At 43.0% G+C, this 144,179-nt stretch overlaps 2 protein-coding genes and 1 pseudogene across 11 annotated transcripts; all 3 read left to right on the top strand.

Moving 5' to 3' along the window:
* Nucleotides 1-83,448: 83,448 nt before the first annotated feature.
* Nucleotides 83,449-112,241, top strand: PEG3 (paternally expressed 3). Of its 10 annotated transcripts, none has more exons than XM_024570005.3 (11): nucleotides 83,449-83,620; nucleotides 87,578-87,631; nucleotides 89,402-89,445; nucleotides 94,872-94,948; nucleotides 97,246-97,725; nucleotides 98,301-98,384; nucleotides 99,349-99,654; nucleotides 99,739-99,848; nucleotides 103,630-103,732; nucleotides 104,524-104,613; nucleotides 104,958-112,241. In XM_024570005.3, exons 5-11 carry the CDS (start codon nucleotides 97,332-97,334, stop codon nucleotides 108,800-108,802), a joined length of 4,932 nt encoding a protein of 1,643 aa, XP_024425773.2. In that variant the 5' UTR covers nucleotides 83,449-83,620; nucleotides 87,578-87,631; nucleotides 89,402-89,445; nucleotides 94,872-94,948; nucleotides 97,246-97,331; the 3' UTR covers nucleotides 108,803-112,241. The 10 variants fall into 10 exon arrangements, with proteins under 10 accessions (XP_024425773.2, XP_045059762.2, XP_045059760.2 ...); XM_053915969.1 differs by lacking the exons at nucleotides 83,449-83,620; nucleotides 89,402-89,445 and adding exons at nucleotides 83,983-86,018; nucleotides 86,569-86,671; XM_045203827.2 differs by lacking the exon at nucleotides 89,402-89,445 and having other exon boundaries at nucleotides 97,473-97,725.
* A 6,403-nt stretch (nucleotides 112,242-118,644) lies between these two features.
* LOC112313482 (large ribosomal subunit protein eL27-like) lies at nucleotides 118,645-119,045 on the top strand (annotated as a pseudogene).
* Nucleotides 119,046-129,907: 10,862 nt separating this feature from the next.
* On the top strand, nucleotides 129,908-142,340 carry ZIM2 (zinc finger imprinted 2). Its single transcript, XM_024570519.1, has 6 exons — nucleotides 129,908-130,274; nucleotides 131,911-132,014; nucleotides 132,876-132,923; nucleotides 136,522-136,648; nucleotides 138,810-138,902; nucleotides 141,382-142,340. Exons 1-6 carry the CDS (start codon nucleotides 129,908-129,910, stop codon nucleotides 142,338-142,340), a joined length of 1,698 nt encoding a protein of 565 aa, XP_024426287.1.
* The last annotated feature ends 1,839 nt before the right edge of the window (nucleotides 142,341-144,179 follow it).

Genomic DNA, 144,179 nt, shown 5'->3' with positions numbered 1-144,179 from the left:
GCCCCTACTGGGGACCTGGCCCGCAACCCAGGCATGTGCCCTGACTGGGAATTGAACCAGAGACCCTTTGGTTTGCAGGCTGGCACTCAATCCACTGAGCCACACCAGCCAAGACTGATATATATCTTTAAAAAATTATTTTTCAATTGCACTTGACGTTCAATATTTTATCAGTTTCAGGTGTACAATGTAGCAGGTAATCAGTTATATATTTTACAAAGTGTTCATCCTGTTAAGTCTAGTACCCACCTGACACCATCCATAGTTATCACAATATTATTGCTGATATTCCCTATGCTCTATTTTACATCCCCATGACTATTCTGTAACTACCAATCTGTACTTCTCAATCCCTTCACCTTTTTCACTCAGGACCCTCTTCCCATTTGGCAACTATCAGTCTGTTCTCTGTATTTATGAGTCTCTCTTTTGTTTGTTCATTTAATATTAAAACCCAGTGCTTTCCATCTCTGCCCTTCCTCCACGGCTGGTCTGACCAGGCACCTTCTGAAAGCTCATGTGACTCATGGGCTGCTGGATCCCCTTTCAATATCCCAACAAGCCTCCACCTCCAGGCCTTTGCTTGTTCAACTCTTTGATGTCTGTTGCATCCACATCTTTGATCTGTCACATGGAATGTGATGAGCCCCTTGTCCCTATTTGTCCCATGATTACACACATGTGTTAGATGCACTGATGTTTCAGACATTAGGGTCTGAAGGCAGAAAATGCTGGAGTTTGTTTCTCACCATTGCGCTCCTGGGTTCAGTGGGGCTTGATCAATATATTGAGCGAATTAACGGGTGTTGAAAAGCTCAGGCCAATATTCGCAGTTCTTGTGGAGTTTTGAGAGCTCTTAGAAGGCCTGCAGGGGCAGTCCCATGTTTGTGTGTGGATAAACGGGGAGGAACAACTGGGGAGGGAGACAGACTGCGCAACCCAGGGTTCTAGCATGGGGAAATAAAGTCTCAAAACCTCAGACTGAAAAAACCTGTGGGGGTTGAGGCGGTGGGAGAAACTCCCAGCCTCACAGGAGAGTTCCTTGGAGAGACCCACAGGATCCTAGAACATACACAAACCACCCACCTGTAAATCAGCACCACAAGGGCCCAATTTGCTTGTGGGTAGCAGCGGGAGTAACTGAAAGCTAGCAGAGAGCTGAATAAGCAGCATTGTTCCCTCTCTGATGCCCCACATACAGTGCCACAGAGCAGCAACATGGATTGCCCTGCCCTGGCGAATACCTAAGGCTCCGCCCCTTACTACGTAACTGGCGAGCCTAGACAAAAAATGGCCCAAATGAAAGGACAGATCAAAGCTCCAGAAAAAATACAACTAAGCGATGAAGAGATAGCCAGCCTATCAGATGCACAGTTCAAAACACTGGTAGTCAAGATGTTCATAGAATTGGTTGAATATGGTTGCAAAATAGAGGAAAAAAATGAAGGCTATGAAAAGTCAAATAAAGGAAAATATACAGGGAACCAACAGTGAAGGGGAGGAAACTGGGACTCAAATCAATGGTTTGGACCAGAAGGAAGAAATAAACAGTCAACCAGAAGAGAATGAAGAAACAATAATTCAAAAAAAATGAGGAGAGGCTTAGGAACCTCCAGGACAACTTTAAATGTTCCAACACCTGAATCATAGGGGTGTCTGAAGGATAAGAGGAAGAGCAAGAAATTGAAAACTTATTTGAAAAAATAATGAAGGAGAACTTCCCCAATCTGGCAAAGGAAATAGACTTCCAGGAAGTCCAGGAAGCTCAGGGAGTCCCAAAGAAGTTGGACCTAAAGAGAAACACACCAAGTCACATCATAATTACATTACCCAAGATTAAAGATAAGGAGAGAATCTTAAAAGCAGCAAGAGAAAAGGAGACAGTTACCTACAAAGGAGTTCCCATGAGACTTATCAGCTGATTTCTCAAAAGAAACCCTGCAGGCAAGAAGGGGCTGGCAAGAAGTATTCCAAGTCATGAAAAACAAGGACCTACACTCAAGACTGCTCTATCCAGCAGAGCTATCATTTAAAATGGAAGGGCAGATAAAGTGCTTCCCAGATAAGGTCAAGTTAAAGGAGTTCATTGTCACCCAGCCCTTATTATATGAAATGTTAAGGAGACTTATCTAAGAAAAAGAAGATAAAAAATATTGATAAAATAACAACAAACTCACAACTATTAACAATTGAACCTAAAAAAATACAAAAACACACTAAGCAAACAACTAGAACAGGAACAGAATCACAGAAATGGAGATCACATGAAGGGTTATCAGTGGGGGAATGGAAGTGGGAAAGAGGAGAAAAAGGTAGGGGGGGAAAGCAGGTGGGAGGCAGTGTGCAGGGTGGAGGGGAATAAAGGGGGAGAAACAGGACAACTGTAATAGCATAATCGATAAAATATGTGAAAAAAAAAGAAGGCCTGCAGAGACCCAAAGAGCCAGTTTTGTTTTCTGCAGGGACCCCCATGATGTAATGACACAGAAAATATGGGTCTGACCCAGTGACCAAGGGCTGCAGGTGGGACCGCTCCCCAGCCCTCTCCTAACCCCCACCCTGGCTTGGGCTGTGTGGAGGGGGGCACTCACTCAGCTCACTCTTCAGGAGCCATCACCTGATGTGAGAGGCAGAGATGGGCTCAGGCCGTTGCCATGGAATCCATAGCCTGATGTGGAGTGAGAGGGGAGGGGACTGGAGAACAAAGGTCTGAAGAGACTGGAAATTTCCAGTTTTCAAATTTGACTGTGCTGGGGTCAAAGTACCTGGCTAGCAGAAATCAGGTACTTCTGGAGAGTCTGCTGAGAGAAGGAATGTCTGTGCACCCATCCCCAAGTCCATCTGGACCCAGAGAATGTCCCCATCACTGTTGTGTGTTCCAGGGAGACCCACACAGCTGTGGCCCATCTTAGTAGATGAATTCTGTTTTGAACCAAAATCATGCCAGCTGAAGACAGTGGACACAAAGGAGGGAAATAACTTCAGAGAATTGTGGCTCTGGCCAGGTAGTCCAGTGGGTTAGAGCTGACTTCATACACCAAAGTTGCAGGTTTAATCCCAGGTCAGGGCACATACAAGAATAAACCAATGAATGCATGGATAAGTGGAACAACAAATCACTGTCTCTCTCTCTCTGCTTCAGACTGCTCATCATATTCCATTGTAGGAACAGGCCTTAATTAATTTGCCCCTTCTCTTGTTGGTAGGTATTTAGGTTGTGTTTTCTTTTCCCTTTCCTCCTCCTCCTTCTTCTTTTTTGTCATTACAAGCAATATCAATGTCCCTAGTGCCCAGAGCACTGCCCAGGACATAGTTTCTGCTCAGTAACTATTTGTCAAATGAATGAATGTCACAATGAGCATTCCTGAACTTGTTTACAGCCTTGCCACATGTATGAGGGTTTCTTCCAGGACACACATCTCAAACTGGCTTTTCTGAGTGGCTGGGCAATTGATACCCATCACCAGCTTTCCTGGATACTGTCAAGTTGCTTTTCAAAATAATCAAAATAATCTTAGATGCATACCCTATCTGTGCATCCAGAAATGGATGCTCTAGGGGAACAGACACACTCTCTGTTTTTCATCTCAGCTGTGTCCTCCGCTCCTGAAGGAGTGTCTGTTTCTTAGCAGGAATTCAACGGATGTTTCTAGAAGACAAATAAGTGGATAAGTAAATGGGTTGTATTTACGCAAATCTGACTAATGATGGATATACTGGTTTCTAATCCAGTTCCTGTTTATTTAATGTGAAATGGTGAGATTAGTCTTCAAAACATAGTTTCTTTATCAAGCAAAGAATTTATGTGTTTGTTTTGTACAATCCTGCAGCACCATGGCCCCCCACATTCCCAGGGGCACACATTCTATACATTTTTCTATTGACCACTCCCCAGCAAGACCACTTTGATCCCTGCGTACTTTTGCAAATGTCTGAGGAGGGTAGAGTCCTAGAAGTGGATTTGCTGGGTCAAAGGGCCGCCATGTACTAAACTTTAATGTCTATTGCGAAAAGAACTTGCTGGAAAGATAATAGCAACTTCTAGTCTCACCCGTTCCCCTGGAAAGGCATCCATTTTCTACACAACGGCTTGTCTATTTTCATCCTTGTCTGATAATAGGAAAAATGACTTGCCAGTTTGGTTTTTATATCCTTTTTTGGGGTTCTTTAACTTTTTTTAATCCTCACCCGAGGACATGCTTACTGATTTTAGAGAGGGGAAGGGAGGAAGACAGAGAGGAAGAGAAACAGCGATGTGAGAGAGAAACATTAATCTGTTGCCTTTTGCATGCACGAACCAGCAACCTAGATACGTGCCTTGACCAGAATCAAACCCAAAACCTTTCAGTTTGCGGGACAATGCTCCAATCAACTGATCCACCCAGCCAGAGCTCGCTCTTTGCTTTTTAGTACCAAGAAGCTGGGACATTTTTTGTACTTTTTTGAACATTTCCCTTTTGTCTTTCTGTTCATGTATGTATTTTGAAGTTCACACCATCACCATGTTTTTAATTCATTTCTTATAAACCCAATGGGCATATAAAAGATATTCCGTGATTCTCATTGGGTTGCAAGCAGTTTTACCCCTTTTGTCACTTTACTCTGGTTTACTTTCTTTTTCCCTTTTCTACCTACTTTGTTAGTGCTTATGGAGTCAGATTAATTCATCCTTTTCTTTTCATGGCTGTAAGCTCTACAGTTGTGTTTACTGAGCCCTTCTCCATCCCAATGATAAAAATACCCACCCAAACCCTGATTGGTGTGTTTCAGTGGGCTGGGCATCATTCGGCAAAGTGAAAGGTCACCGGTTTGATTCCCAGTAGGTCACATGCCTGGGTTATGGGTTCGGTTCCCACTCAGGTCATGTACAAGAAGCAAGTGGTCAGGGTTTCTCTTTCACATCAATGTTTCTCTCCATCTCCTTCTCCCTCCCTTCTCTTCTCTCTAAAAATAAATTTAAAAAAATACCCATTCAGGCATTCGGGTGATGAACGGCAAATCAATAGCCATAGCTCTCTCTTTGCCTAATGCTACCCTTCTTCCTTCTACTCAGTTAGATTCTAGGGCTTTTAACATCCAACCAACTGCCCCTCCATCCAAGAAAGGAAACTCAGTGCCATGACATCATGTTAAATGAATAAAGACACCAAAATCCCAATTTTGAGCTGAATGAAATTCATTCATTAGTTATTTATTCACATTCTAAAAATGTTTGAAGATCCTACTATGTGCCACGCATTCTGCTAGCCAGGGAGGACAAGGATTTCAACTTTCCTCCCTTCCTTGCTTCCTTCTTTCCTTCCTTCCTCCCTTCCTTCCATCTTTCTGGTGTATCCCCTATGCCCACCCAGCAGGACCCTGTTCATGCATTGTTCCTTCCATAAACTTTTGCTGAATGAATCTAAAGGCATCTTGTTTAAAGGAATAAATATCTCATTCATCTCAATGATGAGAGCAAAGAATGTGCCTTTTCCATTTTTTCTTGTGTCACTAGTTCTCAGGAGTCGATCTGTATTTGTTGAATAAATGAATAAATAAATGAACAAGTAGAAGAAACCACAATGCTTATGTCGCTGGTGCTTAAAAGATGTGTGTGTGTGTGTGTGTGTGTGTATTACTGGGCAAAGAGGCCCTTGCACCCAATTTTGTGACCTTTTGCAAAGTTCCCACTTAAGGATGTGTTTTGAGGTTGCACGGACAAAGGCTGGAAGACCAAGCTTCCCCCCGCCCCCGCTTCCCTTTTCCTTCCAGAGCAATTACCTGTTCCAAAGAAGGAGGCAGGCTTAGGCTGTTGCCATGGAAACTGCAGCTTGAGTGAGGAAGGAAGGGGCTGGGGATGGCTCCACCAGGCCTGGAATTTTCCAGGGCCTGATATCAGTGTGTGAGTGTGGTGTTCGAATGCCAGATGAGCACACCTTAGGTGCATAATACAAGCTTGTGAAAAGAATGAATGGTCACGCTTCCCCTGTTCCCCATCCCCGTCTACAGATGTCAGGGGAAGTTATTCTTCTCTCTGTGGGGACAAAATGTGTGTGTCCACATTGTTTGCAGGCAGTGCTCCTTGTTAAGTAGATTGTGATAGGAACTCCAGCAACTAGCACTTCAAGGTAAACTCATAAGGGAAGAAGCTCTAGGAGCAGCAGAGCACACCTGACAGGGGAGGGGAGGTGGCTAGGGAGGGGTGGCTTTCAGAGATCTGTCTGTATAGATGCACACAACACTTCTTTCTTTTTTTTAAATTCTTTAAAAAAATTTATTGATTTGAGAGAGAGAGAAAGAGAAACATCAGTTTCTTGTTCCACTTATGTATGCATTCATTGGTTGATTATTTTTTTTAAATCCTCACCCAAGGATATGTTTATTGATTTTAGATTGAGAGGGAGAGAGAGAGAGGCAGACAGGAAGAGAGAGAGAGAAATATTGCTGTGAAGGAGAAACATTGATCGGTTACCTCCTGTACGCTTCCCAACTGGGCATGGAACTGCAACCTAGGTATGTGGCCTGACTAGGTATAGAAGCCACAACCTGTTGGTGTACTGGACGATGCTCTAACCAACTGAGCCGCATTGCCAGGGGCATTGTTTGATTCTTGTGTGTGCCCTGACTAGAGGTGAAACCTGAAACCTTAGCCTATTGGGGCAATGTTTTAACCAACTGAGCTACCCGGCCAGGGCCCAGGGCTCTTCTTTCTTTCTTAAAGTTCATTCTCCAGTGACAGTTGACATACAATGTTATATTGGTTTCAGGTGTTACAACATAGTGATGCAGCAATTACATACCTTAGGAAGTGATCACCACCCCCCATCAGTCTAGTTCCCACCTGGCACCATCCATAATAACTTATTCTTCCATCTGCTGCATCACATTCCTCTGTATGAACGTACTGCAATCTACCCATTCTCCTGCCATTAGATGTTTTTTCTTGTATTGCCTTCAATTTTTTAATGCTATTAAATCTATTGGGTGACATTGGTTAAAAAGATTATATAGATTTCAAGTGTACAATTCCATGCTACATCATCTGTATATCGCATTGTGTGCTTAACATCCAAAATCAAGTCTCCTCCCATCACCATATATTTGATCAATAGACATTTAGGGTTGGTTCCTGCTCCTTTTTTTTACTATGAAGAATGTGACTAGCACCCGCTCCTAGCACGCAGGTGGCATTGAATGAAAATCCCAGTGAACAATCACCGCAACAAAATTTTTGTACTTGAGTCCTTGTGGGAATCGAGTGTTGTCCCCTCTACCTGGGACATATATCCAAGAGTGAAAGTTGACATTTTGGGCCAGTTACTCTTTACCTGGGGGGAAAGGGACTGTTCCAGGCAGTGTGTGAATTTTCTTTTGCAATTTTTCCCCCCAATTACAGTTGACATTTACCATTATATTAGTTTCAGGTGTACAGCATAGTGGTTGGACATTTGTATATGTAGGATGTCGAGAGGTATCCTTGGTCTCTACCTACCAGACACCACAGCTCTCGCTCCCCCCATCTTGTGACAATCAAAAATCTCACTAAGCATATTGCTGTATATCCCCTTGGGTGGGGGAGGCAAGAAATCATCCACCTCCAAAAGCCACAGATGACAGAGAATGCGTGTTTCAGCTTTTCCAGGCACGAACAAGTGGCTCTTCTGTCTCTTTTGTGACTTGCTTTCCATCTGTTCCCCCATAGGATTCTACCTGTGTTCATTCTGCCAGAATGGACCTGTTGACGTGCTGTTTTCCAGTTTTGATGAAAAACCACTTCCCAGATGGGACATTGCTCCAAAGTTAATGTTAAAATATGGATCACCCTCACCCTCGCTTTCTTACCAGCCTGCAAAGGAACTTTTTCCCCCACCCTGACCCCTATCCACTCCATGTATTCAGTTTTTCATCTTTTTCTGTTTGAATGGTGGAAAAGGACATCTCATTTTCCTTTTCATATCAAGTTTGTCAGCCTACAGGTGGAATAGATTTTCATATTTCTATATCATTTGTGTTTTCTTTTTTATTAACTAGCTCCTTCCCAACCTTGGGTCAGTCTTTCTTTCATTCTACAGCTTCTGTCTTTAGACGTGTTGACACTCTTTTTGTGTGAATCACGTAATTTTTTACTATGGTGCATTTGTTCATTCTTTTTTCAGTGGTAGTATGTTTTTCCCCGTTACCTGTATGTTCAATATACATGGAGTCAGATGTATCCATCTTCACTCCTACCTGTGCTGTTTGTTGCCATGTGCATTAGTGAGATGTTTCATAGGCAGGACTATTACAATTGTAACAGGGTGCAGCCAATAGGGATTTGTAATGGGGTCCAGAACTCGGTGTCCAGGAAATATTAGAAAAATATATACAAGTCTGAGCTGGGGGATGGGACACATGGAGCAGGGCCATTGAGAGTTGTTTCGAATAGCAATAGTTTTGCAGATAACCTCTAGAAAGTTCGTTTAACATATCTATAACTTTTAACTGGTTTCATAGATATGTTAAATAGCCATGTCAATGGGGATGGGAGCCAGGAGCTGAGCCAGGGGGATGGGAGTGACTTCAACCCATAATGTAACTGGGAGGCAACTCCCCCTGGTTACAGAGACTGTGTAAGAGCTTGGAGATGATTGGCTCCACACCACAGGGCCACACCTGACCAGACTTACTATAGCAGCCCAGTAAAGCTGGAAAAATATGGGAATGCTGGCAGCTGTGGCCAATTGTGGGAGGAGTTGGAAATGGTGGGGCAGAGAAAGATTGGCACTGGGATTTAAACCCAGGCACAGCATCCATGCAGCATCTTTTTGGGACCATGTGGCTTAGGAAGAGAAGAACCATGGATTTCTATTTCTTTTTCTGAGATACAGTACCTCGGACTGGGCAGAGTGGGAAGGAAGGACTGTGTGTGGGTATTCTAAAGGACTTTGGGATCTCAATGAAGACATTAAGTTATTACTCTTAAGTTTGTATAACTCTTTAAATAAACAATCCCTTTCCTTTTCACCAATCTCTGGCATTGAGAGGTGTCTTTCCCTGGCAGTGGGCAAGGTGAACCTAGTACAGGGTGGGGGACCTCCAGAGCACAAGGGTGGGTCCATTCAGTAATAGTATATTCTCCCCCACAACCACCTAGTCTTTTCTGTAACACAATAATCACTTTTTTTCTTTTTTTGCTTTGTGGTGAGAGGACAGTGCAGAGCTCTGGTGGCTGCAGATGGGTTGGGGATCAACATGAATAGAAAGGAGTCCAGGGGTGTGAGTTATGCAGTGAAGATGAATAAATAGAAACTGAGCCACAAATAAGCAGGGTTTATGACTGAGCCTCCTGACTTGGAATAAAATTCAGGAATACAAGCAAGTCACAAGGACCTTGCATCCCCATTGACCCAGTAATTCCACTTCCACCAGTTCTTTCTAGGGAATTAATGAGGCCCAGAGATGGAGCTGAAAGGAAGCTGGGCGCTCTGTTTATTCTCTGAAGAGTGAAATGTTAGAAAAATATTTTCCATTCACAGAGGCCAACCAAGGCTATTTCCTCTTCCTAGGGGGTTTCTACCCAGCTAAGTGGAACCCATTATATTTTCAAATGCTCCCCTTTCTCAGGGAGGGAGGCTGCCAACCTGGTTCACTAATGCAGAAATGATGGATGTTTCAGGATCTGATGGCGTTCTACTGCAGAAACAGAACCTGTAGTGTGTGGACGGAACTGTGTCCCTCCAAAAGTCATAGGTTGAGGTCCGAACCTCCAGGACTTCAGAATGTGGGTATATTTGGAGACAGAGCCTTTAAAGAGATAGTTAAAGTAAAATGAGTTCATGCAGGTGGGCCCACATCCTACAAGACTGGTGTCCTTATAAGAGAAAGTTTGGACACAGACATACACAGAGGGATGATCATGCGAGGACACAGGGAGGAGACAGCGTCTGCAAGCCAAGGAAAGCAGCCTCAGGAGAAACCAACTCTGCCAACACCTTCATCTCAGACATCTAGAACTGTGAGAAAATACATTTCTGTTGTTTTAGCCACCCAGCCTGTGGCTTACAATTTATTATGGCTCCTCAAGCAAATTAATTCAAGTAGGATATATATAAATGTGTATCTATCTATCTATCCATCTATCTGATGTACATGTATGTATCTCTCTATATATGTTTTGGTTCTTTTTTTAAGGAACTCATTTTTTAAAAAATCCTCACCTGATGATATGTTTATTGATTTTAGAGAGAGAGGAAGGGACAGTGAGAGAGGAACATCAGTCAGTTGCCTCCCGTACGTGCCCCGATCATGGATGAAACTCAACAACCTTTTGGTGTACAGGAGTGTCGTCTAACCAACTGAGCCACACTGGTCAGGGCATTGAGTGCTTTTAAAAATATATTATTATAGAAAGAGTTTCTCTCTCTTTATTTATTGATTTTAGGGACAGAGAGAGGGAGGAATATCTATTTGTTTTTCCATTTATGCATTCTTTGGTTGCTTCCTGTATGTGCCCTGACCAGGGATCAAACCTGCAACCTTGGTGTATTAGGACAATGATCTAACTAACTGAGCTACCCGGCCAGGGCTGCATCGTGTGTTTTGATTTGCTTTTGAATTGAATTAATGACAGAAATTCAGTTCCATAGTGTATTCAGGAATAGGCTGGAATCATAGATGAACATCAGAGAACCAGAAACTAATGAAAGGGAAGGAATTCCCTGCCCCAAAACACCCGATGCCCCAAAATGACTCCTGACAGGACAGGGATATGTAGCCTGAAGACAACAACCAGAATGAAGTCTCCTTGTGGTTTGGAAATCGAGGTCTCCACATGTCGGCCAGGCTTGTGCTGTTTTGGAGAAGACCGTTCCTCCCCAAGTTCAGACGTGGCCTCTCTAGTGCTTGGATTCCCGCCGGGCATTCCATAGTGAGGCATTGAACTAAGGGCTATCTGGCAGTTGACATTCTAATTCTTTCCTCTCAGAGACGTGGGTATCTAAGAAATGTCATTCCCCTATGACCCACTTTTCCATTAGGTTTGGCCCAAATTCCCCCTGAGTACTGGGAGACAGAGCCTCTCTGTCCACCTAGAGGGTCCATCCAAGTGGGTTGGGAAGACAGAGTCTGGGTTGAGGAGGGGCCAACAGTGTCCTTTTCTCTCTCATTGCAAGACAGTATGAGTAAATATTTTTATAATCTTGGGGTGGCCGAGGCCCTGCAAACAATAATGCTGAAATTAAAAGACATAAATGAAAATACAAATTCATGTGATTCCATAACAGTTGGGCATTTTGCACATGGAGTGGGGACAATGTAAACCAGACAGAAGTGAAAATTGGGGGAAGTGGTTGCATTGTGTGTGATGGTCAGAGGCATTCTGTACTAATTCACAATTTATAACTATAAGTCCATGAGAAAAGGTGGGGTGTCTACGTGGAAAAATGTGCATGCATTGGAACATAGACGAGAAAGTGAAATGCAAAGGATAAAATGTGGTCCATCTTACGGTAACCAGAAAGGGTACAGTAAAATCCAAAGGAGAGGTCGTTGTATCTTGATCCAACTGGCAGGTATGAAAAGAAAAAAGGACAAGATTTTGGGCTTGTAAATGCCTGGGAAAAATCTTGAAATGGGGATAGAAAAGTTGGATGTTGATAGCAGCATTATTCATAACAGTCCAGAAGCCACCCAAATGGCCATCACCTTATGAACAGACAGTAAAATGTGGTCTATCCATACAACGGAATATTATTTGGGCATGAAGAGGAATGAAGTACAGATACATGTTACAACATGGATGAACCTGAAACACTAAGCTAAGTGAAAGAAACTTCACAAAAAGTCATGTAACAAGGATGTGAAGTGCAGCACAGGGAATATCGTCAATAATGTAGTAACTATGGATGGTGCCAGGCGGGCACTAGACTTATCATGAGGATCACTAAGTAAATTACATAAATATCTACTTGCTATACTGTACGCCTGAAACTAACATAAAATACTATTGAATGTCAACTGTAATTGAAAAATATTTTTTATAACAGAATCACATTTAATATTGACCAAAAATATTTTTTAAAAAACAGTGAGATATTGTGATTCAGCATAGGAAAATCTATGTAGACAAAAAGTAGATTAGTATGTGTCTAGGGTTAGGGCAGTTGGGAGGGACTGGGGAGAGACTGCTAATAGGCATGGAATTTCCTTCTGGGGTGATGAACATGTTCTAAAATTGATTTAGCACAACTCTGAAAATACTGAGAAAAACCTCCCATTAAATTGTGCACTTTAAGTGGGTGAATTGTATGGTATGTGATTGGTATCTCAATAAAGTGTTCATTAAAAAATAAAACAGTGTGCCCTGGCTGGGTATCTCAGTGGGTTAGCACGTTCTGCTGTGCTAAGGCTGTGGGCTTGATTCTGTGTCAGGGTACAGAAAAAGAAGCAACCAATGAATGCATGAATAAGTGGAATAACAAATCGATGTTTCTCTCTCTCAAATCAATAAATGGAAAATTAAAAAAAAACAATAAATTGTTATCTACTTAATATTGCTCTGAATGTATTACAGAATTGTATTCCATGGGCGTAGACACATACATAGACCCACAATCTACTTTTTGTCTCTATAGATTTTCCTATTCTGAATTACACAATATCTGACTTTTGGGGGCAATACTAAATGTGATTCTTTTTAAAAAATATTTTTCAATTACAGTTGACATTCAATATTATTTTTTGTTAGTTTCAAGTGTACACCATAGCGGGTAGGTATTTATATAATTTGCTTCGTGATCTTTGTGGTAAGTCTAGTACCCACCTGGCACCATCCATACTTGTTACAACATTATTGACATTATAGGTTAACGTTATGCATCACAATATCAAATATTCACACACACTTTGCACACAGGATTCCTGACAGACCCCTTGGGATGGGACCCAGAAAACCAGCAGGAGAAGGAGTGGGTGAGTGATGGCGGTCAGGTACACAGTCTGCAAAACAGACGGCTAGTGTTGCATATTTGTCATGGTTCAAAAATAGAGGTCTTCGGAACACTGGCCAGGTTGTGCTCTTTCCGAGAAAGCCAGTCCCTTCCTGAGCTGGATGGCAATGTATATATGTTGCTTGGACTTCAGTCCGGCCTTTCACTTATTAATCAGGGAAACATTCCATGGTGGGTTGTTGAACTGAGGTTTTATTTGGCAATGGGGCCAGATGTTGACATTCAGACTACTTCTCAAGGACTAAGCGTCTCCAGTCAGAAAGGTTTCTGCCATCTGAAGCTCTTTTCTGTTTATTTAGGTTGGGCCCAAATTCTTCCTGTAGCCACCAAGGCTGTCTTGAACGAGCCTAGAGTAATGCTGTAAGAGCCACGTGAATGATTTTAAGTTTTCTAATAGTTGTGATTATGCATGATCTCTATTTTCTTTTTTGCTTTTAAAAGAGATAGGTTGTACCCTGGCTGGTGTGGCTCAGTGGATTGGGTGCTGGCCTGTGAATTGAGGGGTCGCTGGTTCGATTCCCAGTTGGGGCACATGCCTGGGTTTCGGGCCAGGTCTTTTGTGGGGGGCGCTCAAGAGATCACTACCCCTTGATGTTAATCTCCCTCTCTGTCTTCCTCCCTTCTCCTCTCTAAAAATAAATGAATAAAAAAAGAGAGAGAGAGAAAGAGATAGGTTCCCCTGCCCAGACAACCCAGTTGTTTGGAGCGTCGTCCTGATGGGCCAAGGTTGTGGGTTTGATCCCTGGTCAGGGCATATACAGGAGTCAACCAATGAATGCATAAATAAGTGGAACAACAAATCAATGTTGCTCTTTCTCTCTCTCTCTCAAATCAGTATATAAAATAAAATGTAAAAAGGGAGGGGAGCCCTGGCCTGCGTGGCTCAGTTTGTTAGAGCATTGCCCCGTATACCAAAAGGTTCAGGTTCGACCCCTGGTCAGGGCATGTGCCTCGTTTGTGGGTTCAATCCCCTTTTGGGGTATGTACAGGAGGCAACCAACTGATGTTTCTCTCTCTCTCTGCCTCCCCCCTGCAACTCTCTCTCTAAAATCAATAGGCACATGCTCGGGTGAGGATTAAAAAAATGTTTAAAAGGCTCGGGTCCCCACTAGGATCTGCAAGCACGTGGCTCCCCAGAGTTTCAACAGAGGCGGTGCTGGGGGAGGGAGCGGACACTCTGCTGCGAGGGGCTGCCTCTGAGATTCATTTGTGTGGTGTTCTGACTCTTTCACATATGGATTTTAGGAAAATGCAAATGATTTCTGTGAATATAGGAGCCTTCGTGTGTGTACTCAAAGGCATAGAAGTGCAATTCTTCTTCTTGACACAGCCCTGATTTACTGCATTGAGTGATTTGGTTTAACCGAGCATATCCAAAACCAGATGGCCGTGCGTACACACAGCACCAGTTTGGGGCCAGGCACCCAGCCCATCAGAAAGTGAGGAAGCCAAAGTTTCAGTGCCCCCCCTCCAAAAAAACAAAACAAACAAACAAACTAGAGCTAAGAAATAACATGGAAGAATACAGTCTAGAAAGGTTTAATATGCTCATGGTTTGGAAACTTCTGTCTTCAGAACAGGGGGCAACGTTGAATTGTTTCCCAAAAAGCCGAGCGCTTCGTGCGAGGGAGGCAAGCTCCTTATTGTTTGGTTTCCAGCTGAGCGCTGAGCTCAGGAACCACGGTGAGTCTTTGAACTGAAATATAATCTGATGATTGGTCCAAGAAGCAACATGCAAACTAGTTCTTTTCCAGGACCATGTGTTTCCAATTAGACATGTGTCTTCCAACTGAATTCAGATCTGGCCAGAACCTCTCCTATAACATTGAGATCCAGGGGTATTAAGGAACAGTTTCTGGGTACAGGGAATGGGGGGACAGTGTCCACAGCAAGGAGAGAGCTGTTCTCTGAGCCCCACACATTGTCATACAGAAAAAGACTTTTGTAGCCATGGATGGGAGGTGCCTTATTCAAGATAGTCCAAACATCAACAGATACAGAACGGAAGACTGTTAAGTCTGATTACACAAACACTACACGTGGAAGGACAGATGAACCCCTGTCACAAATAAGGTTTAATAACCAACTGGGTGAGATCATCATATCTTAAAAAAATCGAAGGAGTTCTGGCACTCGTACCGTCAGAGAGCTAACAGGTCAAGATGGAAAAGTTGAACATCACAATAGGAGAGGAGGGAAGGGACCTGAGCTGACAGTTGGTGAAAAAGGTGCTCTGGCATCCTTGTGATACAACCCAAGTGTCCATCAGCAATGAGGAGATAAACACAACATGGTCCATCACAGAGTGGAATATTACTCAGCCTTAAAAAGGAAGGACATTCTGATACCTGCTGCATGCCTGAATCTTGGAGATGTTATATTAAAGGGGAGGGGGATAGGGAATTTTTTTCTTAAATATTTTACTTATTTATTTTTAGAGAGAGGGGAAGGGAGCAAGAAAGAAATGGAGAGAAACATTCATGTGTGGTTGCCTCTCATGTGCCCCCTACAGGGGACCTGGCCTGCAACCCAGGCATGCGTCCTGACTGGGAATTGAACCAGCAACCCCCTAATTTGCAGGCCAGCACTCGGTCCACTGAGCCACACCAGCCAGGGCAGGGAGCTGTTGTTTAATGGGGACACAGTGTCAGTTTTACAAAAAGAAAAGAGTTCTGGGGATGGACGGTGGAGATGGTCATTCAACAATGTGAATGTATTTCATGCCACTGTACTGCCCACTTAAAAATGGCTAAGATGGTAAATTACATGCTACGTGTCTTCTAGCCTAGTTTTTAAAGAAAACAAAACAGATCTAAACATCAAAAGCAACATGAGACGTCACTGCTCTGACAATGACAAACAAAGCAGTGACACCCACAACTGGCAAGAGAGGGGGAAGGACACCTTCAGATGGGGCCGGTGGGATGCGGGGGGCAGAGCCTTTCCGGAAGCACTTTAGCAATGGTCTCCAAGCATCAAGTGCACATGAGCGGACTTTGTTTCAGGGACTCTGGTCAATGTGAAACTCAGGGAGGCCTGCCTGGCTACACTGGGCAACGTTAGCACATCGTGAGCGAGAGCAAGGTGTTAGAAGCTGTGGCGTGGAAGACATAAAGGCTGTATAGCATTTTGTGATCAGGAAAGGTGGCTCCTTTGATTAATTTATTTTTTAAAAGATTTTATTTATTTCTTAGAGAGAAGGGAAGCGGGGGTGGGGTGGGAGGAGAGAGAAACATTGATTGGTTGCCTCCTGTATGCTCCCTGACTGGACGTTGAACCTGCAACATAGGTATGTACCTTGACAAGGTATCGAACCCACAACATTTTTGAATACAGGACGATGTTCCAAACAACTGAGCCACCCAGCTGGGCTTCGGGAAAGGAACCACTTTAAAAACACACTAGTAATAATAGTAGGTGAAATGAATCAATACAAACATTTTTAATGAGGTATTCAAACATATATATATCTACATTTGCACAAGCTCCTGGAAATGCAGTGCATATTTTGCCAGGACACATCTCCATTCAGACCAGCCACGTCGCGGGTGCTCGGTGGCCACCGTGGCATGTGGCTACGGCATCGGACAGCCCAGGTCTACACTGTGCAGGGATGTTTTTGAGCCCACATGCATTCGCCTTTAGAGACCAGAAAATTCCAGACTCTGCAGCTCTTTCTCCATTTCCGCAGCCTGGCTCCCCTGACCACGCAGGCTGCAGTTTCCATGGAAACGGCCAAAGCCAGGCCCTGCAGGCATAGTGTGACAGCTCTTGGGGCTGAACACAGCAAAGGTAGGAAAGCAACTGGGCTCGGGGCTGGGGAAGGGTCTAGTGGACAGTCCCCCCCCTTAACACCTCATGCACGCATTTGTGTGTGGAAAATTGCAACCTCTGATAGAGGCTTTGTAAATGAAAACAAAACTGGCTACTCTCACACCTTCTAGGAAATCACAGCTCTCCCGCACGTTCCAGTGGTACCAGCACTTCATACAGCCACGCACTGATACGTGTCATAAAAAATGGATCGTGTCCCTCCAGCTTGCCAGACTCAGTGCTGGGAACTGGAACTGCGATTGTAAACCATCAGGCAAAGCCTTTGGCCTGAAAGAATGAAGGAGAGAGATGGTTTCGTTCAAAAAATTTCCTTTCAGCCCTGGCTGGTGTGGCTTAGTGGATTGAGTGCCAGCCTGCAAACCAAAGGGTCACTGGTTCGATTCCCAGTCAGGGCACACGCCTGGGTTGGGCCAGGCCCCCAGTAGGGGGAACGTGAGAGGCAACCATACATTGCTGTTTGTCTCTCTTTCTCTTCCCCTTCCCCTCTCTCTAAAAGTAAATAAATAAAATCTTAAGAAAAGAAAAGAAAAAAAGAAATGCACTAGACCAGACAGGAAGGAATGTTTACTCTTCAAAAAACAAAAGTGTAACGGGAGATATTATACTCATGTGCACTTAGGGCGGAAAATGTCAAAGTGAAAAAACAAATGTGCCATATTTAAACAGAACTGTATATAAAGAATTGATTAAAATAGTGGGGGAAATGTTTACAAATGAAATGCTCTAAACCAGATGCTACATCCAACTCCTGGTTTAAGATTCTACACCGAATGTGTCAGGGACTACTCACGCGCCATTACTTGGGTTTGTTATAATGGAAAAACCAATGAAAGGCTTTTTTGAGGAATTTCTCTGCCTGTTGAAAGCCATCTTTTGGAGACGTGCTTCAAGAAAGGAAAACAGGCCCTAGCCGGGTAGCTCAGTTGGTTGGAGCGTCATCCCTATACAACAAGGTTTCGGGTTCAATCCCTCCCTGGTCAGGGCACACAGAAGAATCAGCCAGTGAACGCATAAGTAAGTGCGACAACAAATCCATGTTTCTTTCTCCTCCCTTTACTCTCTCCCCAAAATCAATTAAAAAAAGAAAAAAGGAAAAAGGAAAACAAATTCTGAGTGTCACCCACTGGGAACAACATTCTTGGGCAGTGCAGGACGGTTGCAGCTCTTCTAAAGTGTAAAAATAAAAACCAGCAACTTTACGAACATTGATGGGCCTGCAGGACTGTACCACGGGCCACTCCTTCCCTCGTTCCCGGCAGAGAAAGAGCTGCGTCTCCGGCGTCCGAGGTCGTTGATTGTCTCCATGTGTTGTAACAGTAATGCGTTTTTCTCTTCAGGCTTATCTTGTTTCTCTCTCTCTCTCTTTTTTAAATTTTAAATTGTGATGAAAGGATTAAGCAGTACAAATTGGTACTTATGGAGTAGTCACAGAGATGTAGATTACAGCACAGAAAATACAGTCAATAATATTGCCATTAACTGCATGTATGGGGTCAGGAATACTTGAAGCATTGGGGTCTCCCCTCTGTTAAGTATGAAGGGAGACCCAAAAAACTGGAATTATCTTCTGGAGGGTGGGCCATTGTCATACAGGCCATCCTCTACGTGAGTGGTCTGGAGACCCATCTGTATCAGTGTGGTAGCTGGCATTGTTGTGAAAGGCTGTGTTCCACCTCAGAGGCTGTGTTTGATGTGTTGCTGATTTTATGAAGGGTGATTTATGAGCACACCTGCCCCGACCACACCGAGTGTTCAGCAGTTTTTGACCAAAACACGCACGACCCCCATGCCCCACCCTCCCTATTTACCTGAAAAAGTCCTCAAAGGGAAACGTTTTGCCAACGTGGAAGAGGTGAAACAAAAAATGACAGAAGCACTAAAAGTCATCAAAATCGATGAGTTCAAAAACTGTTTTGAACAGTGGGAAAAAAGTCTCGATAGCTGTATTGTATCAAATGGAGAGTACTCTGAAGATGACTGAAATTTAAACATGCAAGAATAAATACACAATTTTTTATAAAAAAATTCTTTTTTTAATCTCTCCTTGTACATGTCTAACCACTGTGCTGTTCATCTGAAACTAACACAGAATAATATTAAATGTCAAAAGTAATTGAAAAATTAAAAATACATAAATTAAAATAAAAGAAAAACATTTTATTTTAAAATTATTTTAATAGCTTATTTTATTTTATTTTTTAAAGATTTTATTTATTTATTTACTTACTTATTTATTTATTTATTTTAGAGAAAGGGGAAGGGAGGGAGAGCGAGGGAGAGAAACATAACGTGTGGTTGCCTCTTGAGTGCCCCCTACTGGGGACCTGGCCAGCAACCTGGGCATGTGCCCTGACTGGGAATCGAACCAGCGACCCTTTGGTTCACAGGCTGGCACTCAATCCACAGAGCCATACCAGCCAGGGCAAAAGAAAAACATTTTAAATTGTGGTAAAACATATAACATAAAATTTACCATCATAACCATTCTTTTTTATTAAGATTTTATTTATTAACTTTTAGAGACAGGGAAAGGGAGGGAGCAGAGAGGGAGAGAAACATTGATGTGTCAGAGATACATCGATGGGCTGGCTCTCAAATGCCCCCAACTGCCCACCACCAGGGGACCTGGCCCGCAACTCAGGCATGTGCCTTGAGAGTTGAACCAGCAATCTTTCACCTCGCAGGTCTGCAGCCCCACCAGCCAAGGCCACCATAACCATTCTTTTAGTGTACCATCCAGTAGTGTTAAGTTCGTTCACAGTGTTGTGTAACCAACCTCCAGAAGTTTGTCATCTTGCAAAACAGAAACTCTGACCCGTTAAACAACTACCTCCACCCCCATCAGCCACCACTCTGCCTTCTGTCTCTGAATTTGACAACTCTGGGCACCTCCTAACCATACTTGTCTTTTTGTTCACCATTCCAGAGCAGAGGCTACATTATTGTCCTTATTATCTCTTAAGAAAAAACAAATTATATTACAAAATTATTTTCACAAAAGGAGGTAATGGATGAGTATGGAGCCAAAACAAAATCACACAGGAGAAAAAATATTTTAGAAGTGTGTCAAGGGGTTCAGTAATAAAACATTTTTGACTTTGTGATACTTTATGTCATTTGAGCAATTAAGTGGTATTTTAAGTGGATTATTGTGATTTCTGTACACATCATTGTGAAGAAAATTTCACTTTTGTACCACATGTTAATACTTGTTATTTTGTACTTTTTTTTATCCAAGTGGGCCCCAGACTGTAAAGCTTCACTAACCTTGGGTCTAGTCCTGCTCAAATATTAGCTCACAAGAGGGGATGCCCCACCTCGCCCCTCACCTGTGGTTTCCAAAACCTGGACTTGGGAACCAAAATGAGACAGCATTTTTCTCTTACCAGGCAGGCAAAGATGAAGGGACTGACACTACCCAAGGGGGACCAGAAGATGACAAAATATTGCCTTCACAAGTTGGCTGTAGGTATTGCAGACATTTTGTCAATGATTATAAAAGCTTAAAATGTGTATAACATGCCCTGGCTGTTGTGGCTCAGTGGAGTGAGTGCCTGCCTGCAAACTGAAAGGTTGGTGATTCGATTCCCAGTCAGGACACATGCCTGGGTTGTGGGCCAAGTTCCCAGTAGGAGGTGGTTGAGAGGCAACCATATTGATGTTTCTCTCCCTCCTTTCCGCACTCTCTAAAATTAAATAAAATCTTTTTTAAAATGTGCCTAATATTTGATCGAGTAATTCACTTCTGGGAACCTACCCCTCCCACAGAACAGTGTGTCTGTGTGAATGCAGGAAACTAAAGCTAAGGGTGTGGAACGTCCCCAAGGGTGAGAACTGGGGCAGTGGTCCTGTGCGGGACAGCCTTCATCCTGAAATAAAAACAACTCCTCAAAAACAAATGGTTTTCCAAAAAGGACATCGAAGGGGGTGTCAAATGTATCGTGACAGAAAGAGATTAGACTTTGGATGGTGAGCACACAATGGCTATACAGATGTAATATAAAGTTGTACACGTGAAATTCATTTTTTATTATTTAGTTTTTAGAGAGAGGGGAAGGGAGGGAGAAAGAGAGGGAGGGAAACATCGATGTGAGAAAGAAACATCCCTCAGTTTCCTCTTGAACGCCCCCAGCTGGGGACCTGGCCCACAACACAGGCAGGTGCCCTGACCTGGAATTGAACCGGTACCTCTTGCTTCGCAGGCTGACACTCAACCCACTGAGACACACCAGCCAGGGCTGAAATCTATATAATGTTATTAACCAATGTTATGTCAATACATTTAATTAAAATATTTACTATCTCAAGGACATGTTATATAATGAAGGATAAGAACTCATGTACGAGTTCATATCGTAGGTGCCACGATGTCAACTTGGGGCAGAAATAACTTCATTCCTTTGTGTTTACATATTCATTGCTTCCCTAGAAGCTGTACTGAGTTATCTGCTATCCAGCAGACACTCTGAAGGCCCTGGGGACACGATGGAGCCCAAGATAGAAAACGTCTGCTCTCCTGGAGCTTCCTTTTAATGGAGTGGAGAGAGAATCAATCAACTACTCATCAGGTATATAATTTGGTAACATGTTAGACAGATGAAAAGGATAAATTCCTTACCAGCCACTAATTCTGTTGGACAAATAGCCCTGGGGAAGCTCTCCCATGTGTGAGCAGGGAGACAAATACCAGAATGGACATGGCAACTTTCATCTATCTGATGAATAAATACTTGTGTGCCAACGTCTCTAGTGTTCTTGGTATGAGCAAAAACCCGGGGTGGGGAGGGGATGCTGGTATGGAATCTAAATGTTCTCCAACAAGAGAACAGATATATAAAATAGAGGTATCCATCGGAGGGGAGGGGAAGGGGAAATGGATGAAAGAAAGCAAAGGGATTAGCTAAGGAACATATATGCATAACCCATAAGCACAGACAACAGTGTGATAAAGGCCAGGGATGGGGGCTGGGTGGAGGTGGGCCAAGGAAGGCAAAAGGGGACATCTGTAATAGTGTCAACAACAATAATAAATAAAACAGAGGTATCTACATAATAGAATGCCATGTAGCTATTTAAATGAGTGACTCAAAGCCATGTGCTTCAACACGAATACATCTCAAGAACCAGATTTATCCCCTAATGAAAGGAAGTCACACACACACATAAAAAAAAGCATGAAGCTCCGCATAGAACACCTCCAAGCTGTCCAGCACGCCTCGGGGTAATATTTCCCTCTGTGCCCTTGTTTGAAAGGGTTTTCTTTCTTTGCCTGTTTACTGCTCCTTGCTTTGAGCTAGACCAACTCTAACTCAGTGTACACTGCAGCCAGGTGAGCATACCTCCTCTGGATTTCTGACCTCAGGGAAGAGTTTGCTCCCTAGTGTAATTATACTTGTCCTTCCCTCTTCCAAGAAGCATAGAAATGTGACAACGATGTACTGAGATTTTTGTTGTTGTCGTTTTTTAAACCTTGCCTGTTTATCTCCTACAGCCTGGAAAATTCCAATTTCTGCAGCTTAACGCCAAGGCCAAGGCTGCCTCCCCTTGCCCACGCCAGCCAGCAGTTTCCATGGCAATGGATAAGCCAGGCGCTGTGCTTTAGGTACTCCTCAGAACAAAGAAAATTGCCTGTTGGGGGATGGGGAGGGCTTCAAGAGGACGCATGCCCACCCTCCCCCCAGCTGTGGTTCCTGGTTTCTGAGCAGTTTCTTGTGCACTGAAAATCCCGCGCACAGGAGAGCGTGATTGGGGGGATTTAATGAACTGAAGATGAATGAGGAAGGTGAAGGAGTAATTGGGGGAGGTGGACAGTGAAATATGGAGGAACCACTATCTATACATTGTGGCTCCAAGGGCAGTGTCTGGAGCCAGCAGCACTATCGGCACCACGAGGGAACTTGATAGAAATCCACTTTCTCAGGCCCCATCTCGGACTTCAATGAACCAACTGTGTGTCTGATGTTGGCCCAAGCTTGAGGACCACTGGTCTGAACCACTGACTTAACACCTTTTGAGGCTGGTAATGTTCACCCCATTAATTCCCATGGAAATAAGAGCTAGAAGAGACCTTAATCTGGGGTCCTCAGATCTCTGGCTATTTTCTCCACATTCAGTCCCAAGATAGACTCTCTCTCCACATTCTCACATCTGCCTACCGATCCTCCAGTTTCTGTCTGCACCCCAAACCTTTTTCTAGGTGCCTCACATGCTCAAGTGCCAGGGCATGGGGGAAGGGGATGGGGAGTGGCTGCTTAGAGGGTTTGGAGTTTCCCTTTTGGGGTGACAAAAATATATTGGACTGAGGTAGAGGGGGTGATTTATACAACACTGTGAATGCACTAAATGCCACTGAATTATTTCCTTCAAAATAAAACTAGTCAATCAGAACGTTAGGTCACAATTCTCTTTAAACCAGTGTTGTCCAGAGTCATGTATGTAAGTTAACATTTTCTAGTAGCCATGTATTTAAAAGGAAAAAAAAACAATTAAAATTAATTCTAGTAACATATTTTATGTCACTCACCTGTCCCTCATCTGTCCTGGGAAAATCATGAACATCAAAACAAACTTCCTGTCTCTGTAGCCCTATGGCCACCTGATCCCCAAGTCTTGCTGATTCTGCCTCAGACTTAGGTTTTGCATCAGCCTGCACTATTTATTACTTGCAAAACAACCCTAACTATTCTTCCTTCTCAAAGGAAAATATGGCCAAGCCACCCCTTGCTGACCCTTTCAGTTGATTCTTGCTGCTTCTAAGTTCCACCCACCTCAAGACAGCCCACAAGCCATGGACACCCCAGATTTTCTTATTAGAGGAATTTGGGGGTGCCAGCTATGTTGGGAGATGCTCTGTGAAATTTTCCTCAAAGCTGGGTCCATGTGAAGTTCTGAAGCATTGGACTCTATACTTAGGGTGGGCAAACTTTTTTTGCAAAGAGCCACCCAGTAAGTATTTTAGGCTTTGTGGGCCATGTGGTCTCTGACTCAACCACTCAACATGGAAGCACCGCAGACCATATCTGATGAATGGAGATGCCCATGTTCCTTCATCTATAAACACCTCTTTGTCCCCCCGACTGCCCCATCTCATCCACATCTCCACCATCTCTCTCCTGCATCCTGCAACCATCTCTTCATTGGTCTCCTCCAACACCACCCCTGCCCTTCCATTCATTTTCCTCTCAAGCATCAGAGTAGATTTTTCAAAAGGATGCCTGGTCATGTTCCACCCTTTGAGTCCCTCAGCAGATTCCATCGCTCTGTGGATACACACCTATTTTTTTAAAAGATTTTATTTATTTATTTTTAGAGAGGACAAGGGAGGAAGAAAAACATCAGTGTGGTTGACTCTCGAGCGCCCCCTACTGGTGACCTGGCTCACAACCTAGGCCTGTGCCCTGACTGGGAATCAAAACTGTGACCCTTCGGTTTGAAGTCGGGAGCTCAATCCACTGAGCCACACCAGCCAGGGCCCAATTCTTTCTGAGCAAGTAGATAGAATTCCAGAATTTCCACGTAGAAGTGGTTTGGGTGGGGGACAGTCTGGTTGGAGGTCGGAAGGCTATGGGACTCGTCCTGCAGAGGTGTTTGTGCAATGATGACCACTGTTACACAAGGCAGCTATTGGGAAAAATAACACACCTCCTTTGAATGCATGTATCCAGGGATGCATAAAGTTAGGTACAGACAAAGATTGAAAATGTACACACTATTTGAGTTATTACTTCAATGTTTATGTAATTTAGTTCAATACACACGCCTGGAAGTAGATTATCATATGGTCCATACATATCGAAAACTTTGGGCCGTGGGCCATGTATGGCAGGCATTTGGAACAAACACCCATCTCAAAATGAGAACACAAGATTTTCACCCCCAGAAAACCAGAGAAAACCCACTTACGGAACATGACCCTAGGATGGAATCTACAAACAGTTGGCTAGTATTAAATATTTTTTTATGGTTTAGAAATGGACATCGCCAGAATACTGGCCATGTTGTGCTGTTTCTGGGAAAACCGTTCGCTTCCTGAGTTGGATGTCAGTGCATATGGAGCTTGGACTTGAGCCGGGCACTCATAGGTCATTAATCAGGGCGAAATTCCATGGTGGGTGGCTGCCCTTCGTTTTATTTGGCAACCGGGATGAAGCTGACATTTTAACTGCCAGTGTTCAGAGATGCTTTGCTTTTTAAATAGTCACCCCCAACGGGACCCTCTTTTGTGTTCAGGTTTTGGTCCCAGTCTTGCTTGTAGCAACAGGTTGCTGAAGGACACTGAGTGCAGTCTGAGCTGAGGATGGAAGGAAGTGTTCGGAGCAGATAGAGTTCCTTTGCTTGCTTCAGCATAAGACGACAAAGGTGAATATTTTGATAATCATGAGAGGAGGAGTGCCCTGTGAAACTTAACAAAGAAGTCAGTGGATATAAAAGAAAACATTAACAGTCTGTCCCTACAAATACTGAAAAACGAGGGTTAGGGGAAACCCCATCACAAATAAGACTATGGGCATCTGAGTTGAAATTTCACAACATGTAGATGCAAAGCATATATATTTAGGTACAAAACCTTAGATATATTTGTACACTGAGAGAGCCAAGAAATTTAAAGAATAACTTTAAAATATGAATGCAGGCAGAAGATACGCAGAGAGAGGAAGAGACGAGGAGGAGGAGATGAAAGAGGAGAAGAAAAGGAAGAAGAAGAAACTCAAATTTTGAAAAACATGAAAACATCTACCATCTCCTTTGGAATCCAAAAACTGGACATCAAAGTCAAAATGAAGAGGACCATCAGATGACTTGTGAGGAAGTTGGTTTTTATATTCAGAGTGATGGAAAACCACTGGAAAGTTTTAATTCAGATGGATAATGTGTAACATGATGAAATACACAGATAAAAACCTTCCCTCTCATTGTAGTATGGAGAATGGACTGTAGAGGAAAACCAAGACCAGAAGCAGGGAAATCAGTTACACGTGTGCTTGTCCAGGTGTGAGGCGATGGTTTCTTGGGTAAGGGTGGAACCGTGATGAATGGGGAGAATTTGATGTATTCTATTTTATAAGCAGAACTGACCACACTTGAATTAGTTGATGGGGAGAGGAAAGAAAAGCCGTCAAACAAGAATTATTAATGAGGCCCTGGTTAAGTAGCTCATTTAGTTAGAGCATCCTCCCAATGCGCCAAGGTCACAGGTTCAATCCCTAGTCAGGGCACGTACTGGAACAACACATTGATGGTTCTTTCTCTCTCTCTTCCTTTCTTCCACTCTCTCTCTAAAATCAATAAGTAAAAAATTTAAAAAAGAATTATGCATGAATTCCTGACTGGAGACACTGAGTGGATGGCAGAGAAATCAGATGGACTTTTATGTAGAAGTAGGACTGATTTGCAATGTTGGTTGTAGAGTGGGGACCCAAGAGTTCCACTTTAACTGTGATAGGTCTAAGTATTAGTTATCTATCTCAGCAAAACAAATTACCCAAAGCTTAGTGGTTTATAACAACAGTCAAACATTGTCTCTCACAGTTTCTGTGGGTCAGGCATTTGGGACCAGCTTGGCTGGGTAGCTCTGGCCTGAGAGGTCTCATGAGACTTGTTATCTGAAGACTTGACTGGGGCTGTAGGGGTTGCTTCCAGGGGGGCTCACTCTCATCCTGGCAAATTAGTGTGGGCTCTTCTTGGTGGGCAATTTCAGTTCCTCTCCAACCGCACATCTTCCTAGAGCTGCTTGCATGTCCTCACAACAGGGTAGCTGGTTTCGTCCAGATCAAGTGATCCAAGAAACCTACATGGATGGGGCAGTACCCTTAACGACCTAGGCCCAGAAGGCACACTGCTGTTTCCACGGGATTCCGCAGTCCCGAAGGCCAGCGAGGAGGGGATTACAGGAGCTTGGGTGCAACAGGAGGCCAGGATATTTAGGGCCTTCTTGGAGTCTGGGTACCACAGCTTGGAGCACTTAACAGAAATTAAGATGTCAAGTGGGTGGTTGGATAGATGAGGTGGGGAGCTTGAAGGTGAAGTCTGAGTAGAGAAACATGGGAGACAGTGGCATGTGTATAAAGCCATGAGCCCAATGAAATTGACCAAGCAGAGGATGTGGACAGCCCAGAGCCAAGCCCTTGAAGAGACACCCACTTTTAAAGGTCAAGATAGGGAGAGGAAACCAGCCCAGGCCCATGAACAAGAAGGTCCGAGGAAACTGGAAGATGCCTTGGCTGGGAAGTTCAGTTGGTTGGAGCGTCATTCCATACACCAAAATGTTGTGGGTTCCACCCCAGCTCAGGACAAGTATCTAGGTTGCAGGTTTGATCCCTGGTTGGGGTGCATATGGGAGGCAACCAACTGATGTTTTCACATCAACGTTTCTCTCTCCCTCTCACACTGTTTCTTTCTGTCCCTTCCTCTCTTTCTAAAACCAATAAGCATATCCCTGGGGATAAGGATTAAAAACTTAAAAAAGAAGAAAGAAAGTAGAGGATAATGAGGAAGGGGTCACTGAAGAAAGGTGTAATGAGTTCTTCAGTAATGAAGGATGTTTTTCCAGTGTTGCTGAGAAGTTGCAGCTGGATTTGGCAACATGTGGGCTGGCGGGGTAGACTAGGGAGCAGAATGAAGAGGAGGGGAGGCAGTGGAGTGCTCACCCCTGTACTGCATCTATGGGTGGGTCAGGATCCAGCTGGCAGCTTTAGAGCCCCTACCCCGGTGAGGCAGGAGGACTGGAGCTGAGGCGGGACCCTGGGAAGGGTGGAGGTGGTGGTGGAGCAGAACCATGGTGCCTGGTCAGATTCCTCAGGTCTCCTCTCTGCTCCCTGGCCATGCTCCTCCAGTGACCCAGGCTGTCCTGAAGAAGGAGGAGCAGCAGTAGGGTAAGGAGATGCCTCAGAGACCCCACCATTCCTCTCCACAACCTTATACCCTGTGGAAACCATTGCTCCTCAGGGCCAGCCACTCCTCTCTGCTCAGCTCACCAGGTATGTGTCAGCTTCCCTTGTCCTCCCAGACACCAGCCTCTCTTGTCCTGGAGGTGATGTCAGCCCCAGGTGCTTCCTTGCCTTGCTTCTGCCCTCCATGCACCCCACCCTGCAGGTGGCACCCCCGGCTTCTGGAGAGGAAGGTACTCTGATGGGTTCCACTACTTTAGGGCCGAGATACCCTCTCCCACAAGGCCTTTGAGGCCCACTCTCTGAGGTGCTCTCCCCAGCACAAATGCAGACACACACAGCAACACAGACACACACATCCTTGCCTTCTCAGCACTCAAGCCACACCCAGAAGTCAGCCACACCCACAGAGACCATCCTTGACCCCTCTTCCACACTAAGAGCCCCTCCCCGCCCACAGTATCCTTTCTCTAGAAGCTGTCGTCACCATCTTCCCTCAGATTCCTTGTTGACACCCTACATGTCTACTGTGGCCTTCCTGCCAGCAGGTCTATCTCACAGGTTAGGGGCCCCTCTTCCTCGTGTTCACTTTACCACACAGGTGCTTCTGGATGGGGGTCCAGGAGGTGACTGGGAAAAGCAAGGCGCAGGAGGTCTATTCAGGAAGGTCTGTTATGCAGATCTGAGTGGTTGCCTTCTCTATTGATAAGAGCTGTTAAGAAGACATCTCAACAAATGGGAATTCCTGTGTATATATGTACATCTTCTGTACCAAAAGAAAATTTGTGCCCTGATTGGGAACTTTTCCTGCATCTGCCAGGTCACTATGGCCTTTGGTTCAAGATACTACATATGCCAAAGAGGTATGTTTTGGGGTGGCCTATTCTCATACCCTGCCATAGCCATGGTAGATATTTTATTGATTATATCCCCTACCTAGCACATGGTAGTCCTATAACCAATACTTTTTATTTATTTTTATTTTTTAAAATATATTTTATTGATTATGCTATTACAGTTGTCCCATTTCTCCCACTTTATTCCCCTCTGCCCTGCATGCCCCCTCCCACCTGCATTCCCCTCTTTAGTTCATGTCCATGGGTCATACATATAAGTTCTTTGGCTTCTACATTTCCTGTACTATTCTTAACCTCCCCCTGCCTATTTTCTACCTACCATTTATGCTACTTATTCTCTGTACCTTTTCCCCCCTCTTCCCCTCCCACTCCCCCACTGATAATTCTCCACATGATCTCCATTTCTGTGATTATGTTCCTGTTCTAGTTGTTTGCTTAGTTTTTGTTTTTTACGTTCAGTTGTTGATAGTTGTGAATTTGTTGTCATTTTATTCTTCACAGTTTTGATCTTCTTCTTTTTCTTAGATAAATCCCTTTAACATTTCATATAATAAGGGCTGGGTGACAATGAACTCCTTTAACCTGACCTTATCTGGGAAGCACTTTTTCTGCCCTTCCATTCTAAATGATAGCTTTGCTGGATAGAGCAATCTTGGATGTAGGTCCTTGCCTTTCATGACTTGGAATACTTCTTTCCAGCCCCTTCTTGCCTGAAGTGTTTCTTCTGAGAAATCAGCTGATAGTCTCATGGGAACTCCTTTGTAGGTAACTGTGTCCTTTTCTCTTGCTGCTTCTAAGATTCTCTCTTATCTTTCATTTTGGGTAATGTAATTATGACGTGCCTTAGTTGTTCCTCCTGGGGCCCAACTTCTTTGGGACTCTCTGAGCTTCCTGGACTCCCTGAAAATCTATTTCCTTTGCCAGATTGGGGAAATCGTTCTTCATTATTTTTTCAAATAAATTTTCAATTTCTTGGTCTTCCTCTTCTCCTTCTGGTACCCCTATAATTCAGGTGTTGGAATGTTTAAAGTTGTCCTGGAGGTTCCTAAGCCTCTCCTCATTTTTTTGAATTCTTGTTTCTTCATTCTGTTCTGGTTGAATGTTTATTTCTTCCTTCTGCACCAAACCCTTGATTTGAGTCCTGGTTTCCTTCCCGTCACTGTTGGTTCCCTGTAGATTTTTCTTTATTTCACATAATGCAACCTTCATTGCTGCCTGGGTCCTTTTTATGCTGTTGAAGTACCCAGTGAGTTACTGGAGCATCCTGATAACCAGTGTTTTGAACTGTGCATCTGATAGGTTGGCTATCTCTTCATTGCTTAGTTGTATTTTTTCTGGAGCTTTGATAATACTTTTTATTTTTAAATTTTTAAATAATTTTTTATTGACTTTTAGAGAGGAACAGAGAGAGGAAGAAAGAGAGATAGCTACTTGGCCAGGGACTATAATCAATACATTTTTTAAAAAGATTTTATTTATTTTTATTTTTAGAGAGGGGAAGGGAGACAGAATTAGAGGGAGAGAAACATCAATGTGTGGTTGCCTCTCGAGTGCCCCCTACTGAGTATCTGACCCGCAACCAAGACATGTGCCCTGACTGGGAATTGAACTGGCAATCCTTTGGTTTGCAGGCGGGCACTCAATCCACTGAGTCACATCAGCCAGGGGTCAATACATTTTTAAAAATATATATGTATTTTTTAGAGAGAGGGGAAGAGAGGGAGAAAGAGAAGGATAGAAACATGGATATGAGAGAGAAACATTGATTGGTTGCCTTTTGTTTCTGTGAGGGACTGAACCCACAACCCAGGCATGTGCTCTGACTGGGAATCGAATCAGTGGCCTTTTGGTTTTGCAGGACAATGCCCAAGCCACTGAGCCACACCAGTCGACACTCAACACTTTTTAAATGAAAAAATTAATCAAATATTAAAAAATGGATACATGTTCCCCTGGCCAGTTAGCTCAGTTGGTCAGAATGTTGTCCCAATATGCCAAGGTTTCGGGTTGGATCCCCGGTCAGGGCACATACAAGCAGCAACCAATGAATGCATAAACGAGTGGAACAACAAATGGATGTTTCTCTCTCTCGTTCTCTGTCTGTCTCTCTCTCTCACCCTTCCTCTTGCTCTAAAATCAATCAATAAATAAAACATTAAGAAAAAGAAGTGCACTGTTTAATTTAAAAAGAAAATGGAAAATGCTTATGATGTGTTATTAAGCAAAACAAAAATCAAAACAAACTGAAACAACATTCAATTTTAGTTTTCTTTATGCAAGCCAGGGTTTGAATCCCAGATCTTCTGTATTTTAGCTGTGTAACTGGGTGTTAAAAAAATCCAAATGAGTAAATTTTAGAGAGCTTATTGGCTTTATTCAACAAAAATCCAATCTTAACAGATAGAAAGGAGCTCCGAGGAGCTATACTAAGTGGAAGACTTTCATAGGCAGAAGGGAACAAGAACAAGAAAGTTCTACTAGACAAAAAAGTGGGTTGGTTACTGCAAGGTCACCCACATTTAGGGGGTGGCAGGGGTCTTTCAAGTGGATTACATCAGGGGTGCTGAGCAGGTAATTCCAGGTGAACTGGTTTGAGTTTCCATTCCTGGGGGAGGCTAAAACTAATTAAGTTAGGTATGACCTGGGGCTCAGCAGAAGTGACTCCGTTTGGGGCCTGTTGTCTTTTTTTTTTTTTAACATAAATAAGTCATGTCATGCCTCAGAGCCTCACCTTCCTCATCTGTAAGAGGAGATTGTAAAATCTACCTCTGATGTTTTCTTCGAAAGGATAAATAAAAGAATACCTGTTAACAGCTAGCAGGGTGCCTGGTATTCAATAATAGTTCTCACTGAGGCTTTGTAAAGATATTAGTTAAAAACAAGAAGGATTATTTATTTATTTATTATTTTATTCCTATTCTTCTTTTGGCAACCATCAGCCTGTTCTCTATGTCTATGAGTCTGTTTCTATTTTGTTTGTTAATTTATTTTGAGCTTTAGATTCCACATGTAAGTGGAATCATATGGTATTTGTCTTATCTGACTGGCTTATTTCACTGAGCATAATACCCTCTAGATCCATCCATGTTGTTGCAAGTGGAAAAATTTCATTCCTTTTCATGGCCTTTTATGTATGTACATATTCCTTCTTCCACTGATGGGCACTTTGGTTGCTTCCGTATCTTGGCTATTGTGAATAATGTTACAGTGAATGCAGGGGTACATACATCCTTTCGAATTAGTGTTTTGGTTTTCTTTGGATAAATACCCAGAAGTGGAATTGCTGGGTGATAAGGAAGTTTCATTTTTAATTTTTTGAGGAAAGTCTGCACTTTTTTCCATAGTGGCTGCACCGGTCTGCATTCCTACCAACAGTGCACGAGGGATCCTTTTCCTCCACATCCTCACCAGCACTTGTTGTTCATGGATTTATTGATGGTAGTCGTTCTGACAGGTGTGAGGTGATACTTCATTGTGGTTTTAATTTGTATCTCTCTGATGATTAGTGACGTTGAGCATCTTTTCATATGTCTGTTGGCCAAAGAAACATTTTAATAAATGGGAAACTTTTATGCTTGCCTGATACTGTTTATTTGCAAAAAAAAAAGTTCTTATTATTTTTGACTGAAACAAAATTCAGTGTAGGTGATGAAAACAAAGAATTAGAATAAAAGGGACCAAAAAATGAGGCTGGCGTGTGATTCTACAGAAAGGGGAAGCGAATGGTTGCTCTGTTACAACAAGCACATATTTATTCCAATTTAAAACAAAAACCAAACATGTTCAGAATAAATGTATTTACACATAGAGCCAGCTGGCTTTGAATAAAAAAGACTGAGCTAATTTCTTCTGCTGTTCTCTATAGCTTCATCTGGAATTTGTTAGTATGAATTCCAGCACAAATGTGGGAAGCCTCAAATGTTCTTCCTCCATTACCCACACAAAAAATAGCCCCCAAATACTTAAATGGTTGTGAAAGCTAAAAACTCATGGAAATATATACTATTAGAAGTCTTAACCTGGGAAATATAACTGCAGTTATCAGGTGGTTTTCTGTTTATCAGAATCAAAGAACAAATAACCCAATTTTACCAACTCCGGGGTATCAGCTGTTTTTTCTGCATCTATTCATCTGAAAAATGGTGGAAGGATGACAACTTTCCCTATCCAAGGATAAAATCAAATGCAATTTAGACCACAACCAGAAGAAACAAAATGTGATACTTTTTCTTTTATGGAATCCATGAAGTCATATGAATTAATTTGGGAAACAGTGAAGATAACCCAGGAGTAAATAAACACAAATATAGGCTTCTGAAAAAAAAAAAAGAAAGAAAGAAAAAGAAAGAGCCCTGACCATGTAGCTCAGTTGGTTGGGCGTCATCCTGCAAAGCTAAAGGTCACCAGTTTGATTCCCAGTCAGGGCACATGCTTGGGTTGCCGGCCTGGCCCCCAATTCCCAGTCAAGATGTGTGTGAGAGGCAACCCATGGATGTTTCTCTCTCACACCGATATTTCTCTCCCTCTCTTTTTCCTCCTTCCCCTTTCTCTAAGAATCGATAAATACAACCTAAAAAAATAAATAAAGATAAAAGAGGGTTATCAGAACATGAAAGTTGCAAAGAATAAAACTGAAAGTTAATAGAGTTTCCATGGACAGGGTTAGCGTAGTTAAGTCTGTTTTCCGGGACTCCTGGATGCCAGGCACGTTGGGCTGTGTGTTCTAGAACACCGACGTCCCTGCAGTGTGATTATTGTCAGAACCAGCAGCTAGATTTTGGCCTGGGCAAGATTCCAGCAGAGTGATGTGCTGAGCTAGCAGCTGGCAACGGGATTTCTTTCTTTCTTTTTGATCTAAATACCCCATTTTCATGCCCATCAGCTTTTACCCAAACAAATTTAATTCATATCTGAGCTCTGTTCCTTATAATCCGTAGGAATTTCCTTATCTCAAAGTGAAATATGTACCAGATAGAGAAGAGTGCACAGGAAGACGTGCCTGAACATTTTAACGACATGTTTTAAACCAACCCCAGACACAGGCCATGTAATGTTTAGACAGTATCAGCTCAAAGTCAGTTCGCTGAAAATCAGTTCTCCAAACGACCATTTTTCCTGCACGGTAAATTCTCTGAACGGCCAAATTCACTGTGTTCATCCACTTAACAACAAAAATGTGTTTCTTTTAACTCATTCTGACAGTCAAACTGCTTTCCTTTGGAAGGCAGCTTCTGGAGACACTGGGGATGTTTGAATGATTCCATCAGAGGTTTTAGTTTCATTTTAGGGAAGTTTAGTTTTAGTTCAGATTTACGTTGGCTGCAGCTGTTTCGTTGTGTTCTAAGCATTTTTATGTCTTAAAATGAAAATTTCTGAGTGTTTCAGCAGAGAGTATTCTGAGTCTGCAATGTCAAGGATATTATAAATGATAGAACAGGTTTCCGTTTTCCTACTCATTTTTATGAGTGCCTCTCGCCTTTTAAAATTCTCTTAACATAAGATATGTCACCCAGCACGATCACATAAATGTCTTCGACATGCTTTAGTCATCTGAGATGTGTTTCATGCGTAAAGTGAGAGTCATACCCAAATCTGATGTGTGACTGAGCTGGGTTTGCATAGGAGGCTGCAAAGCTGAGCTAAACCTGCCGAAGTGAAACAAAAGCTAAGGAAAAACCAACATTATATCCTTTCAACTGAAATGAAACTGAAACATCAAAGAAGGGACATCAATGACCCTTGAGGTCGGATAACGCCATTCCGTGTAGCATGATTTGGTGTCACGTTGATACGTGTTTAATAGGAATTAGTTTACCACGAATCCACAGTTCAATTCGGCACGTTGTCTATCTGGCAAATATACTTTCCAACCCCTCTCCCCGAAGGTCACATCCCAACTCTGGCCACCTGCCCAGAGACGTTGTTCGGTCATCGTCTTTCTCCTGCATCACCTGTTGTGTCCTCCCTGTACCAGGTCATTTCCCCAACAAACAGACAGGCTGTGACATCTCCCACATTAAAAAGCAGTGCTTTCTAGGCCCCGAGTCCCCCGAGTCTAGGTCCCGAGTGCTTTCGAGTCGCCACCCCCTTTCTCTCTGCCCCTACACAGGCCAAATGCAAGTCAGGTGAGTCACCACGTGAGTAAAACCATCCAGGGGCCTCTTATTCACTCAGAGTGCGATCCGGATGCTTGGTGCTCACACTACAAGCCAGACACCTCACGTGCCCACAAGATCCCCTGAGATCTGTAAGGCTCTCCGATCTGTTCCGAGCTCCTCGCGCTGTCTGCTTTGCTCGCTCCCTTCCTCTCACTCCAAACTCCTTTCCATGGCTCCAACACACCGCATGTCGTCCTCACGTGGAGCCTTTGCACTTGCTGATCCCTGTGCTCTTCCCCCATATCGTTGCAGCAAGTTTCAGCTTAGTTGTTACCACCTGACTGTGCATGAACAGTCCTCCTGGCTCTACCCCTCAACCCACTATACCTCTGTCACTTTCTCACACATGACATTATGTTGTTATATTATTTACATATTGCATTACATATTACATTATTCTGTTACAGTATTGCATTATATAGTCAATATTACATCATCATATACTATATCATATGCTATTATGCATAACATTATATCATATTATGTTATATTATATATTGATTATTATATACTTATACTAGACCATATTATATTATGCATAATATATTTCATTATATACTAATTATGATATGTTATTACATATAATGTATTGCATTATATATTATGTTTTATACTATTATTATATTATGTTAGTATATATTATTATATACTATATCATTACATATAATATTACATTTTGTTACATATTATATTATTATATACCATGATTCCATATGGCATTATATCATATATTATATTACATTATATATTATTATACTGTATTATATTATATTACTATATATTATACTATACTATATTATTTATTGTCTGTCTTTTCTTATTATCTCACTACATGTTTTTATGACCACCTAACATACTACCTATATTACTATTATATTGTATATTTATTTGTGTACTTGTTGCCTGTTTCCTCCACTTGGCTGGATGCTTGTAAGGATGAGAACTTACGCTCTTACTCAGTATTTTATTTTAGTTTTAGTTCTTTTCCCCCCACACCCTCACTCACTGTTTCAATCTCAACACCAGAACTGCACCTGGTCTGAAGTAAACACCCACAAATATTTGTTAAGTTCGTGATATTGACTCATCTAAGTGAAATATTTCAAATTCCTTTTCTAAGAAAAAGCTTGAGGAAAAAACAGTGCATTGGAAGTTTTAAAATTTTCATCATTTGGAAAATTGGCTTTCAGTAAGTTAGTTTGGGGAGGCAATGGTTTCCCCAAAAGGGTTAAATGAAAAGTTTTGATCGGGGCACCAAGTTTTTAACAGATGTCAGATCCATGTGGGCTGTGAGCCAACCCACCTGCTGGAGATCTCCAAGTGTGGGATTGAAGGGGAAACTGATATTCAGTAGGTCAGGACCAACACTCAGAAGATGTAATCTGGAAATTGAGGAAGCAGTGGCCTGGGATATAGCGGCATATAATAAAAACGGACTGGCAGCATGCATGAAGGGGGTTGATGGAAACCTGCGCATGGTACCCTATGAAACAACACAGGCTGATGAGACTGCCTGACCCGATTGCACTGGGCACGGATCAGCAAGGGGAGTGCAGAATTGAAAATAGGGAAGTTAGGCCCTGGTGAGTCGCTCAGTTGGTTGGAGCGTCCTTTAGTGCACCAAAAGGCTATGGTTTCAACTCCTGGTCAACTGCCTGGTCGATTGCCTGGTCGACTGCCTAGTTGACTCCTGCCTTCCTCCTGGCACAGACCTAGGTTGTGGGTTCAATCCCCGGTCAGGGTACATGTGGGAAGCACACGATTGATGTTTCCCTCTCTCTCTCTTCCTCCGCCCTTTCTCTGTCTCTGAATATCTATAAACATATCCTTGGGTAAGGATTTAAAAAACATAGGGAAGTTGGGCAGAGAATTAGGAGCAGTTTTAAGTAAATAATTAGAAAAACCACATCAGGACACTGCTACAGAAACAGAAAGAGAGATGTAATAGACCATCTACATGAATGACAAAAGGAATTCCTTTTCTTTATATGAAAAGTCTTAATGCTCTTGTAATGAAAATAAAAGAGAAATTTTTTTAAAAAAACAACATTTCAAGTTTTAGAAAGATTCTGTGAATGGTATCTGAAAACTGAGCTAATTTATTCCATGTCAGTAAGAATTCACTAGCACACATACAAGAGTTCACAGGGTGAACAAGAAGAGGCTTGAAGGGGCCCTGTGTTTTCTGCCCTGAAGTGTCAAATGGTGGAGAGAAACCATAAACAGATACCATCCTAAATGGCCCTCCCGTAAGAATTTGCCCAGAGGGATTTTCTGGTGTCCTAAAGAAGAAACAGAAATGGAATTACTCCAAGTTAACAGAGTTTTAAGAGTACATCACCAATAATTCTATTCAAACATTTAAACAAGTACATTATCACATTTTACCCATCTTCTGCACGTGAATTTTCTTTTCAGTGTCTATCTTAAAAAACAAAAAAGGTGGCGCTCCACCAGTTCAAGGACAAAAAACAAAACCAACCACCATTTTGTAAGTTCTTATTCATTGTGACTGATACAAACCCAACAGGAACAAAAAAAGGTCTGCTTTTTACTTCGGTGGAACAAATGAAGGTGTGTAAGGGAACTCACAACAATCAAACCTGGCTCATGAAAAAAATAATAAAAGCAAATACTGGTTTATGTCATTTCAAGAAAAGGAAAGAAAAGGAAAACAAGGTTGTCAGAACCTGAAAACTAGAGAGAGAAACTGACTAAAAACAGTTCCAGGGAAATATGTGCAGGACAGATGGTGCATTTGAATCTGCTGACTGTCAGGAAGTGGATGTCTCCCGAACACTGACCGCATGGTGCTGCGGCTCCAAGGACGCTGTTCCCTTGCTTAATTACACTGCAATGTATATATTTCTTGGAATCAGACCTGGCTTTTGAGCTGAGAGGAAATTCCCAGGGTAGGTTGATGAGCCGAATTAGCCTCTGGAAACTGGGCCATGTGTTAAAACTCAAACCGCTCCCCCTTGATGTGCCCCAACATTCCAACCCGCCCATGCTTAGCTCAAATCCATTTTTCTCTACTCCAGAGTCACGGGATAGAAAGGTCGATACTTCTTGTTATCTTCAAAGCTGCGGCTTGTCATGGATGAGATAGGGGAACGATGCATGCAAAGGCATCGAGAGATCAAAGGGATGTTTGATGTAAACCACCTGGTCCCTTGTGCCTGGCAGCACATTAGGGACCAAGCAGGCTGGGTTTGCTTTCCGGCACCTCAAATCGCCAGATGTGGGGTTGTCCACGCACCACCCTGCTCTGAGCTAGGCACTCTTCTAAATGCTGGGGTACCACAGCGGGCAGACAGGCATAGTTGCCCTCCTGGCATTTACATTCAAACAAAGGGATGGACAACACACAGCTAATCACTCAGGAAAATTTAAGTACTAACGGTCCACAGAAAAGAAACACAAATGTCTCTCATACTATGAAAACATGGTCCACCCCCCATGGTAAAAGAAATCCCAAACAAAACCTCAACCTACCATTTCCCACTTCCCCCTTAGAAGGTAGGCAGAGATTAAAAACTTGATCACGCACTGTGTTGGTGACAGTGTGGGGAGTTGGCCACTGTCTCGCATGGTTAGGCTGGAGGACCATAACTTGTGATGGTATGAACTCTGGAGAGCAATCTGGCAATATTTATTAAAGTTACAAAGTCATGTATGCTTTGATACAGTGATTCTTTTAAGAGTTTCCATGGTGCAGACACTTTCTCATAAAAGGACCCATGTACGGGGTTTTCCACCGTAGCGCTGTTTGTCACAGCAGGAGACTGAAACTCCTCAAGGCCAACTAATCAGCAATGGTTTGATCAGCTTTGATAAACCCATTCGGCAGAATCTATTCTAGCTGTTTAAAAAAACGAGGCATCATGAAATGGAGCAAGAGAGGGTGTGGTAGTCCTGAGCATGCACCTCCCAAATCTCCTACTGTAGGGAGCCCATTGGCCAGTGCCCAGCTGCTGCACTCTGAGATCCAGCCAACAATGGCGCCGTCATAGCCTCTCCAGGATGCTCCCAGTGTGGGTACAAGGGCAGATCCATTCCTGGGAAACTGGGGGTCCTCTGGCAGATGACTTCAGCTAGAGGACTTCTCCCCACCCCTGAAGGCTTGTTGAACATTCCAAGAATGACTATACTACCAACTAGGACACTTCCACCCAACCTCCTGAAATCCACTCCTTTCTTTTTTTAAAAAAAAATTATTTATTGAATTTATTTGGGTGACATTGGTTAATAAAATTACATAGGTTTCAGGGGTACAGTCCTATAATACATCTTCTGTATATTGTATTGTGTGTTTACCACCTCAACTCAAGCCTCCTTCCATCACCACTTAACCCTCTTCACCCTCTTCTACCTGCTCCCACCCCCTTTCCCTCTGGTAAGCACCATGCTGTTGTCTGTGTCTATGAGTTTCGGGGTGTTTTTTTTTTTTTTTGCTTAATCCCTTCACATTTTTCACCTAGCCCCCTAGCTCCCTTCTCCTTCCACTCTCATCTTTACTCAAGGTCAGACCTACATCAGAATTCAACGGCTCTCCAAGCCTCCCCAAGCTTCCTTCTCAGCTTTCCCTCACAGCTTTTTCCCCTGAGAAATCTCTTGCACCTCTAATAATTGTTTCAGTGTCTGCTTCTTGAAGAACTCAAAACTTACAGAGGACAATCACCAAGATACAGTGTTAGCTTTAAAAGTCAGCATGCAAAATGATGTCTATAATGTGCATACGTTTATGTGGGGGGGGAGTATAAGTATATAGAAAGAATATAGAAGCTGGTACATGCTCAGAACATCTCTGGAAAGATAAACCAATAGGGTCAATTCTTGTTGTTCGTGGTAGTTACATTCTATAAAGCTGCTGTGAACACTGAGTTAACCGACACTGAACCAGGACATTTTCATCAACTGAGCAACACATCAATTAGTTCTTTGTGTGTTTTATTTAAAGGCACCTTATTTAATGTAGTATATGGTTGATTTGTTACTAATGAAGTCGTGCCCAACAGCACTACCACTCATGCCTGAATAAGTTACAGAAATATAGAGAAATGTTATTTAAAACATTTTAAAAATGTTATAAAGCATTTATCTAAAACATTAAACAAATAGAGAAATGTCACAGCTATAGAAATTTCCTAAAACATTTTCTCCATGAGGCATATCACGGCCTTCTTGACTTGGGAATTCTAGACAGCACTTTAGCTCTATGCTTGGGGGACATTTTAAACAGGCAAACCACCAACAAAAATAACAAAAATGGAAAAAAATGTGATACTAGATAGATTACTTAAAGGACACATGAGTATAGTATGAGAGCTGAAACCAGAAGGTAGAACATTGTCTCCTTATTCAACCTTAGCTGGGAACGTTCATGTGTACATGTCCAGGAATATGAATGAAACTCAGTGTTAATTTGGGGGTTAAAATATAATTTAGGGAGAAGGCAAATTGACAAATATAGAATCTGCAAATAATAAAGATGAAGCGTATGCCCTGGCTGAGTAGTTCAGTTGGTTGGAGCATCTTGCCAGTGGGCCAGGGTTGCGGGTTTGATCCCTGGTCAGGGCGCACGCAGGAGTCAGTCAGTTGGTGCGTGGGTGGGTGGAACAACAAGTCGATGTCTCGCTCGCCCTAAAGTCAATAAAATAACAGAAAAAAATGAAGATAACTTGTAATTGTTAACAGTACTTGTCTCTGGGGAGGTGGACTAGAGCTGGGAAAGAAAATGGATATTTAGTGGATATTCTTTTCTCCTTCTTTGATCCTTAATTCAAATATGTTTGCTACATGTTCTAGCCCATAATATGCATTTAATAAGGAAGACAGGAAGTTAATTCCCTTTTCCACTCTCCTCCAGACCTTGACTCCCAAAGTGAACACGTCTGCAGCTCTCCTTCTAGAGAGCTCTCGGTTTTTGTGACCCTATTCATACCCAGCTTTCTCCAAGTTCTGTTCCCACTTCACTGCTGACTATGCCAGACACCCTGGACGCTTACTCAATATCTATTTTGTCTCTTTAAAAAATAATAATAACAAACTCTGATTTTTTTAAACACAGCAATGTGCTCAGTCAAAAATACCCACCTCCTCAAAAATCCCTCGCAGCTGTGTGAATGGGGCAGGTGAACCAGCACTGCCAGTGAGACACAGAAGAAGTCATTTTGGCATTCATTCTTGAATAAAAGGCAAAGCTTCATGAAATGAAGGTATATGGCTTTTCCTGCACTTTTCTGCCTGAAATATGGATGTGATGCATGGAAATGGAGCAGCCATCTTGTGACCATGCAGAAGAGAGCCTTAAACTATGAAAGGTGAGGAAGAAAGAGAAAAGGAGACTGGGTCTTTTTTTTTTTTTTAATTTTAGAGAGAGGAAGGGAGAGTGTGAGAGAGAAAGAAACACTGATTTGTTGTTCCACTTATTTATGCATTCATTTGTTGATACTTGCACGTACCCTGACCAGGGATCAAACCCACAACCTTGGCACATTGGGACGATGCTCTAACCAACTGAGCTACCTAACCAGGGTGACCCTAGATCTTTAATGAAGTCACTGAACCGTAACAGTCCACCTTCGGTTGTAGAAGAAAAATAAATGCCTTATTCATTTATGTCATGGTGGTAGGTTTTTCTCAGGTGCACAGTTGAGATCAGCCTGAACTCATGCTCCTTCCAGGAGAACCCAGGCACTCCACAAACAGTGTGGGGAGTCCTTACCTACCTTCCTCCTGACCGTTCTTCCGATATAACTCGCCTAAGGCCACAGCCCAACCACCAGTGAGGGCCGACTGCAGCCCAGATCTCTCTCCTCAACCCCGGCCCCAAAATACCACTGAATGTGGGGGCTCAGATCTCTCACATTCAGGTTACTGCCTCCATCCCTCCGCTTACAAATGGACTTTTCCTCTTGATCCCTATTTTGTGTCCTGAAAAACATCTACTCTGCGAAATAAAGCTAACATCACATCCAACCTTGATCTGTCCTCCACAGCTCTGTGCCTCAAATCCATCTGTAAACTGAAATGATTAGAGGACGTGTTTCATGGGGTGGGGTGAGTGTTATAAAACATCACTGGGCTTTTAGCCGCTTTACTGGGAAGAGAATGTGCTGACCAAGTAATGCATAGATCCAGGGCGGCTTAGCAGTTAGTCATGTCCTTGGACGCAGCTGCCTAGATACACATGTATGCGCACAATCTTGGCAGACCAGCTGTTCTTCGTTTAAAACCTCCAACAGGGGCTGTGGGCTTGTTTGTAGCAAGAAGAAGCTGAGGTTTAGATTTATTCAAAATAAATCTATGTCTATGTACCAGGTACTCTTCTTGGGGATAAAACAGAGAACAAGCAGTCAGCATCATTAACCTTGTGTTGCTGCTGCCTCTGTAGTTCAGGGAAATAGAAATGAACAAAGAAACTGATACATGGTGTCAGGTTGTGAGAAGTGGCATGAAAGAAAGGAAGCAGCGTAAGGTTCTAGAGAAGGCGCAGCGGGGCTGCTGTTACGTGCAAGGTGGGGATGGACTCAGTGAAGAAGTCCCTGGGGAGATGACATTTGAGACCTTAAAGAAGTGAGAGAGGGCTGGAACTGCCTGACTTAGCAAATAAAAATACAGGACACCCAATCTAAGTTGAATTTCAGAGAAACAACAAACACATGCATGATTTGGGACATACTCATACTAAAAAAATTATTTAGTACATTGTCATGCAAACTAACCCAGGGTCCCGTGAACCATACAGAAGGATGTAAACACACACACACGGCATGAGCCAGCTGTTTCACTCGCAGGTAACTGCCGAAGAGAAAACAAAACTTGTGTGCATACAAAGACTTCGTGAACATCCAGTTACAATTCCCCCCCCCCCCCCCCCCCCCCCCCCCCCCCCCCCAATTGGAGAGATAAGAGCCTTCAAAAACATTAACATTTTTTTCTATCTATCAAACATTATACATGCATGTGTATATAGATCTGTTATATATGTGTGTGTATAACATGGGTGGGATATATATATATATATACACATGCATGTGTGTATGTATATATATATTTATATATATGTAAAAAGAGAAAGATTCATAAAATATTTATGTTAGGCCGATTATAATAGTTTCTGAAAGGTATTTTTGAAGAGTTCTTAAACTAAGAAATGTGTGCAATCTTTGAAAAACTTCAAACTATACAGAAATCTAGAAAGCAAAATACTGAAAATCTCTCCCAATTCCACAGGACCAATCACTATTGCTGTTTTGTTTCTTTCCTTCTAGAAATTTTTCTACATTCAAAGGTGCACACACATGTGTGTACACACATGCACACAGTTTCCTTTTCATAGGAATGAATTCATATTTCATACATTGTTCAGCAACTTGCTTTGTTTGTTTTTTTGAATCAACAGGCTAAGCCTGGACAACTTTTCACCCCACAGTACCAACCACTATTAATGGGGTTTTTTTTTTCCTTCCAGAAATTTTCTTGTTTGGACAGCTGCTTACAATTCCACAGTATGGATACAATACTATTTGGTCTTCTGTTCCTATATCGATGGATAGACAGATTTGCAATTCTCAACTAAAACGTGCGCTTCCGTGAGTACCAGAAGTACGTTTTCTGTGTCACAGGTTATACATATTCAAAATGGCCCTAAGTCCTACAAAACTGCCCCCCAAGAGGTGGTGTCCTGAAAGCCCTCACTCACCATGGACGAGAGTGCTCACGTACTGCTGCCTTCCCCAGCACTGGCTTTTGTCAACATTTTAATTTTTTAATTAGTCTTAAAGTTGATTCTGGCATCCTGTTACTTTGATTTGTATTCCATAACCTCCCAAGAAGTTGAGCCTCCTTTCCTCACTTCTCTGGCCTTGTTCTCTTCTGTCATTTACCTGTTTATCATTTTGCCCCCATATCTTTTTCATCTTTTTCTTCTTCTTCTTCTTCTTCTTTTAGAGAAAGGGGGAAGGGAGAGACAGAGAGAGGGAGAAAAACATCGACTGCCTCTTGTACATGCCCTACCCAGGGAAGGAACTGCAATCCAGACACGTGCCTTGACCAGAAATGAATCTGCCACCTTTTGGTTTATGCTCCAATTAACTGAGCCACACCAGCCAGGGCAGTGTCTTCTTCATCTTAACACGTAGGTGCCGTCCCTCTTGTGTCTAAACTTCCCTCCAGTCTTCTCCCCATTTTCCCACTCTACACTTCAATTTAAACATCAGACACAAAATGTGACAAAATGGCTGTGCTGGAGTGTCAGAGTGAAAACCGGCCCCAGCAGGATCTCAGGACTGAAATGTGGCAAACAGCCGCGAAGCTGGGGATTAAAGTCTTTCTTCCATCTGGAACCTGGCGTCTACAAAACACTGACCACATTGTGAGTCTTCCCAGAAAGAGCACAGCGTTGCCTGGCTACGAGGCAATGTATATATGACTTGGCAGCTGGCCAGGCTTTGTAGCTCAGAGGAAAATTCCAGGGTGGGATGCAAGCTGAAGTTCCAAGGACAAATGGGCTGCAAGGCTTAACCCCTTCTTCTCAGGGAGCTTGAGCTGAGGGGCTTTCCAGGGCCAGGTGACTGAGACCAGGTAATGAGACATCCAGGGTCTTTGATTTCCTTTCTTGTGAAAGGGGCGTTTCAGGACCTAAGGTGGCAGCAAGGGAGGTAGAATCTGAGAGATTCGTAACCCACCTGGCACTTCCAGGATCCCACATTCTCGTCTTGGCTTCTGGGACCTGGCTTCTGGACCTGGCATGTGGAATTCCACATCCGGGCAACCAGCATCCAGAAGGGGTCTTGCTATTCAGACATAGCCTGGCTCAGACACTAGCGTTGTGGCTTTGGGATGCTGGTTTCTTGTCCTCAGCGGAGGTCAATTATATTCATCTTGGTTGTGTAGTGTTGGGCTGTTCCAGAAGCTGCCTCGACAGCATAGGAAGATGATAGAGCAATGTCCTGCTTCTCTTTCCTCCTTCACTTTTGTTTTTCATACTTAGGATGGTGTGCCCTTCTGGTAACCCTCATAGCTTCAGTGACATCCTAACCTACTGATTCTGCTTATGACTTTGCTGTGCCTTCCCTACTAGTTAATATTCAAGGAGGGATTTACCAGCCCACAAGGTCCTGCCTTCCAGCTCCCCACTGCTGACCACTCTTTGGCCTTTCTGGTCTTTATTTTCTTCTTTGATTGTACCACCTCCAAGCCACCCTCCCCTCAGATCAGGGTGGCTCCTTCTCATCCTGTGGGGCTCTGGTTAAGTATCATCTTCTCAAAGGGGCTTTTTGTAACTGTTCCACCTAAAATAGCAGCTAGATCTAGGCCTCCAATCCTGTCCTCAACCCCAGAACCCCAATGCCACTGGGTTCCTGGTAGATGCTTCTTCTAGTCCCCAACACATTCTGTAGATCCCAAAATAAAAACTACTCCCTGTGTTACTCAGAAAATTATCTCTCATTGTCATGCACCCATAATCCATCTCCCAAGTGACAGAACTCTAGTCCACCCCACCATTAATTCTCTATGCTTTCTCTCTCCATACTGTTCTCTAATCAGAAGGACAGCCTTCCCAAACACAATTCTGTCACTCACCAACTTAGAAACACATCTTCAGTGACCCGAGACAGAAATACTAATTGCTAGTGCAAAAACAAACCAACAAGCAACAATACAACTTGTTTACAGAATTAGATAACTGAAAAGTCTACGGGTAGTTGGCTTCAGGCATAGATGGACCTAAGTCTTCAAAAACTTTCATCAGCTGGGTAGCTCAGTTGGTTGGAGCATTGCCCTGATATGCCTAGGTTATGGGTTTGATCCTTGGTCAGGGCCCATATAAGAATCAACCAATGAATGCGTAAATAAGTGGAACAACTAATTGATATTTCTCTCTCTCCCTCTCTCTCTCTCCCTCCCTCCCCTTTCCCCTCTCTCTAAAATCAACAAATAAGAAGTTTTCAAAAAACTATAAGAAATTCTTTGAAAAAAACAACAACTTTGATCAGAGGTTCATCTCCATCTCTAGGCTCTGATTTCTTTAGCAGGAATAATCCCCAATAGTTCCAGCAAAACTCCTAGGGCTGCCCTCATTGACCAAGATTGAGTCACCTGTCCATTCTGGAGCCAATTACAGTGGCTTCTGTTGACCAGGTAGAGGTCATAGGAGCTGAGAAGAGAGGCTAGTCCCACGTAAACCCCATACACTGAGAGAGGGGGTTCTCCAAAAACAAAAAGGGTGTTGTTAGTATAAGAGCGAGTACTGAAGAAGCAAAACCTTATATCCACTACACCCATCCAAAGCATAACTTCAAGTTCAGGCTCCATGAGGCTCACTCTGGTCTCCTCTGCAGCCATATTTCACCTTACTCCACCACTAACTGCCACCTCCACACCCTCATTAGACTAAACTACTTCTGGTTCCTTCAATTCTTTCATCCCTAGGCTTTTGCATATGTCCACTCTCAACCTGAGTTCGCATTCCTTCCATTCTCTTTTTAACAAGTTCCTGTTCAGCTTTGAGGCCTTAATACATAGGTTACTTCCTCCCAGAAAAGTGTCCTGAGACCCCACAAAAGAGATTCGGTGCCCAAGTGGATATTAATGGTTTGATCTATGTAGCACTCCTCCTTGTTTCTTTGGGAACATTAACCCCACCTGTTGCTTTGGGGACTGCTTCTCCTCACCAAAGGTGGTCTATTGTATTATTCTGTGTGCCTTGGCCGTGGGGTTGGTGTGCTGCCAAGCTAGGTCAGTTAGGAACCTTCTTCCTGGGATGAGAGAAGGAAGATTCCTCCTTGCGGATGTATAATCTAGGAATAGCCCTATTCTGACCTCATGGGGAAGCCTTGCATTACCTCACGAAGCCAACATATAGACTCAAGTGGTAGACAGCTGCTGACTGCATTTCATCCTTCCGAGCACAGTTTCACCCCATCCCTCCCCGGGATTTGGTTACTGGAGCCAAGAAATCCCCTCTGTTTGTCTAAACTACCTTGAGGTGTCATTAGTAACCCTCTATGACCAGCTTCACCCCTGCTGTTCTGCAGAGTGGCCATGTGGGCCAATTGAAAACTCTCATGTGTGGGGGGGAGGGGGGGGCGGCGCTTACAGGGAACTAATTGGGCTTCTTACCTATATAACCAGGAGAGTCCTAGAGGACCACCTACAGGGAAGCACCATCACACCGATGCACCTTCATTCATACAAATCGATCGTAGTACATGAATTGCTGCTCTTTGAGGGAACTACCTGTAAAGGGACATTTCTACCTACTGATGCCCTTGCTGCATGAGAATTCTGTTTAAAATGAACAGAATTCTAGTCCTGGTCAGGTGCCTCCATTGGTTGGAGCATCGTCCCGTGAACCAAAAGGTTGTGGTTCAAGTCCCGGTCAGGGCATATACTCAGGTTGCGGGTTCAATCCCCAGTCAGGACATGTACAGGAGGCAACTGATCAATGTTTCTCTCTCACATCAATGTTTCTCTCTCTCTCCCCCATTCTCTCTTTTAAAAAGTCAATAAACATATCCTCAGGTAAGGATTAAAAAATAACAAAATAAAATTAACACCATTCTAGAGATACAGCATAACATGGTGGTTGAGGGTGGAATCTGGAGTTATTCTGTCTCAACCTCAATTCTGGCACCATAAGTTCCTTGTTATATGCCTGTAAACAAGTCACTTAACTTCTCTGTACCTCAGTTCTTCATCTGTGAAGCAGAGTGATGATTAAAAAGTAAAGTATCACCTCATAGGATTGTGAAGAAGATAAAGAAAACCTATGCAAAATACACAAAACCATGCCTCACGTTAAGTCAGCCCCAAGTAAGTGTAAACTTTGACTAGCTCCCACTTCTTGAACGTTGAATAGAAGGAAGTGGGCAGAAACATTTGCTACTCCACTAGAAACGTGCAAGTAAAGAGAGGAAACATGAATGTGGATCTGAATTAAATTGATTTGTGTATTTCACTATCTGAACATAGTTGCATTCCTTGCTTAAAATTTTTTTGTTGTTGTTTATTGGTTTGAGGGGGGGGGAGCATCAATTTCTAATTCTGCTTATTTATACATTTACTGGTAGATTCTTGTATATGCCCTGACCAGGGAACGAACCTGCTACTTTGGTGCTCCTCTTATAGTAGCTCCATGTATCAATTCCCATATGTTGTCTTTACCTGCCAAGCATCGACTACGTGTCTTCTTAGATGACCCCTTCTCTCACTTTCATTTTGTCTTTCAGGAGGGGCTGATACCCATCCTGCTGACTCCAGGAGTGAGCAGGGGACCCCAGTCTGGCCAAGGAGAGCAGCATATCTTCCTGGCCCTCATGATTATTTCAGAGATGGGCCACCCCTGGGAGTGAATGCCAGGATGTGAGAACTATTGCGGGACACCTTGGAAGCTGGCTACGACAGTGTGGACAGTGAGCTAGGAAGAAATCAGAAGAGAACATTGTCCTGGTGGTATGGTCAAACCAATTGGCTTTGCATCCTGACTCTATTAAGAAGAAGGGGTGGACCCTGGCTGGTGTGGCTCAGTGAATTGAGTGCTGGCCCATGAACTGAAAGGAATGCCAGTTTGATTCCCAGTCAGGGAACATGCCTGGGTTGCAAGCCAGATTCCCAGCGGGGGGCAGTCGAGAGGTGACCACACACTGATGTTTCTCTTCCTCTCTTTCTCCTTCCCTTTCCCTCTCTCTAAAAATAAATAAAGAAATAAAACCTTTTAAAAAAAGAAGAAAGAAGAATGAGTGGGTCTTAGCCTTGTAGCTCAGTTGGTTTGAGCCTCCTCCCAATACACAAGGTGTGGGTTCGATCCCTGATCGAACATACAAGAACATACAAGATCAACCAATGAATGCATAAATAAGTAGAATAACAAAATGATGTTTATCTCTTTCTCTCTCCCTTCCTCTCTTGTCTAAAAATCAATCAATAAAAGTAAATTTTTTTAAAAGACAGCTTTAAAAAAAAGGTGAGGATGGTAAACTCAAGTGCTTCTGAGAGCTGAAACTCAACCATTGGATTTGTCACTGTGGGGATTATTGGCATTTTTTCAGGAGGACAGTGTAGATGAAAGCTTAATTGGAATGAGATTGAGAGAAAGAGTTATGTGGAAGCAAAGGGATTGTAGAGTGAGCTCTAAGGCAGAGAAGGGAAAGGGTGCAGTAGCTGAAAAAATAGGGTCGGGGTGAACTTTTTTGGATGGTGCATACTGCAAATATATGTATACACGTCTGTGGACTCATGGAAATGTTCCAGTTGAGGATGGAGTTTTGGTGATGCAGGAGAGCAGAATGCTAGAAAAATGCCCTTGAACAGAAAAGAGAATGTGATCCAAGTGGAGGGGGCAGCCTTAGAGAAGAGCATGCAGTTCACATGTAGCAACAGAAGAAGGAAGACTCTCAGGGTCCTGATGCAGGTGTGAGGTAGTGTTAGAAGAATGTGACAGTTTCTTTGGACTCCGATAATATTTGAGAAGAAGGTTCTGGTACCAAGTGCAGCACCAAATTGCAATGTCTTGGACACTGGGCTTTAACTAGTGCAACGTTCAGGAATGAGGCAGGACTGTGCAGTGGTTAAAACGAGGACTATGCCTCCCAAACAACTGGCTTCAAATCTTGGTTGTGCTGTGTACTATTGGACAGATTACCTCTCCCCTCTGAGATTTAGTTTCCCTACATGAAAAAAAAGGAACTTGGAAAGTATCCACCAAAGGGTTATTGTGAGAATGCTTAGCTCACATACTTATTTTTGATGAATGTTACTTACTATGAGAAAGAAGCAGTATTCAGTAAAATTTAAGAAAAAAGGCCATGACCAGGCGGCTCAGTTATTTGGAGTGTTGCCCCCTATACCAAAAGGTTGCGGGTTCAATCCCCAGTTCCAGTTGGGGTACGTACGAGACAAGAGACAACTGATATCTGTGTGTGTGTGTGTGTGTGTGTGTCTCTCTCTCTCTCTCTTCCCCTCTATCTAAAATTAATAAACATACTCTCTGGTGATAATTAAATTTTTAAAAATTCAAAAGAAAGGTATCAGAAAAGTGTAGGGCTTACAAAAAAGCACGTCCCTCACTTATTACAGATTAATATTATAATAGTATAAAAACATATACAATTAAATATACAACACAATATTATGTATACTAATCTTATACATAATTACATGTAAGTATAGTAATGTTTTATGTAATAATAAACACTAAGTATATATAGTAATCTTGCTGTCGAATACACACACGGTCCTCATTTTAGTCAACCCTGTGAAGTAATGCCTGGTAGGACTAAACCAGCAGAGAACCGATTAACAGTGAATTGAATATTTACTGAACATAGAAGATGGAGCTACGATATGCAATTGTCTTTTGTCTTTCACCAACAGCTAATGAAATCCTTTCTCCTACGTGTCCAGATAAATGTTCTGGAAAATTGAAGACTCTGCATTATTGCCAACATATTCCTTTGACTTGGCGCATAAACCTTCATTGGTCAGAAGCAAATTCTGGCATTTTTGCTCCCTCCTAATTGCCTCTGGTTTGGGGATCTGGAAGTTATTTTTTTAACAGCCCCAGGATGATGCACCTCACTAAGATTAGGGGTAGGGAAGCACTGTGCTATTCATTTGTAAAGTGCTTGGAGGGCCACAGTGAAGGGGGAACCACAGGGCGCCTCTCTGGGAAATTGCTTCCCATAAACAATCTTCCTTTCTTCCGCTCTTGGAGGGCATGCATGCCTCTGGGGATACAAGTAACCTAATTTGAAGGCCACAGCTCTAATGACCTTCGGTTCTCAGATTGATTTGGGAGCCTCCAGCCCTCTGGCCCACTCAGTCTCTCCTGGGACACTCCCAGGCAGCCACCCCAGACTGAGGGACGCCAGGGGCCTCCTTTCCTTAATCCCTCCAGCTGGGGCGGGAGGCCCTTGCAAGGGCTTGGAAGGAGGCCTGTTCCCCTGACCCCTCCACCCTCAGCCTTCCACCTCAGCAGAGGGGGGTTGCCTGAGCCCCCAGCACAATAAGCAACAGTGATAAGATTTCTGTACCAGCAAGGTCTAGGGAATGCAGTCTTGCTAGGAAGGAAAAGTATTACTTTTTCTATATCCAGGAATGGGGGCGGCCTTGACCCTATTAATGTTTCCATATTCCAGAAGGGGGTAGACAGAGACCCTGCCTCCCTCTCTGTCCCCTTCTGGAGCACGTAACCCAATAAAGCTGTCTCCAGCTGCAGTGAGAAAGATTCAGGCAAGGACCAGAACTTCCTACACCCTCCCTTCCAGCCTCGCCCAGCCTCAGCCTTCCCTAAGCCCCCAGAGGCTCAGGTTTCTGCATACCAGGGAAGGGGACTGGGAGGGAGGGGGGGAGGGGTCTCACCTCATTAACCCTGCAATCAAAGTGCAAGAAGGCTCCCATGCTCCCAGCTCTGGTGCAGAGCCCTCTGGGGCACCTGGAGCTACAGTCTGTATCTTAGATACAGTGACAGGTGGGTCTGCTCTACACGTTCCTGTTCTCCCTCCATAGTGCCAGCCAGAGGAATTCAGAGACCACACCTGGGGAGGTCAGGTGTAAACAAAGAATAAAATTCTATTGGACACCAACAATGGAACATTCACTTATACGACAAGTATTTTGCATGCCTACTTCCCATGACTGCATTCTGGGGAGTCATGAGAGCCCATGAAGATAATATTCTTTTTTCCTGGAGGGGCTGAAGTGGGGAATGGGCACTCTGGCTAACAAAGTCAATGTGATTTTTTAAATAGTTGGAGATAGGCAGTGATTTCTTGGATATGACACCAAACACAAAGGCAACAAAGGGAAAAGTAGACAAGTGGGAACTTAACTTTTGTGCATCAAAGAAAATCATCAACAAAGTAGAAGAGCAGCCTATGGAATGGAAGAAAATATTTGCAAATGATAAGGAGTTAATACTCAAAATATATATTGCCCTGGTCAGGTGCTCAGTTGGTTAGAGTATTGTCCCAATACGCCAAGGTTGCGGATTTGATCCCGTCAGGGCACGTACAAGAGTCAAGCAATGGATGCATAAATAAGTGAAACAACAAATTGATGTTTCTCTCTCCTCTTTCCTCTCTCTCTAAAAATCAATAAATACAATTTCAAATATATGCATATATAAAGAACTCCTAAGTTCAACAAATAAATAAATAAACCTGATTTAAAAATGGGCAAAGAACTTCAATAGATATTTCTCCAAAGGTGAGATACAAATGGCCAAAAGTACATGAAAAGGTGCTCAGCAACATTAATAATCAGAGAATGCAAATAAAAACCACAATGAACCCTGGCTGGTGTGGCTCAGCGGATTGACCACTGGCCTGCAAACCAAAAGGTCACCAGTTCAATTCCCAGTCAGGGCACATGCCTGGGTAGTGGGCCAGGTCCTTAGATGAGGTTGCATGAGAGGCAACCACACATTGATGTTTCTCTCTCTCTCTCCCTCCCTTCCCCTCTGTCAAAAAATAAATAAATAAAATCTTAAAAAATAAACAACCCACAATGAAGTATCTCCTCAAATACATTAAGATGGCTATTATTTTTTAAAAAAACAAAAACAAATAAAACAGCCCTGACCGGTGTGTTTTGGTTGGTTGGGCATCATCCCAAAGAGTGAAGAGTTTGATTCCCAGTCAGGGCGCACTCCTGGGCTGCGGATTTGGTATCAGTTGGGGCACGCACAAGAGGCAGCTGATCAATGTTTCTCTCTCACATGTATGTTTCTCTCTCTCTCTTTCTCCCTCCCTTCCCCTCTATCTACAAATAAATTTTAAAAATTAAAAAACAGGAAAAGAAAATGTGTTGCTAAGGATGTGGAGAAATTAGGATTATAAAATGGTATAACTGCTATGGAAAACAGTTTGGAGATTCCTCAAAAATTAAAAATACAAGTGCTATATGATCTAGCAACTGTACTTCTGGGTATTTGTACACCCATGTTCGTAGCAGCACTATTCAAAATAGCCAAGAGGTGGAAACAACCCAAGTGTCCATCAGTGGATGAATGGATAAACAACATATGGCCCATCTATGCAATGGAATTTCATTCAGCCCTAAAAAAGGAAGGAAATTCTGAGAAGTGCTACAACACGGGGGAACCAAGATGGCGGCGTAGGTAGACACACTGCGCCTCCTCGCACAACCAGAACTGACAGAGAATCGAACAGCAAGGGGGACCAACACCAAGAAAATAGAAAATAACCATTCATCCAGACTGGTAGGAGGGGCGGAGACGGGCACCAGGGTGGAGAGGACCCTCGTGTCTGTGGCGGGACTGAGACTGGCGGAGTGTGGGACAAATGGCGCAGGCAGTCCGAGCACTAGCGGACCCTGCGGCCCCACATTTGCACAGATAAACCCAGAGGGCTGGACTCAGAGTGGCGGAGAACGGGGCAGGCAGAGTGGCGGGTAGCACCCCGCAGCACCACATTCGCCCACAGATAAACCCGACAAACGACAGGGAGCGAAGCAAACCGCATAACCCAGGGCTCAAGCTCAGGGAAATAAAGCCTCAAACCTCTGATTGAAAACGCCCGTGGGGGTTGGGGCGGCAGCAGGAGAGACTCCCAGCCTCACAGGAGAGGTCATTGGAGAGACCCACAGGGGCCTAGAGTGTGCACAGGCCCACTTACTCGGGAACCAGCACCAGAGTGGCCCAGTTTGATTGTGGGTATCTGAGTGGAAGATTGAAATCCGGAGGAGAGTGAGGCGAGCGCCATTGCTCCCACTCGGCCCCTCCCCCACGTAGAGCGTCACAGCGCTGCGACCAGCATTACCCCGCCCCGGTGAACACCTAAGGCTCCACCCCTTAAAGTAACAGACACGCCAAGAGAAACAAACAAAAAAAATGGCCCAAATGACAGAACACTTCAAAGCTCCTGAAAAAATACAACTAAGCGACGAAGAGATAGCCAACCTATCGGATGCACAGTTCAAAGCACTGGTTATCAATATGCTCACAGACTTGGTTGAATCTATTCGAAAAACAGATGAAAAAATGAAGCCTATGCTAAGAGAAACAAAGGAAAATGTACAGGGAACCAATAGTGATGAGAAGGAAACTGGGACTCAAATCAATGGTGTGGACCAGAAGGAAGAAACAAACATCCAACCAGAAAAGAATGAAGAAACAAGAACTTGGAAAAATGAGGAGAGGCTTAGAAACCCCCAGGACACCTTGAAACGTTCCAACATCCGAATTATAGGGGTGCCAGAAGGAGAAGAGGAAGAACAAAAAATTGAAAACTTATTTGAACAAATAATGAAGGAGAACTTCCCTAATCTGGCAAAGGAAATAGACTTCCGGGAAGTCCAGGAAGCTCAGAGAGTCCCAAAGAAGCTGGACCCAAGGAGGAACATGCCAAGGCACATCATAATTACATTACCCAAGATTAAACGCAAGGACCTACATCCAAGATTACTGTATCCAGCAAAGCTATCACTTAGAATGGAAGGGAAGATAAAGTGCTTCTCAGATAAGGTCAAGTTAAAGAAGTTCATCATCACCAAGCCCTTATTATATGAAATGTTAAAGGGAGTTACCTAAGAAAAAGAAGATAAAAAATAGGAACAGTAAAAATGACAGCAAACTCACAGTTATTAACGGCCACACATAAAACAAAAACGAGAGCAAACTAGGCAAACAACTAGAACATGAGGGTTGTCATTAAGGGAGTGGGAGGGGGAGAGAGGGGGAAAGGTACAGAGAATAAGAAGCATAGATGATAGGTGGAAAATAGACAGGGGAAGGGTAAAAATAGTGTAGGAAATGTAGAAGCCAAAGAACTTATAAGTATGACCTATGGACATGAACTATAGGGGGGGAATGTGGGAGGGAGGGGAGTGGGCAGGATGGAGTGGAGTGGGGGGGGGAATGGGACAACTGTAATAGCATAATCAATAAATATATTAAAAAAAAAAAAAAAAAGAAGTGCTACAACACATATGAACCTGGAGGAAATTATGCTGAGTGATATAAACCAGTCACAAAAAGACAAATATTGTATGAGTCTACGTATATGACATCTCTAGAGCAGTCAACTCCATAGAGACAGAAAGTAGAATGATGGTTACTGTGGGCTGAGAGCAGGGGGGACAAAGAATTAGTGTTTCTTTGGTACAGATTCATATTTGCAAGGCAAAAAAGTTCCAGAGATCTGTTTCAACAACAATGAGAATATTCCTAGCACTAATGAATTGTACACCTAACACCGGTTGAGATGGTACATTTTATGTTATGTGTTTCTTACCACAATGAAATGAAATGAATGGAGTTAACGAGGCAGGGTGATCGGCTGGTTCCTCTGGAATTTCTTCATAGCACAGGCTTCTGAAGCGTGGGGAGGAGGGGCCTTGAAGCCAGTTTGTATATCACTTTGTAAATAACCTAGAGAAGACATCCCTTATTCACATGAAAGAATGGGTGTTAATGATGGAGATGGGGCCACCTATGGGGTGACAGATACTGTTGGAGGGTGTCAGAGGCTCTCAGGAAAAAGACCCTCTGAAGAGGTGACATTTAAGCTGAAACCTGAATGAGTGGAGAGAATAATGTTGGAGGGATGAAGGGAAGTAAGTGGAAGGTCGGAGGAGATGAGACTAGGGTAAGGGTTTTGGAAAGGTGGAAGTGCTATGGGAGTATTGCAATCCGCAATAACATAACCATTATTGCTATCATAATTATTGTCCGTGTTCAGAGAGACACACTGAAGCTATGGTGCCCAGCAGTAGGATGAATCCTTTAACCAGAAAATATCTCTTATGTGGGAGTAGGGGAAGCAGGTCCCTTCACACACTGGCTCCACTACTCACCAGCCGCAGGCCTGGCCCCCAGCCTTGGTCAGGTTTATAGTTTAACATGGACAACAGATTTCACAACAGCCTATGAATGACCTGGAGGATGGGATGTTTGAGCTGCACCAAGGGGAACCCACGCAATGGGTAGCTGTTGCTGGGCAGAGTTCCTCCAGAGAGGACCACCCATGTATTTCCTTGTTTGCTGACCCTGCAATGTGTCCTTGGATCAAATGACAGCTGTGGGGGTGGACAGGGCTCCAGGCAGGAAGAATCAGGGAGAACAAGATACCAGAGTGCATTCCTAATCCACCACACTTGTTCTGGCTTTGAGAAAAATATGTCATCAGGGCTGGCTTGTCCCCCAGTTCTCCATTTTATATTTTATATTTATTTATGGATTGAGAGAGAGAGAGAGATGGATTTATTTTTTCATTTATTTAGGCATTCATTGGTTGATTCTTGTATGTTCCCTGACCAGGGATTGAACCTGCAACCTTGGTGTAAAGGGACAATGCTCTAACCAACTGAGCTACTTGGTCAGGACCCCTAATTCTCTCTTTTAAATAAAATTATTTTATTCTCTCATGCTAAAAGGCAAATGTGCCTATTGGGGCTACTTTAGAAATTCCAGAAAAATACAGTAAGGGGGAAAAAATTAAAATCACCTACAAGCAAACCCACCAGTGGTAATTCTGGAAATATTTTGGAGTGTTCTCATCCTTTCTTTTCTATGTAAATATAGGCATGAAAATGAATTTTAATGACATTGTGAGCATAGCACTCATGCATTCAATAATTCTTAACTCAGTGCTTACTATGTGCAAAGCATTGTTTTAGGTGCCAAGGATATGGCAGCGAACAAGACAAAGTTTCCGGCCTTTGCAGAGGTAGTATTCCACACAAAATGCGTTTTTCATTTAACACGATCTCATCAGCACTGCTTATACTCTCATTAAACATTCTGTGGGGACATAACTTGTAATGACAGCTTAAATTTTCATCTTTGCAATACACCAACATGTATTCGCCATTGAGAAATTATTGGACTTTTAGCTCCTTTCCTTTTTTTCATTAATGTAAAATAGAACAAGAATGTCAGTTTTTGTGCATGTGTTGTTTTGTGCCTTGTTGCTCCCTTCCTCCTGGAGATTCCCCAGGAGCAGAATTATTGGTCGATTGGAAGGAATAATTGAGGATTCTTGACATAATTAGACACCAGAGGAATAACTGCTCTTAAGGTTTAGGAATACTCAGTCCATTCTTTTTTTTTCTATATTAAAATTTTATGTTAGTCTTAACTTAAGAATAGAGTATTTCCTTGTTATATTGTTGCTACATTAAAAAGTTGTGTTGTTTATTATTTAATAATATTAATTCTGATGCTATAGTAGACCTTATTGTTGTTTTAGTTATTAAGTTTATAAACATGAACTGAATTCTTGGGATATGTCAGGAATGGGTTAGGCTGAGTTTTTTATGTTTGCTAGTTTTTGTTTTTAAACAAAATTTGTTTTGGGGAAGGTAACAGCTAAACAAAATGCCCAGACTTCTAATATTTTCTTGGACCATGAACACATTTTAAAAACTTAAAAAAAAATACAACACAGGTTTTAAAATACTTATGGCTAAAACTGTGAAATATTTTTTAAAGGAAAACAAAATTGCTTTTTTTCAATTTAATATAGGTAACTGAAAGAATGCTCATTCATGCAGCTAATTTAATTTTGACTTCCTTTTCTCATTTATTCAGAGACTAGAAATGAAAGATGAACCTTCTTGCATTTTAAATTTCCAAACAACTGATTAGTTTAGAATGTCTTATTCTAAAGGAAGAACATTATTTTTTTCTATGCCTGTCCATCCATCCATTTACCTATCTATTCACCTATCTATCTATCTAGAATTTTTGTCGTTTGCAGAAACTACATTATATCTGAAATCTTGTTATCAAATAGCCCTTGCTCTCATCACTAGCCCTGTCCCTTTGGGTCTTTCCTCCCTTGACCCTCACACACAATCCACACACATAATTCTGTGGCCTTATTGGCACACTTAGTCTACTACATCTGATTTTATGTCTTTCCTTGTCTAATTTAGATTCCATGGTCCATTCTGGCAACAACTCTGTATCAGTGTTCTATTTACATATAACAAATTATCACAAACTTAGTGGCTTAAAACAACACCCATTTATCATCTCACTTTTTTATAAGTCAAAAGTCCAGGCACATTCAATTGAGTTATTTGCTTAGGGTCTCATGAGGCTGAAATCAAGGTATGGGTTGGGCTGGGCTTTTCAGTGGTGGCTTTTGAGAAGAATCTACTTCTGAGAATCCACTTTGCCACTCCTTCCTCATCATTACTGATTGTAGTAGCCAGCTTCCAAGATGGCACTTGGCCATCCTCACCTCTTCATAAAGGGCTCTCCCACCCTGAGTAAGGATGACCTGTGTAACTAATAGCACATTGCAGAAATGACAGTGTGTGACTGCTCAGGCTAGGTTATAAAAGATATTGCAGCTTATGCCTCATTGTTTCTTGGATCAGACACTCTGGAGGAAGACAGGCGCCATGCTGTAAGGACACTCAAGCAGCCCAGGGGAGATGCCACATGGAGGGGAAACTGAGGGATCCTGATAACAGCCAGCATCCACATGCCAGGCACTCAGGTGAGCCATTGTACAGGTGGATCTTGTCCCCTAGTCAACATATTTTTTCTCTTCATTTTTGTTATTGTGGTGAAATATACACATCAATTTTACTATCTTAACTACTTTTAAGTGTACAGTTCAGTGGTTGTAAATATATTCATAGCCCTGGCTGGGTAGCAAAGTTAGTGAGAGGGTTGTCCCAGTATGACAACGTTGCGAGTTCAATCTCCAGTCAGGGCACATATAAAAATCAACCAATGAATACATCAATAAGTGGAACAATAAGTTGATGTCTGTCTGTCTATCTCTCTCCTCCACTTCCTCTCTCTCAAATCAATAAAATTAAAATTAAAATAAATACATTAATATTGTTGTGCAACCATTACTACCATCTTCTCCAGAACTCGTTTCATCTTGTAAAACAGAAACTCTGTCCCCATTAAACAATAAGTCCCCATTGCCTCCTCCCTCAGCCCCTCATGAAACCCACCACCCACCATTCTACTTTCTGTCTCTACATGAAACCAAACAGAAAGAGAGTTCCTCTGCCCAGCACACAGCAGAGCCAAACACTAACCAATGACAATTGCAGTGGAGGAATTAGAGTTGTTTTGTTGTGGGGGCCATACAAAGAGAACGGGAAACTGTCATTTAAAACCCAGACTCCCCAGTGGCTTATAATGGGGGGGGGGCTAAAGGCAAAAAATCATGAATAATCATAAGTAAGGGGTTCATGGTCATGGGCTGTGCTGATTGGTTAGTTCTTGTGCGCACTTTAGCAATTTTCTTAATCTGATTTATTTAGTTCTCGGCGGCATTTTGTCAGGGGTCTTCATGACTGTGGCCAGGTGGTCTTTCTTGCTTACAGAGTTCTGTAAAACAACATGGGGGTTGTGAGTCAGTAATGTTAGCTTAAGGGTACAAAAAACAGAGTTTCAAAGGCTGCATTCTTCTGTTATCTTAAGCAAAGTACACTTTTATGCTGTCCCGGCAACTTGCTTTAGAGGGAGGCCCCCAGGCCCCATGACATGACCACATTCCAGTGTGGTTACAACTCTTAAGGGAGCTAATGTAATACTTTTAACTAAAAGCTAAGTTTTAGTGTACCTACTCTGTTCTCATTTGCTGTCAGTTTCAACTGTATGATTCCAACATATAATTGAAATCATACAGTTTTTGTCTTTTTGAGACTGGCCTTGTAAGGATTCTAATTTCTCTATCTCTTTGTTAACATTTGTTATTGGTTTGTTGTTTGTTTGTTTTGATTTGATAGCAGCAATTCTGATGGTGTGAGAGGTTGGGGCCGATATTTGCTGTGAAAGGGTTTTAAGATGGGAGAGACTTGCTTGTGTTTTTATGCTCATCCAATGGCCGACTGGAGAATGGCTGTGAGGGGAAAGGCAACAGGAATCTATTGTAGCCATCACTGGAGAGAAGATGGCAGCTAGCTCTAGAGTATGAGGAAGTGAAGAGATTTGAGAGTGATCTTGTGGCAAGGATAGAAAAAAGAGGGCAGTTGGGAGAAAAATTTATGTCTGGAAATCTCACTGATGAACACAAGACCCAGTGTGCAGAAGAAAATTTCTGATCAACAGCCTTACACAGAATTTCCTCAATTCATGAGCTGACTGCTGGCTGGAGTCCAAGCTATGTATACATCAGTGTTTAGTAATTAATGAAGGGACCTGTTTTCTTGGAAGGGCACAATGTGTGTAGTATTCCAGAAAATTCTCATTCACAAAACGTAAAGAGGTGTGAAGACCAACTATCTTATTTGCAACCATATCTTTGTTTCCTGGTTTTAATAAGTTTTCTCCTAATATTCAGAGTAGTGACTGTCTTACACCAGAATTTTTGATATATTTAAATTATTTTTTTATTGATTTGAGAGAGAGAGGAAGGGAGAGAAATAAAAGAACATTGATCCATTGTTCCACCCATTCATGCATTCATTTTTTGCTTCTTGTATGTGCCCTGACCGGGGATCGAACCCACAACCTTGATGTATGGGGATGATGCCCAGCTAGGGCTTACATCAGCATTTTCAAATGCATTGAGTGTATTTTATATCACCTACCACAAAGCAGGTTTATAGAGGGTATTTCTTAAGCTGAATAAAAAACAAATTTAACTATAAACCAATGAAAGTGATTTCACATTTATTACTTTGTGACCTCATTCTATAGCAGTGGCTCTCGAAGGAGGGCTATTTGAGCCCCCAGGGGACATTAGGCAATGTCTCCAGGCAATTTTGGTGGCATAGCTGAGGGTGGGTAGTGCTATTGGCATCTAGTGGGTGGATGCCAGGGATGCTGCCCAACGTTCTACAGCCTCAGAACAGCCCCCGCAGCAAAATAGTCCCAAATGTCAGTGGTATTGAGTTTGACAAACCCATCATTGTGGAGGCCTCAGTACATGTGTGCTTACACATACACAGCAGTATTTGTAGCCATAGTCTGTTTTGCAATAGAGTACATTGTGTTATAGTTAGAAAAACTGTACAACCATGGCTTCAAGGACAGTCTAGAGCTCCTGAAGCTTATAAATGTAATGGCTTTTAATGAAGGAGCTTAGTTTTTTTCTAAGAGCAATGGGGGGTGCTGGTTGCTTTGAAACAAGAGAGTGGCAAAATCTTATTTGCATGGGGGATTGACTGGGGGGTGGGCAGAAATGGGAGCTGGATACCATCAGAAGACCAGAGAAGTAATCCAGGAGAAATATGAGGGGGCATAGAACTGGGGGTCCAGCAAAGTAAATGAAGAGACCTGGTCTCTTGACAGTGCTTTGGGGGCATCACCAACAGAACTCATGGCTTGTGAGGTATGGAGACTGTGGACAAGATCTGGGTTGATATCCATGCTTCTGCCTCACAACTTTGATGGGCTTTTCCCTTCCCCCAAGAGAAATGTAGGTAGGATTTGACTCCCAGAGACTGTGAAAGTTAATGAGCAGCCAAGATTTCCCTCCCTGAGAACAAGAAATCAATTCTTTGTAGGAAGACTAGCTCAAACAGGATAGGTCTGGAAGCAGCTCAGGCCATTGCAACTGCCCTCCTTCTCCTAAGCTCCCTCTCCCAGGAGGCAGATTTGTGGAAAAGATTGGAAATGGCCAAGAACAAATCTCTCCTGGAAGTGGGAGCCAGGACTTGGTCACAGAGGGGCCAGGGTTCCTGCTGCCACCCTACTGGGCTTGAATTACCTGGGGGCCTGTTTTGCATTCATTGTGATTTCTAAAAACATTGGTTAAATATTATTTATCTCAATCACTGATTTCTTGGGTGCCTCCTTAAGCTTTGAGAGATGCTCCTCACCCCAGCCTAGACCCCAACGCTGTAAGAAGTACAGAGTGCTGGTTCTTTCTTTTCAGCTGGGAGAACAGGCCATGTAGGTAGAGATGACCCAGCTCTCTAGGGCTCATTAACACTCGGAGGCAAAGGCTAGAGCATGATGTATTCAAAGGTCCACAACCCTCCATTCCACTTCTGCTCAAGGAACATTAGACTCCTCAAGTTGATATAGTCCCTGGTGGGAGGGGCAGGCAAGCAATGGGTGGGCAATCCAAAATATAGAGAATTTATAAGAACTTTGGCTATGATGGAGAACTCATGGCATGTGTCCAAAAAACAGAGATAATAAGGGCTTCGTATCTCCTGCTGTAGGAGAGACACATTCCCAGGAACGCACAGAGAGCTTGGAAACGCAGACATAATCTGTAACCATATATGTAGCTGTGTATTTACTTTGTCAAAATACAATGAGGCTATTACTTTGTTATGGGATAAACTGTTTCCCCCCAAATTCATCTGTTGAAGTCCTAACCCCCAGAACCTCATAATATAACTGTATTTTGAGATAGTTAAGGTAAAATGAGGTCATTAAGGTGGATCCTAATTCAATGACTGGTGTCCTTATGAGAAGAGGAAATTTATACATATATGGGTACAAAGAGAAGAAGTCCCTCACTTGGTCTACCCTCTGTGAGAGGACACAGGGAGAAGACAGCCATCCACAAGCCAAGAGGAAAGGCCTCAGGAGAAACCACTGCTGGTTTCAGCATCCTAGTTTCCAGAATCATGACACAATACGTGGCTCTTGTTTAAGCTTCCCACTCAGTGGTACTTTGTTATGGCAGCCCTAGAAGACTGACATAGCAATAAAGAGACAATGCTGAATTTATTTTTTTTCCATAATGAGGGAGATCTATGGAAGTCAGGTAGTCTCTCTGTACAGATGGACTGGAGAGTAGGGAGTTCAGTGGTTGGAAAGCCTTCGGAGACATAAACAGGTTGAGGGCATCTCTGGAACTGTGGTCTCTCCAGTGAGACCTTTGTTGATTGGTTGGTGCCCAGAGGCATATGTATCAGAGTGAGTCCACTCTTGATTGACTCTTTCATTGGCTGCCTTTCCAAAGCACAGTGCTGACATTGATTGGCTTGCAAATGCGTGGCCACTGAGGTGAGCTGTTAATTTATCAGTTGAACGGGTTTAAGTCGGATTCTGAAGGCTGCTTGTTTCCCTGGCTGCAGACCACTCCATATTTTCATAAGCTTGTGGGAACTTTCTTATTCTCAACCTGCTTGATGATCGAGGCCCCATAAGACTGTCAGCTCCATGAAAACAGAACAGTGATCTCAATTGCTCATCTAAACGTATCCCAGGAACTCAAACGTAGCATAGAATAGGCACTCAATAAACACTGGAAATTATTATTATTCCTTGCTCAGTGTTATTATTACTCCCTGAAAATAGACATTTAGGCTCCTAGAATGGGAATGGCCAAGTTTAAGGACATGCACATCTTCAGCTTCAATACTTAAAAGTAGAGGAGGAGGAGCTGGGAGAAGAAGGTGAGGCCAGGAGACCAGGAGAACAGAGGGCCAAAGAAGGCACTACAGGAAAGTGTTTAAGAAGGAGTAAGAGGTCAACTGTGTTGGTGGCCGTGGTGAAGCCATGTAACCTGAGTATAGAGAAGTGACCATTTGCTCTGACAACATTGTGGATTCTGAGCAGAGCAGTTTTAGGGGTTGGGGATGGATGGAAGCTTGTTTAGAAGGCTATGTCCTAAAATGCAGTGTATGAATAGAAAATTTAATGTATAGCAAGGTCAACAGATCAGAAGATGACTGACATTTAAAAGACTGTTATGCCCGGGCCGAGTAGCTCGGTTGGTTAGAGAATCCTCTTGATACACCAAGTTTGCAGGTTTCGTCCCAGGTGAGGGCATATACAAGAATCAACCAATGAATGCATGGATAAGTGGAACAACTAGTAGATGTTTCTTTCCCCTCCAGCCCCCCACCTTCCTCTCTCTCTCTCAAAAAAAAATCAATTTAAAAATTCTCTCCTCTAAAAGAAAGATAGTTTGTTACAATTTCCAACAAGGGGAGTACACCATGCCATGGAGAGTCACACTGGGAAGAACCAGCGTTGGTCAGGAGGCAGAGGGAGTGAGAGGGAACTGTGGACAGGAGCCTTCATTATGGTTTCCACGAGAAGGAACAGTTTAGGATGGCTAGTTTGATTAATTCCAGTGGGTTCTGCGGTAAAGTGGATGTCTATAGTCCTATGGTACTAGGTTAGTCTCTGATTGGCCCATCTGGAGTCATGTGCTCGTCCCTTACCCAATACTATGGGCAGGACAAAAGAATAGAGTACTTGATCAGGCCTTGGTCAGATACTAACCAATTCCTCATAGAAAGGAGGGTTTCTGTGGCAAGAAGCAGAAAAAAGTAGTGAGCAGAAAAACTATAGAGGTCTGCAATAATATAAATACTGGTTTAACTATATCTCTGGCATTTTTAATTAATTAGGCCAATAAATTCTCCTTTTTATTTAAGTCAATTTGAGTTGAATTTCCTGTTTGTTGCACCTGAAAAAAACACTACCTGATTTATTTACACATTTTCCCTCTTTTTTTTTAAATTTTATTTTTAAAAATATATTTATTGATTATGCTATTACAATTGTCTCATTCCCCCCCCAACTCCACTCCATCCTGCCCACTCCCTCCCTCCCACATTCCCCCCCCTATAGTTCATGTCCATGGGTCATGTATATAAGTTCTTTGGCTTCTACATTTCCTACACTATTCTTACCCTCCCCCTGTCTATTTTCTACCTACCATTTATGCTACTTATTCTCTGTACCTTTCCCCCCTCTCCCCCTCCCACTCCCCTATTGACAACCCTCCATGTGATCTCCATTTCTGTGGTTCTGTTTCTGTTCTAGTTGTTTGCTTAGTTTTCTTTTGTTTTGGTTTTAGGCGTGGTCGTTAATAACTGTGAGTTTGCTGTCATTTTTACTCTTCATATTTTTTATCTTCTTTTTCTTAAGTAACTCCCTTTAACATTTCATATAATAAGGGCTTGGCGATGATGAACTTCTTTAACTTGACCTTATCTGAGAAGCACTTTATCTTCCCTTCCATTCTAAATGATAACTTTGCTGGATACAGTAATCTTGGATGTAGGTCCTTGCGTTTAATCTTGGGTAATGTAATTATGATGTGCCTTGGTGTGTTCCTCCTTGGGTCTAGCTTCTTTGGGACTCTCTGAGCTTCCTGGACTTCTGGAAGTCTGTTTCCTTTGCCAGATTAGGGAAGTTCTCCTTCATTATTTGTTCAAATAAGTTTTCAGTTTTTTGTTCTTCCTCTTCTCCTGGCACCCCTATAATTCGGATGTTGGAACGTTTCAAGATGTCCTGGAGGTTCCTAAGCCTCTCCTCATTTTTCCGAATTCTTGTTTCTTCATTCTTTTCTGGTTGGATGTTCCTTTCTTCCTTCTGGTCCACACCATTGATTTGAGTCCCATTTTCCTTCACATCACTATTGGTTCCCTGTACATTTTCCTTTGTTTCTGTTAGCATAGGCTTCATTTTTTCATCTACTTTTCGAACAGATTCAACCAATTCTGTGAGCATATTGATAACCAGTGCTTTGAACTGTGCATCCGATAGGTTGGCTATCTCTTCCTCACTTAGTTGTATTTTTTCTGGAGCTTTGAAGTGTTCTGTCATTTGGGCCTTTTTTTTTTTTTTTTTTTGTCTTGGCTCTTCTGTTACTTTAAGGGGCGGAGCCTTAGGTGTTCACCGGGGCAGGGTAACGCTGGTTGCTGTGCTGTGACGCTGTACGTGGGGGAGGGGCCGAGAGGGAGCAATGGCGCCCGCTTCACTCTCCTCCGGATTTCAATCTTCCACTCAGATACCCACAATCAAACTGGGCCCCTCTGGTGCTGGTTCCCGAGTGGGTGGGCTTGTGCACACTCTAGGCCCCTGTGGGTCTCTCCAACGACCTCTCCCGTGTGGCTGGGAGTCTCTCCTGCTGCCGCCCCAACCCCCACGGGCGTTTTCAATCAAAGGTTTGAGGCTTTATTTCCCCGAGCTGTAGCCCTGGGTTTCGCGGTCTGCTTCGCTCCCCGCCGTTCGTCTGGTTTATCTATGTTCGAATGTGGGGCTGCGGTGTGCTACCCGCACTCTGCCTGCCCCGCTCTCCGCCACTCTGAGTCCGGCCCTCTCGGTTTATCTGCGCGAATGTGTGGCCGCAGGGTCTGCTAGTGCTTGGACTGCCTGCCCCGTTCGTCCCACACTCTGCCAGTCTCGGTCCTGCCACAGCCACGCGAGTCCTCTCCACACTGGTGCCCGTCTCCGCCCCTCCTACCGGTCTAAATGAATGTTTATTTTTTATTTCCTTGGTGTTGGACCCCCTTGCCATTCGATTCTCTCAGTTCTGGTTGTGCGAGGAGGCGCAGTGTGTCTACCTACACCGCCATCTTGGTTCTCCACATTTTCCCTCTCTTTCTACCAGAGTGTAGGCTCCATGAGAATAGATATCAAGTCTCATTTGTTCACCAATGTGGTCCCTTTGCTCAAAACAATGCCTGGCACCATAGTCAGTACTCGGTAAATACGTGCTGTGTTTGTAATTCTCCATTTAACAACTGACATCAATCTCACCAGGGGCATTTCCTTGTAGCACAGTGTTTTGTTTTGTTTTTTAAATTCACCTCTGTATCCCCCAGACTCTAATATATATCTCACACATAATGGGCTCTAAGAATATACCAAAGAATGAACAAATAAAGAAATGTCTCTCCTGTGGGACTAAGAAACAGGAAGGTAGAGGCTAAAAGGATCCAGAACAGGATTCCTCAGGATGTGCCACTTTGGCATGTGGATTATTTTGACCTGAAGGCAATCAAGACTGAACACTCAGGGAATACTTCTGCCCCTCCTTTAACTATCTAGGATAATCTAAATTGGGGTCCTTGCCCATGATAAGAATTATCATCAGAAATAAATTTTTGTGACCTGTCTATAGGGCAGGGCAAACTACTTATTACAGACCTTCTGTTCTACTTAACATCCTGGGAATGACCTTCTCCTCTCTGAAACTCCAGAGCACCTTACCTCATTCCTGAGCCCAGAATGCCATATACACCTCATTTTCCCTTTGTGGTCCTGACCCTCTCATGTATGTGGGGTCTCTGATTCTCTCAAGTATGTATGGTTCCCATATGTATGTGTGAAATTAAATTTGGTTATTTTCTCTTGTTAATTTGTCTCATGCCAATTTAATTATTAGACCAGCTAGAAGAACTTAGAAGGGTAAATAAAAACTTCTTCCTCCCCCACAGGCCATGAATGTTTTTTTTTTAATTATTTATTGATTTGAGAAAGAGAAGAAAGAGAGAGAGAAAGAAACATCATTTTGTTGTTCCATTTATTTATGCATTCACTGGTTGGTTTTTGTATGTGGATTGAACCTGCAACACTGGTGTATCAGGACAACACTCTAACCAACTGAGCTACCCAGCCAGGGCATGAATGTTTTGATAGCAATTGTATCTTTAGGATCTAGCATTGTCTGACATAGAAGACCACCTTCCTCTCAATTATTGGTTGAATGATAAATTAAATTAATTAATAAATGTTAAGGATGCATAGTTAGTGTCAGTGGTATTTGCAGCAGCTTCTGAACTGAAAACTATGACTTTGTGCAGTCTGTAGAGATTCACATAGCCAACATTTTGTTCTGTAGAGACCCCATCAAGGACAGATTTTAACACTTGTTTAAGCCACTGACGAGTGGAGAAGGCTTTAGGGCTTCAGGCAATCCTCCCCATCCCCCAGCCAGGATAGGCCAACATCAATGGTTCTGGCTTGTTCCCGTGAAGTGCTCTTAACTCCTGTTAGCTATAGAAGGCAGGTTAATTCTGTTACCATGGAAACGGCAGCTGCTGTGGGGAAGGGGAAGGAAGCTGAGGAATGGGCAGAGACTGGAATTTTCCAGCTCTGCAGGCAGACTGCGTGTGTAATCAAAGACCAGACCAGCACACAGTTCTCAACAAATATTTTTGGGGTGACTCAGTGAAAATGTGGAAATCTGAACAAGTGACCTCCTATCTCTGAGCCTCTTTCCTCATTTGTAAAATAAAAATAGTAATTATCCTACTGCATAGGAGGTTTCAATTAAGATAATGTAAATATAATCCTTGGCACAGGGCTAGGCACTTTATAAATCAAAATTTCTCAAGTATGGTCTTTACTCCTGTTTCAAATTGTTTGGGGGTACTTATTTATCAATTCCAGGTATCATTTTTCCCCATTCTACAGTTCTCTTTCTAAGAGGAATGAAATCATCTTTCCTCCCCACCTGAATACATTGTCTTCTCACTAGGGTGCCAGATAAAATATAGGAAACCCAGTATGCCCCAATGGGACATACTAATGCTAAAAGTTGTTAATCTGAAATTCAAATGAACTGGGTTATCCTGTCTTTTTTAGTTGCTAACTCTGTCAATCCTACTTCTCACACTAGGCTACTTTGTGACAAATGGAAAGTTGGTTTATCAGATGACTGACTTTAACAGTAATTCTAATTCTGGACACAGTATCCTCTTAAAAAGACTTCATTTAGTCATTCAGTTGAAAAATATTCATGGATCATTCATTCTGTGCCAGGCACCTTTACAGGCGCAGTGGATGTTTGCCGGCCCTCTCAGCGCTTGCTTTCATGCTGGTCATAGACTCATGCATCTTTTCCCCAGAACATAATAAAATCTAAAATACTACCTAGAATTCTGCAACTGAAACTTATTTTTTTTTAATGTGGGGAAATCAAATCCAACAATTTAATGAGCTCTATTTCTTAAATTTTTAACAATTTTTCCCATTTTCATGCAGTATTGAAAATAAAATGCGTCTTATTCCCATTTCCCCAAGAAACTGTAAAGATGATCTCTATAAGGATAAACGTTGTAAAGCCTGAAGCTCAATTATGTTGAAAACTCTCAAAGGGAGTAAAAGCTAAATCTGAGTAGTTGGAACATTTACTGTAATGTAACAAAAGAGATGGCCATGTTAATATTTAATGATTTAAAAGAACTTCCCAGCCCATGTGAAGCCTAAGAACAAATCACATTTCTGAACGCACTTTATTCCACATATGTGTATACTTTGCAATCCCCAGGTGTTTGTGCCAAATATTCTCTCAGTAAGTCCTTCCAGTGAGACTTATTTTCAAAGAATTAGCTCTTTCAGCTCTGATCAGGATGGCTCAGTTGGTTGGGCATCTTCCCAAGGTCTTCCTTCCATTCCCAGTCAGGGCACATGCCTGGGCTGTGGCTGGGCCCGTCGGGGTACGTGTAGGAGGTGATGGATGTTTCCCTCTTTCCCCGTACCTTCCCCTCTATCTAAAGAAAATGAAATCGAGAGGAGGAGTAGGACTATGGGAATAGGAATAATAAAAGAATTAGCTCTTCCAGCGTCCACAAGATCCCCCCTTGCTCAGTTATGTTTCCGGTTCCAGCCTCCCGCAACCTGAGAGCGGGGTTCATCTCACGCTACTGGCGGCTTCCCAGGAGCCCTTGCGCGGGGGCTTCGCACAGCGCTCGAGAACTACTGACATGCTTGCTGGCGAGAAACTGCTTTTTCCCCGGGCCCAACCCCTGTCCCCCTGAGGCCCGGCTTGGAGATGTGAGACTCTAGCACCGTACCAAATGGAAGCCATGGTTCTACTGGCAATTCTTTACAGAGAGACGGAGTGACTGGTTCACAGCTGCGGGCGAATCCGGGGCACCGGCGTGGGCGCAGGAGCAGACGGCCTCAGGGCCCCAGCGCCATCTTGGGCGGTGGCGGGAGGGAGGCGACGGGCTTCAGGCCTGGCGGAGGTTTGTGTAAGGCGTGAACTCGCGCGGCTGGGCCTCCTCCGGGCAAGAGACAAGGCCTTTCGCACTCTTTCGGCGACTTTTCCGGCGACCTCTAGGCTGTAGTACCGTTGTCCCCGTGGGACAGTCAGTCGTTGGGCTTTCGCCCTTGACCTCCCAATCTCGCTTCTCTCACTGTCTCCGGGCTGCGGGGCTGCTTTTCGGCCAAGCTCACCAAAGACCTCCAACTACGCCGCCGGGGTCTTTTAAAAACTGAGAAGAATCAGAAACTTCCAGGAACAGCTGCTAAAGTTCGGGGCCGACCACTAGTATTTACTCTGAGCTTGGAATCAGTGTTGATTTGAATGGGAGAAAGCTGTGAGACGCGAAACACCGTGTCAAGGAAATGACCAGTTACCGGACTAACCAGTCTCCCTTGACGTGTAATTTTACATACGCTAAAACTTAAACCGTTGTGAAGGTACACCTCAGCGTTTCTTAGCACATTTGTGCAGCCCTCACCGCCATCCGGTTTGGGAACGTTTTCATCACCCAAAATTCCCTCAAGCCCATTTGCAGTTGTGATGGTTTCCAATCTCAAGCAAAAACCACCTAAATTTTTAAAAATTTATTGATTAAAAACAAAAAATTTAAAGTCCTGGCTGGTGTGGCTCAGTGGATTGAGCACGGGCCTACGAACTGAAGGGTTGCAGGTTCCTCACAGGACTTTCCCGTTCAGGGCACATGCCTGGGTTGCAGGCCAGTTTCCCAGGGGCGTGGGGGTGGCAATCGGTTGATGTCTCTCATACATCGATGTTTCCCTCTCTTCCTCCCTCCCTTCCTATCTCGAAAATGTAAAATAATTTTTAAAATTAAAAAAAATTTAAATCATCTCCTGAGGTTATGTTTGATTGTAGAGAGGGAGGAAGGGCGAGAGAGAGGAAAACATTGATTGCTTGCTTCCTGTACTGGCAGAGGATTGAACCTGCAACCTGAATATGTGCCCTGACTAGGGACAAACCCACAATCTTGGTATATCCAGATGATTGTCTAACCAACTAAGCTATCTGGCCAGGGCACCGCTAATCTGTTTTATGTGTAGAGTTCAGAGTTTCCTTTTCTGGACATTTCATGAAAATGGACTAGTAAAATATGTGATACTTTGTGGCTGGACTCTTACAGTTAGCATCATGCTTTTGAGGTTCATGTATGTTGTGGCATTTTTACCAGGAGTTGGGTCCCACCTCTTTTGAAGGATGAGAGTTTCGGTTCAGAACTGAAGGAGTTAGTGAATTATGTATGAGCTATGTCATGTGCTCTACCTGGAAGCATGCATGAATTGTGAAGACTGTGGACTATGTTCTGGAGGAATGCTTTGCCTCAGTTTTGCCAATTTCTATTTTTCCTGGATCCAGCATGTTGAATTAGGATTTTCAGATTTATTACCATAGAATCATAGGGAGTCTGTTAAGGGGGCTGACTTTGTTTACTGCCTGGCTTCAGGCTTTGGATCCAGGTCCTTACACTTGCTGGTTGTAAGACTTTGGACAAGCCTTCAACTTTTCTGTGTCAGTTTCCAGAGGATAATTGTTGCTAGGTTAGATGAGTTACTGCATGGAAAGTTTTTGAATAGTGCCTGGCACATAGTGCAGCTAAAAAATTTTAGGTATCTTTATGTTTCAGGGATTCTTTTTGTGGGGAGACAGGATGATGGATTAGGAGATGGATGCTATTGCATCCCACTGTGCTAAGGTATAAAATGTGTTGAGAAGCCTGTTTTTTTTTCTTTTTCTCTTTCTTTTCTTTTTTGTTTTGCTCCACATCGGTTTGTAGCACATAATTATTTGCTCCCTGGGAATTGGTAGGAAGTTTATAACCCCCACCCCAAGATTATTTTGATAGTTTTGGTACTTTATATTTTCTCAGGAAATTATGCATTTCCTTAATATTGGCAGATTCATTAGGTTAAAATTAAATGGTGTGTTGTTAAGAATCTAGTCTCTGAGAGCAGAAACAAGGGTTAGAGGCCTGAGCTCTTACCAACTTTGGTGCTTTGAGCAATGTGCTTAACCTCCTGAGGCTCCAATTTCATCCACAGAATTGGGTGCCGATTATCTTCCATAGTTGTCAAGAGAACTAAATGGAAATCTTTTACTTAGCACAGCACCTGGCAGCGAAGGGGAAGTTCCATAACTCTCAGCTGTTATTTTCATTATGTAGAGTTCTTGCCAATTAAAACAGCTTAGGGATTGTAAACGTCTGTGAGCCAGTTAACTAAAAGGAACTGGGAAGCCCTCCACTGTTTTCTAGGCTTTGGAACACATTGTAGAACAGAGAAATTATTTGTTCCTGGAAAGTGGGAAGGAAATTTCCATTCCTACTCCAGTCACCCTTTAAAGCCATGCTTTCTCTTGCTTTTGGGGGGGTACTTTAAAAAAAAAAGATTTTATTTATTTTCACAGAGAGGGAAAGGGAGGGAGAAAGAGAGGGAGAGACACATCGATGGGTGTGGGGACCTAGCCTGAGCCAGGCATGTGCCCTGACTGGAAATAGAACCCATGACTTTTCAGTTCACAGTCCAGTGCTCAATCCACTGAGCCACACGATCCAGGGCAGTGGGGTACTTTTTATGTACTCCCCCCTCCACTTCACTAAGCATTTTAAATTTAATACTGAATAATGGGTCAGTGAACCTTTTCTGTAAAGGGCCAAAGAGTAAATATTTCAGGCTTTGTGGGATATATGGCATCTGTAGAAATTATTCAGCTGTCGTAATGTGAAAGCAGTATAGATAGTGTGTGAACAGGGTGTGATTTGTCCAGTGAAACTTTATTTATGGACATTGAAATTTGGCTTTCATGTAATTTTTGTGTGTTGTGAATATATTATTTTTTTATTGTTTTCAATTATTTAACCACTTTAAATTCAACCGTTTTGTATGTGGACTGTACAAGAACAAAAAGCAGGCTGGGTTTGGCTTGCAGGCTATAGTTTGCTGGCCTATATCATGAAATTTCATGACATAGTGACTAGCAGTGTGATGTAGAGTCAGAAAACTTTGTTCTGAAATGTATTAATTGGAGGTCTTACACACCGTTAGGAGTTAGTGAATTATGTATGAGCTATGTCAGTCCTTTTTTGAGAGTTAGTCAAATAGAGTAAGTATTAGAGCGTGGAAATATAGGACCTGGGTTTAAATCCTGGACACTTATTAGCCATCTGCCTTTGGGCTGGTTACCCAACTTCCCTCTGCCTCCCTTTCCTCATCCCTAAAATAGGGATTATAATAGTACCTACTTCAGACAGTTGTCTTGAAGATTAAATAAGCTAACTCTTTGTGAATTGTTTAGAAAAATTTTTGGCATGTGTAAGTTCTTAATATTAGCTATTATTATCTCCTAATATGATATATGTGGGGTTAAAACCCCTGTACCATATTATTAAAATGAAAGACTTTTGTCCCTTTGCTGAAGTGCTACAATTTATAAAGCAAAGGAATTATTTGTTACTTGAAAGTGTGAAGAAAATTGCCCATAGATGGCAAGGGCTTAGACCACTTGAAGAAAGCACTCCCTTGACATTTGCTAAGTTTTTGTTATCTGACTCCCTTTCAAGAATGATCCATTTCATTAGGGCTTTCAAATTTAATAGCCTAAAAATTTACCCAGTGGTGGTTGCAAGCTCAGGTGTCTTGACAGATTTGGGTTTGATTCCTGACTTACCACCTACTGGCATGTAACCTGGGACAAGACACTAACCTCTCTAGGCTCGTCTCTGATCTATAAAACTTGGATAATAATAGTATCTATCTCATAGAGTTGTTAACGAGGATCAAACATAATGCACATAAAGTGCTTGGTGCCAGGCCTGGCCGGTGGTAAAAGTTTAATAAATGAATGAAAGTACTTTATTATCCTCCAGGGCACTCTTAAAGTAAGACCCATTTGAGATTGAAAACCATTTGCAGCCTTCCTTCTTATTCTAGCTTTGGAATGCTTATAGTATTATAAGAATTAGTTGTCCTTAGGAGATTGCCCTCATGAGCCCATGAACCATCAGTTTATGTATTCTCAAAAAAGGGAGCCCTTAAAGATTTTAATTGTATTTGTATAGAATTGTGCTGGGAAGTACACAGTAAACAACGTAGACAGAAAGACTATCTTTGAATCATGGCTCTCTCAACCAGTTAGATCATGACCTTGAGTAGATGACATCTCTGACCTGCAGGTTTTTCATCTGAAAAACCAGTATATTAGTTACATTTTTCATCAGATTATTGGGAGAACTCACCAGGATATAGGCATATATTTTTAATAACAACTTTATCCAGATATAATTCATATATGATACTGTTCCCTCATTTAAAGTGGACAGGTGTTTAGTATATTTACAGGGTTGTGTAACCACCACCTTAATCAATTTTGAACATTTTCTTTATCCTAAAAAGAAACCCTCACTCTCCATTTCCCTCTCCCCCTAGCCCAAGGCAACCATTAATCTGTTTCCTGTCTACAAGTTTTGCCTACTCTGGACATTTTGTGTAAATGCAAGCATACAATATGTGGGCTTTTATGACTGGCTCCTTTCACTTAGCATAATGTTGTCAAAGTTCAGCATTGCTGTAGCATGTGTCAGTGCTTCATTCTTTTTTATTGCCAAATATTCTGTTGTATGCATAGACCACATTTGGGTTATCCATTTATCAACCGATGGGCATTTCCACTCTGGCTATTGTGATAATGCCGCTGTGAACATTCATATAGTTTGTATGTGGGCATATGTTTTCATTTCACCTAGAAATGGGATTGCTGGATCCTGTGGTAACTCTGTTAAGGTTACCCTTTAAGGAACTGCCAGACTGTTTTCCAAGTGGACTCCAGATTGTATGGTTTTTGTTTTCTTATCCTCATCTGAGGACATTTGTTTTTTCATTGATTTTAGAGATCGACGAAGGGAGAGAGAGAAACAATTGATATGAGAGAGAAGCGTCAATTGGCTGCCTTCCCATATGTGCCTGCACTGGGGATGGAACCCACAACCCAGGCATGTGCCCTGGCCAGAAATCGAACCTGCAACCAAGAGGTTGTGGGATGATGCTCCAACTACCTGAGCCACAATGGCCAGGGCTGAACCTAGATTGTTTTTAAAGTACGTAACCCAGTGTTTGATGCAGAGCAAGTGCCTCACACAACATAGGTGTTCCAGCAATGATGTTCCACACATGTGTTGTAAGAATTATGTTCTTGGAAGCCATTCTTCAAACTTAGTTAAATGAATTGACAAGCCTTCTGTCTTTTCATGCCCTGGAACAATTTGTGCAGACTAATCCCAACCCCCCCCCCCCAGCCTTGGGCATTTGAAGGACACTTCCAGTACAACTGAAATTTCAAGTAATTTCTGGTTCCCTGGGAAAGGTTTTCTAATTTGTTAGCATAGAACTTTGTAGCGTAGTTGAAGAGTCTGACCTCTGGAGTCATTTACTAGGTGACCATGTAGGTGAGTAAGTTTGAGTGCGATCCCATGAGCTTCAGTTTCCTTATGTGTAAAACCAGGGATGAGGACACCTGTCTCAGGTATTGTAAGGATAAACTGCAAATACATGTGATGCTTGATGTATTATCTAGCACACAGAAAGTACTCAAATACTAGTTAACTAATTTCATAGAACTTGTGCAGTTGAAAAACTTGTGCTAGGTTATTGAAACGTACTGGAGAGTCTTAACACAGGAACTCTTCATAAGGTTTTTTCTAATTTTTCTTATTCCTTTGGTAGTCAGTTTCGGTCATTTTTCTCTCCCTTGAAAATGTTCCCTTTCATTAAAATTTTCATATATTTAGTTTAAAATATTATTTAATGTTAACATGTTTAGCTTTTAATATGTAATATATTTGTGTGGTTCAAAATTTAGAAAGGAGAAGAGGGTATACAGTGAAAACTTCCCAGATTCATCTCCCAGCCACCAGTTTCCCTCCCTGTGGATAACCAGTGTCACTACTCTTGTGAATAATCTTTCTACAGTTACTCCATGCCTAGAATAACAATAAATAAAAAGGAAATAAATAATTTCGTGCCTATTGAAGCAAATATGCACATATGCATGTTTCCCTTTTTATTTCACAAATGAAACATACATTGTTCAGTGTTGAGCACCTTGGCTCTTCACTTAACAATGTTATCTTGGAGATCATTCCATAAGATACATATTATTTTTTACTTTTAAAAAATATGTTTATTGATTTTAGAAACATTGATATGAGAGAAAAACATCAATTGGTTGCTCCCCACCTCACCCACCCCCTGCCCAGTATGTGCCCTGACCAGGTACTGAACCTACAGCCTTCTGGTGCAGGGGAGGATTCTCCAATCACCCTGGCCAGGGCCCAGAAGATATTCTTTCATATGACTGTGGAATTTTCAATTATATGGAATTTGTAAAATCTGTTTTTGTAAGAACATCCAGGAACTCTCTTATCTCCAGCTGTTTTTCTGCTTTAGATTCATGTTTATCTCAGTGAGCTTTAGAGTTATCTCCTCTGTGAGCCTTTGATAAAGGCAACCAGATAAGGGTGTTTTTCACCCCTGTCCCATGAACTGCCTGGTGGAAGCTAAATCTCCTTTCCTTATCTCTGTAGTCACATCCTGAGCTGTTGAGGTTGTGAGTTTGTGTGGTGATCACACCATTTTCAGAGACGAGTAAGATTTGAGTGCTGGTCACCCCTAGGAGGAATGGTTAAGAGAGGCTGTTTGTCAGGGCTCTGCAATCCTTAAATGGCCTATAGGGCCCTGCAAGGTCTCTCTCCAGCCTTTGTCTTATGCCACTCTATATTCTAGCTCCTGGCTCTCCATATACCTCTGTCCTCGCTGTCAAGTAGGCAGGGCATGCCCTTGTTTAGCACCTGGTCCAGGTCAGACTCTCTTTCTGTACAGGTTTATAGCACAGTCTGTCTTCATCGCATTGACTGCAACTCACATTATTTATTTGTATGGTTATTTGATTGGTGTCATCCATAAACCATGGACTTTATGGCCTTTGAAGGTAGAGACTGAGTCTCTTGTTTATCATTGTATCCCTAGTGTCTGGATGTTTTGTAGTTGATACTAAATACCTATTTATTGAATGGTCAAATACATGAGCATCTGCCATTTTGCCAGTTCAGGATTAGAGCTTTGTGGCTGGTAAACTAATGTGAGAAAAAAAAAGTATGTGAATAACCCTGCATTTTCTAAAAAAGTATTTTGATTAGCATGTGATAACTTGACTTCTGAATGTTTTCCCTTCCTATGAGAGAAGGTGCCCAGTGCTCTCCTGGACATGGACATGGACATGTGAGCGGAACATCGGGTTGGGGCACCTTCTCCCAGCAACCAGGAGCTCTCGTATTCTGAACCTTAACACTGACTGCCAAATGTTTGACATAGTTCCCTGTAATAACATCTGGTTTGTGACAGAGTTGTCCTTTGCTTATCTTTAACCTTATATGTAGTTAATTGCTTTTTGGGACTGTTCTTTTAATATTTGAATTTAGGAGCAGTTTTGGTGAAAGAGTTGGTTGTCTTTAATATGAATGTTTGGTTTTCTCTTGTCCTGAAATTCCTTGAGAGGGTTAACAAATAAAAGTAAGTTCACCCTTAAGGAAAATTGGTTAGATTTGAAATACCGAGGAACTATAGACAAATCTGTGTATTAAGATATTTACCTTCCCAGCGCTGAATGTATATACAGGAGTCCTAAATACTGAAGAACTGATTTCTTTATTTTGCAAAACAGCGTTTATCTTATTAACTTTTTAAAAATTCTCACCTGAAGATATATTTATTGGTGAGAGAGAGAGAGAAAAGAAAAATCAGTGTGTGAGAGAAGCATCAATCAGTTGCCTCCAGTACACACCCCAACTGGGGATCAGACCCACAACCTAGGTAGTGCCCTGACTGGGAATTGAACCCACAACCATTTTTGGTGTATGGGACAATGCTCCAACCAACTGAGCCACCAGGCCAGGGAAAGTAGTGTTTATTTTAAACTGACTATTCAAGTAACAAACCAACTATGTGCAAAGGACTTCAGAGTTAGAATTCTACCAGAGATGTTTCCAGAATCCCCACTCAATATCTCTACTTCCATGTTTATAAACATTTCAAATGTAACATACCCAAAAGCAAGCTCTTGAGGTGATGCTCTTTCCTTTCCCAAATCTGTTACTCAGAGACTCCCTGAATAACACTTCTATCTCTCTACCCAGTTGCCCAAACCAGAAGTGCACTGTCTTCCTTTGCTTGGGCAGCTGCCACTCCACTGGTCTTCCTGCTTCCTGTCTGACCTCTTTCCAGTCCCCCAGTTTTCCACACAACATCATGAGTCATCTTACAGTGGATGATGTCAGGCCTTATTAAAACTCTTTAGTGGCTCCCCATCACATTTAGAATTAAATTCAAGATCATTATCTTGGCCTCCAGTTTCTAAAGAGCTGGCTCTTGCATACCTGTACAATCTCATTTTATGCCCCTCAATGCTAGTTCTTGGTATTACCTAGCCATTCTGGTGTATTTTCTATTTTTTTCTTTTATGATCTTTGTACATTGCTATTTTATCTTTCTAGAATGTTCTTTCCCTTCTTCTGCCCAGGGCTGGCTCTTTCTCAAAATTTAGTCTTAGCTTCTTTTCCTCAGAGAAGCCTTTCCTGACTACTCTTTGTAACTATCATACAAGCATAGCACTTCTCATTTCAGAATATGTTTTTTTTTCCTTCAGAGCCCTCACCACAAGTTTTTTTTTACCCTCACCTGAGGACATTTTTTCATTGCTTTTAGAGAAAGAAAGGAAGGGGGAGAGAGACGGAAACAGAGAGAAACATCAATTGATTGCCTCCCATACGTGCCCCAACCAGGGCTTAAACCTGCAACCTAGGTATGTGCCCTGACCAGGAATCAAACCCACAATCTTTCAGTGTAGGACAGCACTCCAGCCAACTGACCCACCAGGCTAGGGCCCTCACCACAATATTTTAAGGCTTAATTTGCCAACTTATTTTATTGATCTTCCCAGCTAGACCAAAGCTTGAAGCTTCGGGCAGGGGCCATTTCAGTTTCATTTGCAATGAACTATGCCTAGCATTGGGCCTTATCTGTAGCAGGCACACAAATATTTGTTGAAAGAATGGATGAATAAGCATTTATTGAGAGACTTCTATGCATTAAGCTCTGAGCTAATCCGTGGGCTCATAATACCCGATAGCCTGATTTATCACAAGGGAGGTTTTAACAAATGTCAAATAATAACATAGGGGCTATATCAGTTGGCTATAATACAATTTAATTAGAAATCTAAAATCAATGTTTTTCAAAGAACTTGGAAATTGAAATGCACTTCTAATGTTACTAAGAGGAAATCTAATGGAAGCAACGTAATACAGTCTGAACAACAATGGAATATATGGAATGTGATTCAAGTGGAGTGAAGGCTATAGCCTTAAATATATCTGATAAAAATGAAGAAATATTAAAAGTTAATGAGCTAAATATACAACTCAAGATGCTAGGCAAAGAAATCCAAATAAGTAGAAGGAAGCAAGTAATAAAGAACAATTAAATGGAAAAGAAGAAAGAATATGGTCCAAAAAGCAAAGGTCACTTTAAAAGACACAAAATTGTCACATCTTTGGCAAAAGTGATGAAGAAAACAAGAATAGAGTAAATGATATTAATAGATAAGAGAACATAATTACCAATGAAGAAGAAATTAAAAACCAAAAGAATACTATCACTAATTACATGCTAATAAATTTCAGTGAAATAGACAATTTTCTTTAAAAATATAAATGACCGAAGTTGACTCAAGGCAAAGCAGAAATATAAGTCCAAACTTAAGGAAACTAAGTCCAAGATATTCCATGCAAAAAGATATCAGATTTAGATAATTTTACAGTGAGCTACATTAAATTTTAAAACATTTTGGGGGTGGTAAATTGTTGTGGAAAATATAAGCAGTAAAGTAGCAATCCAAATCACTTTATGAGATTAGTTCTGTATAACCTTGATACCGAAACCAGACAAGCATAGTATAATGAAGAACTTAGATGTAAAAAACAAATGTGAAATGTAACCCAGTAATATCCAACTGCATGTGTGTGTAAATCAGACCCTCATAATCTCAATCAAGTCAGGTTGAGGAATGTGAACATGTTTTAACATCAGAACATTTGCTTTAATTCCCCATGTTAACAGATTATATAAAATAAAGTATAATTTTCCCAATAGGTGTAGAAAAGACATTTATAAAATTAACTTATAAAATTTTAGAAAACTGTAACTTAAGGGGATTTCCTTAACCCCAATAAAGAGGGTCTACCAAAAAGTTTGTTGTGAACCTTTTTACTTGACGGTGAACAATAGTATCCCCTTTCTTTCTTTTCCTTCCTTCTTTCCTTCCTTTCTTTAAATTCTTTTGAATGATACATTGAAATTATTTTCTATTCTATAATTTTGGGCTGCTTTATAAGGGAATCTGTTATGTAATATTGGATCTTTTTTGCCTATCTTCTATAGATATCACTTCCTCTCTAATTCTCTTTAACTTTTTCATTTCCATTTCCTTTTGTTTACTTTTCTCAGTCTTCTCCTTTGTTTTTCACTGTGTTTTTGTCAGTATCTTTATTCCTTTGCGGCACTTCTGATTTTGCTTTCATTTTTTGAAGATTTAAAAAAATATTTTATTTACTTTTTAGAGAGAGGGAGAGAAGAAAAAGAGGTAGAGAAACATCAATGTTTGAGATACATTGATTGCTTGCCTCTTCCAGGCCCCCAACTGGGAAACCTGGATATGTGCCTGACTGGGAATCGAACCTGGTGACCTTTTGGTTTGCAGGCCGGCACTCAATCAATCCACTTGAGACTTACTCTATATTACCCCAGAGATCCTAGCCAATGCATTAAGATAATGAAATGAGGTATGATTGTCAAATCAAGTAAAAAACTGTTAGTAAGAAAGATGTTAACATATTTTTAAATCCACGAAAATCTGTGGACAAACTATTAGAATTAACACAAGGTCAACAAGTTCATTGGATTTAAAATCAACATTTAAAAATCAATAGCAGATAATTTTCAAAAACTCATTACCTGAGATATATCATGAGAGAATATTAGACAAACTCAAATTGAAAAACATTCTACAAAATACTAGACTAGTGCTCCTGAAAACTGCTGAAGGCATGGAAAACAAGGAAATACGGAGAAGCTGTCACATCCCAGAGTTGCCTAAGGAGTTGTACCAACCACATGGAATGTGGTATCCCAGGACGGAAGGAGGGCATTTATAGAAAAATCGGTGAAATCCAAATAAAGTCTGAGTTTAACCAGTAGTTTTAAACCAATGTTAACTTCTTCATTTTGACAATATACCAGGGTTATGTAATGATGTTAACAGGAAACTGAGTGAGGAACCTTTGTAAAATCTTCACAACTTTTCTGTAAATCTGTTATTCAAAAAAAAAATTGAAAAGTTATACCACTGTCATAGCCTGAAAATAACCTATTAAATAAGAAAAAAAAAGTCTTCCTAAAGTTTAATAGGACTATTGGAGGGAAGGTTTTGGAGTGGAAGCAGGAGGTTTAAGTGAGTAGGTGATCAGTTATGTGGTGCTGAGGGAAAACCTGGGACAAATGTGGGATGTGGCTGCAAGGTAGAGTCAGTAGGATGTGCTGATGAATTGGATATTGGTGGTAGGCAAAAGAAGAATCAAGAAAAACTAGGAGACTTTTGGCTACCACAATGGTGCAATTTCCAGAAATGGGGAAAAGGGAAGTTATAGTTTGTTTTAAATGGTTTGAGTTGACACATGGAGGAGCCATCTGTTAAGCAGACAGTTTGGATATATGAGATTGGGCTTCTATGGAGAGTTTGGTGGCAGAGGATAGAAATTTGAGAGCCAGTGTTGTGTAGGTGGTATTTGAACCACGCGACCAGGTGAGACTGCTGCCTAGGGAGTGGATGTTGATGGAGAAGTCTGGTGACTGGGTTTCTGGCATTTAGAGGTCAGCTAAGATGACAGGGCAGAGGTGGTGGACATGGAGGAGAACCAGGGCTGTGTTATCACTGAAAATAAGATAGCACGGGTTTATGTTATCGTTTGTTTGTTTGTTTGAATGAAAACGGTGAATGTTACTGAAAGATCAAGGTAAGATTAAGAACTCATTCTCCAGCCTCATAGAGAATTGTTGAAATTGACAAGTGTGGAAGGAATGGAGGCCCATATGGCACAGTAGGGAGAGAAGGTACAGTAAGGCTGTTGAGTCTGTGACAGAAGACTACTCTATCAAAAAGGTTTTTATTTTGGGGGTGGGGGTAGTGCTGAGAAAAAGGGATAGGAGCTAGAGGAGTCCTTAAAGCATGTGGTATCTGATGGGAATGAATGATCCAGGATCCACAGAGAACTTTGCAGATAGAGAACTTTGAAAAGGAGAGGGAGTGGGGTCTGCAGAGTGTATTAAAATCACATCCAAAATCATACTAGACATTAGTATCACCTGGGGAGCTCCAAACAAACACCTCTGGGGACCCTGGGCATCCACAGTGATTAACAGCTCCCCAGGTTACCCTGATGTGTAGCCAGAGTTGAAAACTTCTGATCCAAGTGTAGTGCCACATTCACTTTTACGGGTGCCTTTAAGATTTCTATGGCACTGCTGGGTGAGAAGAGACTGTTGAAGACTTGAGTTTAAAACACTACTCCTCCCCAAGCCAGGAGCTTCTTAATGTAGCAAGAAACTACTGATTTATATTTATACTTACTAAGTATAAATTTTATTTTATTCTTAAAACTTACTAAATATAAATTGTAATTTGAGGTATCATGTTCTATGTGCTATTAGGTAACCTGCTTTTTGTAATTAACTGTATTTTATGAATTTTTCCTTTAAAGTTAAAATCATACATTTTTGTTAGCCACATAAAATTGCAATGTATGAATTTATAAGAATACAAATTAATTCTTCTGCAGAGTACATTTTTCTAGTAAAAATGTCCCATGAATACGCTTGCATATTATCTTTTGTACATCTCTACTTATTTCCTTTGCTGTAGTTCTTTGAGAGTGAATAATTGGATCAGAGTCTACATTAATGAGCTTTTTATAATTTATTGATTTACTACCGGAGAAGAAATACATGTCTGACAGGGACATTCGAACAGTATGGATTGGAAGAGGGAAAAACTCCTCCTTTATCCTCTTCCCCCCTACCCAGTCCCTTTTCCCTAGAAGTAACCAATTAACAACTTCTATACTTTTCCAGAAGTTTTACCTGCATAGGTGTTCACTCTTAACAAACAAATGAAAACGCTAGTTCATTTCTACAAACTTCATCAAGTTGTGTATTTCACTAACTCTATTATAGAGTCACTGGTCTTTATTAGTCAGCTCTACCTCGCCATTGTCCTGAGTTAATAAGATTTCCTCTTGTCACCTGCCAATCTCTTGCTGTGTGCTAGGAGACACTGCCGAGAGCGCGACTGCTCGCGGAGAGGGTCCTGTGAACCACACTTGCTGAGTTTCGGTTTAGCGTTTCTGTAAGAGTCTAGTCGGGACTTTTGTCCCTTCGTTCTGTCAGCCATTTACATTTTCCTGTGAATTGCCAGTTTCCTCCTCTTTTGCCCATTTTTTCTAGCTTGGTTTGGTCTTTATGTTACTGGTTTCCAAGAGCTCTTCATTTATTAATAAGTGAGCCTCATGTCTTTTGTGTGTCCCAGGCAGAGAAGTCTCGTCTCCTGCATTCTTGTTTGTCTAGAATTCAACATACATGTTTTTACCCGTCGGGCTTTAAATTTTTAGAAAAATGTACGTTTTTTTCCCCTGGTCACTGGTTTTGCATTTTGGAGTCATTAGTGGGATTTTCTCCGCGTTCCCCTGCCTTTTTTGTCTGGGGTCGTACACCGCCCCCACCCCTTTTTTCAGACCCCTCTTGGGGCCCCTCACATGGGCTCCGTTGACGTCAACCTTGGGCTCTGGCGCCAAGCGGTCTCTACAGCAACTGTGTTCTGATTGGCAGGGTTTGGGGGCATGGTTGGGGGCCACTTAGGGTGGCGCGCGGCTGCTGATTGGCCCGTGCCGGAGCCCCACCTCTGCGGAGAGCTTCACAAGGAGTCGCGGGCAGCGGTTCTCCGCACACACCCGGGAGCCGAAGGACCAGGTTGGAGTGGAGGAGCGGATATGTCCACCCTGGGCTGGTGGCGCTGCGGGGCACTGGGGGCCGTGTGGGTGTGCTAGCTAGTACGCGGGCTGCGCCTCGCCGGCCGTCGGACCCAGGGCTGTGCCTACGGTGTGGTGAGGTGAGTCCGGCCGCCCGCTCGTGCCTCCGTACCAAGTGGGCACGTAGGTCACACGCCGCAGGTGCGGGACCCTCAGCGTCCAGGCAGGCCAGTGTCCTAGCGGGCGGCCGGGGGCTGCCGCGCTTGCCGCAGCAGTGCTATCTTGCGCGGCCGGCAGCCCGATGGAGGTGGCTGCAGAGTTGGGGGACTGCTGGTCCATCTTGCAGGAGTAGGGGACTGGGCAGTGACGGCCTTGGCCGCAGCGGGCTCCTGTCACCATCAGCCTACCAGGGTGGGCATTCAAGGGGTGGCCAGTCCCTAATGAGCATAGGTGGCACGGTCTCGTCTGGTCCACCTGTTTTCCTGGGCTGGGTTTGGGGGCTGCAGAGCTGGACTCCCATCCCACGGGGTCCGTGGTTGGCTAGGTTTGTGGGCTACTCTGCATCCTAGCTGTGCTTGGGGGCGGGGCTTGTTTTGCTGCAGCAGCGGTGGGAGAGACTAAGGGCTGTAAGGGGAGGGGCCAAAAGCTGTCCTGCCTACGGAGTTTTTTCTGTGGGCCAAGGAGCTCCGCCCCGGTCCATGTGGGCGGCTACGGTTTGCTGAGCAGACGCTGTTCTGATTGGTTGACTGAATTGGGGCGGGCTCGAAAGCTGTGGTTACTGGGAAGTGCTTTGGGCTAAGATCTCGTGGAGCCCCGCCTGCCTTGGCGCCATCTTTGGTGGGGGGAGTGGATGAGGCTTGCCGCGCAGGCGCAGTATTGATTGGTTGGCCACAGGGGGCGGGGCCAGGGGTTGCCGTGTCTTTGGTGACTGTAGTGGCCTGTGTTCTTTTAGTGATTGAAGGCTGTGGGGTCCTGCCTTTCTCGTACCTTTTTTCTGATCATGTGTCTGGCCACAGAGGCTTGCTGTGTCAGTACCACCCTGACTAGCATGGGGTATGAACTCTGAGATTGGGCTGCAACTAGTGGCCCGATTGATCAGCCAGGTCCATGTGGCATCTGGTGAAGCCAGGCACTATGCCTGGGGTTGCCGTAGATGTTGCCGCTGTGGAATTGTCTGTCCGGAGGAACAGGGCTACAGGCTGTCATGGTGCCTGGGGACTGCAGAGGCTCACCCTGTAGTCTTTTCAGGACTGTTTTCACCCTGCGATGTGTGTGGGTGCATCTTTTGGTTGGGAGGGGTGCTAGGGGTTGGGGTGCAGCCACGGTGTATTGTCCAGGTGCCCTGTCAGCTGGGCTGAGCAGGTAGGGTTGTGTACGGTCTTTTGGGGCTAACGGCCCTGCCAAGGCCCTCCCACTGTGTAGCTATACGTGAACTGGCCGATAGGGCAGCCAAGGCTTACTGCGCATGCGCGATTATGAATCCCCGGCGGAGCTGTGGGGGTGGGCCTGAGGGAGGGTCTGCTGAGCCCCACCCACTCTGGTGCTAGGTTGCTCAACTGGTAGTAACAGAGACTTATTGTGCTGGCGCCATATTGAATAACAGCGTGGCTAGCTGTAGGGTCTGGGCCCAAGGGAAGACAGCGTGTTTCGAGTGACTGACTGATGGGACCTGCAGCCCCCTACCCACTCCAGCGCTATGGTGGCCGACAGGTGGCTACCGAGGCTTGCTGTGCAGGCGCCATCTTCAATAACAGTGGAGTTTCAGGGGGCGGACCTGAGGGAGAGGATTACATATTTTGACTGACTGATGGTAGGGGGTGGTGCAGACCCCAGCCCATCTTGCGGTGTTTCTTGGAGGATAGGTGGCATCGGAGGCTTACTGCGCCAGCGCCATCTTACATGACAGTGGACCTGCAGGGGGTGGACTAAAGAGTGGGTCCGTCCTGTTCTGAGTAACTGACAGGGAGCTACACACACTCCTGCCCACTCCACCACTATATTGGCTGACAGGTGGCAGCTGAGACTTACTGCAAAGATACTATGGTAAATGACGGTGGAGCTGCTGGGGCGGACCCAAGGGAGGGCCCGTGGAGCCCCGCCCACCCCAGTACACGTTGGCCAACAGATGGGAGTCGAGGCTTACTGCGCAGGCGCCATCTTGAATGATAGCAGGGTTGGCTGCAGGGGCAGGCCTAAGGGAGGGCCTTCCTTGTCCGGAGTGACAGATGGGGGTGAAGCCCCCTTAGCGCCAAGTTTGTTGGAGGCGAAAGACGCTTACAGAACGTACGCCATCTTGAATGAGGGCAGAGCTGTAGGGGAGCCCTGGAGGTTGCATCCAAGGCTTACTACACAGGCGCTTTCTGGAGTGACAACAGGGCTTTGGGGACAGGCTGAGGGACTTAGTTGTTCTGAGGAACTGTGGCCACAGAGCCTACTCCCTGCCATCGCTGTCTCTGCTGGCTACTGCGCAGGAGCCCATCTGGCGGCCTGCTGCGCTCGCTGCAGTAGCGCCATCTTGGGAAGCCGTACGACGTGGCGGTGGGCGTCGTCTTTCCTTTGAGGGGCGCCAAAGTCATATCAGGAAATCTGGGGACCAGATTCAGCTGCATAGTTAGGGGGAGAGTTGGGCTCAGAATTTAAGAATTGTAATAGATTTGGGGAAAGGCAGGATCTTAAGTTGAGCAAACGGAGGAGGCGGGCTGTGGGTATAATATCGGGGGTTAGTAGGGGGTACCGCAAAGGAAAGATTCTGTGGGACAGTCTTTGGAGCTGAAGATGGCCACCAGGGGCCGTGGTGTGGGAAAGGGAGAAGTGGAAGTACCTGGGGGCGGGCCTGGGGCCCAAGGCGGGCTCTCTGGCCCTGGGGCGGAGTTTCCTGCGGGGGGGGGGGGGGGGGGGCGGGGGAGCAGCGGAGGAGGAGGCAGGGGCTACACTTGCACAGAGCTGCTTGTGGCGCTGTCGCTGGGTACTTCAGGCCTGCAGTGTCCAGTGTTGAAATTTTTTTTTTCCTGGGTCCTTCAGGAATGCAACCTTCAGTTTCCAACCCTGAATTTTAATTTTTTTTATTTTTGACGTATATATCCGCCAGTGACTGATAGCATTGACGTAAACCAGAGCCTTAGCACTTGGGTAGTTCCTCCCTGGGCCGCTGATGGAACGCATGCCCTGAGGCACAGAGGGACTTGAAACAGGTAGTGTTAGTCTCCTGGGAGAATGTTGAGAATCTATAAAATGTTACCAAAGATTAAATAATCATACCGTTACCTAATGTTGATAGTCCTTTAGTGTAATATTAGTGTAAGCTAGTCCTTTTATATTACTTAAATTTGCAGCAGAGTTAAATTTCTGGCCCAGTCTCACTGGCTATTAATGACAGAACTGGAGTGTCATCTCATGTCTCTAAGGGGTACCTATGTCATTATTCCCTGTGTCCAATTTCATGGTGTCCATGGAAAATATCAGTAGGTGTACTGTTTTTTTCAAAATGACATGAGGTTGATCTGTAGTAGTTTGCCACAAGCATCCAGATTGAGTTCTTGTAGCTTCTGCTGCTTTTCTGGGAAATGAGAGCTAGAAAATGAATAGCGCTGTGGTAAGAATCAACAGTCAAAAGGGGCTAAGCACTGAACCTGGCCTGTAATTGGCAGTAAATAATAGTATCTTCTTAGCCATTTTTTCCCTCCAATTTTTAACCTGCAACACGTGTCATTTGCCTTTAGAGGGTGGCGAGTGCCACATATCTAATAAGTGAGAAATGGGGTTCTTAAATTGATACAATCCAAAGTCCCATGTCTTTACTGTTTTGTTTTGCTTGTTAGAGAAGGTTCTAAGACACCTGGAGGTTCACTTGCACACCCATGGACATAACATCATTGGAAAAAGGCTGTGATTATAGCCCAGGGTACAACATGGGCCTTAGAGAGCAATGCCCACATGGCCTTCCATCCTGGAAGGGAAAGCTGTTCTTACTGGTTTCATTTGACCTCTTGTCAGTGTGGGAGAGAAAGATACAGCTGTTGTGGGGTCATTTCTAGCCCAAGGAGTCCAGTAATTACAAAGTGAATTCGGTGTTTCATGTTTTCTTTTTTTCCCCTCAGCTCTGCCTTGAATTTCTACCCTTTTTGGAGACGACGCTAGGTGGCTGAGTCCAGGTGAGCCGAATTCCCTTCTCAAGGTGCCACCCCATCCTTGGAGTGGGCACATCCTTCCTCATCCTGGCACATGTGTCCCATCTACATGGCCATGGCACCGTTTTTGCTCTCTGAGAATGCACGGACTCTTCTGGTGGATTGTATGTTTGCCAGAAATTCTCCTTGGCCTCATGCCATCCTTTTGGGTATCCTCTTTTCCTACACTTAGCTACTCCTTCAGGCCTACTCTTTCTCTCTTATTGGGTGATTAAAGAAGCATGAGAGATTCATTATTTATCTATTAAACATGGTCCCAAGTGGGAAAGGAAGTGCTTCCTTGGAGCTCACAATGTATTAAGTAAAGAAAGATTTGAAAAAAAATAATTGTTTGACTCATGCCTTCAAAGAGAACATTCACTACAGGCAGTTACCTTAATCTGGGGAGGTCATATAGGGCCTCCCTGAGAAAGCCAGGGGCGTTGAAGTTAAGCCTTGAAGGGTAGTAGATAGTAGTGTGTCATGGGAAGAGTAGTGTCCAGAAAAGGGGACATGTACATTACTAAGGCATTCAGAGAGGAGCCGAAAGTCCACGATGCCCAAAGCAAAGGAAAGAGTAGAGTGGCCTTTGATTGAGGTGGGAGAAAGGTAAACTGGGTATGCATGGTGAAAGGCCTTAAAGTCTATGGTAAGTACTTGGGCTTGATCTGAAGCACAGTGGGAAGCCATTGAGATTTTGTTTGTTTGTTTGTTTAAATCCTCACCGGAGGATGTTTATTGATTTTAGAGGGAGAAGAAGTGGGGAGAGGGAGACAGACAGACAGACAGACAGACATTGACTGGTTGCTTCTTGTACGCACCTTGACTAGGGATCAAACCCACAACCTAAGTATGTGCCCTGACTAGGGGGTCGAACCTGCAACCTTTTGGTGTACAGGATGATGCTCTAACCAACTGAGCCACCAGGCCAGGGCCCATCAAGATATTTTAACCATGGAAATAACATGTTAATTGGATTTTTGTTTTTGAAATGACATTTGGTTGCAGGGTTCAGAAGGGGAAGAAATTCAGAAATAGTCGGTGCAGTGAGACTCCCCTCAGGTCTGAGTGAGAGATAGTGGCTTGGATTAGGGTCACAGCAGTGGGTAGATGAAGTGGATGGATTTGACAGAGGTAATGAGGAGAGAGACTCATGAGGGCTGTACTCTGTTTATGGCTTGCTGATGGATTCAGAACAGACTTAGTGAGTCATGTTACCCGGGGAAGTGAGTAAAGTAAGCTTGTTCATACTACCAGTAAGCATTGACACTAGGCCTGATCTGGGACAGGATCATGCTAGACTTTGGGTCTCCAGAAGTGGGCAACATAATTGCTGACCTCACTGTTGCCTGAATGAGAAATCCAGTTAAATGTAGAGGAAGGAAACATGTTTACCAAGGTAGGTGGCTGCACTGACGGTTTATTACCACCTGGGAAAAGACTAACATGCTGTTCCAAATGGGCCTTTGGGGATGGCTTGGTTTATTCCTGACCTCAGTGACTGCTCCGGGTATCTAGTGTCTGGTGCTCAGGCCAGTGGAGACTCAGGAACCTTACCTTGCCTAAGGACTCACCTTATGTTGGTTGATCCATGTTAATGAAGCCCAGGAGCCTTACATAAGCCATACTGCCATATTAGTTTGTGTGGAAAAATAGTTCACTCAATTTTGGTTTATTGATTTCTTGGGGGGGATCACTGTGGCAGAGACCCAAATACTCAAACGTATGTATGATTAGCAGACTTTCTTCCTGTAGGCAGACCTACAAGGGAGACGAAATCGTAATGGGAAGGTTGCTTGGTGAGTATGGAATCAGAACAAGAACAGGTGGACAGACTTGAATAACACTGGCCTGCAACATAGCAGTGCTACCATCTGGGTGCAGTGAAGCTGCTGCCAGGGTTACCATGATACCAGAAGCCCTCTATCTCCAGCCCCCACCTTCCCCAGTCCATTCATGTTAGGTCTGATCAGGAAACCCCTCAAAAATGGACAGCAATAAGGAAATTTTGCTGCAATGTGGTAAGTGCTACACTTAATTGGTAGAGGTAAGCCCAGGGTGATGTGGAGATGCCTCACAGACCAGAGGCTGGTGTGGTAGGGTGGTGGTCACTTACTACTTGCTCACATTCCCACATAAGATCATTACCCCAACAGCTACTCTTGTCTATATGTACCTGTGCATGGGTGATTGGACCAGACTGGATACTGAAGCCTAGGGCAGTGGTTCTTAAAGTACATACAGCTCCTGGAGTGCTTGTTGGAATGCCTCTTTCCTAGAGAACCACAGTCTTCCTACACTGTCACACCTGGAAAGGCAGGTGCACTTTCTTCCCCAAGTATAAGAGTCACTACCCTGGAAGGAGTGGGCTATGGTTGCACTTGGAGACTTGAAGAGCAGGGGTGAACGGAGCCACAGCAGCATTGAGTACCTAGCCTGGGGTGTGAGGATGGGCTGGGTAGTGTTTCCTCCTTGTGCATGCTGAAGTAGAGAACGTCGATCTGTGGACAGGCAGGAGGATGGCGCACACCAGGAGAGAAGAGAAACCAAACACCACTCTGCCCCTGAGAAATGAAGACGGGAACTGCCTGGGTTCCTGACATTAAAGTTCTCAGGTGTAACCCCTTTTAATGAGGTAGGTAGAACGAGTGAGAGGCTGATGCAGGTGCACCATTACAAGGGACCAGAGTAATTAACAGGCTTGCAGGAGATTCCATGGGGCTTTTCTCAGCACTGATGGAGGTGGGAGCCTGCCATCAGTTAGGCAGTGGGGTCACAGGGTTGCTTCATGTCTCCTCATGTGTCGCAGCCACAGTTGTAGCCTCTGATGCATGACATTTAATTGAGTTCTTCCCAGTTCAGTTGAAGTCTTAAGCCGTTGACCACCACTCTTTCTGGCAGGGGTGCCTGATGAAGTCCATCTTTGGTTGTCTCGGTTACATTCATTGTGAGGAGATGTTTTTCTTTTCTGCTCATTAAAAAAAAATATTTATTTACTTTTAGAGAGAGGAAGGGATGGAGAAAGAAAGGGAGAGAAACATCAATGTGTGGTTGACTCCCAAGCGGCCCCCACTGGGGGACCTGGCCCACAACCCAGGCACATGCCCTGACTGGGAACTGAACCGGCGACCCTTTGGTTCACAGCCCACACCCAATCCACTGAGCCACACCAGCCAGGTCTCTTCTTGTTTTCATGAGATAGAAGCAAAGTGCTAGAAAATATTCCAGGGACATAAATACCTCAGCACACACCACAATGGCAACCCTGTTGTCCAGCAGTTAGTGGCACTGCCCTGTGGTTTTCAGCAGTCCAGCTCATGCACGGCACTCTGTGTGCAGTGCTGATACTGTACACCCCGTTTCATGCTTATATGTCCAGTCTATTTACAAACAGGTCTTAGAGATGGAAGAACAGATAGAAACCCATAACCCCTGCCCATGTAGAGAGAAACTTCATTACTGATTTCCATCATTTAAAAAATATATGTTTATTGATTTGAGAGAGAAAGAGAAACATTGATGTGAGAGAAACATTGATTGGTTGCCTCCCATATATGCCTTGACCAGGGATTGAACCCATAAACCTGGCATATGCCCTGATTGGGAATCAAACTCCTATACTTTCAGTGTATGGGACAATAGCCAACCAAGCCACACCAACCAGGGCTGGTTCCCATCATTTGTCTTGTCTTCCCTCCCCTGGAATTGGTGGCCTTTGTTGGCTGCTAGGACCAGAGTTGAACCTGGTTCCTGTGTGTCCCTACCCTTGTTCCCTGAATGTGGTCAGACTTTTAAAAATCCTGCTCTTGAAAGGCCATTGCACTAAAAAATTTCATCAAACAAGTTGGAATGAAAACAGAATTTTTAATAGAATGTTATGTTTCATGTTTCCAAAAAATTTTGTAGTTCTAGTTTCTGATCACAAACACAAAAGACAGTACAACATTCAGGCACCAGAGAATATTTAATGTAGAAATGACAAGGCTCACCCACTGATCAAATTTGTTGTTTTTCCTGAAATGAGACAACACCAGGAGTTCTGCATGTGTGTATATGTATTTTTAAACCCAGTAATTTATAATGACTATCTTTCCACAGTAGTACATACAGATTTACATCATTCTTTTTAAAGGCCTCTTAGTATCCTAGTCTTTGGATGTAGCAATGTAGTTAAACATATGGCACACAAATTAAGCTAGAAGAAAACTTCTCTATAAACTTGTTATAAAGACTACTCATAAAAAGGGGAAAATCAAAAAGTAAATGATTAATAAAAGATACTTTTTGCATTTCAATTTAGAGTGTTTTAAGTTCACAATCAAAATTTTTCAATATAGAATGTGAAGTTTAGTTGATTGTCTTTCCCTTTCTTAATATTCCTGTACGTTTGTGCTTCCAATGGAACTGGGTTCTCCAGTTTGTCAAAGCTCCAACCTTTTCATTGGGTTTGTATTTATATCCAAGTAAATGAATCTGTTTTTGTAGTTTGTTCAAATGCCATGCAATTGTTGTGTCTTATTTTGTACTTAAACTATCTTAGAGATCATCTATCCATTTGTTTACAATTGCCTCACTATTTAAAAAGGTTTCATAATCACTAGATGAATGGTAACATATTTTGTCCATTATCAATTACTTCAATACATATATTCTTGCATCATATATCACTGTCTATCTCTGGGATTAAATTCATGGAAGTAGAAATTATAGGACGGGATATGTACATTTTTAATTTTGATAAGTAGCCAAATTGCCCTCCATAAAATTTATATTGCCACAAGCAGTATGTGAGAATGCTAATTTCTTCACACATACATGATTATTCTGTTCCCAAGGCCATTTTTTACTGTGAAATGAATTTCCTCTGCCATTGTGGGAAATAGTAGTTAAGATTTGTCTTCTCTAAGATTTTTCTGTTAAAAATCCTTCATTTTTTAGTGTTCTTGTTGACCAAGGGCTGTTTTGTTGGCCTGGTCATAAAATCTTGAGCACATTTAACAAAGATCATAATTTATTTACTCTCATCCCAAATTTCTTGAGAAAAGGAATGAGTGAATTTTTGGCATAGAAGTTGGAAATTACCTTGTGACTGGATGCTTACTGGCATTCAGATAGTCATATTATTAATGAGCTAGGAAGTCCTTTGAGTCTTTCCTGTGATGTGGAAGGTTTTTATATAACATGATGTGAATACTTTGCTCCTGAAAATTTTATTGCCTCCCTCAATTTTCCTCAGCTTCCTGGGTCGTGTTTGCCTGTTTATATTTTTCTTTAAAACAAACTAACTTGATTCCCTATCAAATTTTTTAAGCCTTTATGTCTTACATATAGTTTTCACCTACAGGTGCTTTATGTTTTTTAAATACATGCCTGTGGGGGGAAAAATTAATGTAATAGAGAAGTGTATGTAGGAAGTCAAGGTTGTCCTTAATATCAGGTTAGAAGAGCCCTTTCCTGCTTTTGGATAATAAAAAGTAGTCTTGACTTACTATTTCATTTTGATTTTAATTTTTATTTATTTTTAGAGAGGGGAAGGGAAGGAGAAAGGGAGAGAAACATCAATGTGTGGTTGTCTCTCTCGCATGCCCTACTGGGGGACCTACCCCACAACCTAGGCCTATGCCCTGACTGGGAATCAAACAGGTGACCATTTGGTTCATAGGCCTGTGCTCAATCCACTGACCTCCAGCAGCCAGGGCTGATTTTACATTTTTTTTTAAGAGAAAGAGGGGAAGGGAGGGAGAAAGGGAGAGAAAACATCGATGTGAGAAACATCAATTGGTTCCCTCTCATATGCACCCCAGCCAGGGTCTGGACCCACAACCTAGGCATGTGCCTGACAGGGAATCAAACCAATGACTTTTTGCTTTGTGGGACTAGTATGCCCAAACAACTGAGCCACACTGATCTGGACTCGTTTTGATTTTAGATTTAGCATTTTCATATAGATTATAATCTTTTCCCCCAAGTTAATGATTGGCTAGTTTTCCTAGTCCTATTTATTAAAATAACCCATACATATCCTTACTATTTTTTAAATCCCGTTTTCATAGGCTATCACATACTCAACTATGTATAATAAACGCATTATGATTCTTAAATGAATCAGTCTTTTTGTTGTAAATAGTAAGCGGGTTTTTTTTTTTGTTCTTTCATTATTTTGGCTTTGATGGTATAGACAAGACCATCATTTGTTATTTTTACTTCATCTTTCCTTAGGCATCATACTGTAAAAGAACCAAGATTATATTAATATATTTCTTAAATTTTGTGTTTGACTTGCTGGCCTTTTGACATATGAATTTTCAGAATATTGATCCAAATGGAATTCTTCCATGTCGGCTTAGAGCCATTGTCAAGTTCTCATAATTTTTTTTAATTCTAATAGATAAAATGGTTTATTATGGGGGAGGATTTAGAACCTCAATGTACTGGATTTATATGTCTTCCATAACTATCCTGTGTCTCTGGTTACTGCCTTTTATATTACAATATGATTTAATTCATGTAGGTGCTATTTAAAAAAAAATTATTGATTTTAGAGAGAGAATGGGAGAAAGCGAGAAACATTAATTTGTCATTCCTTTTTATTTATGCACTCATTGGTAGGTACTTGTATGTGTCTTGACTGGGGATCGAGCCTACAACTCTGGCCTATTGAGATGACACTCCAACCAACTGAGCCACCCTGCCAGGGTGGTGCTATTTTCATTAAATCTTTATTTTTATAGTGGAGTTCTTCCTATTTTGAAAATTTTGTTATTGGTGATACATATTTAAGGACACCTAGTATATGATCTACTTCCATTAATTTATAAACTCTGAGCGGACAGTCTTACATAAGAGAATGATGTACCTTTCTTTATGCCTCAGATTTATTTTTCTTGTAATTGGCTAGAACTGTATAGAATGATGTTCAATAATGATAGTGTTAGGGCTTTTTATGTCTGCTTTCGTGAGTTAGTTTGCTCGGCAGTTAGTACTGATCTTTGCCTTGGATTTTTGAGGTCTGGTTTCATAATGAAAACTTGAAAGCTTTCTATTTCTTTTCTCTGGTTGGTTTCTGTGACATGGCAATTGGCCTTTCCTTGAAGATGATGTGAAAGGCCTCACCCCTTATAATATCCAAGTCCACAGCCATTTGGAGAATTAATTCTCTGACACTTTTCTTACATTCTTCTGTGTGTGTTTGTCCATGTTATTTCTTTCTTTAAAATATCTGCAGGTCCCTGGCATTTTGACTCTGTTCCTGTGGATAGTGGCTTGTTCTGAAGTTCCAGAAAGGATCCTATTCCCAAACAGGTGATTTGCATATGTAGCATGTCCTGTAGCCTCTGAGAGGCTGAGCTGGTATCCTGCAGGGGGCCCAGATTTTTTCTTAAATTTGGATGCCACAGGGCAGGTGTGGGCTCTGTGCCCTCCCCCTTTTCCACGCAGGCATGTTGGCTTTTGAGGACTCTGCTCCTGTCAGGGGCAGTCCCCTTGAGCCAGGTCCTGGGTAGAATTGTGCTGTTGTCCAAAATGTCACAGCAGTGCTCCAGAGCCGGGACACTTGCCCTTACCCTGGCTTTAGAATTCTTCCACTCAGCAGGGTATTATCTAGTGCCCTCCTCTCCATTCTCCTTTTGAGGGAGGACAGAGTAGGCAGGCAGGGAGGGGTCAAGTCACCAAGGCCAGAGGAAGGTGGCAGTGGGTGGACCGTGTGCATGGCAGCACAGTGCCACCAACCACAGCAAAGAGAGTGAGGGACTGCGTCTCCTGTGTTCCCAATGATAGTCTACTTTGAGACTCAGCATAATTGAAACATCTTTTTTTCTTTAGACTTTTTTTTTAAAGAGCAATTCAAACTTCTAGCTTTCCTTTTAAAACAAAAGCAGGACATTTTTGCTGCATATGGTTTTCTTCTCTAAAAGTGAAGCCAGAGTAAGTTAATTCAGCCACCCAAACTGAGATTTTTCCCCTGGTATTGCCTTACTTTCTTAACACCAGTTGTGGCTGACCAGTAATAGAAGGCTACGTAATAAACCTTACATGCAGGTAAAATGGTGTAAGTGAAGGGAATATATGGCCTTCATTGGTTGCATGACAGTTAAAGAAGGATTGAAAATCAGCTTTTATACTGTCTAAAAAGTTGTTTTTTTTAAGAGCGTTTTTTTTTTTTAAGGGAAGCAGATAAAAATTAAGACAGCTAAGCAAATAAATGAAATAATACAGAAGATTATCAAAGTAGAAAGCTGATTATTTGGAGACAGCACATCTTTGGAAGGCTGAGGCAGAGGCCTGTGCATAGCACTGAGAGGCCTTGTGGTCACTCAGTCTCCTCCCCACTGTTTACATGAATGCTGTAGCCTTGCCACCTCCATAAAGTTTCTGTGGATTTACCAGTATTTCATATTATCCCCCACCCCCCACCAGTGTACAAGGCCCTATTGTAAGACCTACCAGTGCTTTCATCCAGGAAGGGGCAGGTAGAAAAGTGGGCAGGTTAGGGCGAGTGACCTCCAGAATGCTCTCTGGGGCAGTAGCAGAGAGGGTAAGCCAGGATGTTCCCTCCCCTGGAACTGCTGCGCTTCTGCAAGCCAGTGTCTAAAACCAGTTGTAAACCGGGTTGCACACGTCACCTTCAGCATGCTGTTAAGTGTGGACACCTGGCTTTGTGTCAGGCGGTCATCTCTGGTCCTGTCATGGGGGTTACAGCTCCTGTGGGAGACAGGCAAGTTAACTCCCAACATTTAAATACAATCAGTGTTTGGAACACCCAATAGATGAAGTGAGTCTCGGGAAAGATAACCAAGGGAGTGGTGTTAGCACAAGCCTGCAGCTGGGTTCAGGGACAGACACCTGCAGATTCAGACACTGGACAGCTGCTCTGGCCTACAGAACATCCCACGGTGATGGTCATGTTATGTACTGTCCAGTATAGGAGCCGCTAACCCTGGAAATGTGGCTCATGCGACTGAGGACCTGAATTTTTCATTTTATTGACTTTGAATTTACCAGTTTCTACAGTAGCACAGGTGCAGAGAGTTTCCTACAATCATATTCCCTGGAGCTGAGCACTTCTAGCAGGTCATGCGGCCTTCTATCTTTTACATGTCTGCCGCTTTAACAATGACATTACTGGGAGAAATGCTCAGAAATGACAGGATTGGCCGTGTCCCCTAATGCCCTCTATCCATTTTTGCTAAGAAAAAAACACATCCAGTTCTAGTAATGGCTAGCATCTTGACATGACCACTATGTCAGGCATTGGGTGGTGAGGCCTGTTAGGTTTATTTGCTTATGGAAGCTTCACAGCTCTAAAAGGGAGGTGGGTTTATTGTTCCTTACTTGCAGATATGGGGACAGACTCTAGGATGTTAAGTTGCCCAGGGTCACAAAATCAGTTAGCAGAATTAACTCCTTCAGTTTTGGGGGCGGGGCCCAGAGGTCATGCCTGCAACTTGGCGTCCCATGTCTGGGTATTGGGGGATTTACGCACCTCTTGCCTGCCTTCGCCTATTCACAAAAGCATTGTTGATACCCCTTTTAGGGCAGCCCTGTGCCACTGCCTGCTCCTCAACTTCTGGGACATGTGTATATCTCCTTACAATCTGCAGGTCCCTGAGTACTGACTGTCACGGGCTGCTGCGTCTTTCCTGTTGACTCATGTTTGGTTGCTCCACTGAAAATTTTACTTACAGAAATGCTGCCTCCAAAGTACTTGTCTGCCAGCAAGCCCAGGAAGTCTTGGGCCCCAGATCTGTATGAGCTAGACAGTGACTTGACTAAGGAGCCGGATGCCGTCATAGGAGAAGGTGCAACTGACTCTGAATTCTTTCATCAGAGGTTTCGGAACTTCCTCTACGTGGAATTTGTTGGGCCTCGGAAGACTCTGATCAAACTCCGAAACCTCTGCCTTGATTGGTTGCAGCCAGAGACTCACACCAAAGAGGAGATTGTGGAGCTCTTGGTCCTTGAGCAGTACCTGACCATCCTCCCAGAAAGGATCAAGCCTTGGGTGCGAGCAAAACGGCCCCAGAGCTGTGAAAAGCTTGTGACCCTGCTGGAGAAATATAAGGAGATGTATGAGCCGGAAGGTGAGACTGCGAGGATGATGGGGCCGCCAGGAGGCTGCATGCCCCCAGCTTCTCAGCCCCAGCACTGCGCATGTTCTGGGCCAGATCACCCTCTTTGTGGGAGGGTATCCTGTCATAGGGTGTGTAGTGGCACCTGGCTTCTCTACCCACAAGATGCCAGTTGTACCTCCCTCCCCGGCTATGACAACCAAATGTGGTATGGCCAATGTCCCTGGTTAGAAACCACCCACCCACCACCCTGGGGTGTAGGGGAAAGGAGATACTTCAGTACAAGGGGTTCTGTGAGGAGCTGGCACGTACCTTGTGCTCTGGCCCCAGTTTCTGTAGACCTATGGGTGTGGTGCCCCAGGAACTTGTATGTGGCTGCAGTTAGAGAGGAGGAAGGCACGGTTACAGCCGTGTCCCCACCCAGGTATGGTAGGAAGCTGAAGTGTGATGGGCTCACGCAAGCTTCTCATGGAGGTGGAGTTATTTGGGGGATGGGGTGGGACAGTCCTTTCCACCACTTGGGGGAGCTTGTGAGAGTGTGGGCAAAAGATGGTCAAACACTAAGTAGGTGTCTGGTGTCCTCTCAGACAACAGCAGTGACATCCACAGTGAAGACGGCATGGGCCGGAAGGGAGCGGAATCCCCACCCCCACGCTCTGCCTATTTCTACAGTGAGTAACCAGTAAGGTTATGCCAACCATGGGACCATTTCCAAACTTCAGCCCAGTCTGCCCAATGTTTACAGGTGCATGGTGAGCATCTAGACCCCAATAAAGGCAGCCCTGCCTTCCCCAGGGCAGCTGCTTCTGCTCAGAGATCTGAGGGGAATGTTGATTTAACTGATGACAAAATGAGGCATTTTTACATCAAAAGCAGACACCAATTTATGGAGCAAAATGCAGTGTGTGTGTACTTTAACTTTATTTTTAGAGGAGAAGGGAGGGAAAAAGGGAGAGAAACATCCATGTGTGGTTGCTGCTCATGTGCCCCCTACTGGGGACCTGGCCCACAACCCAGGCATCTGCCCTGACTGGGAATTGAACCAGTGACCCTTTGGTTCACATGCCAGCACTCAATCCACTAAGCCACACCAGCTAGGGTACAATGTATATTTTTTTAATGATGGAAGTATTTCAAGCTGGAAATTTGCAGTAGGCTATTTCAAGCTGTGCCCATATCCCAGGAGGGGCAAAGTTCACCCCTTTGCTTCTAAAGCTATTTCATTTTTAAAGTTTCTTAAGAGGAGCATTGCTTTTGGGGAGGGCATGTGTTTTGTACTGTACACATTAAGAATCACTGGGGTAAGCCAGACAGCAGAGGGGCTGATGTCCATTCTCCTGGGTGTGGGCTTGATAGTGTAGGAACTGGGGAACTGGCAAAAGTGTCTGAAGCTTTGGGACTTGCTTTAAAGGAAGCCCCACTTAGGCAAAGCCTCCAGAAACAGTGTTCCAGGTCTAGGATAATGGAGAATCCAGATCACCCTTGGGTGTCTGGAGACCCCATTTGGAGATCTATTTCCTGAAGGCAGGAGCAAGGTTTGTGTTCTTCTCTGACCGGGGTTGGGGGTGTACGTGTAAAAAGGGAACCCGTGTGTCAGAGTGCTTTGTTCACTCCTTGAACGTCTGGCTTTCTCAGGGAACCGGGATAGGGATTGGGACCAGGACTGGCATCATGACCGAGATCGGGATTGGGATCGTGACCGAAACCGGGACTGGGATCGTGACTGGGAACGGGACTGGGATGGAGACCAGAAATGGGATCGTGACCGAAACCGGGACTGGAATCGAGACCGGGACTGGGACCGGGCCTGGGAGCGAGGCCGGATGCGGGAGCGAGACTGGCTGCGGGAGCGAGACCGGCTGTGGGAATGGGACCGGAGGGGCAGAAGCAGGGACCTGGAGTTTCGAGAGCGCTGGCCATACACCAGGAGTCCCAGAAGAAGTAAGTCCTGCGTTCTGACCTGCTCCCTGATGTGCCTGTACAGGTGGCAGGGCCTTTTCCTTCAGGATGCCTTTCCTTTCCCAGGATTTCCTCAGCGGGATCTTTCCCTTCCTATGATGGAGAAAACAACTTTTGCAATGGAAAGAGGGCGCAGACGTAGGAACCTCATGATGGAATATGAGTCGCAATCCCAGGTATGCTTAGGTTTCCTCTCTTCCTGGAAAAGCTGTCTTCATTTCATGGCAGAGATGCCTTTTCCACCAGGGTATGTTCCTCTGCCCCTAAAATTCCACCTGGGTGGCAGAGCCCCAGTCACTCCCTGAAAGGATCCCAGGCACGTCCCCAGAGGAGACAAGTGGCCGGGGTGACTGCTACCTATTTCCTAATTCATCCACATAGTCAAAGGGATTCTTCTACTCCACACTCGTGTCACTCGGTAGATTGTTATGTTGGCTGTTCCCTAGCGGGCCAGGGAAGCAGGGTGATTCTGGAGAACTTTCTGTCCCTCAACAGGGAGTCAGAGAAGTTGCACACCCACGGGGCAGACTAGTGAGAAAGAACAAAGGCTCTGGAGATGACAAGAATTTGATTTGAAGCCCAGCTCTGCCACCTGCTAGCTGTGTGGCCTGGGATCATTTCCTTAACTAAAAGCTGAACCTCAGTTCCCTCATCTGTAAAATGGGTGCAGGGAGGAGTGAGTGAGATTCACACACATGCATGAAGTGCTTGATACAGTGCTGGCACCAGGTAGGCACACATGTGATGCCAGCAGGTACAGCAGTCATTGTAAGAGGCAGTGCACTAGGGAAACTGGCAAAGGGAGAGGATGTGGGATTTCAGCTGACCCTTAAGGAGGAAGGAAGGTCACTTGTGACGTGGCAGTTAGCCCGCATCTCTTTTCACATTTAAGTACCTGCCTAGGTCAGGCCCTGGGGAGTATGAAGCTAACCAAGACAAGGCCCTTGCTCTGGAGGCTTTCGGTCTTACAACAATCAGCACAAATAAACCTCCATATAAATAGTGTATCTGACTGCTGATTGGTCAGAGCCCTTGGCCAGCTGCAGCATGGGGTGAGGGGAGCTCAGGCATTGGGGAAAACCCAAGTAAAGGCGTTGAAACAGGAACCAAATACAAGCTAGACTGGCTAGAACACAGAGGCCATGAGACTCAGGCCAGCCTGGAAGTGTGGATGGGCCTGGTCCCTTGTCTCCCATAGCCCAGCAAAGTGTGCAGGTCTGTGTCCAGGGCTCTGAGGTGGATAAATAGTGGTTCTTGTGGCAGGATGTATTTGATGGGTCAGATGGTGGAGGACTTTGAATTCTGCCCTGAAAACTCTGTCATGTGTCCACTGTCTTAGATGTGGGCAGGGACCTACAGATGAGGATTAGGATGAGGATGAGGATGAGTATCCAGATGTTAAAAGCAGAGCTTCTGCAGCAGCAATACATGGGAGGGGGTCATAGCAGGTGGGCGGGGTCAGAGGTGACCCAGGAGCTCCAAGCCTGAATGTGGGTTATGTCTTTGTTGTATTGGGGGAAATACCCTCAGTTTTGTAGCACACTTAGTTTGTCACAAATTTTGATTTCTTATTTGGAGAAACCAAATTGACCAAAATTTTAGGAATCCACATAAAAATGTTAATTGTAGAAACTTTTAAACTTGATTTTTGAAAAAGAAGCCTCTCCAGTGTGAATGTGTCACATGTGAAGGTGGTTCAGTGATTTCTGAACACCAGTCTACGAGCCGGATGAAGTGTTCAGTGATCTGTGGGAAGTGGGAAATGTGGATGATTTTATTTGGGGAGGTGTTAAAATACTCTTTTATGAATTGAAGGTGATAGGAGATTGGTAGTTGGATTTTGTCTTGTGTTGCTTTTCAAATACCCGGCCTTGACAGTAAAGAGTGGACCCCATGTCTGTGTAGTCCACTGATTCCTGCAAACTCAGTATGGTAGAAATAGCAGCAGCTAAAGATATAAACTACATTTGGGGGATGTACAAAACAGGAAGTTCTCATCTCCTTTTAGTATTACATGTGAATCTCTTAATGGTTCTCTAGACAGCATCTATTAACAGGGGAGTTAATTGCAGCTTGTACAAATTTAGGTACCATTGTTGATTACAAACACAAAGTGAACAAACTGCTGTAGAGCTACCCACTTGCAACAGATTATCGATTTTACGTCAAAGCATAATTTTTCTCTCATAGGAACAGTAGCATTCAAAATTCAATGTACATTTTTACTTAGATTAGGCAAATATATGAAAAAAGTCCCTTCCCTTTTGCCCTTTCCCATTGCCCTTAGGGTCTGTCAACACCAGAGATGGTGACCCCTCTGACTCCTTCAGCCCCCCAAGTTCTTGACCTCATCTGCTCTCTGCCAGCCCCTAAGTTAGGAGCTCTGGTTCCCCCCGCTCTCACAAGTGCATCTTCACTATAATAAACCAGGGCTGAGATCTGAGGAAGCACTGTTATTGCAAATCAAGCACAGTTGAACTCTTGCTCTGGAGCTTGCTATCTGATCCGCAAAAATGATGTGATTTAGCTGTACAGGGTGCTAATTATGCCAAGTTTGCAATGCCTCCTGAGCTTTTCTACTTTGTTTATTGTCCTAGAAATTCTCAGCCCTAACCTAGAGTTTCATTCTTGAAGCTCTGCTTAATGTTGGTGGGTTTTGCTGTTTAATTACCAGATGCTGTCAGTTGCTTTCCTCCTAAATCCCAACACCTTTGCTTATTTATCTTTCTCAATAAGAGATGTACCCAATTGTGCAAACACTCTTTTTGCTGCATTTCCACAGGGCTACAATGTTCATGCTACTTCCCAAAATATCTTTATATAATAGTTTAGAGTAATAATAATATGTTTTCTTTATATAATTTTTCCCTACTATTTAAACCACTCATTACATTGCAGAACAGCCTCACCCACAATATTGCAAGGCAGGCTGATGCCCTTCTCTCCATTATACAGATGAACCTGAGGCTCAGAAAGATTTCTGTTCCCAAGATTGCATGGCTCCCAAATGGTGCCGTCCTCCTTGAACCCTAATTTTCTCTATCTCTGAAGCCCATGGGCCTACCACGGCACCATCTCCCTCCCGCAATCTGTCTCCAGGCATTGGTGCCATGCTCCCCAGGACTGGCACCCTCTGAAAGCAGTCATGTTCCAGTGCAGCAATAAGAAAGGGTTCTGCAAGATTCTGTACAGAATACTCTCCTAAGTAATTCAGGGAATTTAATAGTTCTTTTTAGGAAAGTATCCATTAAAACAGAAAAGGCAGCTATAAAATGAAGGCACTCAGTACTTAAGCGATTCCTGGGTTATTTGGACCTTGTACACACCTAGAGGAGCCCACAGTGTAGCCATATTGTACAAAGGAGGTGTGTGCAAGAGGGTGACAAGGGGACAGGGGCAGGGGAATGAGGCTTAAGGCATACCTCCTGACCAGATGTCTGCTAAAACCCATTTTCTTTCTGTTCCACACATGTCCCATGCATAGTTGATATTCAGCCTGTTAAAGCCTTCCCATCAGCCCCCTTTCTCTCTGTGTCAAAATCTTACCCACCACTTAAAGCCCCACCCAAGGCCCTCTACAAAACCTTCGCTCACTAGTCCAGCCCACCCTGAACTGTCCCTCCACTAAACCCATTTAGCACTAATTATCTGTACCCCACTTTATTGTTTATTGTTCTCTAATTGTTTCATGAGTCTTTTCTCTCCAACCAAATTATAAGCTGCATGAGGGCAAGGAATATGTGTCATATGTCTTTTGGATCTTCCTCAGAGTATAGCACCAAGGTAGGTACAAAGTAGGTCCCTAGTAAAACTTGACTTGGATCACTCAGAACCCCAAACACTGTGAGCACTTTCTACATACCTTTGTGTGTGTAGCTCTTGTGTTGCCAGCATTCTTCTCTCTTTGGATGCCCATGGGAACTGACTCCACTGAGAGGCCTGTGTTTGCTGTTCTAGGATACAGGGTCATACCAGGACGTTTTAGATCTCACCGAGGACAGGAAGCTTCAGAACCCAATTCAGGACAACATGGAGAACTACAGGAAGCTGCTTTCGCTGGGTAAGCTGCTTCTCCCATCATTGAAGCATTTTGTTACCTTACTTTTTTCAATTGCAGGATATGAGAGTCCGTGTTAATATATTTGACTTCAAAGGTGATAAAAAGCCTTTAAAAGATTTCAATTGGAAGAATAAATGAAGAGATTTGTGTTTTTAAGAAATTGTTCTGGCTATGGGTGAAGACCATATTGTACAGGGTGGAGAGAACAGAGAGATGGTGTAACTCTTGCCATGAGAGTTGACACTTTTATAGACTGGTAACAGCAGAGATTTTTACATACACACTTACAACAGGATCCTGAGCTCCAGTTTGGACAAGTTCTACAAGACAACTAGCATGGTCGTAGCAGGCAGTTGGCTCTGCAGGTCTAGTGCTGGGAAGAGAGAACTGTACCGAGAGTGTTGTGTAAGGCAGTAGAGACTTGAGGAGTTCTAGTGTATGGAGAAGAGGTGGGGTAAGAAGAGTTGCGAGGTAGGAGGAAAACCATGGAGGCCAATGAAAAAGTATATGAAGATTTAGCAGGTGGTTGTGAGAAGGTGAAGCCTGAAAAGGATGCACTGAATTTAGGGACACATGAATGTCTAGGCACAAATTTATAGGTGGAGTCAGGAAGATTAATTAAAATTCAGATTAGAGTGGTAGTAAAGAAATGAGACTGCAAATAGAAGACATTCAAAGGATTGGATATGGGCTACTTCACATTTAGTGGCTCAGAGAAAGACAGACATCAATTTATGGTGATGAGTCTTGGTCCCCTACTTGAGTATGAGCTGTCGTATTATCGTGAACAGGGGTTCAGCTTGCCGAAGACGATGGCCACTCCCACATGACACAAGGCCATTCAAGGTCAAAGAGAAGTGGCTACCCAAGCACCAGCCGAGGTAAGCACTAGGCAGATATGCGTAGTGGCCACTTTAATCAATGAGAAGGACGCTATATATACATACAGTGAGTTCTCACTTAATGTCCATAGGTAGTGTGACTTTACACGAAACGTCTAACGAAACCAGTTTTACCATAGGCTAATTGACATAAACAGAGTTAACTTCCTACGGCATCTCATCCATGGTAAAATGAAACGACGTTGAATGAAATGATGTTACTGGAGGACCAGCTGTACTGATGAACCTTTAACAATTTATATTCACACTGCCATCAGAGAACTGCTGTTATTTTGTACAATTACAGGACCTAGGGAGTATTTACATTTGCTCTTTCTTTTCAGGTCTGAAAACCGTGCCTGAAACCAAAAAGTCAACCCATCGCCGGGGAATTTGTGAAGATGAATCTTCCCACGGGGTGATAATGGAAAAATTCATCAGTAGTGTTTCACGAAACTCCAAATCTGGAAGGGCAAGGGACTCTAATGATCGGTCACTGAGGTTCCCCACAAGGCAAGACCATGACTGGAAGGAAGTTTCCTTCAACAAGAGGGAGTCATTGATTCAGGAGAGGGGCTGTGAAGGGAATGCCTTTGGGGGAGGCTTTAATTGTGACTCAGACCTTGTTTCCAAAAAGAGAATTCTTGAAAGAAAAAGGCGCTATCAATTTGACACAGATGGGAATGGTTCCTTTCATGATCAGAGAGGCGGTCCAAGGAAGAGACCCTTTGAGTGTAGTGACATGAGGAAATCCATGAGCATGAGCAGCCTTAGTTCCTCCTCCTTCACTGAGTCGCAGCTGCTTGATTTTGGGGCAATGCCTTATTTGTGTGATGAGTGTGGGAGGGCTTTCAGTGTGATTTCTGAGTTTGTTGAACATCAGATTATGCATACTAGAGAGAATCTCTATGAGTATGGTGAATCCTTTATTCATAGTGTGGCGGTCAGTGAGGTTCGGAAAAGTCAGGCTCGAGGGAAGCGTTTTGAATGTAAGGAGTGTGGGGAAACCTTCAATAAGAGTGCCGCTCCTGCTGAACATCAGAAAAATCACTCTAGAGAGTATTTCACAGAATGTAATGATGAGGGATATGAGGAGCCCTTCATGCCTAGCCCCACTTTCCGTGAGCTTCAGAAAATATATGGGAAAGATAAATTCTATGAGTGTAAGTTGTGTAAGGAAACCTTCCTTCATAGTTCTGCCCTGATTGAACACCAGAAGAAAACCCACGGGATAAATGACAAAGATGATGAGCATGGGGAAACCTTTAAGCCCAGCCCAACCTTTAAGGAGCTTCAGAAAATACATGCTAAAGAGAAAATGTACGAATGTAAGGTGTGTGGGGAGACCTTCCGTCATAGCTCATCTCTGAAAGAACATCAGAAGATTCACACTAGAGCAAACTTATTTGAAAAGAAGGGTAAAGTACGTGAGGAAACCTTTATTCCAGGTCAGTCCCTTAAAAGGTGGCAGAAAACTTACTCAGAGGAGAAGCCGTATGACTTTAAAGATGGTGGGGGTGCCTTTAGGCAAAGCTCAGGCCTCAGTGAGAATCACAAAATTCATTCTCAAAAGAATCTCTATGAAAGCAGAGGCTATGGGAAGTCTGTCATTCATAGTGTGCCCTTCACTGAATCTCAGAAGAGTCATACTATAACAAGACCACCTGAAAATGAAGACGAGAAGGCATTCACCATTAGCTCTAACCCTGATGACAACCAGAAATTTCCCACTAAAGAAAATGTCTATGAGAGGAAACCAAATGAGAGGTCTGTTATTCATAGCTTAGCCTCTGCTGAAGCTCAGGAAAGTCACAGTGCAGTGGGGCCCAATAAACCGAAAGTGATTGCAGAGTCTACCATTAAGAGCTCAAATGTTATTGAACATCAGGAAGTCCATGCTGGAGAGAAGGCCTCTGAAGGAAAGAAATACGAGAGGTCTGTTATCCATAGCTTAGCCACTTTCAAACTTCCCAAAAGTTTCAATGGAAGTGAAAGTAATGAGAAGGGAAAGTCCTCCACTTACATCTCAGATCTTCATCATAAACAACAGAAAACTCCTGCCAGAGTGAGCCCTTATGAAGAGGGTAAAAATAACTCTGTTATACGCAGTGTATCCCTTACTGAACCTCCAAAAAGTCTTACTGGAGAGGGAACCAGTGAGTTTAAGAAGGATGACCAGTCTGTTTCCAACTCAAATGCCCGTGAACATCAGAAGGCTCATGCCAAGAAGAAAAACATTGAGCGTAGGAACTGCGAGACCTCAGTAATTCACTCCCTACATTTTGGTGAACCTGAACCATTTCGCCCTAGAGAGAAATGCTATGAATGTCCAGAGTGTGGAGAGTCCTTTGTTCGTAGCTCTGACTTCACTGAGCATCAGAAGATTCACCATAGAAAGAAGCCTTCTGGAAGCCAAAACTATGAACGATCTGTTATTCGCAGCTTAGCTTCCACTGACCCCCAAAAGAGTTATGCTGAACAGCCAGCGCAGACAAGTTACGCTCAACAGTCAATGGTGATTAGTTATGCTCAACAGCCTGCACAGGCAGGTTATGCTGAACAGCCACCGCAAACAGGTTACACTCAACAGCCAGTGCAACAAGAATGTAAAGATTATGGGCAACGCTTTGCTACCATTGAAGACCTTGGTGCACATCAGAAAATCTATGCCCAAGAGGAATTCCACAGGGGGAAGCTGGCTGGAGACTCTGTAGGCCTTGATGGGCCTGGGCAGGATGAGGAGGATAAGCAGGACGAGGATGAGCAGGATGATTCTGAGGACACAATCTATGGATGTAAGGACTGTGGGCTGGGCTTCGCAGATCGTGCAGACCTTAAGGACCATCAGAAGGTTCATAATAGAGAGTATCTCACTGACCCTCGTGAGTACACACCTTCTGTAATTCACACTCATTCCGTCAGTGAATATCAGAGAGATAGCACTGGAGAGCAGCTCTATGAATGCCCAGCATGTGGGGAGTCTTTTGTTCATAGCTCATTCCTTTTTGAGCATCAGAAAGTCCATGAGCAAGATCCATTTTATGGACAGAGGAGGTATGAGGAGCCTTTCATGCAACCTCTGGTCATTAACCCACAGAGGCTTCATGACCCACAGAAGAATCCTACAGGAATGTTTCTTCAGTGCCAACTGTGTGGACAAGACTTCATTCATGGCTCTGTCTTTAATGAACATCTGGCACTTCATATGGCAGAGAATTCATTGGAACAGGGCCAAGGAAGTGGAGATGCTGTCAGTCCAGGCTTATCCCTCACTGAGTCACAGAGAAGTCAGGCTGAAGAGCACTATGAATGTGAAACGTGTGGAGAATCCTTCCTCACTCAGTCAGACCTGAGGGATCACATGAGAATTCATGAGAAAGATGAGCCCTATGATTATGGGGCTTCCTTTGTTCACACTTCATTTCTTACTGAGCCCCCCAAAAGAGATTCACCATTCTATGAGTGCAAGGACTGTGGAAAGTCCTTTATTCATAACACAGTTCTCACTAAACATCAGAAGCTTCATCTTGAAGAGGAAGAAGCAGCAGCCCAGGAAGTTGAAGCCAATGTGCTTGTTCCGCAACGAGAAGTTCTGCGTATCCAGGGGTCAAATGTGGAAGCGGCTGAGCCAGAGGTGGAGGCTGCTGAGCCGGAGGTGGAGGTCGCTGAGCCCAATGTGGAGGCTGCTGAGCCCAATGGGGAGGCTGCAGAGCCCAATGGGGAAGCCGAGCAACCCAATGGAGAGGCCGAGCAGCCTAACGGGGATGCTGATGAACCAGATGGGGTGGGGATTGAAGACCCAGAAGAGAGTGTAGAAGAGCCAGAGGGAAAGGCTGAGGAGCCAGAGGGAGATGCTGATGAGCCAGATGGTGCAGGGATTGAAGACCCAGAAGAAGAAGGTGAAGATCAAGAGATTGAAGTGGAAGAACCATACTATGACTGCCGAGAATGTGGAGAAACCTTCACTTCCAACTCAGCCTATGGTGAGCACCTGAAGAGCCATGCCAGGGTGATCATATTTGAGGCCGGAAATGTCTATGGGGAAAGCTCACACTACACTGAACATGCCAGCACCAGCACTAGTGACCACAATAGGGCTGATGACAAGTACTTCAAATGTGATGTCTGTGGGCAGCTCTTTGGTGACCGCCTGTCTCTTGCTAGACACCAGAATAACCATACTGGCTGAGAACACAAGTGTAAAGATTGGAAAACCTTTATTTAGAACTTAAACCTCACAGAGAATTCAAACCAATTCATAGTAATGTCAGAAGGAAACTTACCTTGGCTTTTAACATCAGACAACTTGGACTGGAAAGGAACTGAAGGTGGTGGAGGTTACATTGGTCTTAACTGTCCCCATCAAACACCAGTGTGCATGTGGGGAAACCACAGCACATACCTTACCTTTCATCCGAGTAGTCAGATTGAGGGAAAGCCCAAGGAGATTCTGAGACTACAGAAATAGCCCCAGCCACCTTTAAATGACACTTCTGTAACCTATATATAATTTTCCTGGGATGTATAAAAAATAGCAAGTCAGCAAAACTGATCACAAATATTTGGGTTTAATATGATATATAGTTACAGTTTACTGTGCAGAATTACCTGGAACGCTTTGATTTGGCCCGGAGTGGGGAGGAGGAAATAAGCAACAAATTAGAGTATATTTGTAAGCCTCTTAGATCCTGTGAAAGATTTATTGTGCATTATTTTGACCCCTTCAGTATATTTTTTTGAGCAATTGTGTGTTATTCCTTATTCTTCAGTGTTCCTCTAAGGGTGTAGACATGGAAGATAAAGTGTCTTTTACTCTGTGCTGTTTGAAAAGAGAAGTGCTTTGACCTTACTTTTCAACCATCTGTCTACACCAAAACTTTGGAACCTGATGCTGTCTAAGCCTCTGAATTATGTAGCTTGACCTTTTGTGACCCAAGTTGATCCCTTGCTACGTTGTACCTTGAAGTGATTTTCATGCAAACTTTTTAACCAACTTAATGTGTGTTCAATAGTGAATTCACAAAAGCTGAAGCTTTTCCCTGTAAATGTTGCTTTTTTGCCTTTAAAAGAGTGGGTTGCAACCGTTACTGGATCAAGGCAGTGCCTAATGAAGGTTGAGAACCATAGGAAGAGGCCCTCGTGTTGTAAATAAGGATGCAGGTAACAACTTTCACCACTTTGTGCGCTTCCTGCCTTAAGTGATCAGTAAATAGCAGTGTGGCTTTGTTAGAATGTGCTGCCACAAGTCAGTTTGCACCTGGGTGCCCAGGAGCTAGTATCCTTAGAGCTTTCTTTTGCTGAACTTAATTCTTGTCCTCGCTTCTCTGACCCTCAACCCCATGTCTAACTTGCTTTTGTTTTTTTTAAAGCTTGCTTTACAGTCAACCCAAGCTTAACAGTCAACCCAAGCTTAACATGGACTCAGGTTCCCCAGCAGCCTTAATTTGTTTTGTTATCATCTGCTCCCTCCTCTTTGAGCCCTCCTAAGTACTTCTGAGCTATCCATCTGTGTTGTGTTGGTCTGATTGCCTTAGTTTTCCATTAATTACAGATTGGCCTCATAGCTTGTGGTTTCCTGTATCTTGTTGTGTGGACTACCTGTGTTCCTTTTGCTTCCCCTCACATGACTGTTGAGACATTTTTGGGCTTTGAGTTGGCTGGAAAAAAAATTCAAAAATTAAAAAAAAATTAAAGTGTATCTGTAGAAGAAGTGAGCAAAAGAGCAGATAATTTGGGCAAGAACATTAAAATACTTTCTTGGGGAATGTGCCCAATCTCACTCTCCTAGATCTGCACGGTTAGGGCTCAAGGAGAGTGACAGAGCTGCTGGGAATGCCAAAGTCCTAGGGGGTTTGGGGCTGAGAGCACAGAGAAGAACCGAGTAAGCCAAAGGGAGTCCCAACACAGCAGCAGACCTAGGAGAGTGAGAAAGCAGACAGAAGGAAACATCAGGAACAGATTGGAAGGCCAAGTCAGTGAGACTATGTCCTGGGCAGTTTAGAAGGAGCCATTTTGATGGCATGGTGTAGGTGAAGGCCAGCTGCATTCAGAGACCGGTTGAGACGGACATCCGAGAAAACAGAAGCAGTGAGGTGCTGCCTCAGAGGAGGGCTGTTAAGTCACGAGCCATTGCTGATGCTGGGGTGAACTTGGGTTCATCACTGCTGGCAGAATTAACTGGTAGGAACTTTTCAGAAAACAGCTTGCCAAGTGTCAGGGTTTCCGTTTCAACCTTGTGTCTGTGAAAAATTAGGAATAAGTTAAATGCCAAACAATAGGGAGAATGATTAAGTGAACGTATCTGTGATTCTTACGCAGCTGTTTAGAAATGATAATCATGAAGAGTTATGTAGTAACGCGGAAATATATTTACAGAATATTAAGTGGAAAAAGCAGGACACAGAATTATATTTATACTACAATTATAACTGTTTTAAAATGTATGCTTATAGTCAACAGCTGTTGTGTTGTTGTTGTTGTAGGCTTATAGTTGAGCATTATTTTCTTAAATTCCTTGATATTCCTTATGGTAGTGTTAGTAAAAAGTTTATAATCATGTCTCATTGTGAACATAATTTGAACTCGTTATCAGACACTTGGAAGATAAAAGTGGAGGGAAAAAACCTCATTCCCACCATCCAAAGACGTACACTCTTTAGAATATTGTTTCTTGTTTCTGTGCACAGGTTTATGATTATAACTGTCAAAACATGTATTCAGAATAGGTGTTATGTTATCTTTGTAGAACTACAGTTAAACACTTCCGTCTTAACGTTCCTTATTAATAGTGTTCTGATAACTACCTAAAGTTTATTATGTGTGTTTCCATTACAAGTTCAATACATACCCAGAGGAAAAATTGGAAAAGGAAAAAAATCACCCATATTCCCAACATCCAGCAACTGTTAACACCTTGATCTGTGTCCTCTGTTTTGTTTCGGTGCCCAAGCTTGTGATTATGAGTGTTGAATATGTATGTGTAAAGTCCAAGGTGAAAAAGCTGAAAAATCATTAAAATAGTGTTGTCATTGTGGGATTATGGTTAAATATTTTGTCTCAAATTCCTTGAATGATCTTTGGTGTTTTGGTATTAAATCTTATGTATGTATTTTTCCATTAAAAATATAATACATACTCATAGCAAACTTTGGGAAATTCAGTAAAGTAGAAGGAAGTCACCCATGTTCCCAGTACCTAACAGTAACTCCTGTTAACATCTGTCTGTACACCTGTCTGATTGTTAGGGCGTTAGCGATAAGGATGCATAGAGTTAAAGATGGGAAGAAATCTGGAAAATAATTAACAAATAGTGGTGTGGTTGTGGGATTATGGTTAAATATTTTGTCTTGATTTCCTTGAATAGTCTTTATCATAGTGTTTTGGTAATTCACCTTTATTACATGTATTTCCATTATAAACACAGAATGTGTTCATTTATAGAACCTTTGAAGTTGCAGAAATGTAGAAGAGAAACTCACCCATATTTTCATCATCCAAAGGCTGTGGTTAATTAACATCTTGATATATTTTTCCATCTTGTTTCTGTGCACAGGTTTTTGGTTTGTTAATATGGTTGTGGTTATATCTATCTGTAATAGTGTCAACAATAAAAATAAAGTTAAAAATAAGATATTTCTCAGTCTCTTCTTTTGTCTATTTTAAGAGTTTGGGATTACTAAATATAGTGGGGATTTTTTCATTAAAATTACACATCCAGAATATTAGTGCCTTCTTAGGCCTTAAAGTCTGCCTCACAAATCTCATTTCAGTTTTCAGTATTGCATATTTCAACAGTTCTGAGGGGTTTTTAACACTACATGATTCCACATTTTGAACTGCACTTACGAAATTAAAACATTGTTAATAGTATTTTTTAACTTGGTAATAACCACACGCATATTTCAGTTACTTGAATTGGCATCTAAAATTTTAATCTTATTTAAATGAGATTCAGAGAAATAAGAATGATTCCTTAACATAAAAATGTTAAACATTATGGTTAAGCATCTCTTTATAATTTGTATTCCTAAATCTTGCCTGAGGTTAGAAGGTGTCATTTCCCTGTTTTTTAATCTGAAGTCACCACCAGAAACATTCCAGGAAATTTGGTAGGTTATCATCCCAGATAAATTGGTAGGTAATTTTTAAATATGCTTGTAATTCCATCATGGCCAGAGGTTTTCAGTCAAGTTGCTATTGGATAACCATCAGCTATGGCTATGCATTGCACCATACACAATTTCGATTATTGTGTCTCTGACTCCATGACACAAAGGAGATGGTTACTTATGTGACATCCCTGTAATCCCGTGCATGTCACGTGATTGGATTCTAAAGATAAAAGAGTATACTTTTCATTTAGGTCCTATGGGATTTGACAGTGGCAGAGTCCTGTGTTCTTTCATATTCTCAGAACTTCTATTACAACGAAGATCCATTCTACTTTGGTTATTTCTTGTGGCATGCAACTCTGGTCACAGCTTGGATGGTCCTTTGAGAAGAACCACCAGTGTAGGTCACAGTGAGAGGGTCAGTCCTCATTTATGATTGATTTCCTTAAGAGTACATTTTGGAAGGAAGTAGATTAAGGGAATGAAGTGTGGGTCATTGGGAGTTGCCTGACTAGCACTTACACTCTTGGGAATTCCTCCACTCGAACCTCCATTGTAGAGAAAACTACTCCCACACCACCATGTTTATTCCACGAGCTTTGATCTGTCCCTGGCCTCAGCTGATTGGCACTCATGGGATCCTGGTGTCCAGACTCGGAGTAAGGGCTACCTGGGTGGTCATATAGGCTGGGGCTGGGTGTGCTGAAGAACAATCCTGGAATAAGGCCACATGGCCAGAGGGAAGCTTGGATCCTTGTGCCTCATCCACCCGAGTCCCATGTGAATCCTTGGGTTCCCTAAGTCCTCCTGCATCTTTATTATTACCCGCCTTTCACATGATATGGCTTGGTTTTGTTGTAGTTTTTCCTTTTTAGTAGCGCCAAATCCCTTCCCCTTTCTGGGACTACTCAATTTTATGAGAACGCCACAGCACTCTGCCCTGCCCCTTCTAAAGGCTGAGCTAGATGCCAGTCAGGCTCCCTGAACAAATGGAAACAGGAATTATTCCAAGGTCAGCAATGACCTTTACTAGCTTCTGTCACACAGGTAGCCAGAGCTATGCTGGTAACATGTACTTCTTGGATCCTGATTGTTTAGCTCTTCCTTTGATTCTCTGAGCCACCCAGTATGCTCCCAATCTATTTCTTCTTTTAAAAAAATTTTATTTATTTTTAGAGAGAGGGGAAGGGAAGGAGAATGACAGGGAGAGAAACATCAATGTGTGGTTGCATCTCATGTGCCCCTACTGGGGACCCGGCCTGCAACCCAGGCGTGTGCTCTGACTGGGAATCAAACCAACGACCCTTTGGTTCGCAGGCCGTCGTCACTCAGTCTACTGAGCCACACCAGCCAGGACCCAATCTATTTCTTTTTTTAAAAAAATATATTTTATTGATTATGCTATTACAGTTGTCCCATTTCCCCCCCTTCACTCAACTCCATCCTGCCCACTCCCTCCCTCCCACGTTCTCCCCCTATAGTTCATGTCCATGGGTCATACATATAAGTTTTTTGGCTTCTACATTTCCTATATTATTCTTACCCTCCCCCTGTCTATTTTCTACCTACCATTTATGCTACTTATTCTCTGTACCTTTCCCCCCCATCCCCCTCCCACTCCCTTGTTGATAACCCTCCATGTGATCTCCATTTCTGTGATTCTGTTCCTGTTCTAGTTGTTCGCTTAGTTTGCTTTTGTGTTTGTTTTAGGTGTGGTTGTTAATAACTGAGTTGCTGTCCTTTTTACTGTTCATAATTTCTATCTTCTTTACTTACATAAATACCTTTAACATTTCATATAATAAGGGCTGGGTGATGATGAACTTCTTTAACTTGACCTGCTCTGGGAAGCACTTTATCTGCCCTTCCATTCTAAATGATAGCTTTGCTGGATAGAGCAATCTTGGATGTAGGTCCTTGGCTTTCATGACTTGGAATACTTCTTTCGAGCCCCTTCTTGCCTGTAAAGTCTCTTTTGAGAAATCAGCTGACAGTTTTATGGGAACTCCTTTGTAGGTAACTGTCTCCTTTTCTCTTGCTGCTTCTAAGATTCTCTCCTTCCTTTAATCTTGGCTAATGTAATTATGATGTGCCTTGGTGTGTTCCTCCTTGGGTCCAAATTCTTTGGGACTCTCTGAGCTTCCTGGACTTCCTGGAAGTCTATTTCCTTTTCCAGATTAGGGAAGTTCTCCTTCATTATTTGTTCAAATAAGTTTTCAATTTTTTGCTCTTCCTCTTCTCCTTCTGATACCCCTATAATTTGGATGTTGGAACGTTTAAAGTTGTCCTGGAGGTTCCTAAGCCTCTCCTCATCTTTCTGAATTCTTGTTTCTTCATTCTTTTCTGGTTAGATGTTTCTTTCTTCCTTCTGGTCCACAGTGTTGATTTGAGTTCCAGTTTCCTTCCCATCACTATTGGTTCCCTGTACATTTTCCTTTGTTTCTCTTAGCATAGCCTTCATTTTTTCATCTAATTTGCAACCAAATTCAACCAACTCTGTGAGCATCCTGATTACCAGTGCTTTGAACTGTGCATCTGATAGGCTGGCTATCTCTTCATCACTTAGTTGTATTTTTTCTGGAGCTTTGATCTGTTCTTTCATTTGGGCCATTATTTTTGTCTTGGTGAGCCTGTTACATAAAGGGGCGGAGCCTTAGGTGTTCACTACAGCAGGGTAACCTCCTCCCTGCACTGTGATGCTGTATGTGGGGGAGGGGTCTGACAGGGAGCCATGGCACTTGCTCCACTCTCTGTCGGCTTTTAGTCACTTCCCCCTCTACCCAGATTCAAATTGGGCCCTTCTGGTGCTGATTCCCGAGTGGGTAGGTTTGTGGACATTTTAGGCCCCTGTGGGTCTCTCCAACAAACTCTCCTGTGAGGCTGGGATTTTCTCTCCCTGACACCTCAACACCCACAGTTTTCAATCAGTGGTTTGAGGCTTCATTTCCCCCCACTGGAACTCTGGGTTGCTGTGGTCTGTCACCTGGTCCACCAGCTGCTGCCTCGCTGGCCAGCAGCAGCTTTGCCTGCCCCACTCCACAATCCGTCACCTCTCTGGGTCCGCCAGCCACTGCCTTGCCACGAGTCCTCTCCGCCCAGCTGTCCGTCTCCGCCCCTCCTACCAGTCTGGATGAATGTTTCTTCTTTATCCCCTTGGTTGTCGGACTTCCATACAGTTCAATTTTCTGTCAGTTCTGGGGTTTTTTTGTTTTTAAATTGTTGTTGTCTTTCTTTTGGTTGTGCGAGGAGGCACAGTGTGTCTATCTATGCCTCCATCTTGGCCAGAAATCCCAATCTATTTCTTGTTTGCTTTACTTACATGGCCAGAGTTAGTTATTTACAACCCAAAGGAGCCCTAATATAGAAATTCATATAGATTGGGGTGGTAAACACACAAAACAATATACAGATGATATAGTATATAGTTGTATACCTGAAAACTATATAATTTTATTAACCAATGTCACCTCAATAAATTCAATTTAAAAGAAAGAAACCAGTGTAAAAATTGATACCAGAGAATATATTTTTTTCAATTAAATATTGGATCTTGGGATAGGAAACTAGAAGACCATGGCATGTGGAAGTAAAATACCTAATTATTGCCTGTAGTTGGTTATCTGTAATCATCTGCTTCCTGGGATGAACAGCTGCTGTCAGAGACAAATTCAAAGACTATGCAGGGTGTCCAGCCTGCAGCCCATGGGCCACATGTGGTCCAGGATGGCTATGAATGCAGCCCAACACAAAATTGTAAATTTACTTAAAACCTTTTTTTGTTGTTGTTCATGTGTTTTCATTAGTGTTTGTGTATTTAATGTGTGGCCCCAAACAATTCTTCTTCCAGTGTGGCCCAGAGATGCCAAAAGGTTGTACGCCCCTGTAGGGAAAGAATGTCTAGATCAGAGGTATATGAGGGTATCTACAAGCACCTCAATTTGGCAGCCAAATCCGTATCAGCCAAATCCATAGCCTCATGCTATTCCTACTATGAAAAGTTTGGGTGGCCCTAGGGAACAGGATTCTGACAGTCAGAATGGTGGTACCTAGGGGACTTGGAAAGATTGACACAACTCTGAAGCTTCAAACCCATTGAGATACTCATTTCACCAATTCCTTTCCACACCAGAGAAAATTGAGTAGGGTGCCAGTGGTTGAAATGTTTTCTGATCTCTGTGGTGATGGGAGGAACTCAAATATTGAAAAGGGGGTCACTTATTATAGGAAGCATGGCTGGTAAAATCAGATCCTGAGGGAGTTCTGACACAGATTCTTGGGTGTGATGCCCCTCAAATGATTTATATAACAAAATAAGTAAAAAGTCTAGGTTGGAAATAGGTGGGCTAGGTCCCCCACACTCAAGTCACAACCTCCTTGAAAGAGTATAAACAGAGACCAGAAGCCAGAGACCCTTGGGGTAGGGTGCTGCTATATATAACACTTCTGCCTTCCCCCTCACCTTCTGCAATGGTACCTGCAGTTTTTTACATAGATAATTCTTTTATTGGTAAAAAACAAACTTTTCAAGGGCCAGTAGATGTTGCATCTAAACAAACACTAATTCTTGGGGAATGAGACACTGCAAGGGGAAGAGCAATTAAAATATAACGTTTTGTCTGCAGTCAAGCCAGCTCCCCAGAACTGGGCTATGCATCTCCTAGTTACACCTTCCAAATTCTTCACTGGGTTTAAGTCACAACCCCTGTGCTGCCTGCCCCAGGAAGACACGAGTGAGAAAGAAGCCAGGACTGGTACTATACTCACCAGCCAGACATCTGGGGGCAGGTTGATCATACTCAGCTCCTATTACCATACAAAAACCAATATTTTATCTTCAATCAAACAGACACTTCTTCTGGATGAAGATTCTCCTTTTCCTGCCCACCAGCCTCTTTACAACATCTTTAGGCTTACTGCATGCTTCATATATCATTTTGTACCATTTGTAACAATTATCAGTCATAGTAACGCCACGTAACAAGCAACCACAAAACCTAGGACACACGATAAGTGTTTATTTCTCACATATCTAAGATCAGCTGAAGATTGATTAAGTGGCTCTGCTCATCTTTCTAGGCTTGTTCACATGTCCAGGGATTGGCTGGCTGTAAGGTAAAATAGGCTACTTTTAGCTGGGGGTGGGCAGGAGAGTTATCTACATGTCTGTCATCCTTTTGAGACTAGTGGACTACCTCCTTATGGTAATGCAAGAAATGCAGGAGAGCAAGTGGAAATACACAAGGCCTCTTCCATCTAGCCTTGGAACTTGTACCATCACTATTACCCAACTATATTCTATTGGCCAAACCAAGTCGCCTGGGGTGGGGAATATACTCTACCTTTGGAAGAATTCTAAAGCCACATGACAAAGTATTTCTTTAAATTTTTATTTATTGATTTGAGAGAGAGACAAACATCAATTTGTTGTTTCACCCACTTGTGCATTCACTGGTTGATTCTTATATGTGCCCAGCTGGGGATGGAACCCACAATCTTGGCATATCAGGACAATGTTCTAACCAACTGAGCTACCTTGCCAGGGCCAAAGTTTGTTTTACATGAGCCATTATAGAGGCAGCAGGTGCCCCAAACAGCAAGAGTGGCCCCACCAACCTCCTTTCTCGGGAACTACACTCGGCATGTTAGCATCAAGCCATCACAGCTTTGAACTGAGTCTATGGGCATCTGTGCTTTATCTTGACTTATTTTGTGTATCTATTTGCAAGATGTGTTCTAAGGTAATTATTTCTTCATTTCATGCCATTTCGGCTTTTGAAATGTTTAAAGAAACACTCTACTTTCACTACTTTCATATAGCAAGGGAAATAGGTATTAACAAACTGAATTCAATAGCACAGTAAAAGGATCATATGCCATGGCTTTCCTTTCTACTCTAGGCCCCAGTGTGGCTGCTGTCGAAATGGGCAAATTTATGAAACCTGGCAAGGTGGTGCAGGTCCTGGCTGGACGCTACTCCAGATACAAGGTGGTCATTGTGAAGAACATTGATGTTGGCACCAGAGCATACATGCTCTGGTGGCTGGAATTGACCACTGTCCCTGCAAAGTGACAGCTGCCGTGGGCAAGAAGAAAATTGCCAAGAGGTCTAAGATCAAGTCTTCTGTGAAAATTTGTAATTACAATCACCTCATGCCTACAAGGTACTCTGTGGATATACTCTTGGACAAAACTGTCGTCAACAAGGACATCTTCAGAGACCCTGTTCTAAAATGCAAGGCTCGACAGGAAGACAAGGTCAAGTTTGAAGAGAGGTGCAAGACCGGCAAGAACAAATGGTTCTTCCAGAAGCTGCAGTTTTAGATCCTTTTAGTTTCAGTCATTAAAAATAAAAAAAATTAAAAATTTAAAAAAAGGATTGTACACCATGATTGAGTGGGAGTTATTTCTGGAATGCAAGGATAATTCACCCACAACATAATAAAGGCCAAATATGACAAACCTACAACTGACACCATACTTAACAATGAAAAACTGAAAGCCTTTCCTCTAAGGTCGGGAACAAGGCAAGGACACCCACTTTCACACACATCTATATAACCCACTACTGACAATCCCAGACAGAGCAATCAGGCAAGAAAAAGAAAAAAGGAATCTAAATTGTAAAGAAAAAGGAAAAGTACTTCTTTTTTCACCATGCAATGTAAGATAGTCATAGGTTCTGGGGATTGGGATGCAGATATCTTTGGGGAGCCATTATTCTACCTCACTCTCCCCTCTTAGTTTGGAAAAGAAGGAAGAGACAAAATGTTCCCTACTTTGTTTTCTGCAGTAAGAAGGGGTGGAGCTGTCCTTCTGAATGTGTCTCCTACAGTCAAATGTTGCCTAGATCAAGGGTTAAGAGCATCCTTCCTAGAACCAAGCTGAATCTGGGTTCAAATCCAAGTTTCCCATTTCATAGGTACTCTATGCTTTTATTTCCTGCAAAATAGAAACAATAATATCTCTCCAGGACTGCTTGCATAATCCCAGGGCCAGGGGAGGGCAGTGCAAAATTAAAATGTGGGAATCTCATGTTCACACTTATTAAAAATTCCAGCCCTGGCTGTTGTTGCTCAGTGGATTGAGCACCAGCCTTACAAACCAAAGGGTTGCGGGTTCAATTCCCAGTCAGGGAATATGCCTGGGTTGCAGGCCACATCCCCAGTGGGGGGTGCGTAAGAAGCAACCACAAATTGATATTTCTCTCCCTGTCTTTCTCTTCCCATTCCCCTCTCTCTAAAAATAAAAATAAAAAAGAATTCCAGACATGCACAGCAGAGCATTAAACCTACCTAGGGATACACCTTCACTCTCATCTACCACACCCAGGAAAAAGGGGTAGTCTGGGGCTTGGGTGTGGTAGCAGATGAGGCTGGTGATGCAGTGAGCCCAGAGTTCAGGTTCTCCTCTCTCTCCACCTTCTCAAACAACCAGGGGATGCAGGTCCCAATGGTCTGCAACTACCATCCAATTGAACTGTGAGAGAGGGAATAAGAGTCCCGTCTCACCTCATACTTTGGGTCACAGTCCTCCTGGGTAAGAGGCACGGACCTCTCCAGGCAGTGAGTCTGACCTGGACCTGAAAGAATGCTACCTCCACCCAGCCCCCTAAATCCAGGGAGGGGGAAGAGGGGACCACTCAGACCAAACCTCTCAAAGGCCTTCTAGGGTTGACTGTTCTGCTGTGGGCTCTAGCCACTCTCCTCTTTTTTTTTTTACTTTTTCTTTTTAAAATATTTTATTGGTTATGCTATTACAGTTGTCCCAATTCTTCCTCCTTTGACCCCTCCATCCAGCCTGCCCCCCACTTCCATAGTCAATCCCCACACCATTGTCCATGGATCCTTCCTACATGTTCTCTGACTTATTCCTTCACCTTCTTTCAATCAGTTCCTGCCTCCCCTCTCCCTCTTACAGCTGTCAGTCTGTTCCACAATTCTATGCCTCTGGTTCTGCTTTGCTCATTAATTTCTTTTGTTCATTAGATTCCTCTTATAAGAAGGATTATATGGTATTTGTCTTTTACAGACTGGCTTGTTTCACTTAGCATAATAGTCTCCAGTTCCATCCCTGTTGTAGCAAAATGCAGGAAATACTTCTTTCTTTCTGCTGCATTGTATTCCATTGCATAGATGTACCAGATTTTTTTATCCACTCATCTACTGGTGGGCACTTAGGCACTGTCCTCTTTTAAACAAATCACATATGTCCCCATCTCTGGGCCTTACCACTAGCTGTTCTCTCTTCCCAGAATACATCTCCTTTACATATCAATATGTCTCCTCTGAAGATACAGTGTGTGTGTGTTTAAATATAAATAAAATTGATATCAGAGAGAGAGGAAGGGTGGGAAAGACAGAGAAACATTGATTGGTTGCCTTCCACACACACCTAACTGAGGATGGAATCTGCAACCTAGGTATGTGCCCTGACCAAGAATCAAACCTACAACATTTTTGTTGAACAGGATGACACCCCAACCAACTGAGCACCCTGGCCAATATATCTTATTTCTTGGGATCCTTCAGAGCTTTGCCCCAGTGTCCTCTTTTTAGTGCTACTCTCCTTGGTCACCCTAAAATTGCAATGCTCCCAAAACAGCTCCCACCTCCCTCCCACCACATGCCCCTGACTATTTAATTTTTCTCTGTAGTACTACTTTCCACCATATGATTCACTATTTACCTTACTTATTTTTTTATTGTCTCTCTTTTGCGTTAGCAAGGAAATGCCACGAGGTCAGGGGTTTATGTCTGTTTGGTCCCCTCCTGTATCCTCAGCACCTAGATTGGTGCCTGGCAACAGGTACTCAATGAATGTTAGTTAAAGAAGCAGTCAGGTGCTTCTGGATCAGGACTCAGACTCTGGATCCAGACTTCACTGGATCGGATACTAGCTTTGACACTGGCCAACTATGTTGCCTTGAGCATGTATTTTAAACCTCCTGACCTCAGTTTCCTCATTTGTAAAATGAGATTGTTTTCATGTTTCAAGGAAGAAATTCATGTAGCCTGGTTACTCTTCCATAAATGGCAGTTAATTTTGTTATTATTGCCACAGCTGCACCCTAGACACCACTGAATTAGTTTCCTTTAGGCTTGTTTGTTTTTATTGTTTCCAGTCTTTTAGAGAGATAATTGGCAAATAAAAATTGTATAGTAAGGATCTCTTACCCCTTTGCAACAGCATGGATGGACCTGGAGAGTATTATGCTAAGTGAAATAAACCAGTCAGAGAAAGACAAATACCATATGATCCCACTTATATGTGAAATCTAATGAACAAAATAGAAACGGGGGCATGGACACATGGAAAATCTGACAGATCGCAGAGGGGAGGAGAGAGGAGACTGGATAAAAGAAAGTGAAGAGATTAGCCAAAGAACATCTATGCATAGCCATGGACACAGACAACAGTGTGGGCAAGGCCAGGGGAAGGGGGTGGGAGCAGGGTGGAGGCAGGCAAAGCGGGAGAAAATGAGGGACATCTGTAATAGTGTCAACAATAAAGAAAATTGTATAGTAATTCTTGAAGTCAGGGAGTATCAGTCCTCCAACTTTGCTCTTCGGCTTCAATATTGTGTTGGCTATTCTGGGTCTTTTGCCTCTCCGCGTAAGCTTAGAATCAGTTTGTTGACATCCACAACATCAATGAGGTTTTCAAGATAATGTCAGCCTCATGAGTTCAGGGGTGCTTGGCTTCTCTGGGCCTGTGCTTCCATGTCTGTGCACTGCAGCCTGGCCAGGACTCATTCTGGGCCCTCTGGGGGGGAAGGCAGGGATCATTCTCAGCCCCTGATTACTTAGGTCTTCTGTCTCTCACCTGGGCTGAGCCCTTGTATGGTCAGGGACAGACCTGAGTTTGAGTCTCCTCCCAACCTCATCTGCCTGGGGCTATGGGCCATTTCTCTGAGCCTCAGTTTCCTCATCTAGGGAATGGGTTGATGGTGAGTATGGAACCCATCCAACATGCTTACATTCCCATCCCCACCACTCCACCACTTAGTACCAGTGTGCTTCCTGGGGGCAAACCAGTTAACTTTTCAGAGCCTCCATTTACTTGGTTGCTTAACACTTTCATGCCTCACTTTCATCATCTGTGAAGTGGTGATGATTATACTATCTACCTAAAAAAGGTTTTAGGGAGAGGTCATTACATTTGTGTTAAGGCTTAGAACAGGATTGACTTAGGGCAAATGTTCAAGAAATATTAACCATATGTTGTCATCATCACCATCACAATCATCATCATCATCATCAAGTGTAACACTTATTACACTGTCCCCCATATATATTGAGCCCTCAATAAATGTGCTTTAGCTAAATATAGTGGTTCCGGAACACAGGAAAAGATGTTCTATCTTGCTCATGAAAACAGAAATGTAAACTAGAACTACCCCGAGATACCATTTCTCAACCTTCTCTTTAGAAAGCTTGAAAAAACAGCACTGACTGGTGTGGCTCAGTTGGTTGTGCATCATCCCACAGAGCAAAAGCTTGCTGGTTCCATTCCCAGTCAGGGCATGTGCCTGGGTTGTAGGCTCGGTCCAAGCTGGGGCACGTGTGAGAGGCAGCAGGTGGATGCTTCTCTTTTAAATTGCAGTTTCTCTCCCTCTCTCCTTCCCTTCCCTCTCTCTAAAATTAGACAAATAAATAAATTTTTAAAAAGAAAACTTGAAAAAGCACAATATAACAGTCAGAACATGGGCACGCTCACACGGGTTGGAGGTGGCCTAAGATGCAACAGTGTCAGTGGAAAACAATGTAGAAATCTCCATCAAAACGACATGTGCATGTACCCTTTGCCTCGGCAATTTCACTTCAGGGGATTAATGAACTCAGCACTGGTTGTAGTAGCAAAGTACTGAAAATAACCCAACTGTCCAGCAATCAGGAACCAGTTAAATAGCTTAGGTCACAACCATACAGCAGCATCAAAAAAAACTATTCAAAAACTGTGAGCAAATTCTCTTTGTAGTGATATGGAAAGCTCTCTGAGATATACTTGTAAGAAAAAAGGAAATGAAGGCACAGAACAGTGTGTAAAGTGTGCCACCTTTTGTCTAAAAAAGGAAGGAAATGAGATGTGAGTATTTAAGCAAAGGTAAAATACATGTTATAACATTCGTACAAACATATAATTATATATAATTGTGAATATGTATTATAACAATGCATGTATTATGTAATTACATTTATGTTGCATTACATATCATAGTGTATACATAGATGTGGTATTATAGATTACATCACATCTTTAAATTTTTATACATTTATAAAACATTGTATTTTCTATTTTAAAATATATTCACTTGTATTACAGATGTACATAAGTACAGAATATATATTAAGTGTAGATATATGTACATAATAGATATCAATGATAATCACATATGTATGAATATGCGCATGTGTATAATATTCATACATGCATCTATATATTCTTATATGTGCATAAAGAAACTGTGAAAAGACACAAAATAATTACAGTGGTTACCTGTGTGCACATGAAATTAAAACCAATGAAAAAGCCAAAGGGAATTAGGCAGCACAAATATTTGGTGGGTGGTGTGCACACACACACACAGTAAGAGGAAGACTTCTCACTGAATAAACTTTATTTACCTAAAAAGTTTTCACTAGACTTATTGGGGAGAACACATTGGTTTTTATTATTTATTGATTTTAGAGAGACAAAGAGTGAGAAGAGTAAGAAAAACATCGATTTGTTGTTCCACTTATTTATGCATTCATTGGTTGAATCGTATATGTATCCTGACTTGGGATAGAACCCACAACCTTGACATATTGGGGCGCTCCAACCAACTGAGGCACGGGTCACAGCTTGGGGCAATCACTTTGCAAAGTATATAAAAGCCTACTCACTATGTTGTATACCAGAAAGTAATACTACATGCCAACTGTAATGGAAAAGTAAATTTTAAAAAGTTGAAACCATGTATTAACTATTCTCAAAGCATTTTAAGGAGAGAAGCCCGTGAGCGCCCAGTCCCTCCGGCTCCTCAACCCGTCCGGCTGGGCCTCGCGCGCCCCCTACCGGAAGACTCAGGGACCGGCCTGCATTTCGAGGCCGGGTGCTCCTGCCCCCACAGAGCACACGCTCAGACCCTGCACAGCGCATGCGCCACATGTTTGGGCGCGAAGTTTGAAGCCGAATGGCTCAGTCAGGCTAGGGCGTCCGGCGGACGAGGTGAGCGCGCGCGGACGTCCAGGTGGTTGTGTATGCGTCGCGCGGGCAGCGCGAGACTTAGACGTGATCGGAAGGGACGCGAGGGCGAGGAGCGAGCTCGCGGGCAAGCCCGGCCACCTTCAGGGCACGAAAAACCCAAGGCAGCGGGGCGCGGCGCGGGCCTTCCTGAGGGGGATGCCCTGGCGGGCGGGCGTCCACGCGGGACGATGAGGAACGACGGGGAGGGAGGGCCCCGCGCCAGCAGAGGGGCTGCCCCAGGTCGAATGTGGGGACTGAGGGGGACGATTGCGCCGCGCGACCTCTGCTCCCCTCAGGCCCCACCTCTGCTCCGAGGCCTGGGCTCCTCAGGTTCCCCGCTTGTGGTCCCCCCCTGACCAGACTCGGCCCTTCCGAGTCCAGCGCCGTCCTTCCGTCTGAGCAGTTCCGCCGTCCCTCCCCGTCTCACCCCCCATGCTCCCCTCCCCCGTCAGTCCTGCCCCACTCTGGCCCCGGCTCTCCTCTGCCCGCCCCTGCCCTGTATGCTCCTCTTATAAAAACCTACTGCCTACTTAAACTTTTTCCTTAAATGTATTTTTCAATTACAGCTACATGCAATATTGCTTTACTGTCGGGTGTACAGCAGCGATTAAGCATTTCCCTAACTTAGGAAGTGGTCACCCTTTAAGTCCAGTAGTCATCTTGTCCTGTGGTTTCTCTTGTCCGCTTTTCCCCTCGCTCTTCCGCCCTGTCCCTCCTGTTCAGCCTCCCCTGTCCCTCCCCCGGCCCTATTTCTTCTCTCTTAACCCTGTTCCTTCTCTTCTACCTGTCCCACCACTCCTCCGTGTGTCCTGCCCCTCTCTCATGTCCGTGGGCCCCTTCTTTGCCCTTCGTCCTCCTCCTGTACCTCAGTTGGTCCTTCTCTGTGTCTTTTCCCTCCCTTGGCCACACCCCTCCTGTCCTGGCCCCATCCCTCTTTCTTGCTCTTCCTCTTTCTCTCCCCCCACTCCTCTGCTTTGCCCCTGCTCTCTGCTCTGCCTTGCTTTGCTCTCTTCCTCTTGCTGAGATTCAAAAGATAAAAATGTAAAGGAAGCAGACAGTTAGGGATTTATGGAAAAGAGATGTGGAGGGGTGCTGACGGTGCCCTCAGAGGAGACAGGGCCATGAACTTCCTTTCTGGAAGGTTGTTGACTGGTCAGGGTCATACTTTCCCTCTCTGGGCCAGAAAAAATTGTGACTCCCTACTCTGACCTTGGACCTGACTAGTCTAGGGAGGCAGGTTGGCAAGATTTCAAAGTTATTTACACTTTCCTGTCTCAGGATTCTTCCCTGGAGGCTAACAGACCTAGAAACTCAATTCTAAAGGGTACCATTATCTTAAGAAGGGAGGGATAGCAAATTTATGAATGATAGTGGCAGGAGAGTTTTTAGAAAAAAATGTTCTCTTTTCACACCCTACCACAGACTAGATTCCAGTACATAATTAAAGTGAAATGTTCTAATAAGGCAATAAAAATATAATTGAATATTTAATGGGTCTCTGAATGGAGGGGGGTAAATTGTACCTTGAAACTTTTAAATTGTACAAAGACTTAAGAGAAGGGTGTTGCATGGTTGCAATTTTTTAAAGCAAATAGGACAAGAAATACTCTTTATTTGTAAGAGCCTTTACCAATCAGTAACTGTAACACCTTAGTGGGAAAAGGGTAGGAGCAATTTATAATTGGCCAGTAAAATACTGAGAATCTCAAAACAGCAACAGCAGAGCATTAAACTAAGCTTGAGGCCTTTCTGAGCATAGAGTCTGTGTGACTGCACTTCACACACCAATGAAGCTGACCCCATTAACCTGCAAGGTGGGTGTATAGTCTTATATATTGAGATTGGAAGAGGAAATTGGTGGAAGCCTTTGGGAAGAAAATTTGGCATATTCTTTTAAGAAATGTTTGAAACAACAAGCAGTAGAACCAGACCTGCAGACTTCAAATATTGAAATTATTAGAAATAGAATACAAAATAAGTGCATTTGGTCTAAAGAATGTGAAGCTGTATTTGAAGAGATTTTTTCAGGAAAAACAGACTACCAAAAAGTATTAGCCTGATTAGATAAAGAACCAAATAAAACTTGTAGAAATGAAAAATGGAGCCACTGAAATTTAATATATATAGCTATAGAAAGAATTAGTGAACTGGAAAGCAATATGAATAAATTATACACATTGCAGTGTGAAAAAATATGGCAAATTATTAAATAGAAGCATGGAGACAGAAGAGAATATGGATATCTATGAAAGCTCCATAGTGTGATAAGAAAGAAAATGGGAAAAGACACATAATTTGCTGAGAATAAATGTCAACCTACAATAATATATCTAGTAAAATTGTCTTTCAAAATAAGGGCACATATACATATATCGAATGATTACATTGCACACCTTAAACTAATATGTCAATTATACCTCGAATTAAAAAAAAAATTTTTAAAGGAAATTTTAAAAATGTTTATACCCTTTGTCTAGATAATTTCACTTTGAGGGATCTATCCTGGAAGGGAAGTATCAGGGGTGTGGACAAATACACATTTTGTTTCAGTGATGTTCACTGCTTTATAATTTATAATACTGAAGAACAAAAATGCCTTCAAACAGAAATGGTTAAATTATGTCATAGAAATAACAGGTATATGTTTCAGTGGGGAGTAAAAAAGAAAAAAAATGTTCCCCCAAATGGCAATTTTGTTTGTGGTTTCAAAGAATGAATGTAGCTTTTATAGAATACTAAAATATTTTTTATTTGAAAAAATGAAGGTAGAAGAAATTAAGGTTCATTGTAGAACTTATGAAATTAGAAGATAGTTTTAAGGGAGGGTACAAAATCCTTTGTAAAACTCCCTTATAAACTCACTGCTCATACATAAAACCCCGGTGCAGTATTTTGGTTTACTTTTCAGTGTCTTTTCCTGTGGTTCTATGTACAAGTTTGTTTCCTGCTTTTTTCACTTACTACTATAACCTAGATGTTTCCCCACAACTATAACAGCCGAATTTTTTAGTGAAATATACACACAGAAAAGGTTACAAATCCTAAATATAGAACTCAGTTTTCACTAAGTGAACATACTGCCTCTATGTCATGAGCTCGTAGATTAAGAATTAAAAATTACTAGTTTTTCAGAAGCCCCTTATGCTCTCTCCTCCCAGGCATTACCACTGCTGTCCCCAGTCCCAGCAGTAAACTATTTTGACTTCTAACACTTTAGACTCGTTTTTGCCTGTTTTTGACCATTACATAAATGGAATCATTGAATGTGGCCTTTTTTTTTAAGCTTGGTTTCTTTAACTCAATAGCAGCATACATCCATGTTCTCAATTGTTTTGAGTTCCAGTGCTTGCATGTCATTCTACTGTGGTTCTGTCTCTTCTCAAACACTTACTATTGTCTGATATTTTTCATTTTGAACATTCTGGAGGGTGTGTAGTGATATCTCCTTGGGGTTTTAATTCATATTTCTCTGATAACTAATGAAGTTGAGCCCTGTTTAATATGTCTATTGGCCATTTAGCTATCTCCTTTTGTGCAGTACCTGCTCAAATCTTTTAACCTTTTTGATCTTATTTTGTCTGGTTTTTTCTCACTGATTTGCATGTACTTTATATATTTTGCATATGAATCCAGTCCTTTGTAGGATGTATGTGTGGTAAGGATCTTTCCTTATCCTGTATAATAATAATACATAGTTGTTTTATTATATTTTTTCTGGTTTCTTATTTTTATTTTTTATTTTTTAATCATGTTTATTAATATTTGAATACAGTTGTCTCCATTTTCCCACCACCACTTTCCCCCACCCCACCCTCAATTCTACCCCCCTTTGGCTTTGCCCATGGGTCTTTTATACATATTCTTTGATGACCCTTTCCCTTCTTTCCCCCATTATTTCCCTCTCCCCTCCCCTCTTATTACTGTCAGTTTGTTCTTAATTTCAATGTCTTTGGTTATAGTTTGCTTGCTTGTTTGTTCTGTTAATTAGGTTCCACTGATAGGTGAGATCATATGGTATTTGTCTTTTACCACCTGACTTACTTCACTTAGCATAATGCTCTCAAGTTCCATCCATGCTGTTACAAAGGGTAGGAGCTCCTTCTTTCTTTCTGCTGCATAGTATTCCATTGTGTAAATGTACCACAGTTTTTTGACCCGCTCATTTCCTGATGGTCACCTGGGCTGCTTCCAGCACTTGGCTATTGTAAATTGTGCTGCTATAAACATTGGGGTGCATATGTTCTTTTGAATTAGTGTTTCAGGATTCTCAGGGTATAATCCCAGCAGTGGAATTGCTGGGTCAAAAGGCAATTCCATTTTTAGTTTTTTGAGGAAATTCCATACTGTTTTCCACAGTGGGTACACCAGTCTGCATTCCCAACAATGCACTAGGGTTCCCTTTTCTCCACAACCTTGCCAGCACTTATTTGTTGATTTGTTTATGATGGCCATTCTGATCGGTGTGAAGTGGTATCTCATTGTGGTTTTAATTTGCATCTCTCTAATGGCTGGTGATGCTGTGCATCCTTTCATAATACATAGTTGTTTTAAATTATATTTTGAAATGAAATTCTTCTGTGGCTCATCAAATTAGTTCAGTTCATTGTGGTTTGGGATTCAAGACTTTTTTTCTACAATGCCCTTTCTGAAATGTTTTGAGCCTGTGTTTGTGGGTTTTCTAGACCTGGGAATGGGACTGAGGCAACATGATATCTGTAGATGTGCAAATCTCTGTATATAGGGGTTGTGTGAAATGAACTAACTCCCTTTGCTTCAAATCACCTGCACCCCACTGTTCAGTCCTAACTATGCAGGCCATTTGTCTCTCTATGTAATTTCTGCAGGTCCTGAGGTTCTGTATCCTTTCTTCATCTGATACAAATCTTCCAAAACAGTGTTCTGGAGCAGCCTGCCTTTTCAAGTATCTCCATTCTGCAAAGGGCCAAGCTGTAAAGATGTCACACATGACACGGGGTTTGGATATCTTGAAGAAACCTCAGCTCTTTTATATGCATAATCCAGAAACCATTCCCATAAGAAACCCAGCGGTTCTGAAAATTTCTCATGAAAAGTTTAGGCATTTTCAGGCCCTGTCAGTGACTGGGCCTCAAAAAGCTGTGAGCCAAATCTGGGAGCTCTGTTGTCAGTGGTTGCAGCCAGAGATTCACACCAAGGAGCAAATGATGGAGCTACTGGTGCTGGAGCAGTTTCTGAACACCCTGCCAGATGAGGTTCAGATATGGGTGAGATCCAAACGACCCAAGAACAGCAAGGAGGCAGGAACCCTAGTGGCAAATTTGATCCGAGCATGTGAGGAGGAAGGTAAGAGAGGAGGGAAGCCACTAGTCATTTAATTTATTGAACATCTGCTGTGTGCCTGGTGTGTAATGGGAGCTGAATAAAAATGTGTTGGATGAGTGAAAGGATGAATTTTATAATCATTTCTAATCTGCCTCGAGCAACATGGAAGAAATTTTTGGGTTTGGATTTTGCTTTTAATATTTGTTATTTCTCTGAGAGTACCCCTTTCTCCAGCTTTGTCCTCCTTTCCCCACATTTCTTATCCAGCCTAAGCTTTAGTGTCACCACAAAACAGAACAACACACCCCGCTAAAAAATACAGGGCATAAAATGTGGGAAACACAAGGCCTAGAAGTTTAATCTCTGCTAAAATTTGACTGATGTCTTGGAAACTCAAGTTACTAGATTAGAACTAAGGGCATTTGAATAGTGAGAAAAGAATGCCATTTACTCCTCACAGTCATTTGAATAAGATTGATACTAATTAAAATTATTTGGGGATATATGTAGATATATATTGCTTACATTATACATATATAATATATACATGTATATATACATAAATAATTATAATATAACAATATATAATATGTAACTTATATTAATTATATATGTATGAGAGAGAGAGAGGCAAGGGAACAATAAATATGAATTTAAGACCATAGCTATCTCTGGAGATAAGGCTGGGGTGTGGAAGGAAAAAGTACTTGGATAGATATAAGTTAATTGGAAATGTTCTCGTTTTGGGTTTGGGTAGTGGATTCATAGGCCTTATAGTTAAAAATATAAGTGAATAAATTTAAAATAAATATGACAGTCAACACTGATGTCATATCATAAAATAAAGGATTATGATTAATCCAGTTCTGTGCATTTGCATTCTCATAAAAGAATTTTGAAGATACCGATAGTGAACTATAGGTATTACTCTTGTTCTATAGACAAGGAGACATCACAAAGAAGTTGAGTAACTTGTTCCAAGATTAGTAATTGGCAGGATTCCAGCAGGCTCCTGCGACTGTACTTTTAATCACAGTGTTATACTGCCTCTGGTGGACATAGGGAATATTGTCCAAGAGGGTGAAAAATTGGTGGAAGGCCTGTGCTATTGATGGAGCTGAATTCTTGGGAAAGGGAAGAGAGCTCCCTGGGATAGGAGAAACAGCAGATTAATGCAAGGTGCACTTGGAAAGACAATATAGGCAAGGAAGACCTTCAAAGTTTAGGTTTCTGCAAGAAAGTTTGTGACTGCCTTCTAGATCAGTGAATTAAAAAGATGTAGAGAAAGCTTAATAAGACCCGCCATTTTGTTTCATGCCTATGAACATTTGTAATGTTTAATCCTTACAAGAGGCTTTAGAAGTATTTATATTCTACAGTTGAGAAACAAGTTCCCTGGTGATTCTGAGTGTACAGTGAGACTGGGAACCGCTGACATAGAGGAAACTTCCACTTTATTTGGAAGGCACGGGGAAACCATCCAGGGGGTTAAAGCTGGGAAATAATTTCTATGGTCTTTCTGTCATCATAGGAAGTCCAGGACTGCCACTGACTCCCATAGCAGGATAGGGTGCTGTGGGAGTGGTAGGCCTCTCTCTCGGTCTGTGGGTGCTGCCAGACTGGACTCAATTCTGTGGTCATTCCTTTTTCCTTCTAGATTTCCCTGATAAGAACTCTGTCCTTGTGGAAGAGAGGGACACCAAAGAACCAAAAAAGGAAGACACAAACATATCTAACACTTTGCCATCCATTGGAACCCAGGTGAGTCAGGCTTTCTTGCAACCTGGTTCTGTAATATGAGGATCTTGCCTTTCTGACTTCTGAGCCTTCCTTATCTAATTGAACCACATCATTTTCTTTAAGTTTTCATGTAAATATCATATCACTGTGCCTTTCCCAGGCTACCCTATGTAAAATCTTCTGATTCCTGTATGCCTCTTTGTGGCTTTATTTTTCTCTGTTGTACTTACCACTATCCCCCATACTATATTGTTAACATTTTTCCCATCTTACCACTTGAATTAATTTTTTGTTTGTTTAGTATTTTATCTTTACTGTTGGCTTATTCAAATCAACCCTTGTGGTTTGCACTATTATTATGCTCATGTTTACATATGAAACAAATGGCAGCTACTACAGGCATGTAATACTGATGTGAGGTTTTCTTTTTTTCAAAAATGCACTCCTTAATGTTATTGTTCAATCACATTTAAAAAAAAAAATCCTCATCCAAAGACATGTTTATTGATTTTAGAGAGAGGAAGGGAGAGAGAGAAACATTGATTGGTTGCCTCCCATACATGCCCCAACCAGGGTCTGAACCCACAATGTAGATATGGGCCCTGACTGGGGATTAAACCTGCAACCTTTTGGTGTTCAGGATGACACTCCAGTCAACTCAGCTACCCAGCCAGGGATTGTTCAATCACATTTTGAAACCTCAAAGACAATTAATGAAATTAATACATTGCTATTCCTTTAGAACCAGAAATAATTCGTGGGGGGTGGTGATTAGGGAAAAAGTTTTGTAAGAATGATCCCTGAAGGAGAGATATGGAAAAAAAGGGAGAGAATCACTGTTCCAGGGGACATGCTCCTAAGAATAACCCTCTATTCCTATAGTGTCCATTTCAGGGATCCGAAGTGGAGATGCCCACAGGAGCCGCTGAGGTAATATAAACAAGGAATTTATAAATGGGTGGATTATAACAAACTGGGGAGTGCCTGCCCCACCAAAGGGCAGCTGTAATTCAGCTTCAGCTGATGGTGCCATGTGAGTGTGGGTGGGCCCAGTTCTTAAACCCCAGTTAATATGAAATCTACAATTTTTTTGTGTGGTGGTAGCTAATACGAATTCTTTTTACTTTATTTTTATTATTTAAACTATAAACAATGTCCCCCTTTTTTCCCCCTTTGCCTACCTCCACCAAGTCCCTACCCCCCTTCCCTCAGGCCATCTCCTCACTGTTTGTGTCTATGGGTCATGCATATATGTTCTTTGGCTAATCCCTTTACTTCATTCATGAGGTCCCCCCTTCTGCCTCCCCTCTGACAGCTGTTAATCTGTTCCATGTATACATGCCTCTGGTTCTATTTTGTTCATCAGTTTATTTTGTTAATTAGATTCCACATATAAGTGAGATCATATGGTATTTGTCTTTAGGCTAATACAAATTTTTTAAAAAGATTTAAAAACTCACGTAAGCCAAATGAACCCTCAGTAGGAGCTGGGCAGCCAGTGCAGGATCTCTAGTGTAAATCAGATGTTCATTGATTTGCATAATGTTTCCCTGAAAACACAAATGATGATTAATAAAATGGGTATCACAATCTTATGTAATCTTTTAATATCTGCTTTTCTTTTTTATATATATATTTATTGATTATGCTATTACAGTTGTCCCATTTCCCCCCCTTCACTCAACTCCATCCTGCCCACTCCCTCCCTCCCACATTCCCCCCCTATAGTTCATGTCCATGGGTCATACTTATAAGTTCTTTGGTTTCTACATTTCCTACACTATTCTTACCCTCCCCCTGTCTATTTTCCACCTATCATTTATGCTATTTATTCTCTGTACCTTTCCCCCCTCTCTCCTCCTCCCAATCCCCTATTGATAACCCTCCATGTGATCTCCATTTCTGTGATTCTGTTCCTGTTCTAGTTGTTTGCTTAGTTTTCTTTTGTTTTGGTTTTAGGTGTGGTTGTTAATAACTCTGAGTTTGCTGTCATTTTTACTGTTCATGTTTTTTATCTTCTTTTTCTTAGATAAGTCCCTTTAACATTTCATATAATAATGGCTTGGTGATGATGAACTCCTTTAACTTGACCTTATCTGAGAAGCACTTTATCTTCCCTTTCATTCTAAATGATAGCCTTGCTGGATACAGTAATCTTGGATGTAGGCCCTTGCCTTTCATGACTTGGAATACTTCTTTCCAGCTCCTTCTTGCCTGTAAGGTCTCTTTTGAGAAATCAGCTGACAGTCTTATGGGAACCCCTTTGTAGGTAACTGTGTCCTTTTCTCTTGCTGCTTCTAAGATTCTCTCCTTCTGTTTCATCTTGGCTAATGTAATTATGATGTGCCTTGGTGTGTTCCTCCTTGGGTCCAGCTTCTTTGGGACTCTCTGAGCTTCCTGGACTTCCTGGAAGTCTATTTCCTTTGCCAGACTGGGGAAGTCCTCCTTCATTATTTGTTCAAATAAGTTTTCAATTTTTTGTTCTTCCTCTTCTCCTTCTGGCCCCCCTATGATTCGGATGTTGGAACGTTTCAAGTTGTCCTGGAGGTTCCTAAGCCTCTCCTCATTTTTTTGAATTCTTGTTGCTTCATTCTTTTCTGGTTGGATGTTTCTTTCTTCCTTCTGGTCCACACCATTGATTTTAGTCCCAATTTCCTTCGCATCACTATTGGTTCCCTGTACATTTTCCTTTGTTTCTCTTAGCATAGCCTTCATTTTTTCATCTAGTTTTCGACCAAATTCAACCAATTCTGTGAGCGTCTTAATAACCAGTGTTTTGAACTGTGCATCTGATAGGTTGGCTATCTCTTCCTCACTTAGTTGTATTTTTTCTGGAGCTTTGAAGTGTTCTGTCATTTGGGCCTTTTTTTTTTTTTTTTTTGGTCTTGTCACGTTACTTAAAGGGGCGGAGCTTTAGGTGTTCCCCGGGGCGGGGTAACGCTGGTCTATACGTTGGTCCCTGTGCTGTGATGCTGTATGTGGGGGAGGGGCCGAGAGGGAACAATGGTGCTTGCTCCACTCTCCACCGGATTTTAGTCACTCCCTGTGCTACCCACAATGAAATTGGGCCCCTCTGGTGCTGGTTCCCGAGTGGGTGGGCTTGTGCACACTCTAGGCCCCTGTGGGTCTCTCCAACGACCTCTCCTGTGAGGCTGGGAGTTTCTCCTGCTGCCGCCCCAATCCCCACGGGTGTTTTCACTCAGAGGTTTGAGGCTTTATTTCCCCGCGCTGGAGCCCTGGGTTGCGTGGTCTGCTTCACTCCCCGCCGTTCCTCCCGGTTTATCTGTGCGCGAATGTGGGGCCGCAGGGTCTGCTAGTGGTCAGACTGCCTGCCCCTTTCGTCCCACACTCCTCCAGTCTCGGTCCCGCCATGGCAACTCGAGTCCTTTCCGCCCCGGTGCCCATCTCCGCCCCTCCTACCGGTCTGGATGTATGTTTATTTTTTATCTACTTGGTGTCGGACTTCCTTACCGTTCAATTTTCTGTCAGTTCTGGTTGTGCGAGGAGGCGCAGTGTGTCTACCTAAGCTGCCATCTTGGTTCTCCTAATATCTGCTTTTCAAATTCAATCTTAGGTTACTCAGATTATTGTGTGGAACTGTAGTTAATTAGTTTGTAATCCTGGAATATTATTCTGTTATGTGACTAATATTAAAATATATTTATCTCTTCTATAAATGGATGTTTGGGTTGTTTCCAAGTTTTGGATGTTACAAATAGCATTGTTTTAAACATATCTGTCTCTAAGTACACATGAGTGAGTATACCTAGGAATAGAATTTCTGGGTCCAAAGTGGCTTACCAGTTTTCATTTCCCTTAGCATCTTGTTTTTTAATTTTTAAATTTTTTTTTAATTTATTGATTTGAGAGAGAGAGAGAAACATTGATATGTTGTTCCACTTATTTATGCATTTATTGGTGGATTCTTGTATGCGCCCTGACCCAGAATCAAACCCGCAACCTTGGTGTATCAGGAGGACACTCTAACCACCTGGCCAGGGCTCCCTTAGCATCTGATAAGGAGTCCTGGGGGTCCATGTTCTAGATACTTGGTATTGTCAGACTTCTTAATTTCTGTCAGTTGAGTGAGTATAAAATGGTACTTTGTTATTTTGATTTGCATTTCCCTTCCCTTATTAATAAGATTGAATATCCCTTCATATTTATGAACTTTTTGTGTTTTATGGATCAGTCACTGTGACTTAACCTAACCCACACTTATAAGCTTAAAGAACCAGAGCCAGAATTTCCACTCAGCTCTCTCTGATTCCTGAGGCTGGTTCCTCCAAGCCAAATTTGTAGTAACTGGCCACAGGAACTGTCTTAAAAATGTTCTCCCTTCTCTCAGCTACAAGATAAAGGTACATTGCCAGGTCCATGTAACCTCCAGATTAGAACCCTTGGACTAGAAGCTTTCTGCTGGTCTGAATGTCAGCTTCACGTTCAGTTGTCTCTCACCAGGCTCCATCCCCACTTGATGGGATAATTCCTGGATTCTGAGCATTTGTGATTGTTTTTGTTGTTTTAGGAGTTGGTGACTTTCCAGGATGTGTTTGTGGACTTCAGCCTGGAGGAACTGACCACTCTTAATGCTGCTCAGAGGAAACTCCACCGGGAGGTGACACTGGAGAATTACCAGAACCTGGTCTCCGTAGGTGAGTCTGCCTTGTCCATGGTACTAGGGCACAGTTCTCAACTCTTTTATGTCCTCCCATGAGTCACAGTGGTTCACCATGTCAGTGAGTTTCAACCCAGATCAGAGGTCTGTCCAGATAGTATCCGGCCATGTAATATGAAAAACAGATACATTTATTGAAGAAGATACAAGAAACATTGTACATAGGACAATGACCCCTCAGTCCCCTGCAAAGTAGGCACCTTGGGACCTCACACAGTTCCAATCACCATCAGCTGCCCCATCATATTTTCCTAAATCTCATTGATGGTCTGAAGTCTCTTCCCTTTCAAAGCTGATTTTAGTTTTGGGAAAAGCCAGAAGTCGCAGGGTGCCAAATGTAGGCTGTAGGGGGGGGGATGAGTCGCATGGGTGATTTGATGTTTCACCAAAAAACTCTGTAGGAGACATGAGGCGTGAGCAGGCACATTGTTGTAATGAAGCTGTTAGTCACCAGTAACCCATAGCCGTGGCCTTCTGAGTCATCTGAATAGTTTCTGCAGAGGAATGTTCAAGCTTAATGCAAAATTTGATGTGGATCCATTGCTGTACTCGCTCAGCATTTTGAATGAGATAGCCACACAGTACACACACTCAACAGCACATAGTACACACGTTCATTCAATGGTGTCTACTGCTCCCACCGACTAGTACAGTGAAGTCGTCATTGTTCAGGCATGCATATTCTAGTCCACTATCCTTGGCTGCCAGGGCCCACAGTGATGTTTTTAGAATGCATGAAGGAATTGCTGAAAATTCCAGGAGATCCAAATGCTTCTACTGGCCTTGATGTGAAAGAGTCAGAGGTTGCCAGTCTCCTTCCATGTCCAGAGGCAAGGTTGTTTACCTCTCCCCACAAGCTGAATGTTTTTGTTGCCAGGGCCAGGATCCTCCTCTTTTCAGGGGCTGGGGGGTGGGGGCCAGTCTGAGTTCTCCTGAAAAACAAAATCAAGTCCAGACACCATTCCACTGACAGTAGGATGGTGCTCTTATCCTTGCGAAGTCAGTGACCTATGTGGGGAGAGAGAAGTGCCTTCCCTCACTCCTGGCACCAGTGTGTGTAATTTGAACTTTTATTGGTCACAAAGAAGGCACGATGGAGTGCCTTTTCTCAGTTACCACACTTATGACTTAACATAGACAGAATAAATCAGTTTTTATCTATAGCCCTCATGCAGTGACCTGGAGCCATCTCTGGCTTCTTGTATCACTAAAAGTTCGGGGTTAGTAGAGACCTTATGTATTTCCCAGGACATTGCCTTCCTAAGTGTGGTGTCAGTACGGTGGGTTATAGCGAAGATTGTTTTAGGTGGTACATGGACAGCATGAAGTAATCCTTCAGTCAGTTGTGAGAGACTCCTCTTGGACCATCTTCCAGGTCACAGACATCTCATTGTGTCCTCACATGCTGGAAGGGACTAGGGAGCCCTCTGAGGCCTCTTATAAGAGCACTAATCTCATTCATGAAGGCTTCACTGTCACAACCTAAGAACCTCCTGAAGGCTCCATCTCCCAATACTAGCACATTGCGGGTTAGGAGTTCAACATAAGAAGTTTGGTGGGCAAGGGAAAGGGCACCAACATTTGGACCATAGTAGGTGGTATGCAAATGGTGGGAGTTCGGAGAAACACAGAACTTGGTCGGGGGACAGGATTGGAAGAAGTGTTATACAACTCAGGGAATGAAGGTTATTATAGGAAGAAAAGAACCTTATGTTGTTCCCTTTTGAACAGCTCCAATATCAGATCCCTGTGCTGAAGTAAAGAGCTGGCACACTGCCTTCAAGCCCCCTTTTGAGTTTTTACTCTAGACCAGAGTTTGTCCACCTTGGCACTGTTTACATTTGGGCCAGGTCATTCTGTGTTGTGGGGGCATCCTGTGCACTGCAGGACATCGAGTGGAGTCCCTGGCCTCTACCTACTAGCTGCCAGGAGCATCCCCTCACTCCCCCAAAGTTGTGACAATGAAAATGTCTCCAAACATTGCCAAATGACTCCTGGGGACACACTTGTTAGAAACAGGCTTCATTTTTACCTCTGAATTTGCACCTTCCTTACCATGACAGCCTTTAGAGCCCAGGCTGGGAAGTGCTATAGGTTTAGGACAGAACCCCCAAGTCACTTGTCTTTTTCTTACACAGGGTACCAGTTCTCTAAGCCTGATATCATTTCACAGCTGGAGGAGGAGGAGTCACGTGTGATGCAGGAAGAAAGTGCTACAGAGACAGGTCAAGGTGAGTAAGGTGGGGTAAGCCTGTGGAAACTGAAATCATGGGACGACAACACCCCCAGTCAGTCAAGGGAAGGGCCTAGAGCTGTTAATGAGGGAACATTCTTCAAAGTCCACTCAGATCAGGGAGAAGGCTGTTAGTAGCTCTCACCTCCAGAGGCGTCACTACCTTGTGTTTGCTCAGTACTTCCTTTCCTCCAGTTTCTGAAACTCATCTCTTTCTGCAGCACGACTTCTACCCTGCCCAGCTCCAGGGATATCAGTTTCCATTTTCTCTAGTGCCCCAAGCCCTCCATTCATCCATGCCTTTGCTCTTGCAGCTAGAAATCATAGGTCTTTCCTCTTTAACTGAGACTAGCCAGAAGCTATGGTGTGATGCCGCTGCTTCCAGCTCCTCAAACTTGTTGAACCCTCAGGCTCCCTCCCCCTTCCCTCCTTCACCCCACAACCTGGTTTCCATCTCCTACCTCTACCATCTCTCTCTCTCTCCCTCCCTCTCACTCACTGTACAACTTCCCCTAAAGGTCTCTAATGTGGACAAGAACCTTCTAGACTACCTTCTCCAAACTCTATGGCTGCAGGGTGATAACATTTACCATTTTTATGAAATCCTCTCCTTTGAGTTGGGTCCTCATGTGTGTCAGCCAGGATCAAGGTTGTCCTTCAGTTGCTGTTAACAGAAAACTACACCCGAACTGGCATGAATGGAGAGATTGTTAGCTTCAATGCTGGCCCCTTCAGGGATGGTTGGCTTTAGAGGCTCTGTGATGTTATCAGACATAGTTTCATTTTCTGTTTTCACTCTGCCAACAAATCCTAGATGTACTTTTTGTTCCCACCCAAAGAGAGGATGAGAGAGAGCAGGTGTCCAAGAAGCCTTCTAAAGAGTGGGGAAGCTTTTTTCCTAAAGCTATTGATACACCCTCCTCTTTCTCAGTGTTCCATGTTGGGCCACATCCCACTCCTGAACCTGTAGCTGTGCCTGGTGTAGTGCTAGCTAACACAACACTCCTGCCTTTTCCTGGGTGGGCGGAGAAGTGGGCACCCAAACAAAAATTTAGGAATGACCAAGGAGACTCCTCTACCTGCCTCTCTGTTTCGTTCATTGTCTTCTTGTCTTTTCTCTAATTTGTTCATTCCTTCTTTGATTCTTTCAGTCATTGCACAGATATTTATTGAGCCTCTGTGGTGGGCCAGGCCCTGTCCTAGGTTGTATGGATGCAGTAACAGACAAGGCAGACTGTGGGGCTGATGGTCTAATGGGGGTGATCGGTTATGGGTAAAGAGACAAATAATAGATGAGTGTACAGTAGACAGAGTGACCTGGGAGTCTGTTTACAATGGGAGAGTCAAGAACAAACACACTGAGCAAGATGTGAATGAGACAGGGCGGGGGCAGGTAGTAATTTGAGGAAGAGTGTTACAGGCAGGGGGAATAGCATATACAGAGACCCTGAGTTTAGAATGAGCTTGGGTGTTCTAGAAACAGGAAGAAGAGTGATATGGTCTGGGTTAAGAGGAGGGGATAAGAGATGAGGTCGCAGAAATATTCACGGGGCCAGCCCATGAAGGGATATATTAAGGTATGTGGATCTTGTTCCAAGTGAGATGTGAAAAAGGTATTGAAAGTTTTGAGCTGGGAATGAGGAAATATTATTGACACCTTGGAACTGTGGCAGCCACTAGCCACACATGGCTACTTAAATTTACACTAATCAGAATTACATAAAATATAAAATTCCTCACAAGTACCAGCTACATTTCAAGTGTTCATTAGCTATGTGTAGCCAGTCGCTGCTATATCAGACAGCAAAATATAGTCCATTTACATTATCCCAGAGCATTCTGTTGGGCAGCTCTCTTCTAGAAAGATCTTTCTGGCTGATCTGTGGAAAATGGGCTTTAGAAAGACCAGAAGAGGAACCAGTAGGGAGGCTGCTGAAGTTGGCCAGGCTGAAGTTGACGGAGGCTGGAGCTGTGGTCATAGGGTGCTCAGGATTGCGGTATATTCTCTGAAAGGGGACCAGCAGAACATGCTGGAACATTGGTCCTACAGCAGGGCAAGGAAACAGAGGCGTCAGTGAGGGCTTCTTAAAGACCATTTTTAAAAATTGAATCCACTGTGTTGGGTCATTACCCACTTCTGATGACTTCCTAGTCTGTTTTCTTAGTCTGCTCACATATTTTGAGTGTCTGCTGGGAGGCAACCACTGTGTTCATTATTGTGTCTTCTAATCTACAATCCTATACTTGATTTTCTTGGCTTCAGTTTCTTTCCTACCTAGGGAGTTGCCTTTCTAAAGCACAAACTTTTGGCCAGCTTCTTACTTTCCTAAAAGAAAATACAAACTTTTAGCAAAACATTTAAATCCTTCCCAATTGCCATAAGATCTGTCCTGTTATTTTTGGTCCCTTTCTTCTGTTTCTACTATAATGATGTACCTATGTGAGTTAGAGTAGAGAACCTTCTACATTTCTTTTAGATTGGGAAAGAGGACCTGAAACCAAAGATCTAACTCCAGAGCAAAGCCAGCCTGTAGAAAAATCATCCTTGGAGGCAGGAATGCAGGATTTGGAAATAGGTAACTGCTGGCAGGTAGGACACACAGGAGAGTCTTCCCCTGCTGATCCATTGGATTTGTGTCAGGTCAACAAAGAGAAACCTATAAGCCCTGGAACAGTGAGTGAGCCCAAGACCCTTGCTCAAGAAACAAGCCTTGACAGAGATGACTGTGAGAGAAGTTCACATCTTACTAAACAATCAGCAGGCCCTCCAGGAGCGGATCCCCAGGAATGCACTGATCCTGGGACTTGCACCAGTCCACTACCAGTGGTCAACAAACCTTTCCTCCAAGAGCCCAGAATCAACAGATGTGAATTTTGCAAGAGAACCTTTAGTACCCAAATGGCCCACAAGAAACATGAGTGGATCCATACTGGCAAGAAACCCTCTGAAGGTAAACAATGTAGAGAAGTCCTCTACCTCATGCCATACCCCACCAGAAGTCCGGGAGCTCATTCCAGTGACAAGTCCCCTGGAAAGTCCTTCATTCAGCGTGCTCGTATCTGTGGCCTTGTGAGAATCCACAGTCAGGGGGACTACTATGAATGTTGCCAGTGCGGCAAAGCTTTTATCCAGAATGAGCATCTTTTTCAGCATCTCCAAGACCACGAAGCAGCAAAAGTCCTTCCACCTGGGTTGCCCTGCAAAAAGACATATTTAATTCGCTATCAGAGGAAACATGACTATGTTGGAGAGAGAGCCCATCAGTGTTGCGACTGTAGCAGAACCTTCCATCGGAGTTCACAACTCATTCAACACTATCGGGTTCATGCACAAGAGAGGCCCTTCCAGTGTCAGCTTTGTGGGAAATGTTTCAGCCGACCCTCACAACTCACTCAACATTATCAACTCCATTCTCAAGAGAAACCCGGTGAGTGAAATTGCTAATGAGAAACCTTCAGAGAACATTCTCAGCATTTCTGGCTTCATCCTGGAAAAAGACCATCTGTATGCTCTGAATGTGAGAATGCTTTCCACCAGCCCTTATACTTTGTAAACAACTTGAAAATTCATCATTGTGTGGTCAAAAAACAGGGGATGGTTGCAAGAATGTATAACAATCTTCTTGCAAAAGGAAGTTTAACACATGCATCAGTAGTCACATAGGCCAAAAACCTCACAAAGAATATTTTTGTTACATAGGGAAGAATCTAAGAGAGTTCATCCTTCTTTGGTGGTATTCATAGACCAGAGAACCTTGATTTTGACATCCTGACACAAAAAAAAACTTGTGACCAGCAGTTGGGCTCCAGACAGGTGATCTGTTGCCTGAGCTTTTATAGAAGTGTTTACATACAACATTTTCACCACATGGGATGTGTCAGAACAGGGCATGGTGAAAAGATTTTCAAAGTGTATTTGTATTGATTCATCCACAAAGCTGATGCAATTGGTAATATATTTTACACAGTGCCTCATAATTCACAAAATATTGCCACATATATTATTTGATCATTTAAGGAATGTCGCAGTGTACCTAGTGAGGATATTTATTCTGTTTTGCAGATAAAGCAAACTTGAAATCCGAAGTTGTCGGTTGATTTGACCTAGGTTGTAAGTGATAGAGCAGGAAACTGAATCTGGATCTGGGGGGGGTTTCCATTTCTTTTTTATTCCTGCCATATTCTCTCTAAAGAAAAGGCACAGTTCTATGCTGACCGCAGCACCTTCCTCGTTAAGTACTGCTCTTGTTTCACGTTAAATCAGATGAGGCACTTACAGTATCAGAGGGTCCAAAAACTTTCTTTGGGTGAAGTGTTGATAGCCATTTCTTTCATGACTTAGGGTTAGATGATGACTTTTGGAGACACTAATTCAGGGAATTATATTTCTGCTAAACACTTTCTTCTAGATCATAAAGCTGTTATTGATCATATGTTGGTTTTGGGTGTTTTTTTTGGTAGTTGGCTGTGGTTGCTTCTTTTAGGGGTTGGAGTTTCTCCTTTTCCTTTTCTCTCCTTTTTAAAATTTTCATTCGGAAGCAATATTTTTGCCTTCCCGGGCTCTTGCATCATCAGCACGACCAACTTTACCTAAAATCCTAATCCTGTGCTGGGCATACTTTACTCTTTAAAGGTAGGAGCCCTCAATCGCACTAAAATCTCTTTCATAGCATATTACTATAGTGTCAAAAGCTTTCCATCACTGACTTGAATGATGGTCAAATACAAAGACCCACAGTAAACAATGGGCCCGGATTCCCTGGCCTGATTCCTTGCCTAGAAGTGTGGGTTGTCGCTCTTGCTATTCACTGCCCCGCTTTTCCTCATACAGTCATTTTTGAGGTTGATCTATGATGGGTGATTCCAAAGTCATAAAATTAAGAACAAATATGACTACACCAGCCAAAAGAATGCTCACTACACCACCCCACTTCTTACCTTTAGGATGGTTTCTACCTCATCATTGTCATGTGAGATCTACTTACTTTCATGGGATCATTATTAATCTCAGTTGTTTCATTTCTCCCTTTGCCATTTTGACATTCTACCTGGATACACTTTCTTTCAATTGCCTTATCTCTATTTTATTGAACTTTAATACCTCTACTTGAAAAAATATTTTATTGATTTTAGAAAGAGAGAGAGAGAGAGAAATTTGTTGTTCCACTCATTTGTGCATTCATTGGTTGATTCTTGTATGTGCCTTTACAGGGGATCAAACCTGCAATCTTGGCATATTGGGACAATGCTCTAACCAACTGAGCTAACTGGCCAG

This window comes from Desmodus rotundus, chromosome 12, assembly GCF_022682495.2.
Source record: "Desmodus rotundus isolate HL8 chromosome 12, HLdesRot8A.1, whole genome shotgun sequence".
NCBI lineage: Eukaryota > Metazoa > Chordata > Mammalia > Chiroptera > Phyllostomidae > Desmodus > Desmodus rotundus.
Note: the sequence above shows the minus strand (reverse complement) of the source record. Positions and strands in the feature narration are given on the sequence as shown.

Coding starts and splice junctions, on each gene's coding strand:
- ZIM2 (XM_024570519.1), top strand. CDS start 129,908: ATGTCACACATGACACGGGGTTTGGATATCTTGAAGAAACCTCAGCTC. Junction 130,275..131,910: donor CCGAGCATGTGAGGAGGAAG/GTAAGAGAGGAG, acceptor TTTTCCTTCTAG/ATTTCCCTGATAAGAACTCT. Junction 136,649..138,809: donor CCAGAACCTGGTCTCCGTAG/GTGAGTCTGCCT, acceptor TTTCTTACACAG/GGTACCAGTTCTCTAAGCCT.
- PEG3 (XM_045203825.2), top strand. CDS start 97,332: ATGCTGCCTCCAAAGTACTTGTCTGCCAGCAAGCCCAGGAAGTCTTGG. Junction 97,726..98,300: donor GGAGATGTATGAGCCGGAAG/GTGAGACTGCGA, acceptor GTGTCCTCTCAG/ACAACAGCAGTGACATCCAC. Junction 98,385..99,348: donor ACGCTCTGCCTATTTCTACA/GTGAGTAACCAG, acceptor TGGCTTTCTCAG/GGAACCGGGATAGGGATTGG.